General features: G+C 37.2%; 1 protein-coding gene across 4 annotated transcripts; it reads right to left on the bottom strand.

Annotated features, from left to right (window-relative positions):
- Positions 1-23,857: 23,857 nt before the first annotated feature.
- Positions 23,858-119,031, bottom strand: LOC5567280 (slit homolog 1 protein). 4 transcript variants are annotated; one of them, XM_021842434.1, is made up of 10 exons: positions 118,631-118,918; positions 118,187-118,485; positions 88,226-88,682; positions 49,495-50,090; positions 41,010-41,232; positions 40,349-40,485; positions 40,116-40,268; positions 39,863-40,043; positions 32,931-33,070; positions 23,858-25,450 (listed from the first exon to the last, which is right to left on the bottom strand). In XM_021842434.1, exons 4-10 carry the CDS (start codon positions 50,018-50,020, stop codon positions 25,158-25,160), a joined length of 1,653 nt encoding a protein of 550 aa, XP_021698126.1. In that variant the 5' UTR covers positions 50,021-50,090; positions 88,226-88,682; positions 118,187-118,485; positions 118,631-118,918; the 3' UTR covers positions 23,858-25,157. The 4 variants fall into 4 exon arrangements, with proteins under 4 accessions (XP_021698126.1, XP_021698127.1, XP_021698128.1 ...); XM_021842435.1 differs by having other exon boundaries at positions 118,691-118,918; XM_021842436.1 differs by having other exon boundaries at positions 118,187-118,301; positions 118,691-118,918.
- Positions 119,032-127,117: the final 8,086 nt, after the last annotated feature.

Below are 127,117 nucleotides of genomic sequence, written 5' to 3'. Positions count from 1 at the left end.
ATATAAAAACAAGCTTATGATTCGGATATTCCCATTTAGACTTAATTGATGTAGAACGTTATACCATATGCTTTCAAGTGCTCACCTACTCAGAAATCCTTTTCGAAGGAACAATACTATTCAAGCTTTACAGCACCAAATAAATTGAGCTTAATGACCGATTCTGCTGAGTAGGTATGTTGAGCGAAGCTCTACTCGCTATGCTGCTGCCTCTCGAAGCAAGGAAATGGAAATTGCAATTTGAAACCATTACTCCTGCCACGTGTACCAACCGGGAGTGGTCATTCGGAACCTTTATTCTGTCTGTACCCCCTCTGTACGAAGCCATAAGCATTACGATCAAATGTCCGGAGGAGAATTTCACCTTTCTTGATGGCGCGAATTTTATAGCTAGGGGGACTGGGGGTAGTTTGCCCACGTTAAGGAGAACAGCGATTTTAGATGTGAAAAACATTATTTTATGTCCTTTTTTAATTATGGTCGGATAGACAAACATGTTTTCTATCAAATAGTAGAAACAGCTATTCATTTTAACTTTTCTGGGATTTATAAATTTATTTTTAAAAAATGCTTGCTTAACTGCATATGTATTGTTTTGCGGGGTAAAACGCCCCGCTTGAGTTCGGCGTTAGCCATGCTGTAAACGAACGCACACAATCATGCTTGTATATGAGTTGCATACATCCGGGCGTTTGTTCAGAAGTTATTGTTCAGTAATAGTATACATGCTGATGCGAAAAATGTACATTTGTAAGGTTCCAAATTGCGCGTAACATCAACGTGCCATTACGTTTGGTAGAATTTGAATTCAAACGGCTGTTTTGGTGTTATGAAATAGGGGTGGGCGTTTTGCCCCCAGAGTTGATTAAAGTTTAGGTCCTTCAATAAGCTTTTTGAGGGCAAATTTAACATATGTTTTGCAAGTAATACAAACTATGACAGTGCACAAGTTGGCTCTCGGCAATAGTTTCAGAAATTTGGTTGTTTATCGACCTGAAAAATGACATTGAAAATCGCACAAAATTGCAACGAAAACAGCGAAAAACGTTTTTATACGATTTTATCGATTTGGGTGAGAAAACCACATAAAAACATATTAGGAAAAGCATTTCTATCCATTTTCTATGATCTAGGGTGAAAAAAAGCATTCTAAAACACATCGTTCGGCCAAATCGATGGTGGCGCGTTTTGCCCCCTATGGGCATATTACCCCCAGTTCCCCTATAGCACAAAGCAACCCAGCTTAGAAGGGGGAAATATTTCTGTCGAACATAAAACGTAACGAGAATGATAACGGTTTTCGCCTTGAACTTGCTGCCGAGCGAAATCCTTTCGAGCTGCGGCAGGCAAAGATCGCTAGAGTGGCATCGTGTATGGGGAAATGAGAGAATTTGGTTTAGTATTGCATCAAATTGATGGGAACTTTCGATCAGCATTTGTTTGATTGCTTGTTCTTGGGGTTTTTGGATTGATTGATTCTCGATGCTAAAATTTTGACCCTGATTCAAATTTTCCATGTACAGTCAAGAATCAAATGCCTTCTAAAGTAGAAATCTATAAAATTTCTATTTCTATTTCTATTATACCCCATATCATGAATCGCAAGCAGATCAAGCTGATTTATAACATATATCTTAGATTCCTGTGGACCTTATACTTCCATCTGAGAACACGTCATCGATTTCCGATACGTCCGCTACAAGGATTCCAGCATTATTCTTCAAGGTGATCAGAGACGGCATGGTAAGACGCCCCTATCAAATTTGTTGATGAGACAAGCGCCAAAAACTCAGCGTTGCTGGAATACCACAAAAAGATTTGTTGGATTGTTGATCAGGGACAGCTTGGTGAGACACCGCATGAGTAGACGAGAGAAGCGCTAAAGATTCTTGCTCTGCGTTGACGGCGTCCCGTAAGAATTTGTGGTAATTGTGGCGTTATTGATAGTACTGCATGAAAATGAACCCATATACAGTGAGTTGTTAAGAGCAGCACTAAATTTTCTTGCTCTGCGTTGGTGAGACGCTCGCAGGGATATCTAGTATTATCCTACAAGATTGAAAGCGACTGCATAGTGAGACGCCCATACGAACTTTGTTGATGCGCTATAAACCCTGCGTTGTTGGAATGCCCTTAAGAAGATTTGTTCGTTTGTTGATCAGAGACACTCTGATGAGACGCCCGCATGCAATGAGTTGATGAGAGAAGCACTGCGTGATAATAGGCCCGCATACAATAAGTTGATAACAGGCGCATTGAAGCGAGATCGTGAAGCGATGGAAGAGCTGTTCCGCGCTAAAGACACACGGACGTTCTACGAGAAGCTGAACCGTTCGTATCAAGGCGACATGTGCAGAGACTGTGACGGAAATCTTCTCACGAGCGAACGTGAGGTGGTCGAAAGGTGGTGACAGCACTACGACGAGCTCCTTAATGGTGATGTGGCCAGGAGCGAAGGTGGCATGCAAGTAACTGTGGGAGCACGCGCGGAAGATGAGAGACTTCCACCTCCAGATCTCCAAGAGGTTGAAACGGAGATTGGACGGTTGAAAACAATAAATCCCCTAGGGTGGACCAAGTACCGAGCAAGCTATCAAAATACGCTGGTAATGCACTGGCCAGAGCGCTGCAATGGGATTTGGGCGGAGGAAGCATTACTGGAGGAGTGGATGGAAGGTGTCGTATGTGCCATCTACAAAAAGGGCGACAAGTTGAGCGCCGTCTACAAGGTACTCTCCCATATTTTATGCCGCCGTCTATCACCAATTTCTAGAGAATTCGTTGAGCAATATCAGGCAGGATTTACAACGGACCAGATATTTCCCATCCGCCAGGAGTTGCAGAAATGCAGCCGCAAATACAATCGATCGAGATCAGCTATGGCAGGTTATGCACGAATGCGGCTTCCCGGACAAACTGACAGGATTGATCAAGGCGACGATGGGGCGAGTGATGTGCGTAATCCGAGTATCAGAGACACTCTCGAGCCCCTTCGAATCTCGCAGAGGGTTATGGTAAGGCGATGGCCTTTCGTGTTTACTGTTCATCATTGCGTTAGAGGGTGGGATAAGAAGAGCGGGGATAGACACGAGTGGCACGATTTTCAAAAAGTCCGACCAACTACTTGGTTTCGCCGACGATACGGATATCGTAGCACGGAGCTTTGAAACGATGGCGGATATGTACATCCGACTAAGAGCTGAAGCTAAGCGTTCATATTGACGGTGATTGAATCGAGGTCGTCGAAAAATTCGTGTACTTGGGTTCACTGGTGCCCACCGACAACGAAACCAGCAGAGAAATCCAAAGACGCATCGTTCCTGGAAATCGTGTCTACTTCGGACTCCACAGAACTCTTCCGATCTAGCAAAGTTCACCATCGCACGAAGCTAACCATCTACAAGACGCTGATTAGAACGGTACTCTTCTATGGGCATGAAACATGGAAACTAAGCGCAGAGGATTAACGCGCTCTTGATGAACAGAAGGTGTTGCAAACCATCTACGGCGAAGTGCAGATGGAAGACGCAACGTGAAGAAGGCGGATGAACCATGAATTGCACCAGCTACTGGGAGAACCATCCATCGTCCATCTCGGAAAAAATGGGAAATTGCGGAAGGCCGGGCAAGTCATCAGAATGTCGGATAACAATCCAACGAAAATGGTTCTCGAAATCAATTCGATCGGCACAAGACGACATGGTGCGCAGCGTGTAAGATGGATCGATCAAATTGAGGACGATCTGCGGACCCTTCGCAAAACGCGTGGCGACAAGCAGCCATGGACCCAGTCGAATGGAGACGTCTCCTACGTATAGCAGAGGCCAGCCAGGCATTAGCCTGACTGGTAAGGTAAAAAGCACTGAAGATTCTTGCTCAGCGTTGGTGTGACGCCCGCAAACAGACTTGGTACATTGCATTGTTGATCAGAAGCTGCGAGGTGAGACGCCTGCATAGAAATAGTTGATGAGAGAAGCATTAGAGATTCTGTGTTAGTGCATCGTTGATATGATTTGTTTCATTAACGATCAGAGACTGCGCGGTGAGACGTACAGACGTACATCCCACAAGAAGGCTTATTGCGTTGTTGAATGAATTGATGAAACAAGTGCTAGAGCTTCTTCCACTGCGAAGTTGGGACGCCCGCAGGCAGATTGTTGTAATTTGGGTCAAGATTTTTCCTATCCACTAGATCCACAACGGCCTTGAAGCTTTGTATGAAGCCCGCATTGTACCTAAATCAATGCCGTGGTGGTGCCCCGAAGCAAAGTCGGCAATACGACGACGATTAAGGTGCCTATGCTTCCTTCGACGTCTTCAGCAACTTGATTCGAACCAGTCCGAGGTATGAGTGGGTTTCCAAGAAGCTAAGGCAGTGGCGATTAAACAAGCGAAGCAGAAGTCTTAGAGAGCTTTTGTCGCGAAAAAATCACCATGCAGCACGGCAACCGAATTGTGACGTACGGTTAATACACTACGTGATAACCACAGCAGACCAACCGCTACGTAGAAAATCATCCTCGTCATCCACCACAAGATCCTCTACGGATAGTCGCTACGGCGGCTGCTTAGGGCCAACATCAGCGAGCTAAAGCTCCGATCTCAAACCAAGCGTTGTAGCTTTGCACGAGACCAAAGTGAACCAGACTGCTGTTCCGCCAGACGTCGATGGCAGAAACTGCACGTTGCTGCTACAGTTGATGAACTCCAATTACTGGCAACACGGTGTAGGCCTTGCCATCCGAGAAGATATATCGTTCGAACGTGTACAAATCGACACACCATTACAACGCGATCCAAACCAACCCGAAGTATTGGCGAGCTTCCAGGAAGCTAAAGCAGCGGCGAAAAAAGTGGTCAGTCAATCGTGGGAAGATTTGATTGTAAAATATCACCTAGAAGCACGACGACCGAACTGTGTCGTACAAGCGGCAGTCGGCAACAGCGACCGGTTATACTCAAGAGAACGAACGGGTTTACGAACAATCCTGAAGAACCAGCGGAAGAGCTGGCGACGTACTACAGCGAGAGATCGGCGACTTCAAGCTACCCTCCATCGTTCCAGATGGTGAAATCGGCAGCTGAACGAGATTCCATGGTTTCTTCGCCCAATATCAGCGATGTATATGACACCGATATTGTCCTAGTTGAACAAAGGGGAGGTGCCTCAACAGGTGCCGATTCAATAGGGTACGTTCTTCAACGTCTTCCTCTGTCTGTGAAGCTGACGCTTCTTTGACTCCTCAATACTAACTGGCGAAGTGGCGAGATTCCCGCCAGTTGATGGAATGCTATCGTCCTTCCCATTCCGAAACCGCATTGCCAGGACCAGCTTCCTTTGGCTCAATCTCACTCAACAGCTGCGTGGCGAAACTGTTTGAGCGCATCATAAATCGCTGTTCGACAACGGAGCTAGAGTTTAAGGTCGGCTTGAGAAGCGTTTCGTGCAAGACGGGGCACTGACACATACTTTGCCAAGCTTTCCTCGACTTGTCAAAAGCGGACGATACGAACTGGCGACACGGCATATAACGCACACTGAAATCGTGGCGAATACGAGGGCTGATGATCAACATGCTGCATAGTTTCCTCTCGAAGCGAATCTTCCAGGTGGCTGTAGGAGGATGATTGTCCCTCGAACACCAGTTGGTGAACGTTCAGAGCTCTGCGTGACGCTGTTCCTCGTTGCGATGCAGCCCATTTTTCGAATTGTACCAGTCGGAGTCGAAATTCTTCTATACGCCGACGACATCCTTCTTGTTGTACGTGGAGCGAAACATGAAGCGTTACACAAGAAACTGCAGGCAGCCGTGAAAGCAGTCGACAAGTGGTCGAAGAGCGTTGGTTTCACCATATCTGCAACAAAGTCACATAGATTCTACTGCAGTCCAAATGCGCGCCAAGAGCCAGCTAAAGAATTCACTATTGATCGAACCGTCGTCCCGAAGACAAATCATCTAAGAATCCTGGGCATAACTCTGGATTGGACGCTTACCTCCAAACCCCACTGCTGGACGGTCAAGGAAGCGTGTAAGTCGTGGCTGTGGATACTGCAAATGATCGGTGCCAAGCTTCCTCGTGGCAATGGATCTTCCTTGCTCCAGGTTAGCTTGGCACTGATCACATCAAAACTGATCTACGAGATCAAATTGGTGAGCCGTTGGAGGACCAGCATCGCTGCAGATCCTTGCCCCGACGTTCAACATGATGGTTTGGTTCGCTTCTGATGCGATTGTGACGAGCCCGATAACATCGGTCATGGCAGAGGCGGGTACTTTGCCATTCGATCTTCTAGCAGCACAGTCTTTAGTGTGAACGGCCATCCGAGTTGCGGCAATAGGTCTTGATAACATCAACTTTCCTCTGATCCGGCGAATTTCAGATCGTCAGGTCGAACTTACGGGATCAGCACTGTTAGTCACCTTGTGAGACGCGCGAAAATCAGCGATAGTTTGGGATGTCAAGAGGAGTATCAGACCCGGTGATTCACCGATAAAAGTCCACCCGGTAGTGCAACATCTGCTTTCGACCCGCTTCCATCAATCGACCGCCGAATATCATCATACGAGGACGAAATATACATAACCATAGAACTAGACGAAGAGATGATTTACGTGTTGTGCCGTTTACTATGACAAGTACTCAAAAATCAATTTATTATAATTGAATTAGAATTTTCAATGAATTACCAATCGAAGTTAGAAATGCAAGATCTGTCTCAGAGTTTAAAAGAAATTGTGCAATGTGGATAAAAAATAAGTATAGATAATTAAGTGAATTTGTATGTATTTATTGTATATTATCAAAAGATAAATAAATGGATTATTATTATTATTATACACCAATGTTTCGAAGTCCCAGAACACGGTAGGTGTCGCTTGGCACACTACAGGTCTGGCTGGTACGTACAATTTATCGGAGCAGTGCAGTGTCTTCTCCGCAGAGGCCGCGCCTAAAAAATGGCAATCTCAATCCTGAACGTGGTTAGAGAGATGGTAATCCTTACGGATTCGGCTAGTTGTCTACTAGCACTGCAGGCGGATAAATTCAAGCACCCGCGGATTCAGGAAGCTGAGCGATTGGCGAGAACCAAGTCAATCCGAATTTGCTGGATCCTGGACATGGCAACAGCGAAACCGATCAACTAGCCAATGAGTCAACTCGTTAATGAATGTTCGAATCCTCTGAGCAGAATCTCAAATAGAGAAACTTTAAAGTAGATGGAGTACCGTGTACCTTTTAATTCCGCTCCTAAATGCTTATCTTTGACAGATACGCGTATTTCGACTACCACTTGCAGTCTTCTTCAGTGTCAGTTACTCGTATCCACTCGTATCCAGAGTGGATACGAGTAACTGACACTGAAGAAGACTGCAAGTGGTAGTCGAAATACGCGTATCTGTCAAAGATAAGCATTTAGGAGCGGAATTAAAAGGTACACGGTACTCCATCTACTTTAAAGTTTCTCTAGCCAATGAGGCTAGGAGGAAGCCGGTCAAGAGAGGATGCGTTGGGAGCTGTCAAGCAGCTAATATGGTGCAAATGGAATGGCCAGTGGTTCAACACTTGTGATTCGAAGCTTTGGAATGTGAAGCAAGATACGCTTCGGTGGACGGAACACGGCAGCGCAGCTGACAAGCGTGAGCTTACGCGGAAAAGAATCGGCCATACACGACCACACACGTTTTGGTCAAAAAGAGGAACTCCAACCTACCTGCGAGTGTTGTGGAACAACGGTGGACGTGCGACATTTAATTCTGAAATGCAGAAAATATGAAAGAGAAATGCAGAAGAACAATGTGAGCACGACAAGCTTGAGAGATACCTTAGCGAATGAAGAAGAAGTAACGAAAAAGTTCAAATGCATCCTTCTAGTAAAAAGTGTCGTTAAAACACACAAAAAACTACATGGTAACCGGTAAGAGTGACCAGTTATACTCAAACAGCTGGACGGATCCACAGACAAACCATGAAGAAGCAGCGTCGGAACAGCGTGTTCCAGGTGGCGAAAGCAGCAGCTGTACTAGAATCAATGGGTTTTCCGCTCGACAATGGCTGATGTACCTCAGCAGATGTCGATTCAAAGTCCGTGAAGATGATACTGCTCAAACTTCTAAACAGTACCTGGCAAAACGGCGAGTTCCCCGACACCAAGCGGAATGCTACTGTTTTTGGATCAATCTCGCTTATCAGCTGCATGACGAAGTTGTTTTAAACAGATCATCAGCCACCGTTTGATCTAGAGTCGAATGGACGGTTTATCTTCCGATTTGTGCGAGCAGGAGTCATTGACTTTTATACGCCGACGACAACCTTTCTTGTTGAACGTGAAGTACCTAGAGATGAGTAAAAAGAATCGAAGCTGGTAAAAAAATGCGGATTACTGAATGACTCGAGTAATCCGTGGCTCTTTTTTGGCGAGAGTCGATTAATTTGATCTGCACGAGTCAGACAAAAAATAGCCCCGGAAAAGAACAAATCGGTTATTTTCCCCTATATTATACTTCGTTCGTTTCTCGGCTTTATTATAACGCTTCACACTGTTTGCTGCATCGCCGCACTTTCAGCAAACACAGCCAAACAACTTCATTATTAGTCCCGCCCACTTACGTACAAGCAGATAAAAGAAAGTGAAAAACCATGTCGCGCACGTATATGGCAACCCCAATCCCACCTATTGGATTTGACAGTAGCCAAGATCAATTGAGTATCCGCATCACAATGCATTTGAGTATCCAAAAGTTGCTTAGAACATGTTGGAATCGAGAAGATGGCGGTAGAATAAGCCACATCTGCTATAAAATCCCCTTGGGAGCATCAGTAAGCAGTTAATATCCGATTCGCTGCCGGACGCAATGCCTAAAAGATATGTCAATTTTGAGCATTTGGTGAATAATTCTTTTGAATGGTGAATTTGGTAAAATATTCTATAATTGTTCATGTTTTTATTCTACATGTTTGGTGGTATTCGAAGTGAATACTCTCATTAAGATAACACACATCCCATAAATTGGCTTATGATTGATGATGACACTAGGAAGACGAATAAGACAAGCAATTCGTCCTTATTGACAGTCAATCCCTATGTTGAACATCCTCACGTTAGGGTAATAACGTAGACAATGCAAAAGTTTCAATAGCAATTTGCCGTCAATTCTGCCAACAACCCGCAAATGAACTCCAACTCATACGAGCTGATAATTCTCCGGTGCTCATCAATCATCGACTCCAGGGGAATATTTTTGCCATTTACCGCGCTCCATCGCGTCATTTCTTCATACATGCTCCAAGGTGGAAACCTCCCATGCCATAACAGGGCAACAGATGAGACAAGAAAAAATCCCCTCTGCAAAATTCTGATCTTTTTTATGTCGGTAGCTAGGAGCTGTTCCATCATCAATTTTCCTAACCGGCTGTCAACAGCCACGGCGAAGAAAAAACACTGCAAACTTTCGCTGTGTTCATCATTGTTATCAACAGCATCGCCATCAACGTCAGCGGTGATTCTAGCCTACTCTAGGAGGCAAAGTCCGACACTGGTTGTGCGACTAACGACTTTGCCTGGCCTTCCGTTTTTGCCTCAGCGTCTCATGCAAGAATTTGAATTTCAATTCGAATAGGATTCAATAAAGTGCGATATCTTCTTTGAGACCAAAGGTTAAGAAACACCAGAGCATTTGATGGTCATACACTGTTCGGTTGAGACACAAAAGGTCGAAATACGAAAGGTCAAACATGATTTACTACGTGGGGAATTTGTATATGGTCAAAAACTGTGCTGCAATCTATTTTCCTTTTAGGTCTTACGCTTTCTCGACTTTTTTTTTCGGTCAATCGTTTTTTCTTGTCTTCTAGCGTTTTGTCCTTTCGACCATTTGTCATTCACTACTCATCATAGGTCTTCTAGTATGTTTTATCGATCGCTTCTACAGAAGTGACTCATTATAGTGCGACAAGTGAATTATGGTTCGTCCACTTGTACACCAAAATCGCTATCAAACTACTGTATTTCGATAAATAACTTCAGTTCATTTATCTAGTTTGCACTTTTTCACCAAAATAGCATGGACGAAGACGTACCGAGCGAAATCTGGCTAGCGATCGACTGAGCCTCGCCCAGCCTCCTGACACCGCCCATACAATACCATTGAAAAATATCGAACAAACATCTCTGGTTCCCACTGGGAAGTGGTTCCCACTGACAGCTCAATGTTTGTAAACAAATAACCGTTTGAGGAATAACAATCGATGATGGCGAAATTTTTTTCTCCGAAAAATTTATTTTCCCGAATAGCAACAGTTATTCGAGCAAACAAACGATTGCAAACTATTGGATTGCAGTACAACAAGTCAATTTAGGTTGATGTGATTAGCTAAAAACACAATTTAGTATTGGAGAAAAAATTCCCTAATATGATTAGGCCAATGTACGTTGTTGCTCTTGAGTTTGATGCTGGCCACGAAAACATGGCTGCCTAGCACCGGGTTGGCCTCGCCACATTGCGATTCAATATTTTCTCCAATTCACTGTGACACTTACTTCACCGGGCACTAATTCACATTATGGAAAACCTTCGTACATCTCCACTGAAAGATTTCATTCCAATCACACGCCTTAAAACATCTATAATTCATGAAATTTTAGAAAATTCGCTCAACGACCGCATATAATTGAAGTAAACAAAGTTTTTCATTCATCCAGAGTAGAGTGTCCATCCTAGGACATCCTGGGACAAAAAATCCCGGGATTTGACGAATTTTGGGATTTCCCATTTCCCGGGATTTAATTTCTGACATCCCGGGAATCCCGGGATTCCCGAAATGTACGTAGAATTTGATGAAAACTACTAAATTCCAATGAAAAACAATGACATTTTATCTCACTATCTACCTTATTTGATAAAGTAGAACAGCATAATGAAAAAGAGAATAAACGAGTAATTATTTTCATGCGAAGATCAATTTACCTAATAAGAAGCACATATTTTTATCTGGCTTGTTGCAAAGTCTTAATGCTTTGCTTTTTAACATTAGCCGTTTTATAAGCCTATGCTGAGATAAGCAATTTTAACACTTCAGTCGTCGCGCTGTTGTATTTTGTACAACAGTGGTGAAAAAACCTCGCTTATCGTACACAGCATCAGCGTGGTGGTTCTGACGGTGACAAACCGCGCGACGACTGAAGGGTTAAATAAACCTAAACTGCTTTAAGAAAATTGACTGAGAAGTTTTCAATCTCGTTTTCCATACAAATATTCAAAATATTCCAGGAGATTGGAACATGTTTCGATCTCAATAAAACTTTCATAATTTGATTTTCACTCCGTTACCTATCCAAGAAAAATATAAAGATGACCAAATAACGATCCATTTTTTTGCTACACGATGTGAAAATCTGCAGTGGGACTGACATGCGTTTAGTTTTCATTATGGGACAATTCGACTTGGTGTTTTTTTCCTAATTTAACTGAACAAAAAGTGCTTTCCAGTTAGTGTAGCTGAAAGATCATTAGAAGTTTTAATGTAAACTGATATCAACACAATTTTGACTAAAATACAGATGGGACTGACTTGCGATTCACGGCACCAATCTTCAGTCAATAATTTTCAGTGATTAACCTTTAGCATGATCTACAATATCTTCTATGATCTTCAATCATTTCTTTTGTTCTAAAGTTTTATGACTTTTCAAATGTTTGAAGCAAATTGCATTAAAATTATGACCTAAGTTTTTAACATACTTGCATTGAAAAGTGTTATAGAGAATTTGAAAAAAAAATCCATAAGCAATCGAACCAAGTTTTGATTTTTGTTAGGTTACTTCATCAGAACAAAAAAGTCTTATCTGAAATGTGATTTGCTATATTTAACATATTCTTTTGAAAAATCTCATTATCTGTTTATTTCATTGAAAAAAATGTATTGTTTAATTTTTACTTCCATTTCAACCGAAATGCTAGTTTTATTGAAAATTTGGTAAATCCCGGGATCCCGGGATTTCCCGGGATAAGCATGAATTTTTGTCCCGAATCCCGGGACGAGAAAAATGGCCGGGAAATGGACACTCTAATCCAGAGTGAGAAAAAAAACTTGTGTGCATGAATGTGTGCGTGATGCTCGGCGTAGAAAACGATTCCTCTGATTGTGATTGATTTCGCTATATTTTGATGGGTCCAACGCATTTTAAGGGAATCCACATATTTCATCAATCTGTGAGATTGAAGAGAGTATTAGTACAATATTTGTTGTGAATATTTGCTACTTCTTCCACTGTGTTCATCATCATTATCAACATCATTGTGAATTTCCTACTGTAATTTCACCAAAGATTTGCACCAGGAATTCCTCCGGTGGTTTTCTTCAGAAATTCCTCAGGATTTTTTTCCAAGGTTTCCTCCGCGGTTTTCGACCAAGAACTCCTCCGAAAATTTTCTCCAGGAATTCTTTAGAGGATTTCCAATAGCAATTTCTCTGAGGATTTTGTCCAGGAATTCATTAATAAATTTCTCCGAGGATTATATCTAAAAAAAATCAAATTTTTCCTCCAGGTATTCTTCCGGAGATCTTTTCGAAGAATTCCTCCAGGGATTTCACCCCAGAAAATCTTCGAGGATTCTCTTCAAGAATTCCTCCGGGGATTTTGTCCAGAATTTTTTTTGAGGGTTTCCTCCAGAAATTCCTTTACGGATTATCCGGATTTTTCCTTCAGAAATTTCTCTAGAAATTTGCACCAAGAATTCCTCTGGTGATTCTCTCCAGAAATTCCTCAGGATTTTTTCCAAGGTTTCCTCCGCTGATTTCCACCAAAAACTCCTCCGAAAATTTTCTCCGGCAAATATTCAGAGGATTTTCAATAGCAATTTCTCTAAGGATTTAATCCAGGAATTCATTAATAAATTTCTCCGAGGATTATATCTAAGAATTCCTTCAGAGATTTTTTTCAGGAGATTTATCTGGAGATTTTCCTCAGGTAATTCCTTCGAGTATTTCCTCCAGGGATTCTTTCGGGGTTAACCCCTTATAACTACCAGTGGATTTTCAAAACATTTTCTCCCAGGATTTCGTCCAACATTTCCTCTGAGGATTTTTTCCATGAAATTCTCCGAGGTTTCCCACAAGAAATCTCCTCCGGGGATTTCCTTCATGAACTGTTTCGGGGATTTCCTCCAGGGATTCTTCCGGAGATCTTTTCCAAGAATTTCTCTAGGGATTTCCCCCTAGAAAATCTTCGGTGATTCTCTTCAAAATTCCTTCGGGGGTTTCCTCCAGAAATTCCTTCTGGGATCATCCGGAGTTTTCCTCCAACAATTTTGCTGAGGATGTACATCAGGAATTTCGCTGGAGATTTCAATAATTTCTCCGTGGTAAAAGCATTCCTCCGGGAAAATTTTCTACATTTTGTCCGGAAAATCCTCCAGAGTTCCCCAAAAAGTTTCTCAAGAGTTTCTCCGTGAATTTCTCTAAACGTTTTCCGGTAATTCCTCCAGGATTTTTTTAAGTTCTTTTCTGGGGATTTTATTATGAAATTCTTCCAGACATTTTGTCCAGGAATTCCTTAGAGGATTTTTAAAGATAATTTATCCGGGCATTTCCTATGGCGATTTCCACCAAGGAATTTTTCATGGTATTTCTCATAGCAATTCCTCCGGGAATTTTGTTTAAAATTTCAATAACAAATTCCGAAGATTATCTCCCAAAAATGCTTCGGAGATTTTTTCAGAAGGTGTATCCGGAGATTTCCTTCAGGTATTTCTCTGGAGATTTGCAAAAAGGAATTTTTCCGGAGATTTTCTCCAGGATTCCTCCGGGGATTTTATCCAGGGATATTTTTCCTCAGGAGATCTCCTCCAGGGATTCCTTCGGGAATATCCCCCTAGAACTCTCAAGTGGATTTTTAATAGCATTTTCTCCGATGATTTCGTCCAATATTTCCTCTGAGGGATTTCTTCAAAGATTTTTTCCGGGGATTTTAATGAGAAATTACTAAAAGGATTTCCTCCAGAAATTTTTTCGGGGATGTTTTCAGAGAATTAATTCGGGGTTTTCCTCCAGGAGTAGTGATGGGGATTTACACCAGGATTTTTTTCGAAGATTTCAACGATTCCTCCGAGGAAATCCTCAAGCAGTTATCGGTAATTTTCGCCAGGAATTTCGCAGTGAAGTTTCAAAAGCAATTTTTCCGGGGGTTTCGTCTAGGAACTCCTCTGGAGATTTTCTCCGGGAGTTCCTCAGGAATTTTCAATAGCGTTTCTTTCAAGGATTTCGTCCAGGAATTCCTCCGGAAATTATTTCAAGAAATACCTTTGGTATGTCCTTCAGGAATTGCTCTGGGGAATTTCTCCGTGAGTTTCAAAGATTCCTCCGAAAATATCCCCTAAGAACTCCTCCGGGCATTTTCTCCAGGAATTTTCCAGGAGAATTTCAGCAGCAATACCTCCTTGGAATTTTTCCGGAGTTCCTCCAGGAATTCCACCGTACTTCCTTCAGGAATTTCCTTGTGAGTTGTTCTAAGAATTTCGCTGGCAGTTCCACCAGAAATTCTACTGGAGTTCGTGCAGGAATCCCGCTAGGCGTTCCTCCAGGAATGCTCCTAGGAATTTTCCAGGATCTCCCCGGGAGTTATCCAGGAATTCCCCCGGGAGTTCCTCCATAAATTCCTCTAGGAGATCCTCCAAGAATTTCTGAGGTTTTCGTTCCTAGGAGTTCCTGAAAAATTCTTATCGGGAGTTCCATCAAAAATTCCTAAGTCCGTCTTCAGTTCGTAAAGGTATTTCTTGAAATAATAAGATCTCCAGGGTTTCAGCTCTAATTTCGCTTTATTCCAAGCATCACAAACATGTTTGTTTTTGTTGATCGCGTTCGAAATGAATCGGAAAAAATACAACAAACAGTGCATGCGCGAGCAGTTTGGTCTAATTAATGTTGACAGGTCCATTTTTGGAATAAATTTAGACCAAAAAATGGACCACCGGTGAAGTTGCTCTAACCTAAAGACTTGACTTAGTTCGAGAGAAAAATCACACTGATTGGTTCAGGGGAAAAAGGTCGAAAGACATAAGGTCGAAAAAATACGTTGGAAATTCATCTTTATTCAAAACTAAGTTTCCTCTTTGACCGTTTGTCTTTTTAATGTTTTCCCTCTCGACGTTTGGTCTTTCAACCTTCTATCGTAGATTACATTGTTCAGTCAAGCCTACCATTCTCCTGCAGAGTCCGACCTTGCTGGTATTTGCGATTTACGATGATGCCTCAATGCTCCGTTTTAACCACATCATCTCATGTAAAAATATGAATTTCAACAACGTGCGGTAGTGTCTATGAGTCTTCAAGACGTGGTGAAAATTAAAAGGTGCCAAAAGCAATGTTTATTTAAGGGACAAAATTCGAAAAAAGATTTGGTACGTGGGAAATTCTCCTTTCTTCAAAAATAGTTTCGACTTTTCGTTCTTTTTTTTATTTTCCTCTTCGATCTATTGCCCTTTCGACGCTTTGTTCTTCGATTTGTTAACCATCTGGCCATTTTTCATAGATTCCACATCGTAACAGGTATAATACGATCTTCCTAAGGAAAATATGCTGAATCACTGCAATGAATGCATTTTTTCTCTTGAAACTTAGGTCAAGGTGTTTCTTATAAAGTTTGTTAAACTTTCATTGCAAGCTTTCCAGTGTTGTGAAAAACTCAATTTCTCACAACTCACGCTTGATATTTTTCATGCGTGAGTTGTCAATCGTGCAACTCAGCAGTCAAAAAATCATGGATGAGTTGGCTCGCCTTTTTGACTCATTGTCTCGTATTTACACAGTTTACTCACACACGGCAATAATTTCTTATTAGTCTGGTAAAATTATAGTAATCCTTTCTAACGTAAATAACAACATTCGGATTTCACGAGTTTTTGCCGGGTTTTGCGACTGAATCATTTTTTACGGTTTGAGTTGATTGAGTTGATATTGCATAAAAATCTCAAGCGTGAGATTTGCGAAGCGGATCTCTAATGAGTTTGCTCTCACGGGAGAGCGTATTGATTGAGATTTTGAGTGTGAGTCTATCAACACTGAAGCTTTCTCTGTCAGGTGGATACAGATTGTTTTGGAAAACACTCCGAATGTTAAATGTTGTTCTTTCGATTTTTTGTCCTTTCGACGTTTTGTCTTTCGGTCTTTTGTCATAGATTCAACTGTTCACACTATTGTGTGTCTCCTAGTAAATATGGCTCATTAGTGGTTGAAGTTTTCCAGTATCTATTTTATATTTGAATGCTGGAACAGATTGCCAAGTACCGTCTTGTCTCAAATTCAGAACATGAGTCATATTCCAAACAATCGACTTTTTATAGCGGTTTTCAAGAAATTCACTCTAACTTTTTCACAGGACAATCAATGTTTGTACGATTCATGTCCTCTACATTTAAAAGTTATAAAATGTCATTTCTTACCTTTGTTACTAGCCACTGTTCGGAATACAAGTCACGTTCGAAATTTCAGACCAAACGGTATATTAAGGAGAAGCTGACAGTTATCTTTTGATAACCTTTTGATGTGATAAAAACGAACATCTTCTTTGAGAATTATGTGAATAGGTTCGTAAAATACATTATAATTAGATATCAAAGAGGCATCTTATTTGAATGTGTTCACTGCAAAATGTAAAGGTTCAAGTGCGATAGAGTCTCAAATTCTGAGTCATTTCACCACACCAATTGATCGTAATCCAAATGACTCATTTCCTTCCGAGTTGTGAATCCATCCTGCGACCCCATTGAAGCCTGACCTGCTCGGGTAGTAAATAACAACATTTGCAGGGTTTGAGTTTATAAATGTATATCAAAAATGTTGCGATTAGTCTAGCACAGACTTTCCTGTTTTCGTCCATTATCTTATGAGAGATCACCTTAAGTCTAGGGTTTAGTCCAAAAAAGAAACAATGGTTTTTTTTTCTTCTCTTATGATATGTATATGATTTTCCTTTAACTTTCAATAGACACCGATCGAGAGACACAATTTGCAAACATACGCTAAGAGACACCTTTTGCTTTAGGTTTTTTTGATATGTCTTGGTGGTTTTCACAAACTTTGCTGTGAGGAAAGATTTCTGGGCAAAAGTGATATGTTTTGTTTTTGGTATGCTTCTTTTCCGCTTTGTGAAGGTGGGATTTGGCGCTAGGCATGTAAAAGGATATGTAACATTTCCAGTTCGGTTTGCTCTTACTTGAACATGTATATATATAGATATGTGTAATATGCGAACGGTAAAATTAGCTTATCGTTCCAGCATGTATATATAATGAATATCATCTTAAACGGTATACATTTGGTTAAATATTATTTTTTTATAATCCAGCACGAAGAACTCTTCAGTTGCTTTTTCAATAACATCTATAATGTGTTGTCATACTAGAAGAATAGTGTACCTTAAACCATCTTTCACTCGTGTGAATTTCCAGCTGCAACCAGCTAGGACCCAGATCCCCTGACACCTGGACGAAGGTCCATGCTGATTTACCTGTAGAAATTCGTACGTCACTCATCTGTTCTTCTGATTGACCAACCTTTATGTCTAACGCTTCTAGTAGTTGCCATGAACTTATCTCCGAAAGCTTACGAGTAAAATTGTATCTTGTTCTTAGTCGCTTCCTAATGGAACATCAATTAGTCCACAGATTTTTTAGTAGTACACTTATGTAATGCAAATATGTCTCCTATAGGAGTTATACTTCCATCGTATATAATTATGATAACTACAACAGTTTCTTTTCCTCTGAAAGCTACTAGCACGCAACCTAGTTTTTTTTCTGTGTAACTTGCACAATGCTGCCTTCCAGTAGTACTAGGTTGATTCTGGATTTGAGTCTCGGCTTTCTCCTCGCGTAATGATTTATGCGCTTGCATTAGCTTAGTTTTGACTACAAGGGAAAGTACAAGCTACTGAGTCTTTAAACCACACGGTACTTTGATATATGGCTTCGGGTTTTAGGGGGTTCTGTTTCGGCGGCGGGGAATGTAGGATTGCATGGGGGGTGGTATCGAGTTGGCTTTAGATGAAGATGATTTCAATGGTCTATGGAGTGTTCAAACGATTATCAGATGTATCACACAAAAAGATCAATATATAAATCCTTACCTGTAATATACCTCTTTGTGATATGAATTTACCGATTTTGTATCACATTTCGTGATTTAAAAATCATTTTTTGTAATAAAATTTGTAATTTTAGCGTAACTAAGTCAATTTAGAGGTAAAAGCTCGAAGAACAAGAGGTCAAATATTTTTTTGTCTAATGAAAAACTCTCTATTCTTAAAGAAAAGAACAATTCTGACATTTAGTTCCTAAATGTTTCATACCTCGACCTTTTGTGTTTTCAATCTTAGTCATAGATTCTACTTAGTTACATCTTAGAAAAAAAATAGCTTTTATCGAAAATTTGAGCTGTTCCCGCTGAGACCGACCCACAAAATGTTCAAAATTATGTTATAAACAAAACCTTTCTTGACGACTCCTCAATTTTTGACAATCCTTTGCTCACTAAAACTCCCATAACTCAGAAGTTTCTTCAACGACCCCTTCACAATATATAGCATATTATTGCGAAGAAGAAATATAGCAGAGCTTTATTCACAACAATAAAAGTAATAAAAAAGGCGGAGATATTTATTATTCCCACAGAATTTTAATAGGAATCCAAAAGTATTCCTACTGGGTTCTCATTAAAATATTTACCGGATTTCTACTTAATTTCCATATGAATTTCCCCAGGATCTTCATTAAAATCACACGGGGTTCTCATATGATTCTCACAAGTCCCGCGGTATTTCTAAACAATTCCAAAAATTTGCACAAACTACTCAGAGAATTCTCACACGAAATTGTTATATGGTTCCCGAAGTATTTCAATTGGATTCTCTCTGGAATACTTATTGTTTTCCAAATAAGCTTTCCTAAACTCAGAGCTTCACAAGATCTTAAAACTATAAACTTACTATTTCCACAGTATTTCCCCAACACTTGCACAGTACTGTAGGGCCCTTCGATTTCCATTTGATCATTCCCACTCGAATGCCAACCTGAAAAATTTTGGGAACTACCATTCAGTATTCCATTAGGTATTCATTCTACCAGGAAATCCTCTAGACATGAATTTGGATTTATCTCAAAGATCGCTCAGGAGTTATCTATTCAAGAGATTTGTCCAAGAATACCTCAGAGCAAAATTTTTTCTCTCCCTAGGAAGTTCACGTAGCGATTTCTTTAAAGATATCTATCAATTTCCTTTAATTTTACCGTGAACTTCACTTGTAATTCCTTCGAGTATCTCTCAGAAATGTATGATTATTTAGTTATTTTTTTCAAAAAAAAAAATCTAAAAAAAAAATTGAGGAGTTTTTTAGGATTTATTTAAAAAGGTCTGCCAGGAACTTTTTGCAATCATTCTCGAATGAATTTTCCAAAACATTCAGCAAATTTTCCAGATTCTTTTGATTTTTTATATTGCATCAGACGATCTTACAAGAATTTCTTTAAATACTAGATTGGATACTTCCGAAGATTAATCTGAAAAAAAAAACTCCCGATTTACGTCAATGATTCCTCAGAGATTGTTTTCAAGCAATACCTTTGAGAAAAAATCCAGAAATCGGAAGATTATCCTATAAAGTTATTTGTTAAATTATAGGAGTTTATAAAGTTTTTTTTTATTAATGAAATTACACGACTAATCTTTATTAAGAATTGTAGGTCAACCTGTTAAAAAAAATCCTTGTGACGGTTTTTTTTTCAGTATTTCAGAATTTGTTTCCATTAGAATCAAAATTAAATGGCATATGTAGAGATTTTTCAATTGTTCCTAGTAATCCCAGCAAACACACGATCATTCATAATAGGATATGAGAGCACAATTATGGAAGCGATATACGTACTTTTCTATGCAATCTTATGGCGCACGTATGTATATCACATCCACCCTTGTACTTTTATGCGCTTTGGTATACGAATTTATGTTTACTGGGACATAGAGATGTAGACAAAACACTTCTGCATGTTTTTAGGGGGCTACTTAAAATTTTCGCACGGAAGTGTACATTCTAGAATAAACAGAGAGCTATACAACTCCAAAAATCATCTTGGGACATCTAAAGAAATTTCAACAGATATTTCGTTAGGATTCGTTGAAATTGGTCAATTATTACTAGTTTATGATGAGATGCTTCTGAAATACTTTGATCTTTTGTGGTTTGATAATTCACCCCCAGAAAAGGGATAGGATCAAAAGGTGATCCCTGACATACATTTCCATTTTTTCGTTTTCATATTTGGTTGGATGATTCCGGAGAGCGAGTCATTTGAAGCACACAATTCTTCTCCCGAGCTCTTAAAGAAAATCCTCAGGCAAAGTACGTAGAAGTCTTTCTAGATTCCGAATCTTCCTGAGCATCTCACATTCAATTCTGAGTCAAGAAAACTTGAATTATTTTTACTATCGATACTTTCAGCCGGTGGCTGGTTATAGTCTCCCAGCAAGCTTGAACGGGCTGATTAATGCTTGCAAACTTTTGGTAATTCTTGGGGCCAAAATCCCAACTATATTAAATGGACTTTAACAATTGTTGTTCGACTAATACTAGCGTATAAATGCCATGGAGAAGTGCTTGAGGGAATTCCAATAGAAGCTTTTGAGGGAATAACTGACAGTTTTTTGAAGGATTTTTTTTTACATTTTTTGTTTTGAGAAATTACTGCATGAACTTCTGTAAAAACAAATTGGTGAACTGAAAAAAAAACCTTTGGATTTTTATGGAGTAAAGTTTTCTTTATGAAAAAATGCCAGAAGGTATTCCTGTAGCAAATCCTAAAAGTATCTCAGAGGTATCAATCCTCATTTTTTAGCAATCTTTCTGCGAGTTTCAGTATTACCACCAGCAAAATTTCTCAGGGGTGAGTTCCATGTAGGAGTTCTGGATGATATTTTTAATATATTTCATGGCAGAGTCCCAGGAGAACTACTGAAAGTAATATCTGAAGAAACTAAGAATTCTTGGTTGAATACTTTCTGTGATCTTTGAGGAGTTTTTAAAATAAAATCCTTCATTTAGTTTATGGAGGAATCATTGTTGAAATTTTTGATACATGTCATGAATTTAATCCTGAGTTATTGAGGGAATACATCGAGAATAAATAACTGGAAGAATACTTGAATCAAGCATGGGAAAACTCACTCACTCACCCGAACGCTACCGATAGAAAATAGCAAAGTATCTGTTGCCACCGAATGTTCAGTGACAGCCGAACGCAACTAAGCTGAGTGAAATCTCACGAAGTTTAGTGAGAAGCAATTCGCGGAACGAAATGATGCATTTTGTTGAATAAACGGATTTGCACTCACTGAATCATTCCACCGGGTGTATTGTGATCACTTAAACACGAATGCCACTGGATTGTCAATAATCATTCGTTACTGCAATCGGATGCGTTCGGCACACGCGGAGTCGGTAATGAATCATTCTGTTGTCGTTTTCGCCTAACTTGTCACTCGGTGGAAAAATAAAAAGTGCATTGGAAATTTAAACACTCAGCTTGGTTAGAGAAGCGGTGACCTCGCTCTTGACTGCTTATGGAAGTGAGTGAGGGGAACTCACTTGAAGTGAGTAATTTCCATGCTTGACTAGAATGAATTCTTGGAGGAATATCAATAAAAATCCCAAAGTGAATTCCACAGCAAATTTCTTCCGGAATCTTAGAGATCCTTCTAGAAGCTCTCCGAGGTATGACATTTCTGAGATATTATTTGATTAAAAAAATCCTTTGCGGGGTTTCGAAGGAATCGCACTTAATCCAAAATCGTACAAAGACCCTAGGTTTCTGATTATCCAGAGCAAAAGATCAGATTAATGGGACCGCTACAAATCGACTTTTTTCAATCGAGGAAAGGTCCATGCCGTCCACTATACCCTATGATGAACCCTCAAATCTATCTTAGTCACATTTAGCGATCCTAAAAAATCCTCGCATTTAGATGCATTCTCATTTAAATCGGTTGAGGATTTGTGTTGTGGATTTTGAGTTCAATTTTTACTCAATTTTACCTCGACATCGCCTCATTTTTGAATCACAGAGGAGTTCCTGCCAAGCCTGTTTAAAATGAATCAAAAATACCATTTTCACACGAAATTCGCAAATAAACTTTTTAAATCGTTCATATTTTAAGACCTTTTAGAAATTTAATGAGAATCACTTGGAATACCTAAAATAATATGAAATACGCTTCAAAAATCGCTTGAAAATACGAAGGATTTCTTAGAAATCCTTGAAAGTATTTAGAGTCCGATTGGAAATAGTAGGGAACCTAAATAAAGTCTTAGCCTTTCTTGTAAATCCCTCGATTCCAACCTGTGGTTTCTTGACAGTTTTCGAATAAATTGAGAAATCTCCTGGAACTTCTGTGGAGTGTTTGACATAAGCTAAGTACCAATCATTCCTGAATTTGTCTCCTGAGCGTTTACTTTTGAAAAATTAACTGTTAAACTGGAAATTTTATGCGACTATTTTCTCTGAATCATCCTCATACGTCGACGTTTCATGGAGCTCTAACATGAGCGTGCATTATACTTACAAAGTTCTTACAAAGTTTGGAATGATTTTGAAGAAATTTGACTGTGCACACGCTATTTGAAGTTCACTTGGAAAATACTTTGAAGAAGCTAAAGCTTTTGTCTTCAGCTCATTAACTCTTCGTCATAATATTTTTGGAAACTCTTCTCAAGGCAATGCTTCCCAGCTACAACTTTGCCAAGGACCACATTTTGATTGGATGTCTGGATAATTTGTTATTATTGATTTAAAAGTCTGAATCATGCTGAGATGATCACTCAATTGTCCATTGCACGGTGACGTAATCAGAAAATCGCTCTCTTTCCCTCCTTCGGAAAATCTGAAAACAACGGTGCCGTTACCTGTCAAAGTTGACAGGTAATGGCACCATTGTTTTCAAGTTTTGTTGAAGAGAGAAAGAGAGAGAATTTCGCTGTGAAGTAAGTAATATATAACTAGGAATACTTTTGTAGCTTACTTTGATCTATTATTTCTATTGTACTTTGATCTATTCTTCCCTCCATTGCCAAAGTGTTGCTGAAGTGTGTCTTTGGCAAAGTTGTAGCTGGGAAGATTTTTCTTAAGGAGAGTTTGTAAATTTTACACAGAATATCATGACGAAGACATAGAGGGCTGAACACAAAAGGTTGGCCTTTTTTCTTCATATAGCGTGTGTACAGAAATATTTCCTCCGAATTATTCCAAACTTTGGGAGTTCAAAGAAGTTCAAAGATATTTACCGTAATTGGCAACGTTTAAGCGTAGGGGAGTCAACATTTCAAAAGTTGCAACACTCTACCGTGCATATTCATATACATTTTTCCTGTCCAACATTATTTTGAAACTATTTTTAGCTGCGTAATCTTTAGGTTATAGGTAGTATTACGAAGGTTACCAGAGTTTAATCCAATAGTTTCCTCATAAATCATCCAAAAATACGCCACAAGAAGGTTATTTCAGTGAATTGCCCAGAACTTTCTCGAAGAATTTCAACAATTGATTCTTCAAGGGTGTTCACTAGGAATTGCTTCGGAATTATTTCAAGATATCTCCAAGAGTTCATCAAGGGATTATAGAAGATTATGAACAATGAGTTAATTGAGTCTTTCCTTCAAGAGATAATAAAGCGATTCATTCAAGAATACCTGAACTACATTCTAACGTAACTGTCACAGAATCTTGGAAGGATTTTTTTTTTTCGAAATATTGGACAAATTGTTCAGCAGCATTTATTTGTCAGTTCCTTCAAGAGACATTTTTATCATTACCTGATTGTTTTTAGAAAATACGATTAGATTAATATTGTGGTTTTCACTGTTTTTTTTAAACAACTTTTATGATTGCTTGGACTTCCCTTCCTCCCCTTTATGAAAAAAAATGGCTACGTCCTTGGTTGCAATTTTTACTATGAACATAAATTTGTTCACTTGAATCCATTTAAATAAAGAATTGATGTGGTCTTCATTATAGGAAATGTTAATAACGAAAAATTACAATTGCCCAACTAATAATGTTGCACAATACATGTATCTGGTAATCAATTCATCACGTAACGTCTCATACCGTGACATAATATTTCATCATCATCCCAGAATACCAAACAATTTAGTCATGAAGCTCATTTGAATTTTATTGCACAAAGGAAAACACACTTCAAGATCGATGCTATTTCCATCTACCCTCAGCATGACAAGCTATGACAAGTTTAACCCCATCGCACCACCACCTCCATTTTCTCCTTACATCCTCCAGCACTCCGAAACAGAACGCCTTCTCCCTCCGAAAAGAAAAACTGAAAAGCACATTGTTCCAGTGCATTTTACTCCATTGAAAGACTTTTTGGTAATGTGATGCTTCATCTTGCCTCTTGGGTAGTGTTGATTTATATTTCTAGCTTTTCTCCTTTCTATTTGCTCACCTGATCCAGAATTCTCAGTCGCACGTGAGACTTGTTTCCTGAATTTTTGCTTATGGTTTTACTCTGTGTAACTCTATATCCTTTCGGTTCCGGTTTAATTCTAGTAATTATGCTAAACACCACACGCTCGCACTCCTGATACAGGTCAGCTGTCCAACTTTCTCCGAACCCGCTTCCCGCCACACGCTTAATTTAGATGTGTAAGTCTCTCTTTACGCCCGAAAATTCCTTTGTCTTTCTAGTCAATTTTGCATTAATGTAGATACCTACCATAAGGAAAAACAGCGTGAAAAGACAACAGAGTTTTCGGCCGCCCTGAAAGACTTACACATTTAATCCGCAACTGAAGTTAAGCGTGTAGGTGGAAGTATCTCCTGTTGTTCTCTTCCATTGCTCTCTCTCATTCCAGTCTCAAAACTCCCAGAAACAAAAGCGCCAACACAAAAAAAGGCGAACAAAAGCCCACACGAGAAAATATAAAGCAACATTTGTATTTTCTGCTTCGCTGTGCCACACTGCAGTTCTTCTCGTATTTCATCCTGCTGGCATCTCGTCGACCCGTCGTCGTCGGTTGAAATCACGTTCACTTACCTCCTAGTGTTTTTCCTCTCCGGTAGGAATGAGGATAGCAGCACCACTGCTGCTACCAATTTTTAATAGTGGCGGTAATCTCGGCAAACCACCCGAACCAGCCCGACGACGAAGCTGGTGGCCACCGGAGCAACCAGCCCGGAAGCCCCGCTACCGCTCAGCGATGACGTTTGGTACTTTTTGCCGACGCAGTTCATCCGCTCCAGGGGCATGTTCTGCACGTAGTACTCCCGGTGCTCGTTGGCCATCGTACACATGGGGCGCTTCTTCTGGGTCATCTCGTCGTCGCGGTTCTTTAAGTCTCTCAGCAGGTTCGGGAACCAGGCCAGCTCGCACGAACAGATCAGCGGATTATCTAGGAAGAAAAGGAAAGGAGAGGCATGTTCAAAAGAATGTTTTCCACCATACTTGGTATGATTCCGTATAGAACAGAAAAATATTGAAAATTTGGGAATAAAAAATAGTTTCGAATTATTCCTGCATTGATTTTTGTATGGATTTCTCCAGATATTCCAAGTGGAAATTAGCCAGAGCTTTCTTCTAGAATCGCCACGGCTCAGTATTAATTTTTCTATTGAAAGTTTTAAGACAGGGATGATTCTGTATTCTAGGTATTTCGCCGAAAACACATCCTATTATAGGAATTTTTCTAGGTTTTCTCTATGCAATTCCACTAGGCATTCAGATTCGAAACATAAGAATAAGCAAGCAATTCTTGCTTCACGAATTTGTGTTAAGATAAGATAAAAAAAGAGTAAAAAAAGATCCTTGAAGTAGAAATTTTCCTTTTTGTTTTTCTTCAATAATTCCTCTAGGATGCTTCCAATAATTTCTCCAGGATTCCCTTCAGAAGTTCCTTCAGGGTTTCGTTCTGGAAAATGTTCCAGGGATCTTTCAAGCATTACTCTAGAGATTCCCACAAGTATTCCACGGGTTCTACCCGGAATTTCACCATATTCTTTCAGAAAGTCTCAAAAAGGTTTCCTTTAAAAAATTGTTTCAGATATTTCTCTAGAGATTCCTTCAGGAATTCCGTCAGAAATTATTCCAGGAATTCTGCCACGAATTCCACCATGGATTGATTCAGGAACCCCACAATGGATTTTTTTCGATAATTACTCCAGGGTTTTCTTCAGGAATTCTTTCAGTGATTCCTTCAGGAATTCTTGATGGGAATCCTTCAGGCATTCCTCAAGAGCGTTTTCCCAGGAATTCCTACAGAAACTCCTCAAGCGATTCCTTCAGGAATTCCTCCAGGGATACCTACAGGAATTCATTCAGGGTTTCCTCCAGAAATTCTTCAGGGATATTTTCAGTAATTTCTTAAGGCAACTTCTTCTAGAATTCCTCAAGGCATTTCTTCAGAAAATCCTTCAGGAGTTCCTCCAGGGATTCCTTCAGAAATTCCTCCAGGGATTCCTTCAGAAATTCCTCCAGGGATTCCTTCAGAAATTCCTCCAGGGATTCCTTCAGAAATTCCTCCAGGGATTCCTTCAGAAATTCCTCCAGGGATTCCTTCAGGAATTTCTCCAGGGATTCCTTCAGGAATTGCTATAGGGATTTCTTTAGGAATTCCTCCAGGGATTCCTTTAGGAATTCCTCCAGGTATTCCTTCAGGAATTCCTCTAGGTATTCCGTCAGGAATTTCTCCAGGGATTCCTTTAGGAATTCCTCCAGGGATTCCATCAGAAATTCCTCCAGGGATTCCATCAGGAATTGCTCCTGGGATTTCTTCAGGAATTCCTCCAGGGATTCCTCCGGGAATTTCTCCAGGGATTCTTCCGGGAATTCCTCCAGGGATTCTTCCAGAGATTCCTCCAGGGATTCCTTCAGAAATTCCTCCAGGGATTCCTTCAGGAATTTCTCCAGAGATTCCTTCAGGAATTGCTACAGGGATTCCTTTAGGAATTCCTCCGGGAATTCCTTCAGGGATTCCTCCAGGGATTCCTCTAGGGATTCCTCCAGGGATTCCTCCAGGGATTCCTCCAGGGATTCCTTCAGGGATTCCTCCAGGAATTCCATCGAGAATTCCATCGAGAATTCCTCCAGGGATTCCTCCGGGTATTCCTCCTGGGATTCCTCCGGGAATTCCTCCTGGGATTCCTCCAGGAATTCCTCCAGCGATTCCTCCGGGAATTCCTCTAGGGATTCCTCCGGGAATTCCTCCAGGGATTCTTCCGGGAATTCCTCCAGGGATTCTTCCGGGAATTCCTCCAGGAATTTCTCCAGGGATTCCTCCAGGAATTCCTCCAGGATCTCCTTCAAGAATTTCTCCAGGGATTCCTTCAGGAATTTCTCCAGGGATTCTGTCAGGAATTCCTCCAGGGATTCCTTCTATGATTCCTCGAGAAATACTTTTGAGAATTTCCCAGTGGTTTCTTTAGGAATTCTCTCAGGAATTCATGGATTTCTTCAGGAATTTCTCCAGGGATTCCTTCAGAAATTGCTCCAGAGATTCCTTCAGGAATTCCTTCTGGGATTTCTTCAGGAATTCCTCCAGAGATTCCTTCAAGAATTCCTCCACGGATTCCTTCAGGGATTCCTTCAGGAAATGATCCAGGGATTCCTTCAGGAATTCCTCCAGGGAATCCTTCAGAAATTCTTCCAGGGATTCCTTCAGGAGTTGCTCCAGGGATTCCTTCTATGATTCCTCGAGGAATACTTTTGAGAATTTCCCAGTGGTTTCTTTAAGAATTCTCTCAGGAATTCCTTCAGTAATTCCATCAGGGTTTCTTTCTGGAATTTCTCCAGAGATTCCTTCAGGAAACACTGCGGAACACGGTTTTGTCTCAAGCCATTGCCGTTTTCAGAAATACATATAATGGCACGTCTAGTTTTTGAGATACTGACTGTTGAAAATGCAAAATTTGACTGTTTCAGCCAACTTGCATGCAAGTTTGCCAACTTGTATGGTAATTTATTTGCTCAATTTGTCACCGAATTCAAACTTCAGGTATAAAGCAATAATTATCAACAAAGTTCATAATATTTTCGATGGTTAAATATTATTTTTTGGTGGTTCAGTAAATTATTGTATTATGCCATATAAGAGAAACGATGAATTTTATATGAAGACTGCAAGCATATTGAAAAAAATCGATTTAAGCTAAATTTTGTCGTGAAATTTCAACTGATTTGTATCTAAATTAAAAGTTCCAGTCCTATTTAGCATATTTGGTAGATTATATCACAAAAAAGTTTGATAAATCATACTCTAAATTTCATGTAAACATCAAATAAACCAGTGTTTTATACAACTATGGCGACCTGTACCTTAAAATTGTGTTATGCTGGAACATTTCTGAGAACGGCATCAGATTCAGCGACCCAAAATCTACTAGAAACACATATTTTGATCCTTAAGACACACAAAAGTGTCATTTTTGTTACACTGTGAAATCTTCCCGAGATTCCTTCAGGAATTCCTCCAGGGATTCCTTCAGGAATCCAAGGATTTCTTCAGGTATTCCTCCAGAGATTCCTTCAGGAATTTCTCCAGGGATTCCTTCAGGAATTCCTCCAGAGAATCCTTCAGAAACTCCTCCAGGGATTCCTTCAGGAATTCCTCCAGGGATTCTGTCAGGAATTCCTCCAAGGATTCCTTCAGGCATTCTTCCAGAGATTCCTTCAAGATTTTCTCCAGGGATTCCTTCAGGTATTCCTCCAGAGATTGCTTCAGAAATTCCCCCAGGGATTTCTTCAGGAATTCCTCCAGTGATTCCTTCAGGAATTCCTCCAGGGATTCCTTCAGGAATTTCTTCGGGAGTTCCTACAGGTATTTCTTCAGGAATTCCTACAGTGATTCCTTTTCGAATTCCTCCAGGGATCCCTCGAGGAATACGTTTAGGAATTTCCCAATGGTTTCTTCAGAAATTCCTCCAGGAATTCCTTTATGAATTCCTCCAAAGATTCCTTCAGGAATTCATCCAGGGATTCTTTCAGGAATTTCTCCAGAAATTTCGTCAGCAATTCCTCTAGAGATTCCATTAGGAATTCCTCAAGGGATTCCTTCAGAAGTTCCTCCAGGGATTTTTCTCAGGAATTAGTCCAGGGTTTCCTTCAGCTATTAATTCGAAGATATCATTTAACAGTGTTGATTTAGTGATATGTTTACAAACTTTTCAAGGCAAGGATTTCCGTTCGAGACGGCTTGAAGAATTCAACCAGATTTTTTTTGAAGATGTCACAATTTTTCACAATTAAGTCCTCCAAGAATTCTCACAGCATTTCTCAAGGAATTTATCAAAGGAGATGCTAAGGAAATTTTCCAAAAATAATTGGTGAGAATTCCTAAATAAAAAATCACTAATACTGATGAAATTTCGACAAGACAGAAGTTCCTCAGAGATCTTTGCTGGATTTCTTAAATTAATTATTGATTGATTTACCAAAGGAAACCCTGCATAATTTTCCGCAAGATTTTCTTGAGAAAATTAATAGAAAATTTCGATTGAAGCTCTTGGATGAACTATAAATGGATGTTCGATGATTAACAAAACAGTGTATTTTTGAATAAAAAATAATGATGTTCTGTTAAAAAGTACTGTTCTATAATGTTAAAATAAACACTAGCTTTATCAATATTCTAAATGATACATGGGCCCTTACATACTACCAGTCTAGGTCCCTTTAAAATCTGGTTTTCCTTGCCTGTATACATTTTAGTTTGTTATAAACTCAATGCATACTGCTATGAGCTAATTTCACAATGATTTTGGGACCCTCAGGAACTTGGGGTCTGGTGCGGATCGCACCCCCTAGCTACGATACTGATATCAAATGATCGATAATTCTCGAAAACTTATTCAGATAGTTTCAAGTCAAAAATGTGAACAAACTTACTTTATCGGTCCTTCGTGTTTTTCAGACGAAATTCCACACGTTCCGCTCTTACCCAACTAGATTTTTTACTTTTAGAACGTTTAATTGCGGAATTACAAAACGTTACTTACGCCGAATCTAATTTAAACTTTCGCAAGCCAACCGCTACTTTCACCGCTCCGTTGTATGGAGAAACAAACTGACTTAACCACGAATCAAAACAAAACACTACTTGTGTCGATTTTACACTGGTAGAAAAACGTCAAAAGTAACTGAATGAAACGGCTTATCATTTTGTTATAATTATTTTTGTGGGAAACAATATAAACTACCTAGTTTTTGAACGCGAGCTGATTGTATGCAAAATTTAAGCGATGTACACGGCGAAAAAATGTTAAAAAGGTGATTCAACGGTTATAGAAGACAGGTTGTGATTCTTCTTAATTAATTTTCTCAAAACCGTGTGTAAGTTACTTACATCAATTTGAAAAAGTCATCGAGAATTACCAAACACTTTTGGCAAAATATACTATTCAGAAAAATGGGGATTCGTCCCTTCAGAGAACTGGCGTTCAGGGGCTTTTGGGGCAAGACATCACGATCTGAAATCCAAAGAACCAATTCTGATCAAGTTGTTTCCCTTGTCATTTTAACAGGAATGTTCCACTCCAAAAAGCATTTGTCTCAGTCAAGCGACAGAAAAGTTTTGATTACGTGACATTCACAACGAACTATGATGGCTCCGGTGCACCGCATTGTTCCCCGCTGTAAAAGTAAACTTCCATTTCGTATCGCTTCGAACTAATGTAAAACTATCCTACGCCAGTGACAGGCGACCGCTTCTGTTATGGTTCAATATTGTCACCGAGCTGAATACCAAACGAAATCAAGATCTGTACCGACGACAATCATCCTAACGAGTTCACTAACTTATAGCTCACGATTTGATAGGACGAAATGTGATCATCATCCGTGATATTCGCCCCACACTTGTCAGCCGTCAAGCAATCAAGCAAAGCGTGCACGGTTTGAGCACGCTTCTGAAATGAAATTAAGTCACGTTTCCGTGGGCCCTTCGGTACCTTTTTCACGGGCTGAAAGTTTTCCGCAACATCGCAGCTGGAGTGTGATTCTTGTTTTGGATGATACAGATTAGAATTGGGACCAGTCGTTATGGAGTTTCTAGGTTTGATGCAGAAGGTTTTATTTTATTTTATTTTAACGTGAAATGGAACCAAGATAGAACTGCTGCAGTAGTCAAGACTGGAAAATTGCATGGGTTAACGGATGTTCTACGTTAATGCTACCATTTGAAGGTAAATATATACTTATGCCACTGTGTTCCACAACGTTGTGCTTTTAACCTAAAATCTCTTACTGATGTTTAAAAAAATGGGTTCAGAACACAGTTATTTTCCCTTGAGAACACGAAACGAATGCATAGTTCATTCATGGATAGTACCCAGACAACCAAAATGTACGTATAACGAAATCACCTGTAGGCTTTGTATGTGCAACATTTCACTTATAAGATGTCGCGAAAAGGCCTTCTACGTACAAAAGGAGGCGATATGCGTGCGTATATTATGTGATGAATAATAACATACATTGCGAGTGAATAAATATTCTACCGAACTAACCTGTACTCTTATGCGACTTAACGTATGATAACAAATGTTGATTTGACAGCTGCTACGGATCGATTAGACATACTTTGTACGAGTGTACGGGACGAAGCAAAATGTACAAATGAACTCAGAAAAAAGTGTTTTATGCGAGGAAACTCATCAATTCGACGAGTTTATCCACGGTGTTTTGCGGGTTTGATGTAATTAGTACGAATAAACGAGTTACAACGTGAACTTTCATGCGATTTCTGGTTGTCTGGGTAGTAGCAACTAGAAATTTAGTATTTCGAACAGAGTATCAGATAGAATGAAGAATTAACATTAAGAACCTTTGAACGGGGAGGAGCAATACTAGCTCTATAATCAACAAGTTTAAATATCAAATTTAATTATTCAGTATAATAAGGTTTTTGCTACAATAAAGTATTGAAAACCAACAATAAAGATTCCATTGTCGTAAAATAAAAATATAATTATATTTTAGCTAGGTTTCCAATTTCCCGCATAAGAAAGTTAAATTAACCCATAAAATTCAGAAAATTTGCGCATAGAAACTTTATGGTATCTTCCTTTACAGGACAGACTTCCTTAGCGTGAGAAGAACTTCCTCAGATGAAGCATTAAGCATCCATGCGGCAATGTTTAGAGCTATAACTCCACTTTCGGCATCGACGGCACTGAATAAGTTTAATATTAGAAGATCACGGTGATCAATTCAACCAATGGCACTGAATAAGGAAAAGGGCTTTGGAAGTTTCTTCCAGGTTTCTGGAAATGTTCCCATGTCATACGGACATCGCACATAAGTCTTGCTTTTTCTGAAGCCTCAATATTATTAAGATCACTTTATAGAGTTAACTAAATAATATTCTTGAGGAAGCCCTTTCCGACTTATGCCACTTATTTTCAATTCCATCAATTCAGATTATTCCTTTCCAAAGCTCGACGTTCAACCTTTAAGTAACCTTCAAAAAAACTTTTCGCTTGGTTTCATTTAGTTGGGCCGCCTTAGGCATTTTGTATCTACATCCCTCCCAGCAAAATACTTTTCATGGTGATGGAATTACCCCGGCATGTTATTCATGCGCTACACCGCAAATCCTTTCATATTTTCGTCCACCTAATCCCTCTGTGGTGTGCTTACAGCGCTTTATTTTTAAAGGGGATAACTATTTAACATGAATAAACTCGTTAGAATGATCACAAGTAGTAAATTTAGTCTTAGTTATTGCCATGCAATCCGTTGATATCGCTAATCCGGAAATTTGATTCATGTAGGACAATCTTCGTGGAAATTTAATCAGAAGACTAGCAGTGAAAGTTTACTCTCCGAAACTCGTTCAACATGCAACGGATAAACTGACAGCAAAACAAAAGATAACTCACCCATGATGTCGACCACACGCAGCGAGTCCATGATTGGTTCCATCACTTCCTCCGGTATGCGCGTCAGCTTGTTGTTTTGGATACTGAGCGTCTCCAGCGAGTTGAGATTCTCGAAAACCAACGCCGGCAGCACTTTGATACTGGAATAGGAAACAGAGCAAGAAAATGGTAAATTAATGGAAAAACCGAAGCGTAAACGGAAACTTTGCTCTTTAATTATGGCCGAGTCGTTCGGTGCTGCGACCCACGTAGGGGGAGGGGGCACTATGGAACAAAATGTCTGTTAATGGAGATTTTTTCATTTTACAATAAAAGCGTCCTAAAACATTACAAACGTGTAGAGTAAAGTGGGGCAAAAGTTCTAGTGGGGCAAGAGTTTCTTTTTAAGATTTCTAGCTCAAATAAAATCAAAACTTAGAAATGTCATGGTGGTTCGAATGTTATTCAAGTGAGAGACTTTCACTCCAAATATCATAAAAATCGATTGAGATTTGGAAAAGTTATGGCTATTTGTTGTTTTTCGACGTAAATATTGTAATATTTGGTCAAACTTTCGAACCAAATGAAGATAAAATATTTTTCAATATTTTATGTAAGGGCGTTTCTAGGCCTATCATAAGGATGCTTTGACGTGTATTAGTTTTTCCATAAATAGTTGGAATCAATTTTTGGCCCATAGCGGGGCAAAAGTTCGAATCTGCGGGGCAAAAGTTCAAATCTGCGGGGCAAAAGTTCGACCCATGTATAAACCCACGGAAAATTTTTCAAATTTTCTGAAATCCACATATTATCTTCAAATTTAGCGAAATTTACCTGATCGTGCGAAAAATGTCACAAAAATTTTACATTTTCACTTAGTTTTGTGAAAAACTGCTATTTTTTGAGTGTATTACAATTAACCCTGTTTTGGGCATTTTTTGATGAAAATTTAGTGTGTATTTTTCGGCAAACATAAGTTTACGGCTGACATAAAGTATGCCTGGCATAAAAGTATTGATATTTTGTATTTTAGCCAACGAACTTTTGCCCCACACTAGATTCGAACTTTTGCCCTACCGGTGGGGCAAAAGTTCGTTTAAGACAATCAATTTTGAAACTGTTATAACTAAAAATGGGTAAATATTTTGACACAAGTTTGTTCAGCAAAGTTATAGTCAATATGTTGAAGGATCGCTGTATGGTATTTGTTTTGTTTCATCTGCTATTATTTTCCTGGAAACTTTGATTATACCACTAAGGTCGAACTTTTGCCCCACCTTACTCTAATCGAGCTACACCGGTTTTGACCATATTTTGGTCAAATGTACATTCACTTGAAATATGCAAAAAGCCCAATTTTTATGGCCAGTGGGACCGACCCTCGTGATTTAAAATTTGATAAAAACCCATGATTTTGCTCAATTTCTTATATTTGAGATATATAAAAAGAATAACATTTTACATTTGAGATTTAAAATATATTTTTAGTCGAATGAGTATAGTTTTTATTTCAAAAACTCTGACTCCGTATTGGATTACCATCCGTCCTTATTTAGCAGGACATGTCCTGATTTTCACAGGGGCCCAGATAGCCGTAGCGGTAAACGCGCAGCTATTCAGCATGACCAAGCTGAGGGTCGTGGGTTCGAATCCCACCGGTCGAGGATCTTTTCGGGTTGGAAATTTTCTCGACTTCCCAGGGCATAGAGTATCTTCGTACCTGCCACACGATATACACATGCAAAAATGGTCATTGGCATAGTAAGCTCTCAGTGAATAACTGTGGAAGTGCTCATAAGAACACTAAGCTGAGAAGCAGGCTCTGTCCCAGTGGGGACGTAACGCCAGAAAGAAGAAGAAGAAGAATGTCCTGATTTTGAGCTTATTCTGAGGTGTCCTGATTTACTTTTCTTATTTCAAGTTTTGTCCTACTTTTGTCCTGGTTCGCGAACAATGTAAGATGTCAGAGATATTTACAATTACGAAAAGCTATCCTAATGATTGTACTCCGTTTGGCATAAAGTCGTTTGGCATAAGGCCGTTTGGCATAGTGGCCGTTTGGCATAATGGTCATTTGGCATAATGGCCGTTTGGCATAATGATTGACTCAAAATAAATATTCGCATTTTTTAAGCTATTACCGAGATCAACACCACCGAGCCCATAGCAAGAAATTTTGTTAGGTTCTTAACAAGCGTGATGTTCGTTCAGAGATTTTCCAAGCTAAGAATTTCAAACATTGTTGTTAGCATTACTAAATAAAACTCGTGACGGGTCTCTTCATCTCAGAACATAGAGTATCTTTGAGCTTGTTGCGATTCATATTTGAAAACAGTAAATTGGCAAAGAAAGTTCGCAGGGCGAGATGGATCTACATAGGTCCGAGTCGTGTCCAAATGGGACGACACAGCAAAAAAAAGATAGTTCGCAGTTACTCATCAAGGGAACGCTCATTGGATATTTCGTTGCAGATCAAGCTCTGTCCCAGTTTGGACGTAACACTCGATTAAAATTACTTGATAAAAGAATGGAATTTTTATGCAAAATATAAAAAGCTCTAATCCAAAGATCTATCAATGCGACTTAATGCAAAAATATCCTATATACGAGAGCAGATTATTTTTCTTTTAAAATGTTTAAGGCTCTAACGCAAAAAAAACTAACCACAGCATAGCTTAAACGAACAACAGATCTTTAAAAGAAATTTTTTGAGGCACAACTTTTTCTAATTTTGGAAGTTTACATCAAAAACACCGTCTAATGTCGAGAGAAGAGAAAATTTGTGATTGAAAAAATATATTTTTCCAGCATATCTCGGAAGGAGATCACGCGTTTGCCAAAAAAAATATATGTGAAATATTAGCAAATTCTAAAGTAATTATCATTCTATCAACACATCTGGCAAGAATTGATGAAACCGAAAAATATAAAAATGGGTAACATTTAGCTATACTAAGTTATAAAATTTAAAACAGTATAAATTTAAAGAACAGCCTATTTTTAAAAGAAGGTTAAATTTATTATTAATCCAATAGAAGAATGGACGCCAAAAATGATTACGGCACAATAAAACGAAAAGACATGTGCTACTTTCTCCGAATGCCATTTCCCCGAATGACTGGTTTCTCCGAAAAGTGGGGACGAGAAAGAACGATAAACAGTCAAAAGAAGTAAGTATTCTGTCATTCTCGGCTATGTGTATAGCAAGAATGCTGAGGACGGTAAAACTCGGAAGAACCACCAATTAAATAAAGAAGGGTGCATATTAGATGGTCAGTTCGTTCACCACCCTGAAATGTATAAAGATACGACAATTATGAGTGCTAAAAACTTTAATCATGGCAGAAATTGAGCATTCCTAATATTTTACTATTTTTAGTTATTACAAGTGTTTTGGAACATGGTTTAGAGTTGAAAACTCTATATTGGGCATAATCACATTTTTTTTGTTCTCAAATTCTATCAAAATTGCTGTTTTTTTATACATTTTTTGGCTGTCAACTTTTTCAAAAAACTTTCGTTTTGGGCAAATTTAGGCAAAAATAATCTTCTTCAATCGATTGCTTAGCCTTAAAAGTGCGTTTGAGCAAGATTTCTCCGCGGGGAATGACGGGGAGCGATTTGCAGGGTATAAAGAAGCTCTTCTAATAATTTAAAGTACTTTCAATAATAAGTGACATTCGAGGATGCTGAAGCTATACGAGAATGAGTTGTCGACCAGAAAAAAATGTGCTGAAACCCAAATTTGCACGGGTTTTGATGAAAACGGATTAGTTGAGTTTTGAAGCAAAATTATAGGTTTTTTGACATGTCCAGCTATTTTACGTCTGATCATATAGAAAAATATTTTTCTTTTTGAATTCTCATACAGGGCAAAATGATTGAGATAGGTAAAATTTGCCTATTTTCAAATGCTCATAACTTTATGAAAAACCGATGAAATTGGATGCATCCAGAAGCAGTCGACGGCAAATTTGGTCTTGTTTCAGGAACTTACTTGGCCATGCATTTTGGCCACTGGACACCGGAGATGTTCCGGATTTTCCAAGGCCATGTCCAAATGTCATTTTTTCTGTCGCTTGGATTTTTGTGCGGTAAAGTTGGATAGATGTTTAAAATTTTCCTAGAAACAAGAACTAAAAGGAAGTTGAATGCTGCTGGACGCATCAAGATTGGTTGGAAATCTTTAGAAATATGACTATTTCCGTAAAATGGTTCCGGAAAACATGGTCAGTCATGTTTGTATTTTCAATTATGTAAATATTATTCAGAACTATATCCAAGTGGGCATCGACCTTAAAAATGATGTTTCCAGCAGCATATTCAGAACCATTAGATACAAAGCCTACTTTATAGAAGGTTCCAGGTGCCCTGGGGAAGTGGTCAATTAGGAACATATCAAGAACCATATCGATATGGGCATCAAACTTCATGATTTTCAAAGGTTATGCTTTCCGAAGCATTTCCAGCACCATTGACTGCCATGACGACTCCATAGTAGGTTCCAGGTGCCCCGGGGGATTTGGCCAATTTGGCCGTTCACCTGTTTAGAATCGCCTTCTACCATGGAGGGTTTCATGGAGAAGAAATGAATAATTTATGGAGGGATCCTTAGAGTGATTTCTGGCGGAATTTTCGTAAGAATTTGCTAGGAAATCATTGCTGAAAACACTCCAGAATTTCTTTCAAAAAAACATTTGAGGATTCCTGCAGGAGATTTTTTGCTGATTTTACTAGTGAAATCCTTATTAATTGAGTAATTTCTCGATAGATTCTACGGAACATCCTGCCGAAAAGGATTTATTCTGAATTTCTTCAATATTTCATCTAATAATTCTTACGGGGATTACTCACATCGTTTATACAGGTAACCCTCAATCTCTTTTCCAAGCGAAAACGCAACGAATTTGAACTTAGATCTTTATAGATATCTTTCAACGATTCCTGCAGAACTTCTCCATAAAGTTCCTTTTGTGATTCTTTCAGACACATACTTATGCTATCACTTACCTTCGGTGATAGCATTCGGAGCTACTCCGCTTAGCTTAGCTTAGCTTAGACTGACTACACATATCAATGGTTGCTATTCCGTGATTGTCCGAAGTCAATGAAAATGCACAAAGAATCAACTAGAAGTTCGGCTGAGATCGGTCATAATCTTCTTCAGTGTGCATAATTCAGTGCCTCTATTTGTACATGGTCAATAACGGCGCCGGCCACGTCCTTGCAGTCAGGTGGGATTGGGGGTAGGAATGTTAGTGTGCAACCTTTGCTATTTGGAGACCGTGTTTGCCTCTGCATCTCCACAAACGTTACTGGGAGGGATGTTTGTTAATGGGGAGGATCGTTGGGTCACAGAATTCACTTTGATAAGCGATTAGACCATGATAAATAGTTATTTGTGATATATAAACATGCTTATATGTAAATATAATATTTTCATTCGATATGAACAATATTAATGCCGAGAAAAAATATGCCGACACTTTAGATGACGAACCATTCATAGTTTGTTGAAAAATCATATTTACGTCTCACCGTTGTAACGATTAAAGGTGCAGGCATACATATTTTATAGATTAGAAAAAGTAGCATAAAACGAGCTCACCAATTGATCCGTCATCCTTGAGCAGCAACAATCCACTTTCAGCTTCACTCGTTTGCTCGAACTGACGACTGCTCGGGCTTTCTTGACGCACTGCCCAGGAGCAAGCGTCATCGTCGAAAGATCAAAAAGGACTAATCGAACGCGGCGCTTTTTCACGTTACTCGACCGACGCGCGACATGTTTGATCCTGCCCTCATCGCCGGCCCCCGCTGGAGCAAGCGTCAAGGTCGAAGGACCAAACACAACTAAGCGATCGCGTTTTTTTTTTTCATTTTCACTCGACCGACGCGCGACATGTTTGATCCTGCCCTCATCGCCAGCCCCCGCAGGAGCAAGCGTCAAGGTCGAAGGATCAAACACAACTCGGTGATAGCATTCGGAGCTACTCCGTGCAAGAAATTAACTCTTAATTTGTCATTCATCTCATAATGTTTAGGAATTTTACCAGAAGAGAAGAAGTGCGCCAAGGTTTTTAAAGGAAAAGCTACAAGAATTAAATTCTGATATATCCTGATAATTCATGTTCTGTAACTTACATTCTAATTACCTTAAAATTTTCTTAAGGGTATCTTCCTTATTTTTTTATTATTTATTTCAGAATTTAGCCAGAAATTAATGCATCAATACCATCTAAGTTTTTTTTTTTTTGTTACCGCTTTTCCAGTTAATTCCCCACAGATATTTTCAGAAGACCCATCATAAAGTGCTCATTGTCTCATGGGCCGAGAGATAATTTGATAAGCAGAATTCTCGCGAAACATTACTAAAGGACCTATGAACAAATGAGAGGCTCTATTTGTTTACTTTCTCTTTGATCAATAACTGAGTAACATTAACCTCTTCTGTTGCGTTTTTTATATGAAACGCTAGTCAAGGAAAATGCCTTTCGATCTGTAGTGAAAACCTTCCCTAAAGCTTTAGTATTCCACTGTTATAATCAGAAGAGAGCGAGAGAGGAGAGAATCTCTCATTTGTAATAGATCCTTTAGTAATGTTTCGTGAGAATTGTTGTTTTGAGTGTTCTTTGTGCATAAAAATATGATCGACCGAGTTGCGTTATAAACCCGACAATTTTCAATTTTCACTCGGCAAGCTTCGTAGAATAAATTTACCAATCGTGCTGTAAAAATCATCGTTCCTGTTGCGTAAATAACTATTTTCTAAAAACACTTTTTTGACAAAATAATTTCACTCCCTTCCCATAGTGCCTTGGAGGAAAAATCCAAGAGAAAGGATTCTCCATTAGTAAATTGCACCGACCCCTGAATCTGATAACTTCTTGCACCGTGTGGGTTGGAAAACTCGGGGTAAACAACTCTTCGGTATAAGAGCGCACTAAACTTACTCATTTTTCTGCAGATTCAGGAACGTAATCGAATCACCGAATCCGACGAAAGCATCTTCGTTTATGGACGAGATGTTGTTGGAACGAAGATCTAGATGCCGCAAACGATGCAACGGTCGAAGAGCTTCGCTCGGAATGCGGTGCAGATTGTTATCGCCGAGACGAAGGTACTGGAGATTTTCTGCGGAGGAAAAATGAGAATTATACAACGTGCATAGATATCAGACAGTCAGTGGTTCTTAATATTCCCTACCTTCCAGTCCCTCGAAGGCATCCTTATCGATGTAGGAGATGGAATTTCCCTCCAACTCCAGCGAGTTAAGCAGAATCAAATGGCTGAAGACGCGTGCCGGTACCTCGGTGAGCTGGTTGTGGGCCAGGATTAGGGCATCCAGATTGGAAAGACCTGTCGTTGAACCCGCGAGCAAAATAAAACAATTTTAGCGCTGATGGGCTTTCGGGCGATTGCTATCAATTTCACATTACCTTCAAAGTCACCCTCTTTAATGGTTTTGAGACGATTTTCCTGGAGTTCCAACTTTCGCAGCATGTCCAACTTGGAGAGGGCTTTTTGCGGGACGGAGGTTAGATCGTTGCCACCGAGATTCAGACGTTTCAGCTTTCTGTGAGAAAGGCAGTAGTAAGAAGCGGAATAATAGTTTTAGCATTAATAACTAAACTCAAATCGAATTGAGTAAAAGTGATACTTATAAGCAGTCATTAAAATTAATTTATGACAATAAGAAAATAATGAAATGATAATGAATATTCGAGCTGTTTAGTAGAATACCTATAAGTAAAACAGAATTTGTACCATTTAACTCCACTAGACTTTGTATCCTTTGACAGATACGCGTTTTTCGAACTCAACTGTAAAGCTGTCTTCAGTGTCGCTACTAGACTCGACTCTAGTACACGACACCGAAGACGGCCTTACAGTTGAAGTCCAAATACGCGTATCTGTCAAAGGATATAAACTCTAGTGAATTTAAATAATGGAATGCCACCAAGCAAATTATTTTTTTTTTTTTACTGACAGCATAATTTTTTACTAAGTCAGGAGGGGAGTAGAATATATTGAATCCATTGTCTTACCAAGTGTGATAATCTAACAAAGAAAACAAAACTCCAAATTTATCGAACTTACTTGTCTAACCCTCGGAAGGCATCCGGTTCGATGGACGTCAGCTTGTTCTCGTAGATGGTCAAAATCTCCAACGTGTCCAGACCCTCGAACGCCCGGTTGTGGATAACCGAAATTCGATTGTGATTCAGGTTCAGTATCAGCAAGTGGTGCAGATTCTTCAGTGCGCTCGAGGGGACCGTCAACAGCTGGTTCTGGGAAACATCCAGCTGAGTCAAACCACGACCTAAAAGGGAAGAGGGCGATGGGAGAAAGATAGCATAAAACGGCTGGATTAGAGATCGATGCTATTTTATCTTTTTGTTATGTAACACAATCTGCCGGATGGTGGAGTGGGATTGGGGCCCGAGGGATGAAAGCTGAAACGATACCATTATCAAAGTTGGTTATTCTGTTCCGTTTACACCCTTCAGGGTCAGATTTACTGCGTTGGCAAGGCTTTTTAATGGGAATCGTGAATTCACGTAAATCCCTTAACAAAGGAAGCGGGATAAGTTACAGGTTTATCCACAATGATACGCTGATGTAGTCAGGCAGGGGTGTGACTCTAAATTATATTTCCATTATATTCTGATGAATCATTCCATTACTTTGATTCATCTATGTTTCGATTATGTATTACCATTCAAGTATTGGTAATTATTTGTGAGGAATGATTTCTCGTGTACTTCATCGAAAATCAATTTAAAAATTGCAGTTACTTTAATGATGGGTACGTAAATACTTATTATCTAACAATCAGAAAACTAATTGATATATGCTCAGCTGAAACATAATCGAAGGTAGTCTATGTAACATGTGGATTGATTTGTTACTAGTTAGAAATAATATCAAACCATAAAAACCTGAAAATAATTTCAAGGTAGCTGTTATTTAGAACAATATGCACTGTGCCAAGACTCCCTTTCAAATATGGAATGCTTATAGACTTGGGTTTGGCAGAAGTTCTACCTTAGCTTTATAATCAGTATTTTCAGAAAAACAAGAACAGTCATGCGTTCAATGTTCATTGATTTGTATCGATTGATAAATGCTATTGATGGATCCGACAGAATATTAATAAGGATATCAGATTTGACTGTTATCGAAATTGCCCTAATCATTCGGTAATATAAAGAAAGATAATTGTTTCATTATAGGTTGTGTAGGAATGTTTCAGTACGAGGAAAGATAATTAAGTTGAGCTGAAATATTAATTAAAATGAATAGCTTGTAAAATAATCGCTAACGTTTTCGAAGCATTCCATACATTGCAATTGGTAAGTAAGGCCCAGATAGCCGTAGCGGTAAACGCGCAGCTATTCAGCATGACCATGAGGGTCGTGGGTTCCAATCCCGCTGGTCGAGGATCTTTTCGTAAAGGAAATTTTCTCGATTCCCAGGGCATTGAGTATCTGCGTACCTGCCACACGATATACACATGCAAAAATGGTCAATCGGCAAAGAAAGCTCTCAGTTAAAAACTGTGGAAGTGCTCATGAGAACACTAATCTGAGAAGCAGGCTTTGTCCCAGTTGGGACGTAACGCCAGAAAGAAGAAGAAGAAGTATCCTATTTCACCACTGCACTGATTGTTATTTTTTGAATCTGGATAAGAAAGACGAAGATCTATTTCAAATTAAGTTTTTTTGTCGATCATATTCATTGAAATCTTAACAACGACAAATAAAAAAAAACAATTGGTTATTGTGTACCCTAACTCGTTAGTCAATTGAAAACTTGTTTTTTTTTTGGTAACAACAGCAAGATTCCTACAATTTAGCCTATATGAAACTGGAAACCAAAATTATGTAACGGAAATAAGTTTATTTAAAACTGTTTATAAATTACAATTATCAATAAACGTACGGTATATCAAACTATTATTCGTCAGACTATCTTTACGTTCCAGTCAGTAATTAATATCAAACTTTGTATTGATTTTCTAAATTCCAATGTTTTTTAGCCAAATCGCTAAAATAAAAATTGAAGGGGAGGGGGGCTTGATCTTCTTCATCTTCTTTCTGGCGTTCCGTCCCCACTGGGACAGAGCCTGCTTCTCAGCTTAGTGTTCTTATGAGCACTTCCACAGTTATTCACTGAGAGCTTACTATGCCAATGACCATTTATGCATGTGTATATCGTGTGGCAAGTACGAAGATACTCTATACCCTGGGAAGTCGAGAAAATTTCCAATCCGAAAAGATCCTCGACCGGTGGGATTCGAAACCACAACCCTCAGCTTGGTCTTGCTGAATAGCTGCGCGTTTACCGCTACGGCTATCTTAGCCCCAGGGGGGCTTGATGTGCCACGTATTTTCCAAAGGGGATAGGGGAACTGTGGGTGAAATAAACAGGGGGGGTGTAAAATGAACAGGTTTGTGTTTTACAGTAATTATGCTATGAATCTATGCAAAACATTGCACCATCCTAAATACTCAGACTAAGGAACTATTTCGACAACTCTAGCGCGATCTAGAACTGTCAAAAGATAGAAAAGTAAACAAAAGCAAAGTACGCCTCTCCTTTTTCTCATATGATGTAAATTTTCACTCCTGGAATTTAAGGTTTTTATGACTAAAACCATCAAAAATCTATTTAACTGCGTAGCACATCATATCTTTAAAGTATTTATGATAAGTAGACGGAAATTGAAAGTATTTTTATCTTTTAATTTCTTAGAACAAATGTTTTGAAGATGTCGATTGTTTGCGGGTAAAATGAACCACTCGAGACGGGGGTTATATGAACACCATCGCAGGGTGAATACTACCGGGTTCTATTTCAGATGCCGAGAGTTTTCCGGAGAAAATACAAAGATATACATGGACAGCCATCCAAATGGTCGCGGCTAAACGTTCCATCGATTCCGGATTGTCCGTGAGATATGCATTGAACTGTACCAGATGCCGAGCATCATGCCGCAACCCATTCAATTTGAGTGATGTTCATTTTAACCCCACTACATGTTCTTTTTACCCTTTACCCCCAGTATATGTTCATTTTACCCACATGTTTGGAACATTGATTCTGTGGAAAGACATTTTCAAAACTATGATAATGTTGATAAAATTCTACTTCCATCACAATATTTCATCTTGTTACATTGCATAAACATCCTTCTTCAATTCTGAGCAATCGAAGAAGAATCTGACAGCTTCATAAGCAAGAAAACATGAAAATTGCTTAGGGTGTTCATTTTACCCCCAGTTCCCCTATCAGCATTCGTGACAAAATACTACGAGTGGGGAGAGGGGTGTAAAAAATCAGTAAAAAATGATACGTCATTTATGGACGGTCCCTTATAACACAGTTCGACAAAAAAGTCGATCTAAATGCACAGATACGGGACACCCCGGGCTTGAAAGTATAAAATAAAGCATAAATAATGGCGTTTTTAGAATGTTCGTGTCTGCCCCAGGTCGTTTTTTAAAATATACTTGATCTATGTATAACTATATTATATAACTATATTAAAATATACTTGAACATTTTGCATTTTTTATTCAAATATCTAATCTAATCAATAACCCGACACAGTGTTTTATTTTTAGTACAGCAGAATTGATGTGCCATATTATGTTTTAAGCTTGAAATTCTCCAGAAATATCGTGGTTTATGAACAACCCCTTTACCATACTGTGAAGACGTCCATAAATTGCGTGTTCATTCTAGGGGGAGGGTCTGTTCAAAGGTTAAGAGTCATAGAAATAAAAATAAAAATTTGAAGAGTTGACCACAAGGGAAAGGGGGATTAAAAGTACCAAAAAATATAACCACGTGGTTTATGGAGGAACCCTTACAGGTTATTTTGTTTCTTGTTTACTAGAATCAATTTAAGATCTAAAAGACTAACGAACTTCTCTATGGTAGTGTTGCATCATCTTTGCTTCATTTTTCATACATGAACAGCACAATGACAATACTTCATTTGGTCACAAAAAGTGCCTTTTGATTGTTATTGGGCATTTAAGCATTTTTACAAATATTAAAATATGTACATTTCCAAAACGAATGTATTTATTGTTCACGGAGATCTACGATTCCTTGACGTAGAGTTTATTTGCAGTTATATTATCTTCTGCTTTATTTTTTGTACATCACCTTTTTATACTTTCAAGCCCGGGGTGTCCCGTCTCTGTGCATTCAGATCGACTTTTCATTATTTTTATTATAATAATAACATCGTTTATTTTACAGGTCGGACTCGATTATCCGGAGTATCGATTTCTTTTCATTCTGAAAAATCAAATCCTCCTGATAATCGAATCACTAAAAGAGAAATTTAAATCTGAGTAAAAGAACTTAAATATTATCGTTTTTCGTTGTTTTATTCATATGATGCAGTGGCGTAGCCAGAAATTATTTCTAAGAACATTTGATGTCTTGAGAAAAAAAAAATGTTTTGACCAGCATACACAAAGAACCCCTTTTTCAAACCTACTGCTAAACTATTCATATTGTATTTTGCAATACATACTAAATTTTGTATCTCGAATTTATACATAAAAACTGACAAACAATAATATCAAAAGTATACACCGGATAGTAGACTCGATTGAGTCTGAAATTCCGGATAATCAAATCGAGGATAATCGAGTCCGTCCTGTATTATCTAACAATAAAAAAGTAAATGAATAAAAATTAATATTTTTTTTTCATCCCTTGATGTCATTGAGTTCAGAGCCGCTAGCTGGCGCTGGTGAGCAGGTAAAAATGATAATTTCAAACTAGTTCTAGGTTGTGATTCACAAGATATAGAAAGTTCGAGTCTTCTGTAAAGTTGTTCAGAAGGCCAAGGACATCCGGAAGATTAATAGTTTAGTTCGCGATATTGCCGCTAAGTGGCGCTAGTGAGCATGTAAAATTAAGTGTTTCAAACTCGCTCTATCTTTTAATCGACAAGAGAAAGAAAGTTCGAGTCTTCCAGTTGAATCCAGATCGAAATTTTGAGTCTTCAGCAAAGTTGTTCAGAAAGTCAAGGGCATTAAGTGAAGTGAATTGAATATTAATTGAATTGAACATGAGTTCCTTGGATATGGAACTAATCAAATCTGAAACACTTGAATATAAAGTATGTTGAACTAATCAAACTTGAAATACGTACAAAGTGATTTAAGCATGATCCCCTGAACAACTTTGCCGAAAACCCGAACTTTCTATCTCATGTGAATCACAAGCAAAAACTAGTTTAAAATGCTGATTTTTACATGCTCACTAGCGCCACATAGCGACAAAATCGCGAACTAAATTATTTGTCTTCCGGATGTCCTTGACCTTATGAACAACTTTGCCGAAGACACGAACTTTCTATCTCTTGTGATTCACAAGCCAGAACTAGTTTAAATTGCTCAATTTCATATACTCACTAGCGCCACTTAGCGGCAAAATCGCGGACTAAACTATTTGTCTTTCGGATGTCCTTGACCTTCTGAACAACTTTGTCGAAGACCCGAACTTTCTATCTCATGTGAATCACAAACTAGAACTAGTTTAAAATGCTCCATTTTACATGCTCGCTACCGCCAAATAACGGTAAAATCGCGAACCAAACTATTTGCTTTCCGGATGTCGTTGATCCTCTGAACAACTTTGCTGAAGATCGCTTCTTTGCAAATCGTAAGGATCTCGAGATATAACAATGTGAATTTACCTGTTTTCAGGTGATGCTAAACTTTTTGGGGGTGATTCAATATTCAGCTGAGTGTTGCAATACTTATTTTAGTGAGTCCGTATTTATGACGGGTAGTGTATGTAGGTATTCTAAAAATATTGAAACAATTTGTTTCAATATTACCATCATCATCTTCAACATCATTAGTTCTCACTTTTCATACCTCACTCCTCATTCCTTATTATCTATAACTGAACAAGAAGAGTTACAGAATTTTGTTGGTTTCTAATTGCAAAAAAGTATTATGCCAAAATATCCAACCGAACAGTACCGATGTGAATTTCATATACAAAACTGCGATGGGAATTTACTTTTCGGATGTTCCGGGTTTCCAGAACCGGGTATGAATAACTAAGTGATTTGAGAATCTCTATTCGCATTCCACGTGAATACCTATTCAAAAATATGAGGACGGTACAGATTACTTGTTTAGTTACGAAACTTCAGGTTATCAAATTAAGGGTCTCTAAAGGGACCATTTTTCAGATATAGCAGGTTCCCGGTTGCCACAGTGACCAAATCCGGATCTCCGGGAGATTTTATGAAACTAGACATGTGTGCCTTTCATTTAAGCCCAACAGAACTAAATTCGGTCAACACACTGATTTTTCCGAGCTGTTTGAATTTTCGGGTCGAAAACGACCCTAAGTCACAATATGTAACTTTTTGTTAGGGACTAAGGAAGGTTAAGATTATCAGCTTTACTGTGTGATCGCAAATGTTTTGTTGTTATTGTGCCTGCATTTTTTTTTTCAACATATCCTTTAGGTTATATGTGTCGGTCTGATGAGCCTGAAAATGTTTTCAAATTATCTCGTGATTATTGTTCAACTAATCCTTTAAAAATATTGAACAATTGATTGGTGGTTTTTAAGGTATTTCTGTCGGCATTTTAATACCAGTTGTTGAGGAAAACATTGAGAAACTTTGTTCATAACTCTAAATGACAATTTGGGCAAAATGTTGAGAATAGGTTTTGCCGTAGTCATTGAAAATAGTTTATTGAGAAATTCCATGAGTGAATAAAGGAAGAACCCATGGTCAAAATGTTGTGGATATTGTAAAAAATTGGTATCTTCTTTCCCGTCGGATTTATCCAATATAGACATTTGGAAATTATCTCTAGCAATCTAAACCAGCATGACGCTTCTTCAGTAGTCAAGAGTTTTTCTGACTACATCCTTGCGTCAGCTGGAAGGTGGTATTGGAGAATATTTGGATGCTTACTGTAGACATTTTCAAGCGCCTCTATAATTAAAAAGATCATTAAAACATTTTTACTGTTATCAAAAATAAACGTTAAATTTCACACATTATTCTGCAAAAAGAAGAAGAAAGTAATGATTAATACAATTTTTCCACTGATTCCGCAAAATCTAAGCTGCATTTTTATTTCTGCCATCCGTTTTGATTTTTTCGGATATTTCAGAAAACTCCACAGAAATAAAATTGGAAATTGTATCCCTATTGTTTGGATTGTATTTTCAACAGTAGCATTAATTGGTGCAATCCTTGAGAAAAATCATTTGTGCCAAAGAGATTTCACAAGCAGTTTCTTCAAGACTGCGTTAAAAATCTAACGGTATTCTTGTGAAACAAAAAAACCTCAATGAAAGAAATGAAACTTTAATTTTCAGCAACAAAACTATCAACAATTTTCACTAATTACTCCTCATGTTGCTTCAACAATTTCCGCACAATTTACTTCATTGACATTATTTTTTCAATAAATTCCTACAAATCCTCTGATTATTCATTGTGCTACTCTCAGCAAACATAATGCTTGATGGAATTTCGTTATTAATTCTATTTCTGGGTGCATGGCGGCATTGAAAAAGTGCCATGATCAAAAAAGATAGTTGTAGTTGTCGTTTTGTAGTTTTTTATGGGTCTCACTGTGAATATTTGATTGATGTCATTGTAGTTTTTTTACGGGTCTTACTGTAAATATTTGATGGATATCTTTCATCTTTTCTTTTTCTATTCATTCCTGACATTATATTTCAGCTGTGATAACATTGATATTAGCATAGTAATTTGCAAGCACTACCACTTTTTTCAACTTAGAACCTTCTTCACTACGTAAGATGTGAGGTAACCAAAATTATATGTTCAGGAAATCCCAAAAATAAACCTTCTTGAATAGATCCTTTCTTCCAAATATGCTACTTTCAATATGTCGTACTTTAAAGTTGCACATGTGCACTCTAGAACAGTTGTAAATGTCCACTGAAAGTAATACCACGCCTTAACTGTGTATAACAAGTGTGCTTTTCAGATGTTACTATTATCAGTTCACGATGTCTATGCTTTTGGGTCTTGCATTTTCTGTAAATTTTAGAAATTAAAATGATAAAAAACAGCATTTCAAAATTCTCGACATTGGCATCATCCGCATTTTGGCAAAATAAAAATCACGCCATGTTGCCAAAATCGGTAAGGCACTGTATATGTTTATGTATGGAATCTTTATTGACGAAAAATATATTGAAAAAAATGAGAGAACCTGTTTTCAGTGCTTGAATCTCGAGATAATTGTATTTTGGAAGAATCACATTCAAGAGATGCGGGAAGTGTCGCAAATTGTAATTTTCCTAAAAATGCCTTTAAGGTCGTTCGACTAACCCCCCTCATGAAAACCCTTGCTATACTCATGGGTACACCCACCTAGAAAAATGAACGGAAAATAAAACAAAAATAAAGTTGCACGGCAGTTCATATCAATTTCAGATGTGGCCATATTGATAAAAATTGCATTATCAAACCTTTTCGAGTGGGAAATGGAAAGTGGTGCTTTTCGCTGCCGAATAATAACCATATATTAATTCCACTTACCCAACGAGCTTAACGAAGTCTCCTCGATGGCGGCCAAACTGCTGTTGTGAATCGTGAGATGTCGAATGTCGAGCGAGAGGAACACAAATCCCTGCAGTTTAGGCAGATTGTTATGTCGTAGCTTCAGATAGAAGATAATGGGATTCTTCCCCTTTAACGCGCTCATCGCCCTGGTAATGTGCTGAACGTCGGTCGCTTCGCACAGAATGTCCAGACCGTTCTTCTTCACCTGACACTGACACGGGCTGATTTCGCCCGCTTGAGGACATGTTTGCGGCGGATTGGATTGACCCGTGACCGGTGCTAGGAGTTGTAGCACCACCAGAAGTATCAATACGGTCCCCACTCCAGTCGCTCTCAGTGCCATCGGTAACCATTGCCGGCATTGCTGGACTGGACAGCAGGACCGTCTTCGTTGCCGCGACGGAGTCGAATTCGCTAGCGAGGCGATACCAGACGAGTTGACGGCGCTGTCGATGGTGGTCCTCGTAATCCTCGCTGTCCGGTGGACACTCCCTGACGGCATCTTCCCGTGGGAGCCGTCTAGCGTTGTTTCTTCTTCTTCTTTCGAGACAACACGTTGATTACGTCAACATCTGCAATGGAGAGGAGAAGGGGATGTTTGTATTAGGGTTTGGTGTATCATTTTTGAATGCAATATGTGAACGGAATGGATTACAATCAGATTTTATTCACGTAAGCATTACTTGTTGCTTGTTGCTAGTACGAATCTTTACGGAAAAAAATAAACATCTTTTATATGGATTTGATACAAACTTTTTTTTTATTCTTTTCTTCTTCTTCTTGGCATCACGTCCTCACTGGGTAAGAGCCTGCTTCTCAGCTTAGTGTTCTTATGAGCAATTCCACAGTTATTAACTGAGAGCTTTCTTTGCCAAAGTTGCCATTTTCGCATTCGTATATCGTGTGGCAGGTACGATTATACTCTATGCCCAGAGAAGTCAAGGAAATTTCCATTATGAAAAGATTTTGGACCGATCGGGATTCGAACCCAGACACTTTCAGCATGGCTTTGCTTTGTAGCCGTGGATTCTAACCACACGGCTAAGGAAGGCCCCTTATTCTTTTATTAATGTCATTTGAGACATCAGAACTTTGGCAAAGAAAGCAATAAGTTAATAACTATGGAAGAGATCATATGAACACTAAGCTAAGAAGCAGGCTCTGTCCCAGTGGGGACGTAATATCTAGAAGAAGAAGAAATGTAGTGTTGCACTTACAGAAGAAATTCTTCAACTGCATCAAAATTCATTTTGCCTCCCGCAAAAACCTAATGGCGTTTTCAACAACCACCATGAATAAAACATCCCTCCCGTCAGCATCATACTGTAGCCCAAACCAAGGGGCGGTCCATTTATTACGTAAGACAATTTTTGGGATTTTTGAACCCCCCTCCCCCCATAGTAAGACTTTTTGTATGAAAATAAAAAATAAATTGTATGGCGCGTAAGAAATCTCAAACCCCCCCTCCCCCCATAAACCCTTACGTAATTAATGGACGGCCCCCAAGCTCCGCCCATCTCATCAGCAACTCAAAGATTCGCTTCCCATTATATTACGTTCTCATTCATAACGCAAATCCTGCTCTACATTTTGTTCTGCACCGAACTGTTTCCGCCATCCAATTTCGAATTTATTCTTCCCGAACGAAACTAGCATACTAGTTCACAGTCACACCATCAACCACACCGCGGTCACGGTTGCAAGAATCCGTTTACAGTTGATGAGCACAACATTGTGCTTTTCGACTAGGTAGGGTTTGTTACCCAAAAATGAGCCCCCGGAGTAGGCTGGATTTTGGTTCGATAATTGCAAGCTGACATTCATTCAGAATTTATGTTCACGCAGCATAATATTAATTTGAATCGGCTGATGTAATTTCATACACTTTCAAAAACTAACGTGATTTAACGTCTTTTGGAAAAAGAAGCGAGCCGAATGACGTAATTTTTCCTATCGATTTCAAATACCAAAATCTTCAAATCCACGAATCGTAATGTAGGCTTCTCCCCTATCTGCACCACGAAAGAGCTTGTTGAAAAAGTAAACGAAGTAGGATCGTTCTAGATTTACCTGTTTAATGTATGGCAGCACCACAAACATGGGGGGCTCAACTTTCAACCAAAATGAAATTTTTGTTGTCTCAATAGCTTAACGCGCTACGGTGGAAAGTTCTAATCTACTTTAAGCTTCATTTCAGCAGTTGGAAGTATTAGTTTAGTTTCTGTTTTAGGAAAAATATGATCATGCTCTAGGAAAAGAATACCCATCATATGTTTATTTGTTTTTCAATAAAATATTCCAAACAAGCCACAATTTGATAAACCGGTTTGACTCATATTCCGAACACTGGCCAACGGTGACTTCAAATGCATCTAACAGTCATAAAAAAGTGATATTTGTAAAAATTTTAATTTCTTCGCAAAGTCTTTATGTTAGCTATTGGGTGTGCCAATAAAAATGTTTACTTAAACTTATTTGACATATTTCAGTGAAGCATTTCAAGCAAATCGCCATACAAAAACTGAGTGTTCGGAATATGAGTCTGTTCGGAATTTGAGACAAAACGGTAAATAGGCGATTCAAAATTTGAACTGAAAATAAGCAATACAATATAATGCATTTTTCAAAAAACAATTAAAAATAGCGCGCAAAATACCATAAATAGGGATCATACATTAGACTGGCCCAGCTTAGCATGGGAGAAAATTAAAGTTGGATAATTCCACGGGGCACCCTCCAGGATTATTCCTTAGAGTTAGAAGAAGCCCTACTGAAAGTTTCAGCTCATTTAGTCGTTCCATGAGCTGGCGCATCTGAATTGAAATTAATATGGGATTTCCAGCTCAAACATATGGGTTTCAGGTCTTCATCTACTGTTTGGTTCAGGAAAATCGTTGATCGCAATCTATTACACCCAGAATGTCAAAAACACTACTTGATACCATAGTGAACAATATTGTAGAAGGTTGTATCATGATTAAAATTGATAAAGTTGGTGTTTTAACTGTTTGAAGCAGGTTTGCTAACCTCATGCTATACTGCTTTGTATATCTTCAACATAGCCACTAAGCGCATCATAGCCACCTATGACGCTGGGCGAGCTGCTACACAAGGCGCATGCATATATGGTCGCCGTTAAGTCAGAGGGGACCAAGTACAAAACTTGAAAAAAATGGATTATTCTCTCATTTGATGCGAAATTACCTTACCTCCGTTACACTTTGATCAGAATTGAAGAATGCTGCAAACTGCGAGAGATATGTAATAAATTTACTTTGAATGATCAACAAAAATCGATAAAAGTGTGCAGTCAGAATGAACCAAGTGCTTATTACCATATCAGCGAAAATGATCAGCGCGCTGAGGAATGCTAGGAAATGAAAAACATTTCAGGAGATTTGTCAGATTTTTCGACATCGAATCATTCTTCTACTTATCCATCAATAGAAATTTATAAGTGTTACCTAATTCGATGCATTTGATTTTTATTTTTGACCATTTACCATATTTGGATGGGTGGTCAGAAATTGCAACAAATTCTATGCAGACAGAGTGGACCAAGTGTTGAAAAGCAATAAAATGATTGATTACTGCATGTTTTGAGTCAATTTCAGAATCTGATATAAGTTTACGGTAGATCTATGGTGTATGTATGGCATGTCCTAGGACCCGCTTATTGGACAAGCATATTTTGGTCGGTACTCAAGATAATCACTTGGTCCACTCTGACTGAACGCATATTTGAATTTTTCTGGTATTTAATGCCCTGACCCTGCGAAACCTTAATTTTCAAGCTATCGTAATGTCACTGATTTTGGTATTTACTATATGAATTATTTAAGAATTTACGATACTGGTGTCGAAGGGTCTTGATAATTTGTTTATCTTAGAGATATGCACCCAATTTGACCATGCAAGCATTGAATGATTGTTATTTTCCAAGAAATTGTTCAGTCAGAGTGAACCAACTCACTGAACGGTGATCTTTAGTTCAGTCAGAGTGGACCAAGTACACATAGTCCATCAAAAAATCGTTCTATTAGAGGTTTGGATTATGATTTTTCATGATTATCACTTCAAATTATATTGTTTGAAAGTAACATACAGACGTGTATAAATATTGAACCCAAATTTAAACGAGTTCAAAAATTACAAAGCGTTAGACTTTGAACCCATTTTTCTCAAAATATCAAAAATGTCACTTGGTCCACTCTGATTTAACGCCGACCATATGTGATTGAACGGGAGGCTGGTTCAGCCTAACTTTCAATAACTGAAAAGTTAATGAAAACGAGCTCAAATCCAGATACAACCTTCTGCAATTATGTTCATTAGGGTATAAACTAGTGTATTTGTCATATTGGGCTCAATTGAACGCGGCCAACTAGTATACGGAACGAAACAGTGACATTGGGTCAATTCTCTATATATTTGAAACGAATATCCCATACAAACTTCAAATTGAATGCGCCAGCTGGTGGAGCAACCAATCGAGTTGAAATTTCCGGAGAGCTTTTTTCTTACCCTAAGGTTCATATCTAGGGGGTGCCCCGTTGAGTTTTACAAAATTTTTGTTTTAGGGCCAGTCTAATCATACATATACTGAAAGCAGCTTTTCGTATTTTCTCCAATATCATTTCGCAAAACAAGATTTCGTATATAAAAATCAATTTTCATTCATTATACAATTTATGTTAACTTGACACAAACTCGCGATTCAGCAAGTTCATGAAATTTCAAATTTCAAGTTTCAAACTATTTGCGTTAATTTTCACTAATGCTACTCGCACTGGATGCAATATGCTTAATACTACAAAAAAGGTCATTTACTCAACGAAATTATTCGTTGTTGTTTTCTTCAACAAATTTATTTCGTAAACTAATTTTGTAGTAATCCTTATATTTCATCCCAGCCTATCATATATTTCGTAAAATATACGAACCCATTTCGTCAAATGCACTAAAGTTTAATACTCTTTGAATATATTTCATGTTTTAACATTAATTTTAGTGTGAAGTAAACGAATTTCGATTGCCAACAAAATGTTTCCTTGCTTTTTAGCACTAAATATGCAGTTTATGATAATTATCTTTATGCTTAGTAACACATTTATTGAGCATTTTGGTAATCCAATCCACATGGTTATAAAATTAATTAACTCATTACGCGTGGTAAAAGATGGATAAATTATGGGTGAAATTATGGAAAAAATCCACGTGCTCGGCTAGCATTTGAACCCAGGACTCTTGTATGCTAGACGAGCGCTTTACCAACTAAGCTAACGAGCCACTTGGTGACCCAATAACTCAATTGGTTCTTCTTCTTCTTCTTTCTGGCGTTATGTCCCCACTGGGACAGAGCCTGCTTCTCAGCTTAGTGTTCTCTATGAGCACTTCCACAGTTATTAACTGAGAAGCTTAGTATGCCAATGACCATTTTTGCATGCGTATATCGTGTGGCAGGTATGATGATACTTTATGCCCTGGGAAATCGAGAAAATTTCCAACCCGAAAAGATCCTCGACCGGTGGGATTCGAACCCTCGACCCTCAGCTTGGTCTTGCTGAATAGCTGCGCGTTTACCGCTACGACTATCTGGGCCCCTAACTCAGTTGGTTACACGTTTCAAATCCATGTATCATCTCATGTATACCAAGGTGTGTGTATTTTACTCTGCATCCAGAGTAAGGTGTTATCACTTGGCGAAAGTGGCTAGGAGGCCATCTTTGACTTGCTGGCCGTTTTGTTAACAAACATTACTGCCTGGCCTGGATGATGCTGAAACTGAGACTAATCGTGCTGCCAATAGTGCGGACAAAATTGTAAAAAGAGAAAGAAAGGAGTAGAGCACACAAGGCGTAGGGGCGACCAGAGTAGAATAATTCTTGACAACACTGTTTCTCCAACTAATCAGGAATCAATCTCTCGACTATCTGTCTCAGATGTTTGTAAACAAAACGGCCAGCCCTTCCTCACCTACCCTGCCTGGTTTTTTCCACAAAGTGAGCATAATAGGACACCTTAGAGAATTAAACCCGCCTCGATGTATACTACACACGCGCGCAGAGCGAGTGCGATTTATTTTGTGTTGAAACTGTATGAGAAAGTGTATAGATGGAGGAAGGCCATCAATGTGTCGTTCGCATTAAAGTGACGACATGATTACTACAGAGAGGCAGTCACTCTAATATATAGGAACATATATAAAGAGCAATCCGGTAATCCAATCTGCATGGTTATTAAATTAATTAACAAGAATCCTGGGTGCAAATCCCAGCCGAGCACGTGGATTTTTTTTATAATTTCACTTATAATTTATCCATCTTTTATCACGCGTAATGAATTAATTAATCATTTTGTTGTTGGAATATTATAATTTTAGGTGCTAATTTTTAATTCTGTTTTGTTATTTCATTATTTGTAATAGGAATATTAATTATTTTTCTTAACTAGTTTGCAATTTTTTCATTTGTATTTGCTTATTTTGATTTATTTAGCTGTTGAAAATATATAGTGTTTGTATGAGTTTTATGATTGTAAATTCAATTTAAACTATTACTTAAGTTTGATATTTTTTGGGCTACTTTTAATAACATTTAGAGCCAAATGCTTATTTAAATGCTTGTTGATTTGAATGCCGTTTGTTTTTGGTGGTCGAGCATGCAGAAGTGTAAATTTTCAAAAATAGTTTAAAATTTTAATTATTAACCTATGCGATGGCTCAATACAGGCCATCTGATGTACATGTATCAAAAATTTAAATCTCTTTTACATGAAACTCTCACGCTCAAAATTAATTTAAGGAATTAAGGGAGCAGAGCCATTAATTATAAAATTCTCACTGACAGTTTTTTTCTTGTTAAAATTCATAAAGCTTGAATGAAAATGTTTTCACTGTATTTTATTAATAATATGGTTCATTCAATTGCAATCAGAATGTCTCGAATTAGTTGAAAAAATATAGTATTCGATTTCAGGCAGACATAATCGTTTTCTGACTGCAAATAAACTGAAAATTCATGCGCACCATACCACTGTGTTTTATTTCGTCGATTTCATGTGCTTTTTGAAAAGCGCCCAAACCGTTGATTTTAGCGATAGAGTTTGTTCGGAGAAGTTTCTTAATCTCTTGAAGTAAAGGAATTATCGGTATAAATCGTTTTAAGAAGGCACCGATACCATCACAAGGACCTTTTCCATGTGAGGTTGGGAAAAAGTGCCATTCTGCTTTAATTTTAAAATCATTTTCATGGATGCATACATTTTTGAAATTTGACATTAAGCGAATGGCTAGAGATGCTAGTATTAGAAAGTCAGCAGAAATTATTAACACCAAACAATTTTTCGACTGGGCTGTGTCGCAAAAGGTGAAAGACCAATTTAAAAATGATTGGGAATTTATCTATGCAACTGAAAATGACTATTCAGAAGCTGAAAAACCTCTTCTTTCTAACCTTGTTCCAATTCCTGGAACAAAAAAATATCATTCATTTATACCAAAAGACGAACGAAGCATTTTTGCTATTGAATTCTCAGATGCACGTGAAAACCAAGACAATACAGCATGCTTTGTTCTTAATAATACAAAGAAACGAAAATCTTCTGGTGTTAGCAACCAAAGACAATCTTTCCGGTTGAAAAAAATATAAAGTATTAAGATGAAAATGTAAGTTATATACTGAATAATGGAATAAATAAAATTAAAAATAATAATAATAATCTTATTTGTTCCATAGAAAAGAAAGAATTCCTTTTCGGTGTAATGAAAAATTGAGGCAGAAAACAGTTTTTTTTTCAGTTTTACTAAGCGGTGTAATTTTTCATGAAAAAAAATCATCCATTCCGGCTTAAACTTCATTAAAACCAATCCCATATCTTTTTTTCAGATGTTTTGGAAAATTTACAATTGCTTTGATAAATTATCTTTGTTTTTCCACTGCTTCGATTGAAATATAGGTTTTCAAAGAAAAGGCTTTTATGGTCATTTTCCACAAAACTGGCCATAACTCAAAAACGAAAAAAAAGTACATTTCAAAAATTTCAGCGATTAAAGCTTATGAAATTACCTTCTCAAAAATATATTTTTGAAAGTTTTCCACTAATTGGAACATAGTTTTTCCGGCTTTTCTTTACGAATTTTCTCAACGGTGGAAAATGTTGTGGAAAACTGTTTCCAGTTAATATTTTTTTTTATTCCTGAGAAAATTTGCTTTCATTTTCATAAAAAAAAACTTTGTTTCTACGATGCTTCTTTCTTGAGTTATGATTTTTCAAAGAAAAGGCTCAAAATGGTAAATTTGCACTTTTTTTTACAAAATTGGCCATAACTCAAAAACGAAAAAAAAGTACATTTCAAAAATTTCAGCAATTAAAACTTATGAAATGACCTCCTCAAAAAAAATTTGTTTGAAAATTTTCCACGAGTTGGAGCATAGTTTTTTCGGCTTTTATTTACGAATTTTCTCAACGGTGAAAAATTTTGTGGAAAACTTTTTCCAGTAAATATTTTTTTTTTATTTCTGAGAAAATATGCTTTCATTTTCATAAAACAAAAACTTTGTTTCTACTATGCTTCTTTCTTGAGTTATGATTTTTCAAAGTAAGTAGTGTCGGAGGAAAACAAAAAAATTCCAACTGAGTTTTCCGGGAAAATAAGCGACCCTGATTTTTTCTAAATTTTTTTTATTCATATATTGATGAGCCCTGCCTGTGGAAAAAGTTTCATGAAAATCTGAGACCCTTCGGCCCACTTTGTACGGAAATAAAAAAAAATCCCCATTTGTAACATACACAAGAAAAATTTGAGTTTTTCTTAGTTTGCAAGATGCCTATCAAAAACCCCTTTGATATATGATGAAAATTAGCACATTTTACGATGTTGTTCTGAATGTTCATTCTTCTTAATTTTATTGCATGTTTGATACCATGATCGACGGAACCCATGAAAAATGAAAGTGTTTTGAGACACTGATGCAATAATTACAAAGGTATCATATAACAAGTCAAGCTGTCCGAAACTGAGGGACAGGAGGTGCTTAACCAAAATTGTAATTTGTCCATATTTAGTTCAGATATGGTACAAAATACATTCATACTATCAAATCATGATTATGTTCGATCATGCTTGCGGGATCCGAAGTATTTTTTTCATATTCAAAATAATTTTTAAATAGGCTCAAAATAAAGTAGACAAGTCAATTTATTGAAGATTTTCAAACTTTTCTACTTTTTTAAAAAGGCACGCATATTTCAAGGATGTGTTATTCTGCGCAAACATTAGTCTACATAATAGCTTTCTTTCCTATTAATACACCATCTTGATTGGACCATGATTTCTCAATGTTTCGACTTTGTCCGGTATTGGGTGCTGTCCGGCACTGGGGGATCTCCTCCTAAATTATTTGAGAGTGTTGTATTTTTGGACTGGTTCGTTGATAGTTATGGGATAAACGGTATAGATTTGTATGTATCCTCTAGGGTCCAGTATTGTGAGATAATATTTACATCTGCTTGGCATTACGTCTTGGCACTTGGACAATGTTTTCTTTTTATGATCACTTTCATAGTTATGACTGAGAGCTTTCTTTGCCAAAGTTGCCATTCGCATTCGTATTATCGTGTGGTAGGTGCATGATACTCTATGCCCAGGGAAGTCAGATACCTTCAGCATGGCTTTGCTTTGTAGCCGCGGACTCTAACCACTCGGCTAAGGAAGGCCCATATTATTTACATATAAATCATTAATTGATCTCTATATATTCATGTAGAATTACATGCCCAAACTCCAAGGAATTCATGAAAGACCTTGCACACAATTTTGCCTGATTAAGAACCAAATAAATCAATTATATGCTTAGGATGCTGAAAGACCATAATTTCTCAAAATATTAAAAATTAATTCCTTACAAGTAGTTTCAGTTTACGAAACAATTCAATACTAATAAAACTGCTATGTTGAAACATCTTGGTTTGCTCGAATCTCACAATTATGAAGAATTTCAACAAACACATTCTGAAAATAATGATTTTGCGTCGAAATAACCTTTATAATGCAACTTTGTATACATGGGTAAAGTATAGGGAATAGGATTGTGTGAACATCAAACAAGGGAATTAAATCGTCCCTCTTCACGTTGACCTTTCGAACCGAACCTATCATATAATTTCATCAAGCACGAAAGTATTACTTCATCAACAGTCATATCGAGCGAGTGAAACAAACACGACCATTTTCCATGGTACACCAATCTCAACATATCATCGGTAGGTATACGAATGGAAGTGAAATGATACCGCAATATTTTGGTTCCCAAATCTAGTCCCTTCCACTCATGTTCCCCAGCTGTCACCCGTCCAAAATGACATTTGTCTCGCTGTAAAAGCCTGTCAAAATGGAAATCCCATCACTTGTCACTCGTCGTCAACGCTCTGTCGAAAGCTCTCCGTCAGGCTCATTACGTGCGTGTTTCCACTGACTCGACAATCGGATTTAAGGAATACAGAGAACTGGCTGAATGGCACATGCTTCTGTTCTGCTAACGATGGCGATGCTTTTCCTTTCGGTTAGTAGTCTGATCCTAGCTGACAAACACGAGACAAAACGGGATTAGATACGGCTCTATTTGCGTGTTCGTTATTCTTCCATCCGGACAATTCTTCCGGTCTAGCGACTTTCTCGGCATGTCTCATCCATTTGCTTTGAATAATATGGATATCCTTGGGTGTTTTTTATATCCATTCCTGGCAATGATATTTCTCCTGAATGAATTATTCATAGCCGTGATAGATAGGAATGGATTCATCTTGGTTTAATCTGATTTCCAATCTTGAAAGGGTAAACCGTCATCTCTTGCACAAGATGTGTCGAGAGTTATCTTGTCAAGGCTTCTCCTGTGTGTAAATTTTGTATTATCGATACAATGTTTTTTTGGGAATCAATAATTGTATTCATTTAACATATGACCTTCTGCTTATGAAGCAGAAATTACTAAGCCCGTTTATAAGGATATTCACGGTACTTCAGGATAAACTTATGGAGACGCATGATTTCTCATTTTTTGTTCTTCAAAGAGCCTTTTCAATGACAGTTTATAACTCAAAATATAATTAATACCTAAATTGATGTTCCAAAAATGCAGGAAAAAACTATTGGTGTGCATTGGCACGACCTTTTATACACGGACGTCAGGACGACTACCAGGATAGAAACGGCAAACAACTTTTCTGAATATGTACTCGCAACGGTGATCCGGTTTCTCAACGCTAATTTCACGAATCACGCAACCGTCGTCGTGGTGGTTCGTGTTGAATGAGTAGCAAATGACGAAGCAACTCACATACAGTTTATTTATGTCGTCGTTGTGAATTTTCACGATGCTCATACCGAGCCTCCGCCATTCTGTGGCGGTTTATTTTTTCATTGCGTCTACTTCCTGGAATTATATCCTGACATTGGTAGTGGGCGGCCGACGGGGGTGAACCTCATCGTAATTTAGAGCAGCAATTTCTCAACGACGACGGCTATAATTTTCCACATCGTTTTAGATACGTAACTATTTAAGCCATTATGCCACATTAAATATTTTACTGGCGAATGCCACGAACGAAAGAGCTCTCTTTCATAGCATTTCAACAGTTAATGACACTGTTATAAAGCAATTTTAGTTAGATTTCGTTGAGATGAGGTATTTCTTCAATCCTAAATAGTGTCCATGCTATGCGTATACAACTTTATTCTGCTGACGGAAATTTTGAAACTTCTTTAAGCAACGGAACAGTACGTCTTAATGTTTTCACCTATTGATTCCTCTATTTGGATCCATGCTTTAGAATGTTTGTTGGTCCCGTTGGTGGAAGTATCATTTTGTTAGCGGAGATGATTCTTCAGGAACACTGTCCTGAGACAAAATTTCTTTCTAGGTCACTTCTGAATATAGGCGGAAAATGGTTGCTTCCACCAACAAAAGATGTGATGAATCTCTGATTTCCCAATTTCTTCCAAAAAATTGGTTTTGAATTTGTCGCTAAACGTAGCACATGTGTTTCTAAGGAATGTTAGCTTTCTTCCAAGAGTGGAATATATTAATTTGAAAATTGCATCGGAATAAGCAACCTGTTCCATGCTTTAGATGTTTTTTTTTTTTTTAAACAAAAAAAAGGCAGCCTCTAGCTCAGGCTCTTCGGCTCAGGATTCAAGTGAGGAAGCAATAGTATTTACAAATTTAGTGGATTTAGGCAGGCAGGAGATCTCAAATTCCAATAGGGAATCAAGTTTCTTCCAAATCACAAACAAAGGAGACTACCTCGTTTTGCTAGAAACCCAAGAAAAAGGCTTTAGTTTTTCATTTATGATGACGGAGCTAAACGTTTACTTGTTTTTCCAAAACTGGCCAATAGTAAAATAAATGAATATTCCTCTCTAGCTTTCTTTAGTGTTGCATCATTTTTTTATGTCTTTATTAGTATCATTTCAAACATAACATTCATTTAGCTGTTCTAAGTTAATAGATAACACATTTTGTTAACAACATATTACATTTCATTTGCCTTAGCAGTTCAGATTTAATACGGGAAAATTGATTTCACCTGCTTAGAGAAAAAAATAAACACGTTTCAATTTGCTTAACCTAACATAACCTAAATAGATAACGCATTAATCATGGCAATAGAAGATTGTAACGATTTTTGCCTGAAATTATTTATTATTTTATTCGACATTTGTTCCAATGTTTCAACATTGGAAATTCTATGTAACTCATTTGTACTATACTAGGGAGGAAGCTTCAAAATTTTATTTTGAATTCTCTGCAGTGATTTGTCTCTGATATGACAATTGCTTGTCCATATTGGTACAGCATACAACATGGCTGGCCTGAAAGTTTGTTTGAATATCAAAAGCTTGTTCCTAAGACAAAGTTTTGGTGTTCTATTAATGAGGGGATAAAGACATTTTACATATTTGTTACATAAGGCTTGAATGCACCCAATGTGATTTTAGAAAGATATTTTTTTTATCTAGCATGAGCCCTAGATACTTAACTTCATATGACCAATTCATTGGAACCCCTCTCATCGTGACAACATGTCTACTTGAAGGTTTCAAATAAAGAGCTTTTGGTTTATGTTGGAATATTCAATGTTGCTGAACAGCGATCGGAAACGCGAGGCACGATGAATTTTCGTAGGCATCAAAACAGAATTTGCGAATAAACACGAACAACCGTTCGGGCGCTTCATTCGTTCGGATCGCTGTTTCTCCCGAAGCTATCATCGGGTGATTTAACATCACTCGGTAATGTGAACGGTACGATCCACGCTGCTTGATATTCGCGAAGAACAGGAAAATATTCACTTCGATCATCTTCATGCAGGCTCGCAACAAGCTGGTGCTGGTGTTTACCATGCGCGTGGTTTATTGGTTTATTAATTTCAAATAGAAAATTGATTTGAAGGGGCCCAGATAGCCGTAGCGGTAAACGCGCAGCTATTCAGCATGACCATGCTGAGGGTCGTGGGTTCGAATCCCGCTGGTCGAGGATCTTTTCGTTAAGGAAATTTTCTCGATTCCCAGGGCATAGAGTATCTTCGTACCTGCCACACGATATACACATGCTAAAAAATGGTCAATCGGCAAAGGAAGCTCTCAGTTAATAACTGTGGAAGTGCTCATAAGAACACTAATCTGAGAAGCAGGCTTTGTCCCTGTTGGGACGTTACGCCAGAAAGAAGAAGAAGAAAATTGATTTGCATGTACCTACTTTGGCTTATTTAAACGGTAAAAAACTGCAATCGAAATCTTCCAGACCTCCCATGTTTTTTCAACAATGTTTGGGTAAATTTAATTAAACTCAACAACAAAATAACAGAAGCTTGTTTTGTTTTAATAGTTTGATGCTATACTTTTACATCTCACTAATAATAAGTGTCAAAATCAGTACATTTTGTGATTCGTATACATGCCATCGATTTTATGTTGCAATTGTACCTAAACACTACCAGAAAATTGTTGCGCAATTAGCTCAACACCGGTCACTCTCCAAGCCCTAGCCAGCAGCACCCAGCCACGCTCGGGCTGTGATCTTCAAGCGTGATCTTGTTGGTCTGCATATACTCAGTACACCATGCAACCAGCAGAGTGTTTGCTTGACTTTACGAGAAGAAGAAACCTTGCAATGAATCACGAGAATGAACAGCGCGTGGTTAAATGAATCCTACGAGTGGGAAGGCTTCGCGAGCCACGGCGTTGCATCCGTTCGCTTTTTTCGATGCTCTTCGTGACGCAAAAATGAAAAATGAATTTTGGCGAATGTTGGATCGCGAAGATGCGTCGATCACCGTTCGCGAAGAAGATCCATCGCAATACTGGGAATATAGTTGAGTTTTGGAAGCAATAGGAGAAATCTTCCATTTTTGCAAGTATGAAGAAAAAATATCTAAACTTATTTGCAATCTACTACAGATGACACGCAGACTTCGTCCTTTGGCGGAGAGGCCTATGCCATTCGCAAACAAGCATTTTTGACATTCCCGAGGTAACTCAGGTGTGAAAATATTGTATAATATTGGTCCCAAAATGCTGCAATGAGGAACAGCAGCTCTTAAAGGAAGTCTTTCGGACCTGGAGTTCTGATAATTAGCCTGTATTATAAGATTTGACAGATAACTTTGAATTATTCTAACAATGTATGTTGGAAAATAAAGTTTTTTTTTATTTTACGATCAAACCTTCACGCCAAATACTGTCGAATGCTTTTTTTATCTCTAGAAGAGCAAGACCAGTAGAATAGCCTTCAGAATGGATCAAATTTGTTACACGTAAAAGTTGATGAGTGGCCGAATGTCCATGGCGGAATCCGAACTGTTCATTGGCAAAAATTGAATTTTCGTTGATGTGGGTCATCATTCTGTTCAATATTACCCTTGCAAAAAGTTAACTGATGGAGGAAAGCAAACTAATTGGACGATAGCTAGAAACCTCTGCAGGATTTTTGTCTGGTTTTGAAATTGGTACAGCATTTTTCCATTTGTCCGGAAAATATGCCAACTGAAAACATTTGTTAAATATATCAACTAAGAATGATAAGCTACTTTCTGGTCTGGATGAGGATATAGAAAATTCCATCATCGCCAGGAGCTTTCATATTTTTGATTTTTTTAATAATAGTTCTCACTTCTTCCAAATCAGTCTCCCAGGATTTTCGAAAACGTTCTCTTGATTGAGTAACTTGATTTTCAATTGGACTAGTAAGTCCTAAATTAGAATTGTGCACGATTTTACACTGCATAGCAAGTTTTTGAGCTTTTTCGCAATTAGAGTAAGGTGGGGCAAAAGTTCGACCTTAGTGGTATAATCAAAGTTTCCAGGAAAATAATAGCAGATGAAACAAAACAAATACCATATAGCGAACCTTCATCATATTGGCTATAACTTTGCTGAACAAACTTGTGTCAAAATATTTACCCATTTTTAGTTATAACAGTTTCAAAATTGATTGTCTTATTCGAACTTTTGCCCCACCGGTGGGGCAAAAGTTCGAATCTAGTGTGGGGCAAAAGTTCGTTGGCTAAAACACAAAATATCAATACTTTTATGCCAGGCATACTTTCTACCAGCCGTAAACTTATGTTTGCCGAAAAATACACACTAAATTTTCATCAAAAAATGCCCAAAACAGGGTTAATTGTAATACACCCAAAAAAATAGCAGTTTTTCGCAAAACTAAGGGAAATGTAAAATTTTTGTGACATTTTTCGCACGATCAGGCAAATTTCGCTAAATTTGAAGATAATATGTAGATTTCAGGAAATTTGAAAAATTTTTCGTGGGTTTACACATGGGTCGAACTTTTGCCCCGCAGATTCGAACTTTTGCCCCGCTATGGGCCAAAAATTGATTCCAACTATTTATGGAAAAACTAATCCACGTCAAAGCATCCTTATGATAGGCCTAGAAACGCCCTTACATAAAATATTGAAAAACATAGTATCTTCATTTGGTTCCATGCATCGAAAATTTGACCAAATATTACAATATTTGCGTCGAAAAACAACAAATAGCCATAACTTTTCCAAATCTCAATCGAATTTTATGATATTTGGAGTGAAAGTCTCTTACTTGAATAGCATTCGAACCACCATGACATTTCTAAGTTTTGATTTGATTTGAGCTAGAAATATTAAAAAGAAACTCTTGCCCCACTCGAACTTTTGCCCCACTTTACTCTAGTTAGTAACAATTTGTTTTCCTCTTTCAATGCCGGTATTAGCTTCTGATGTTTTTTTTTTCAAAATTTTTCCAATTAAGAAATCTTTTTTTCAAAATTTTTGTTTCCTTATTGTGAAAAACGTTTCTTGATTTCTTTCTGCAAATCCTGCCATATAATTTTCATAGCAGGATCGCGAGATTTTGATATTGCCCTCTCCTCACGTTTTTAAGATGGATCAAGAGTTTAAGATCATCGTCTATAATCACGGATTCAAATTTTGGAATTGCAATGCTCCTGGCTTCAACAATGAATTTGTTGAAGTTTCAAGAGCATTTGTAAAGAAATATTAACACCAAGATTAGATTCAATATATGTTTCATATTCCATGGAACTGCAGTCGGCTCGAAAATAATTGAAAGTGGAGCTGATAGGATTGAGAATCGCATCATGGGATATTTGAAACGTAACAGGGACATTATCAGAATCAAAATCAGCATGAGTAACTTATTAGTAACTCGCTGTCCAGAGCATTGAAAAGACAAATAGGCAGCTATGAAAGTATATTTACCGAACTGTGTTTCAACAGAAACACCTAAAGTTTCAAAAACTTTGGTTTCAAATGACGAAAACAGTTGATGTTTTATACCCCTATGAATGATGATTGTAACTCCCCCACATGCCCCATCAAGACGATAATTACGATAAACAAAAAAGTTAGGATGTTTTTTTAGTTTGGATCCAGGTTTCAAATACGTTTCAGTAATAACTGCAATATGCACGTTATTAACTGTAAGAAAATTAAACAGCTCGTCCTCTTTACCATTCAAATAACGAGCATTCCAATTTAAAATATCTAAATTATTATTTATTGGATCCATTCGAAAAACGTTATCCAATAACAATTTGATAAGTAAATTTTACACCAACTTGGACTGCTTCAGTCATAGTGGTGGCTTTGAACATTGCATCAATCATTAGATTCAATTATTCAGTTAGAAAATTAAAATCAGAAGCAGTCATATCGCTTGAAGTGGTTACATTATCTGATGATTTCCCATTAGAATTTTCGGTAGACCAAGCGCGGAGTAGAAGTTTCCTGTGGCGGTAGGGTTTTTTTCTATTTGATTTGAAACAACTAGAATGGGTACTCATAGTATGAAAAGGAGAAGAGCTCAATTTACCTGCTACGATATCGGCAAAGGATTTTCCGTGGGTAGATACATTCGAAATTAAAAGATTCGAACAGCTACTGGACGGATTAAAGTTTGTTTATGAATGAGCATGATAGTAATCTTCCTGATAGGTATGATTCATGATCAAGCGATCGTTAACTGAAAAATGAGCATTGTTCGATACCCTACCAGGGAAATTCCGGAAACGACCGTTATCGTAACGGATATTATCTTTCATCTGCCTGGCACGAGCCTCAACGACTCGCCTACGCGAAGGACAAGCCCAAAAAATTGACTTATGATTGCCCCCGCAATTCGAGCATATAATATTGGTGGTATCTTCCTTCACTGGACAGACGTCCTTAGCGTCAGAAGAACCTCCGCAAATCATGCATTTAGCATCCATGCGGCAATGTTTTGTTGCATGACCCCACTTTTGGCACCGACGGCACTGAGTGGGGTTCTGGTAATTTCCTCCAGGTTTTTGGAAATGTTCCCATGTCACACGGACATCGAACATAAGTCTAGCTTTTTCTAATGCTTTGATGTTATTTAGATATTTTTTGTTAAGGTGAACAAAATGATATTCTTGAGAAAGCCCTTACGGAGCAATGCCAGATTGGATTCTCTTTTTCATAATGATTACTTGGACTGGGGAAAATCCAAGTAAATCATTTACTCCATGTTTGATCTCTTCAGGTGACTTATAGTCACTTGAGATACCTTTCAAGATGACTTTGAACAAACGTTCAGTTTTGTCGTCATGAGTAAAAATAATGTGCTTCTTCTCTTCAAGATGTTTGAGAAGAAGTTCTCGATCTTTAAGAGTTTCCGGCAAAACGTGACAGTCTCCTTTCTTTGCGATTTGTAAGGAGACCTTGATTCCCCTAATGGAGTTCAAGATCTCCTGCCTAAATCCCCGAAAGTTGATGATAGATTTGCTTTTCAGTCTTGGCAAAATTAAAAACGGTAGAACCTAAAACTGTCTGATGGATCGATTTTTCCCGCACAACCGCAGCCAGTTTAGGATGCTGCGGTTGTGTGGGAAAAATCGATCCGCCAGACCGTTACAAGTTCTACCGAACCACACTGGACGAAAGAACTGTAACAATTGAGTCCCTGAGGAAGGTCCCAAATGGACCGAAACATTGGACAAAATAAAATAACAGTTTTTAATTTTGTCAAGACTGAAAAGCCAATTTATCATCAACATCGGAACTACAGTCGAACTACCAACGATATAAATCCTCCAAATTCGGAACAACTAACCTCGATAGGCGGCACTCTTTGCTTCCTCACTTGAATCAAAGAGCCTGAGCTAGCTTAGAGCCTGAGCACGTTTAGTGACAGTTTTAAATCCCACTTTTTTGGAAGGAAGTTGTGAATTCAGAGATTCACCCTTCCTTTTGTTTGTAGTTGCAACCATGTTTAGTGAATAAACAAAAGAAGACGAGACCTCCTAAGAGGTTTTTTTTTCCCATGAAGGTGTCCAAGAAGGTTTACCACCGCTAGCTTTCGCCAACGGGTCCAACGAAAAATCAAAGGCACGGGTCTAAGCAAGGATCGTAAAGGAGTCAATAGTAAAAAAAAGAACTGAAAAGTACTGTTTTAGTAGTACTGGAAAGTACTGTTTTTGTAGCACTGAAAAGTACAGTTTTGTTGTTTTTAGTAGTTTTTAAAAAACTTCCAAGAGCAGAGAGAATTCGTGTACGCACAGTACGAAGGTACGATGAGCACTGATTAGTATTGCTTAAAAGTGCAATTCTTGCGATCTATAGACGGTTGATAGTGAACACAATTGCCTAAAAAAAAGTACATCTAAACATAGTATAATTACTTATCTTAAAAAATCCAAATAATAAACGTCATTTTTAAAATTCAATTTTTAAAATCATTTATTTTTTGGTGTGCGCCACAAATAAGACAATATATTCAAGAGCACGGATTCGGAAAACCAAACATCCGTTTAAGCTGAAAACTTAATCGATTGGTCAGTCGCTGGTAGTGACGATTGTACCCCGTTTGGCATAAAGTCGTTTGGCATAAGGTCGTTTGGCATAAAGCCGTTTGGCATAATGGTCGTTTGGCATAATGATTGACTTGAAATAAATATCGGCATTTTTTAAGCTTTTACCGAGATCAACACCACCGAGCCCACAGCAAAAAAATTTGGTAGGTTCTAAACAAGCGTGCTGTTCTTTCAATTTCAAAAAATGTTGTGACATTCGTGACGGGTCTCTACATCTCACAACATAGAGTACCCTTGAGCTTGTTGCGATATACATATTTGAAAATAGTAAATTGGCAAGGAAAGTTCGCAGTTATTCATCAAGGGAACGCTCATAGAATGTTTCGCTGCATATCAAGCTCTGTCCTAGTTTGGACGTAACACTCGCTGAAAATTTACTTGATAAAAGAATGATTTTTTTTTTTTGCAAAATATCAAAAGCTCTAATCAAAAGATCTATTAATGCGACTTAATGCAAAAATAGCCTTTATACGAGAGCAGATTATTTTTCGTTTAAAATGTTTCAGACTCTAACGCAATAAAAAACCTTTTCACAGCACAGCTCAAATGAACAACACATCTTTAAAAGAAAATATTTGTGGCAAAACTTTCCAACGGTTCAATATAAATTCTAATTTTGGAAGTTACATCAAAAACACCGTCTTTCATCGAGAAAAGGGAAAATTTGTGATTGAAATAATATACTTTCCAGCATATTTCGTAAGGAGATCACGCGTTTGCCCCAAAAAAAGTATATATAGAATATTGGCAGGTTCCGAAATAATTATAATTCTAACAACACATCTGGCAAGAATTGATAATAAAAATGGTTCACAATATGCTTTACTAAATAATAAAATTTAAAGCAGTATAAACATAAAGAACAGCCTATTTTTAAAAGAAGGCAAAATTTACAATTAAACCAATACAAGAATTGACGCCAAAAATTATTGCGGCAATGACTGGTTCCCCCGAAAAGTGGTGACGAGAAAGAACGATAAACAGTCAAAAGAAGGAAGTATTCTGTCATTCTCGTCTATACACAAGTTGGCAAAAATGCTGAAGACGGTAAAACTCGAAAGAACTGCCAATTTAATAAAGAAGGTTGCATATTAGATGGTCAGTTCGTTCACCCCCCTGAAATGTATATAGTAACGACAATTATGGGTGCTAAAACTTTTCCGGAGGAGTGGGCTAATCGAGGAAACGGGATATTCGAGAAATGGCATTTGGGGAAACGACATTCGGGGAAAAGTAGCACAACCCATCAAAGTAACTGCAGTAATCGATTTCTCATTTCGCTGATAACACAGCGTAACAAAAATGACATTTTTGCGTGTCTCAAGGATCAAATTATGTGTCTCTAGTAGATTTGGGGTTGCTAAATCTGGTGCCATTCTCAGAAATGTTCCAGCACGTCACAATTTTTAGCTACAGGTCGCCAAAGTTGTATAAAACACTGGTTTTATTCATGTTTACATGAAATTTAAAGTACGATTTGTCAAAATTTTTTGTGATCTAATCCGCCAAACATGCAAAATAGAACTTGAACTTTCATTTCAGACATAATTTGATTGAAATTGCGCGATTAAATTTCGATTAAACCGATTTTTTCAACATGCTTGCAGTCTCCATACAAAATTCTTCGTTTCTTCTATATGGCAAAATACAACCATTCTCTAAACCATCCAAAAATAACTTTTCCGCATCAAAAGTATTACAAACTTTGATAATAAGTATTGTTATACACATAAAGTTTGAATTCTGTGGCAAATTAAGCCAATATATTACCTTACAAGCTGGCAAACTTGCATGCAAGTTGACTGAAATAGTCATTTTTCAACAGTCAATATCTCAAAAACTAGACATGCTATGACATTTCTGAAAACGGCAATGGATTCAGCAACCCTTAATTAAGTGAATAGCGGTATTTTGGTGCTGGAGACAAAAACGTGTTCCGCAGTGTAATTTGAGCAGATCAACGTTATCGATTGCCGCCCTATTGTCAGTTCTATACAAAAATACTTAAAAAATATAGCTCCAAAGAACAGCCTATGCATAAAAGAAGGAGAAATTTAATGAAATTTGGAACCAACAGTTTTCATACCTATAATAATGGTTACATCATATTTGAGAAAAAATAGAACAATTGATAGAAGGGTAAATTTGTGCTAAATATATAAAAATCTTCAGTGCAAAAATTTGTTCCAATAGCGAAACTCAAAAGAAGAATTAATATATAAAAGAAGGGTAATTTCTGGATAAATAATAAAATACTATTGGCAATAACTTTCCTAATGTGCTTAAATTTATTCAAGAGCGAATGATTGTTGAATAGATTGCCATTTTTTTTTGCCTTGTGTCATCAGAAAGATTGAATAGAAACGTAAAAACGAAAATTGAGAAATTCTTGGTTTCAGACTCATTATGCCAAACGACCATTATGCCAAACAACCATTATGCCAAACGACTGTATGCCAAATGACCATTATGCCAAACAACTTTATGCCAAATGACCTACCACCGGTAGTGACCAATCGTTTAAGTTTTCAGCTCAAACGGATGTTTGGTTCTCCAGATCCGTGCTTTTGAAAGTTTGAAGTTTGGCTTCGATTCATCTTCACCTTAACTTTAACCGAGTGGTTAGAGTCCGCGGCTACAAAGCAAAGCCACGATGAAAGTGTCTGGGTTCGATTCCCGGTCGGTCCTGAATCTTTTCGTAATGGAAATTTCCTTGACTTCCCTGGGCATAGAGTATAATCGAACCTGTCACACGATATACGAATGCAAAAATGGCAACTTTGGCAAAGAAAGCTTTCAGTTAATAACTGTGGAAGTGCTCATAAGAACACTAAGCTGAGAAGCAAGCTCTGACCCAATGAGGACGTAATGCCAAGAAGCATCAGGGGCATTCTTCTAATGGTATTTCAGTAATGTGTTTCAGATTTTCGATCTTGTTTATAGAAGTTCGTTTAAAATTATACGGAACGTTGCGAATAAAATAATAATCGGACACTCAGTGGTTAAGATTTTGTAAGTTAATTAGTTATGTAGTGAGCAGGTCCAACCAAAATCATCTACCCTAGATTGAATATAGATTGAAAACCAACATTAACGATTGAATATCTATCCCAAACAATACCGATTCCATTAGGCAAAAAAATAACAACGTTGTTTTCAGCGCCTGGCATGTGTCTGCTCATGAAATCATCTTACACATTTATCAACATTCAGCCCGACACACCCGTAACATCTATCATACTTTGCTCCCTCTTACCGCATGTATCGTTACACGATAAACTTGATCCGGAAAAATTGTTTGCTAGAATGCGACCCCTCCCGAAGCAACAGTGAGGAAGCCAGAGTCACTACGATCCACCAGGACCCTCCACGGAAACCACTCCAGCAAACATGTACCTACATGTATCGTTTCGGTTTTCACCCAACACGTCAATATTCGTCAGACCAACATACATACGTATATGGCCCTCTCAGGTGCATCGAACATATTAAAACATGTAGCGTACCTAGGTTGCATGCAAAGGTATTTGATGAAGGTTGAAAGACTAAAAATTTAACTGCATTTAAAGGTTACAAAATACTGAACATTAATATTTCAAATCAAATCGATTCGATCGAATCGATCGCAAGGATTCGTTTTGTAAATTATACAGCGGAACATTTTTAAGTCTCAAGCTACAATCCAGCTGATATTGGCTGTCGAAAATGCAGTATTTAACGATTTCAGCTACCTTGAATACAAGTTTACCAGCCTGATGGCGATTGCTTGATTTACCACTGAATTCAAGCTATAAACTATGAATAGAGAAAACTTATCAACATAGTCCATAATATTTTCGATTGAATCGTGACAAGCTAGAGATATTCAAATGCTACGTAATGTGAACTTCAACGTTATATCGTGTGAAATTCAATGATATGCCAACCTCCATTTATCACGTAACACTCAAAAGTTTTAGATCACCCTCACTCAGAACGCTTATTGTATGAAAATGCTAGGTGTTCATCGTCATTGTGTTTTTCTTTACAATGTGATTTTATATTTACAACGCATAAATGAATTTGCATCATACCATAGGAAGATGAAGAATTTTGTATGGAGTCTGCGGGCATGCCGAAAACATTGATTTGATTAAATTTAATCGAACAATTTTAACCAAACAATATCTTACATAAAACGTTAAGTTCTTTTCTGTAAGCTTGGGTTAGATCACTCAAAGTTTTGATAAGTTCTAGATAACATTTCAAAAAACATTATTTCATACATCTTTGGTGAACTAAGGCATTGAACTCTGCAGCCCCAAATTTACAAGAGATGTTGCGATTCTTGAGACACGTAAAAGTTTAATATTTATTACGATGTATTACGATGTATTAATCGACAATGTCGTAATTACATGTTTAAGGTCTTTCCATGATATACCCTTCCTTGCTAGGGGCCTTCCTTAGCCGACTGATTAGAGTTCGCGGCTACAAAGCATAGCCATGCTGAAGGTGTCTGGGTTCGATTCCCGATCGGTCCAGGATCTTTTCGTAATGGAAATTTCCTTGACTTTAATAGACACTACACGTTAATGCTTCCAGTGGGCTATTTGCCCTTTGAAAGAAGCACCACACTAGACAACGGACTAACATGCAACGCCCGGAGGACGTTAATAGAAGAAGAAGAACCCTTCCTTGCTGTGACCCCATGATCTTGCAAAAAGTTGAAGTGAAAAATGATAGAATGTGGAAATTGAAGGTTTATATCCTTCCCACCAGACAAATACAGGTGCCTGCCTATCAGAAAGTGGTTCACATACCGCTGGCTGCGACGGCAATGCTTGTAGCTACATAAATTATACTCTACCGTGGTGGGTGGGACAAGCAAGGAGAAGGCGTATATTGGCATGGCAGTAGCTTCAATTTCTGCACCCTCCATAACTCTTCTACGCTGGAGCTACATTTGTCTCCACATCGAGCAACCACTTCAGACCCAACCGTATGCAAACGTATGACGAGAGAAAACATAAATATATATAGGTACATTGAGATATGCTAGGGTGTCATAAACATTTTATGAATTATCATGCTTTAGTAACACTGCGGAACACGTTTTTGTCTCCAGCACCAAAATACCGCTATTCACTTAATTAAGGGTTGCTGAATCCATTGTCGTTTTCAGAAATATCATAGCACGTCTAGTTTTTGAGATATTGTCTGTTGAAAATGCAAAAAATTACTATTTCAGCGAACTTGCATGCAAGTTTGCCAGCTTGTAAGGCAATTTAGTTGCTCAATTTGCCACAGAATTCAAACTTTATGTGTATACCAATACATATCGTCAACTTTGGCGACCTGTAGCTAAAAATTGTGACGGGCTGGAACATTTCTGAGAATGGCATCAGATTCAGCAACCCCAAATCTACTAGAGACACATAATTTGATTCTTGAAACACGCAAAAATGTCATTTTTGTTACGCTGTGTAATATATTCAGCCTCAATGGACTTACTGATGATTATTCTTCGACAATGATTTTGTATTTTCGTCCCGATTTGTTTTTTCACATGCAACAATGATCCATCCTGATTCGTTTACCCGTGACATTGAACTAACTTTTTGCACGTGCTGCAAGAGGTCAGTGGGGATGCTCGTAAGCCCGGTCTTGAACGTCAGCAGGTTTTTTTGTTTTTTATATGCATGATAACATTTTCCCAAAGAGCAATAATCTATTATAGTAAATATTTAGCGATTGAATGTCTTCACTGCTAGAGTGGTAGGTACCTGAATCGTAAATGTTCATTACTAAAAAAACTCTTGCACCAGTTTGCTTCAATTCTTCACCACGGGCATTGAAAGTATCAAAGTACTCCATTAAGCTGAAGATACATTGAAGCTAAAAATCGAATTTTCAAGAGCACAAATCTAGACAATCAGACAACCGTTTCGTCTACAAATTTGATCGATTGGTCACCACCAACGAGTGACCTATCGATCAAATTTTAGGACCAAACGGTGGACTGAATTCTCTAGATTTGTGCTCTTGAAAAGTCGAGGTTTGGCTTCGATACATCTTCACCTTAAATACACAAAATCGAGGTCTTCTGGACCAACGCACCATGTGAGCTATTTCACACATCCTGAAAAATCGATTTTGTGTATATCGATAGGGATCTGGAATTATTTATAAAATCCTGTTTTATTAAAAAAAACACAAGGAGCCGTCCACAAATTACGTAGCGCTCAAGAGGAAGGGGGAGTAGGATCAAGCGTTACGGCTCATACAAAAAAAAAATAGAATTTTTCATATAAAAAACCTTATGGAGCCCCCTACCCCAATACTTTCAATTTTAACGTTACGTAATATATGGACGCTGCCCAACAGCGTATTTTTATTAGTACTTTTGCAAATCTCCCCGCTAAAATAACGGCTATTTTGTATTTAATATTGTTTATACAGTCAGCTATCCATAACTCGATATTGAAGGGACCATCGAGTTAGGGAGGTATTGAGTTATAGAACACAAAACCAGTGCAAATGCGATCCAAGAGACCATCGAGGATGAGGTAAAATCTCCAAAATAAGGGAAACAATGTCTTTTGGACTTCAACCAATAAAAAACTTCTAAAATCAAGTAAATATGTGATTCTTGCCTAAACTTAAACATTGGGTACAAAAATTGGGTCATGTGCTTTTTCGTTATTTTTAAATATTACTTTAGTTAACCTCTTTCAACGCCGTAATCGAATTTTGAGGCTTTTCAAAATTTAACTCAAAAGCGTTCATGCATTCGACCACCGCCTCACTTGAGCTGTGTTTGCATAGCGAGTTTTTTTTCTTGGTTCATGTATTCAGTAAACACATGCGACCGATCTTGGGTTTATATTATTTCCATAATAGCTCAGAGCTAGTAAAATGTTTTCCCCTTTTTATTCTTTTATTAAACTCCTATTTGGAGAGGGTCCAAGAAGGCACACTGCTAACGAAATATAAAGATGTTTTGTATTTGATTTGTTTACCATTTGAAATTGTAATATCGGAAAAATTTCACGGAACGTTTCTAAAGTTTGCCGGGACCACTAGTTAAAAATAAAAAATCTATTCTGCCGAGACCTCTAGTGTATGAGGATGAAAAATGACGGATTTTTTTATTTTCAAAAATATATGTCTCAAAAAAATAACAAACATATATCGCTAAAAATTTGACATTAAACTTTAAATTTACTGAACTTTCAAGAAAAAATGAGAACAGCAATAGCCCCTTTGGTTCGGAGGCCTTCAAAACACGAAAAAACGGAAATTATTAATTTTATTTTATATAAAAAAAATGTGATATTTTATATTTTTCTTGACAATTCAAAATCTTTAGCTTTTATTTCGTCCAAGAAAATTGAAAATCGGTAAAGAGGTTCAAAAGTTTTATTAATTTTTTAATAAAAATTTAGCAAAATCGCGATTTTTCTGGTCACCTTATTTTGGAAATGGTCACCCTTTAAAAAAATCCAAAATAGCAAATTTTCACGGAATTCGGTGACCTTATCCGAAATAAGGATACACGTGTTTTTGGATTTTTTGATTAGGGTGACCATTTCCGAAATAAGGTGACCAGAACAATCACGATTTTGCAAATTTTTTATTTATAAAAAAGTCATAACTTTTGAACCGCTTGACCGACTTTCAATTTTGTAGGACGAAATGAAAGCTAAAAATTTTGACTTTTCAAGAAAAATATAAAATTTTATCCAACCTGTTTTTTTAGATTAAAAAAAATCAATAATTTCCGTTTTTCGTGTTTTGAAGGCCTCCGGACCAAAGGGGCTATTACTGTTCTCATTTTTTCTTGAAAGTTCAGTAAATTTTACGTTTATTGTCAAATTTTCAGCGATGTATGTTTTTTTATATATTTAGATATATTTTTATGAAAATAACTGGATCATGTGATGACTGGCGGGAAGAGCACACATGATAAAGACAAACAATCTCTGAATGCGATGCGATTTCCCAATATCAGTCATCGATCGATAGAACCGTTCTGTGATAGCCGACAGTATATGAGCACATTGAAGCCTCCTGTATTTTGCCCGTGTTGGTAGCAAAGCTCAAAGCTTTGAGCCAACCCTTCTCAAGTAGAGAAGCTTGGTAGAATACAGGACGCTTCGATGCTTACTGGTTCCCCTATGGCTTGCTCAATTTGCACCACCTAATTAATTTCAATCTTGTCGCTCCTTTGCGACGCCTATCCGCCTATTCATTTCATCATTTTAAAAATTCTATAGGCTCCCTTTTTCTATGAGTCGCATAACCGATATAGCCATAACAAATAATATTAAAACAATCATGGTCGATACCTTCTCTACAAATTAAAAAAATCATAACTTTTGAACAGCTCAACCGTCTTTCAATCTTTTTTTTATGGAATGAAAGCATAAAATTTCTACTCTTCAGAAAAAATATAAAACTCTGAAAAATTTTATTTTACATGAAAAAATTTAAAAAATCATAAAAAATAAGAATTTACAAAAGTCTTTAAAAAATTTTCAAACAATTTTCAAAAATACAAAAAAGTTCCAAAAAGTCATAAAAAACTTTTCTTCTATGCGTGTTATGAGTCAAGGTTTAAGCCAAAATAAAATCATTTTGATTTCCGAGCTACGAAAAAATACAAAAAATTCCAAAGTGTACCCCGTCTGAAGGCGGGGTTAGGTATTATAAGGTTAATGTAGGCAATTTCAAAAGGAAATTCCCAGTGTCTAACAGAAATTCAAATATTCCAACAATGTGAAAAAATGTTGAAAGTTTTGATTATGTTTCCGTCTCAAATACTCTTAAAGGTTTATGGATGATTGTCAATACTACACCGTACACGATTCTAGAATTTTACATTATATTCATAGAAATAAACATTCTTCAACGCAAAAAAAAATCACGGTGCATGATTCGACAATAGCTATGACAATCAACGTTCATGTACGACAGCTTATATTGATAATTATGCTCTATTAGAAAGAAGTGAAATAATCGTGTGAAATAATCAATTTCACCCGATTTTGAAGCATAGATATTCCTATTAGTAGAAATAATTGGTGTGTATATAGTATGATATTACGATGAGAAATATTTACGTTCCGTTTATTTATTTTCATTTCAATCATTTAATCATAATAATAAAATTTGTAATTTAACATAGTAAAATTGCAAACATTATTCATTAAAATACAAAACAGCAACAATTCTCTGTGAGGCTTTCTTTTTTAAACTTGATTAGCCTTCCTATGCACAGATGGGATGTGATTAGAATTGTAGCTCTCAGTCAGTTACATATTGCCACTAAAGTCAGTGCAGTGCAAAAGCGTGCGGAAATGCTTATTATACCACATGTGCAATAGCATCGCAATTTTGACGGGTACCGAAAAGTCAAGATTTCTCAGAAACATCTCGAAGCAGTACCAAGCAGAGTTTGAAACGTAAATGCGATTTACATCATTTATTTATTCGCAGGCAACCATCGTACCCGTACAAAGACAATGTTGCTGGGAAAATTAGCAGATACATGTAACTTGTCTCATTTGCAAGGGATGGTACACAAATTATGTCACGCTAAATTTCAACTTTTTCGACCCCCTCCCCCCCTTTGTCACGTTTTTTGTATGAGTTCTTCGAAAATTTTGTAAGGCTTGTCACGCTTGGCTTGACCCCCTCCCCCCCTTGAAGCGTGACGTAATTTGTGCATGACCCCCAAGAGTTATACATATTTAGAGTAACGTTAATTTTTTTCAGAAGTTTTGATTGCTCAACAGCTTCACAATGAGGACAACTTCCACACTTGCTATTTTGTAATTAGTTGAATCATTAACCTTCGTGAGCAATCGAGTTTGACGTCATAATATTTCAGCGAAAAATTACATTTCATAAAGAGTAAATGGGGGAACTTATTGCATATGTAAGTAAGCGGTATGCAAAGAGAGGAAGTGAACATTTTCAACTCAAAAATGAGTGTAAATGTTACCGAGAGTGCAACAGCAGAGGACTGTTTTCTATCATGTAAGTGTAAGACATTATATTTAATTGAATTCCGATGAAAAAGAAATCAAATGTTATAAGTTGTTTATCTTAAGAACTCGATAAAGCTCACAAGAAATAAATTGACAATTGCTAAAACAAGTTTCTTCAACGGTTCAAAATGGTTTGAAACAATTCGCTATTGGGAATAAAAACCATTACCATTAGCTAGCTAGGAGCTAAAAATGTATGACTCTATCTGTATCAGAATGCATCGATATGGTTCCATGCAGAAAGGAAATCGATACTAACCTCCCTCCGGTGGGGTCTAAATTTAGAATCTCCACATTTGTTTTCCCTCGTAAAAACCCTCACAGGTAAAGCTCTGCCAGTCAAATCAACCATCATTTCGCCACATCGTAGAGCGCACCGGAAATGTGAAAAAGGCACGTCAAGTTGCTTCGGTAATTACACTCAAAAACGGTATGGCTCTGTCGGGATTTCCAAGTAGCAATTGAACGGCACTGATTATCATCATGGATACGACGAGCGGGCTTTTGATTGCTCATTTCTCCCCCTAGATAAGAGCATTATGCGTCATAAATTACACAGTTTTTGCGTGTCTCAAGAATCAAATTATGTGTCTCTTGTACATTTGGTGCATCTGATGCCGTTCTCAGAAATGTTCCAGCACGTCACAATTTTTAACTACAAGTCGTCAAAGCTGTATAAAACACTGTTTTCATTGATGTTTACATGAAATGTAAAGTATGATTTATCATACTTTTCTGTAATCTAATATGATTTTTACTTTCATTTCAGATATAATGTGGTTTAAATTGCACGATTAAATTTAGATTAAATCAATTTTACCAATATGCTTGCAGTCTTCATACAAAGTTCTTAGATTCGCTTATATGGCAAAATACAATACTTTTCGAAACCAATAAACAATAACTTTTAAGCATCGAAACTATTATCAAATTTGTTGATTATAATTGTTATACATATGAAGTTTGAATTCTGTTGCAAATTAGACGTACAAATTGCCATACAAGCTGGAAAACTTGCATGCAAGTTGGTTGAAATAGTAAAATTTCGCATTTTCAACGGTCAATGTCTCAAAAATTAGACGTGCTTCGGTATTTTTGCTACCTTTAATTTAGTAAATAGTATCTTGGTGCTTGAGACAACAACGTTTTCCGCGGTGTTATAGCTGCAACAAGGTCGTGTCCGAAACTTCGAGTTAGCGTCTGTTAGGGAGAAAATCAGCGGCATGGACGGTATTCAAAAGGAAAAAAGCTACGTTTTTAGTAGTGTTTGCGTTTTGTTTGCCCAGTGCACTAAAATCTCCTATTTGTTTGACTTTTCAGTCGTCGCACGGTTGACCACCGCCAGAAGCACCTCGCTGATGCTGTGTACGAAAAACGAGGAATATTAAGCCGTGTTGTACGAAATGGAACCGCGAACTGTTAATTGAAAGTTGTTGAATCTGTTGTCGTTTTCAAACATATCGTAGCACTTCAGGTTAGAAATGTATTATAAATTGATTTCAGTCAACTTGTATACAAGATTTTACGCTTGTATGCTATGTATGTGCTTGATTTACTGTAGAAATCAATATTTCTGTGTTAAAAAATGAATGAACGGGCTAAAAATTTAATCAAGTTCTAAAAAATAACACTATATATAGGGGCATTATGAACACTAGCCTGGGACACGGTTATACGAAAAATTTAGATTCTCGCTCCAGTTTACTTTTTGGATTGCATTTAGGTCCCAAAACAACTGTGCAAAATTCCAGCTCGATCGGAGAAACTATATTTTAGCGCCAGCCGTTCAAAGTTTATATGGGATTTACTATAGGAAAACTTTCTATCGCAAAGAAAAATCACTAGAGGTCGCCCATTGTCCTCTATAAAAATTCTGAACACAGATCTCGATAGGCATTTCTACAATGAACAACATTGCCGAAGACTGCAAAGCAATCCGATGCTTGTGAAAAAAGTTATTGAGCATAGACTATTCGGAAGTTTTGCCCGATTTTGTTATTACTGTTATTCCTTACGTGTTAATCAACGTCGCCTTGCCAATAGGTTTTCATTGACTAACTTTTTCCACAAGTGTCGGATTGTTTCGTGGTCTTGGGGAATATTCTTCATCGTAAAAATACCTATCTAGGTCTGTGTTTAGATTTTTTATAGATCAATGGGCTACCTCTGGCGATTTTTCCTTGCAAAAGTAAGTTTTCCCATAGTAAATCCCATACAAACTTTGAACGGCTGGCGTTTCTCCAATCGAGCTGAAATTTTGCACAGTTGTTATGGGACCCAAATGCAATCCAAAAAGTGGACTGGAGCGAGAATCTAAATTTTGTCCCACACTAATGGACACCCCTTCAATATCTGAGAATATGCATACTTCATCAAAAGATCATACACTGCATGAAATCTGTTTTGCGTTTGAATTGTTTGACGGTATAAAAGTATATATTTTGCTTCAATTCTTCTTCAAAATTTGACTTAAAGTTTTTCTCAGTTTTAAATTGGCACATAAGCAAGGCCGTGAAAGAATCTAATTTTTGAGCAGAGTAACGAACTCAGAAAGGTTCTTTTCAGCTATTATGATTGAGGGAGAGCCCTTTTACATATCGGAACGATTGACAGTCGTTAAATATATTGGAATCACTAAATTTCATGCAACTGTTCATTTTGCCCTGATACCTTTTTACCAGCCTTGTTTTCGACCCAATTTTCTATCTTGCTTTTCGGACATATGATATGATTTTTATCATCATGAATGAATGTAGCACGTCAAACTTGAAAACTAGCCGGGGGTAAATTTAAAACATTGCCATTGTATGGTCATAAAACGAACACTTCCTTAACGTGTCCATTATGCCCCTTATTCCTCTAGCTTACTTTTCAAGCATGAAAAACGTTTTTAGCATCTGCATACGTACGGTTAGAGCATAGGGGTGCCTAATTCGATTCCTGGCCAGCGCAATGTTATTTTCTTTATTTTAAAACATTTTTTTTTTTAAATTTGATTCTATCTCTGATGCTTAAAGTTTGTTCGGTGCAGTCCATCAATTACATATTCTTTTAGGTAGAGATAAAAGGTTGATTCCAATTTGTTCAGACTAAACTTCCTCTTGTATGGAAGGCAAAAACTCTAACATTAGTCATTCCTGTTTGTAAATGGTCGGTGTTCAGACAGACCGGACTAGATGATATTTAGGCGTTCTAAAGATTTGGTCATAATACCAACAATTCTGATTTTTGATGCTATTTTGAAATAGATTTATAATTATATAGATATGCTCCATTTTAAAAGCAAATGATGCAAATAATTTCATATTTCGAATGCTTTTCGAAAACCTGGTCCAGTCTGTCATTGGTATGCTTCATTTGGATGCTTCACTTCTGTAACTTTTGATAGTAAAATTTCCTATGCTGTTTCTTAGTCATTTTAAGAGTCGTTTTTTAGATTAGAGGAGATCGGTTGTTCTGCATAATGCATCGATGCATTTTTCAGGACGAAAATCAAAAAAGAGTGCTTTGAAATCTGGTCATTTGAAGTGAATTTATAGCTCTTAGTCATTATATGACAATAAAATAATACAATAAAAGGTGTGAATTTCCATGAATTACGTCACGATATTAACGAAGAATGAAGTTTCGACAAACGTAATAATTCATACACAATTTTCGAAGGTTCCGTAAGAACGTCAAACATAAGGAAGAGAATGTAATAAATGGAAAATTGTTGTGACGTAATTGATGAGCCTGATTTCATGTCAGTGACTGCGGGTTGCATGTTATGTAAAGTTGTGAAAACTTACTTTACAGAGAAAAAGGGACACCCATAGACCTCTATACAAATTCTAATAACATATTTTGATAGGTTATTTAACGACGAAAATCATTGCCGAAGATCGCTAAAGCTTTCGATGCTTTGTAAAAATGTTATGAAATTTCTCAATCGCCTTTCTAATTGGTTTTTATCGAACAACTTTTTTGCTCAAGTGCCTTTAAGATTCTCCTTTCCCTTTTAAAATTTGCCACAAAAATCTGCGATCAGATTGTTAAGCAAGGCTAATGCTGTCGTGAACCACAAGTCATTCCCATCCGTAAAAGTAGGCATTAAGTTTATAGTCTGGAAAGTTTACAAACTTATTTACCGTTTTGATTCATATTACGGACAGCTTCAAAGTCCGGACATTCTACTTTGTATGGGAAACATTTCATACGACATGTTTCAATTTTAACCGTTCAAAAGTTCTCACTTTCAAGGCTCGTTTTAATAAGCATTATCCATAGATATCTATGAAAATTTATAATGCTCAACTACCTTAGGCGACTCTCCAGTGGTTTGACGATTTCATTTGATGATTTAACTTTTCTATTTATGATTTGTTTGACCTGTCCGGAATTCGAATCAAAGTGTCCGGAATATGAGGCAAAAGTAAGGAAGCGGTTGGAATAAGAATCATGAAATGTCCATACATTTCGATTTATTTAAAATTATTCATGTTTCGGAATCGAAATCTTCACTCACCATTTGAAAGTTATGGGGTTTGACCAGGTTTGAACATGTTTCAATCTCAATGAAATTTTTACAATTTGCTTTTCCCTCAAATAATTTTTCGAAAAGAAAATAACGAGGGCCAGACACTTATTTTGCTTATTTTATGGTGAACGGTACAGAAGTATATAGTGGGACTGATAATCAGTTACAGTCAATTCTACTGTACGCGATATTATGTAACTCGATGAAATGCGTAGATCCTTATACTCGATGCTATCTGTTCCAGTTTCCCATGCAAGTTTACCTTTCCAGTACGATATTTTCATGAAGCGAGATGTCCTTCAGAGGCGCATTTATGGAGGTGCGAGGGGGCCATGTCCCCGGGCCTTGCAAATAAGTAAAAGGAATACTAATGAATCGTGGTTTACGGCTAACCAGCCGAGTGGAAGTTTAACAACTACCGAAAAGCTAAACAACAACTTACTTTGCAATTGAAATAAATGGACAAATTGATGTGAAGTTTTGCGAAAAAGTTACACGACTTTCGGTGAGAATCGAACTCACGACTCCCTGATCTCTAGTTAGGGCGCGTTACTTGTACGCCACGTGAGGACTCATGGACGCAGAAGTTAATCTGAATTCGATTTCAGCTCAATAATCACGTTTTCCTTTATCGCAAAATGCACCACTTTCGGAAGAATCAGATGCCCATCCAAACACAACGCTTTCTATTTATATCCAATGCCTAGCCCGAGAGTGCATTATTTTTTAGGTATTGAAAAAACCACACTAGCCAGCAACTGTGCTGGCTGAGGTTTCTATTGTGTGGGCTTCCAATGGGCATCTAATTCTTCCGAAAGAGGTGCACTTTGCGAAAAAGGACCACGTGATTATTGAGCTGAAATCGAATTCAGGTTAAGGTGAATCGGCGTGTAACTCAAAGAATCATTAAAATCATCATTGCTGTAACAGTAGTAGTGTCGCCTTTCCATGTATATTTTCAAAACAAACAAACAAAAAATATAACATTTGTGTTAAGCATATTTTTATGTAAACACATGGGAAACTTAGTAGATTGCCGAGTATTGGAAATCAAAATCAACTGTTCAATCGTACATATCAAAAGAAAACATTACAGTTTTATGAAGGGCAAGGGAATTTCTCTGTTTTTTATTTGATTTATCGCATATTTTTGTTATGCATCGGTATAGTTTATGTTTGCAAGGGATGACGGTGTTGCCAGGTGATTGGTGATAGATTTTTCTAGCAATTGTCATATGCTTGTTTTCGGAACATTTGCTGTATATTATAAAAACTTATCATTTTGCAAATAGTTTTCCATCATAAGCTCACAGATTTAATAAAATTTTAATGATTTTTGTGACCAATCCACATTAAATGCTATGATTTTACAAATAGCAACTCTGACATCACTGCGCTCAACGATCGCGATGATTGTGCACACACGATAGACGCGTCCCGACGCATCCCGACGCATCGCACTGTGGAGCTTTTCAATTATTTTGGGTGGTCCAAATTGATAAACACTTGGTATTATTTTATGCTTCGTAGATATGGTTTCTGTAATTTGAGAGAATCGAAAAACAAACAACGTATGAGTTTCAAGTTTCTATGCTTTGCCCAACCTTTCCGCACTGCAAATTAAAACAACAGAAAAAAAGTTGGATATTTTAGATTATAAACACAGGCATGTATCAGTGTGCGGTGGCGGCGTCGATTCGCAACAAGTGAAAACCATCGTCATAATAGTTTTGAGTGATGCGGTTGATAAAACTTTATAAATATTGAAATCCCGGTGGAAATGTGTTCCTTTAAGGAAAGTGAATAAAATATTTGTTTAGTGGAAGTGTAGTGAACGCAATATGGGATCCAAAACACAAATGCTTGCCGCTGAATTACAATCGAAAAGATAAGCACCTTCTATTTACAAGTGTAGTTGTGTGAGGCAATGAAATGCGGCATGAAATCGGAGATTTTTTTTGAGAATATAAATCTCATGTATATTGTCGCTAAATTGATAATGTTGTATCTGAAAATTAGCTTAGCTTAGCTTAGACTGACTACACATATCAATGGTTGCTATTCCGTGATTGACCGAAGTCAGTGAAAATGCACAAAGAATCAACTAGAAGTTCAGCTGGGATAGGCCATAATCTTCTTCAGTGTGCATAATTCAGTGCCTCTATTTATACAAGGTCAATAACGGCGCCGGCCACGTCCTTGCAGTCAGGTGGGATTGAGGGAAGGAATGTTAGTGTGTAACCTTTGCTATTTGGAGACCGTGTTTGCCTCTGCATCTCCACAAAGGTTACTGGGAGGGATGTTTGTTAATGGGGAGGATCGTTGGGTCAAAGGATTCACTTTGATAAGCGATTAGACCATGATAAACAATGATTTGTGAGATATATACATGCTTATACGTAAATATAATTGTTCATATAATTTCTATGTAGAGGAAAATTATGCCGACACTTGAGGTGACGAACCATTCAAAGTTTGTTGAACAAATACCTAAATGTAACATTCCTACAGCTGTCAGTACGAAAGCATGTGTTATTATATTTTACTCATTTGAAAAGAAACAAAAGACTCAATTGGTTGGGACATCATAGAACACTCTTATTCTTATGCCGACACTTACAGTGGCGAACCATCCAAAGTTTGTTGAATAAAGTGGACCTTTCGCAAGTCTACACTTGTAGTGTCGAACCATTCAAAGTTTTTTTAATTACAAAAATAAAGGTATATAAGGGGTGTTCTGAAAAAAAAAAAATGTTAAACATAAATAAATCATGAATCAGAGTTTGTGTCGACACTCACAGTGACGAACCATCCATAGTTTGTTGAAACATCATATTTACATCCCACCATTGTAACGATTAAATGTGCAGTCATACATATTTTATAGATTAGAAATAGTAGCATGAAACGAGCTCACCAATTGATCCGTTATCCTTGACTGAGCGGCCACAATCCATTTTCAGCTTCACTCGTTTGCTCGGCTAGCACCCAGAAAAAAAAAAAAAAAAAAAAAAAAAAAAAAAAAAAAAAAAAAAAAAAAAAAAAAAAAAAAAGGCGCGCGACTCGAAAAAAAAACACGGACGACAGCTCGGGCTTTCTTGACGCACTGCCCAGGAGCAAGCGTCAAGGTCGTCGAAAGATCAAAAAGAACGAACCGATCGCGGCACTTTTTAACTTACTCCAACCGAACTCCCCGATCACGCCACTTTTTCACTTACGAGACCGACGCGCGACATGTTTGATCCTGCCCTCGTCGCTCGCTCCGGCAAAAGCAAGCGTCAAGGTCGAAAGATCAAACAGAACTCTGATAATGTTGTATCTGAAAATGTTGATTAAATATTATAATACCACCTGAAGCATTTTTCTTCGCTTAAATTATCCATTAAATCAGGTGATAAGCAGTTATATTTCATCGATGTTGCATATACCAATACTATCATAACAATATGTTAATGATTTTGGAAGAAGCCATTTTGTGATGACGCACCAAAAGGCCTTAACTACTGCGTCCATTAGTCCTTTTGTGGCGTAGTGGTAACGCACCCTAACTAGAGATCAGGAAGTCATGAGTTCGATTCTCACCGAGAAGACGAGTAACTTTTTCGCAAAGCTTCACATCAATTTGTCCATTTTATTAAATTGTAATGTATATGTAATGTTTAGCTTTTCGGTAGTTGTTAAGTAAAAGAAACTTTGAATATAGTCCCTTTCTTGAAACGTCCATAATTTTCAAGTACATTTCTGCACGTTATTTTTATCCATCACAGACTACTCATGTTGGCCCATTGATCAGCAAAATTATTGTTTGTAGTTACTAGTGAGGTTGATATGCCTTTATTTTCAATATGTATCCAACTTGATATTTTTCTCCAAAATTTTCAAACAATATGTGAATCCTTTGAATGTCATGTAAGGTATGTTTAAATACAGGAATCTACGAAGAAATTCGTGTGAAATGTTCCCCACACAAGTGTTCGGAATTCGAAGCTGTCCGTAATATGAATCAAAACGGTATTCTTGTTGATTTTCGTTCCCGCTATCTCTCCGTATGTCGATGTACCCATTATCAGATTTTATTGACTTAAAATAGTTCCGATCAAATAGATTTCGTTGATTTAAAAAAGTTTGAAAAGTCGAAAAGATGTCTGCTTGTTTATTTTTTTTTCCTGGTAATGGAATTATTTTCAATCTAGTGTGCATTCATCAGTTGTTCTTTGTCTCTATCTTTATTTATCTCGACGGCCCCTTCAATGTCGAAAAGTGAAGAGTCGACAGTATTTTAAAAAATTTGACTAGATTTAAAACTGACTTTATAGGAATTGAGTAGACCAAATCTTAAGATGAGGCCAGCATTAGTATTCTATTTATCTGCTGTTTACAAAATAAGGTGGTTCAATGTATTGCTGTATAAGTTCGAAACGTAAATATCAAATTTCGGAATACGAAACGCGGTAAGATTTTTTACAAGGCAAAGTCAAATATTGATTTTCTTCGTTAGGTTGACGGTAATATCATGATCATGATTGCTTTTGTGGACAAGGTTTATTCGTGAAACGCAAACGGCAATACAAAACTGAATAAAACTAACATTAGACAATATTGTAAGAAAAAGAAAACAAAACAAATAGCGTTTAAAGTAGGATCCCAGAAATGCTAACTCTATATAAGTTTCGTCTAGTAAAAACACTATCGCGATGTTTGCCAAAAATATTGATCACATCAAGTCAAATATCAATAGACACACTTACCAATACACAAACAGAAGTTCATAAACTGCCTGCTGTCCCATATCCTTATAGCATGACCGTCCAAACACCACACTCTAGTATCAATATTTATGTACCGCTCGTTTCTTCACCACACTTCAGCACCCTGCCTTTTCAATGCCTTTTTGCGCCTTCACAACTGCCGTGACACCGCTTCTGTGGTCACTTTTCACGCACGGAAAAATTATGGCCAACTTTTTTTTGCTTCTTCTTTCCTTATACGTCCGACCAGGGACCAATCACTTTCAATCAATTATTTAGCTATCACCCACAAACCCCGCGGGCACGATTCCGCTCGTTTTCACTCCGGGAGGTGGTGGTGGTCACTTCGGCACGCAAAACTAGCAGACAACGGATAACGATGAGAAATATGTATGCGTGTGTGTTTTCGAATGCGAGCCACAGGCGAAATAACAGATTTCCACTCTTTTGCCGCACTCTGCAAATACACAAAACAGGGAGAAAAGGGAAGAAAATGTGGATCAGTAGGGTGCAATTGTCACAGTCAGAGGCAAATGCTATTCATTAATCAGCAAAGTGGGTGGTTATGGCACGATGACCAGCCAGTGCCCTTCACACTCTCATGCACTCACACGCGCGCGCACACACGTTGCTGGTCGTATTAAGTTTCCGTATCCATTTCGAGGAAATAAAGAATGTACTCTGCGGTGTGTCCATGAAAAGTAATTTATACCGGTCATTTTTCCCATGCCAGTAGCTGCGTATCTAACCATTTTTGGTTGGTGCCGCTGTTCAGGCTCAATGATTCGGGAACTCTTTTATTTGAGATATTGATTCTGGAAGGAATATGTCTATAATTTGTTTTCGCTTGTTTGCGCCAACTTTTTAATGGTTGATTTAGTTCCAACTAAATCAACATTGTAGCTTTTGATCTATCTAACACCATGACAAACGATTTTCTAAAACTGTAGCTCTGAAAATTGAACCCTCATAAGCTATTTTAAATAATAAGAAAGGAAAACAAAACAAAATAGAGTAGTAATAAAAACAGAATATTTAGAGCATTTAGCACATATTATTTTGATAAATAAGAAGTAGACATTAACACTCGAAAGCCATCTTGTTCCATAGAATCTCTACATGAAAATCATCAATGTACCGGAGGGGTAAATAAATAAGGCGCAAGCTTCATTCAATACCGTTTACTTAGCCATGGTTCAATCGGCGACCAGATGCTAATTGATCTCGTAAATTATCAAATCAAGGCAGACTCTAGCCAAGGCTCTTTAAATCAAGTGAGGAAAAAGGGGTGCCGCTAATCATGATCAGTTGTTCCGAATTATGGGGATTTAGACAGAAGATCTTGATCTATCAAGCCTAAATTTTCATCAAAATTATCCGAATATGCTTAGAAGTGTGTGGTCGTTACATCATCACGCTAAAAAATGTTAAGCATTTTATGTGATACAAAAATGATGAACTGTAAAAGGTGTTGAAGGAACGCTCTACTTATCCTTCTTGATGCGTATGTTTTCAGTTTTTTTGTGAAATGTATTAAAACTAAAATACGGTCAGAAACTATCCGATTCAGCTGATTTATTGGACTGATTGCCTGCATCAAACGGTGAAAGCTTTGTGTGAAGTAGTTTTAGTGTTCTCCTTGGAAAAGGATTCCTGCGAGACAAGAAAACCAACAACGGATAGCACTGGTGGAAAAAATTGTGTTCAAATTGAATGACCAAAATGTTTAAGACCGCACCCCTCAGCTTATGACGACAAAACTGAACATTTGTTAAAGCACCTATAGATATCAAAATGGAATAGCATGAGCATGAGCATGAGCATGAGCATGATTGACCGCCCACAGATGCTAATCCGTTATTGCAAGAATAGCTGTACTTACACAGGGAACCAACAGACACTACTCGGGATCAGTAGCATCCTCAATGTGTAAGTACTGATGCTCTCATTATTGTAATAAACAATACCGGCGCCGGCTGCGTCCGAATGCAGATCAATTTGGTAATTGGAGGGAAATGTTGATAATAGATATCAAAATGGAATAAATGATTAACTTGGATTTTCCCTAGTTAGGAGTTATCCATTAGCCACGTGATATTTTTTTTTTTCAGATTTCAGACACCACCCAAACCAATCGTATTTTTTGTCCAAAAATTGTTCAAAAATTTTGATTTTTTTTATGGACCGTGTTCTTTCGCCGGTGTTTTGAATAGTTTAAAGGAAGAGCTGTTAAAATTTTTAACAGCTCATAATATACATATAGCAGTTATTCGCCAAAACTTATTTGAAACCTAGATCCAATCTCAAAAGAGATCCAAACTTTTTTGTTCATCGTAATGAGCATGTGGTGGAGTTGCTATCATCATTCATCCAAACATCAACTTTGCCCATCATTTGAAACCAAAGTATTTGAAACTTTGGGTGTTTTTGTTAAAACACAACTTAACTTGATAAATATGCTGTCATAGCTGCCTATTCAATTCACCGGACAGCAAGTTCATTTGCTTCAAACTTATTTGTAGAAATTGAATCGCAATAAGTCATTTTTTTTGTAATTGGTGACTTTAATGCCAAACATCGCTCATGGAATAATTAACAGAAAGCAATTCCAACGCCAGAACTTTATTTGATGTGTGATAGTACTACATGTTTTTCCTCTTTTAGAAATCCTTCTACGTTTGATGTGATCTTAACCGACTCTAGTAATCTTTGTAGCCAACTGGTTACTCACGCTGATTAAGATTCTAATTATGTTAGTGGATTACACACCGTTTAACACAACAAATCAGCAGGATACATTTCATGTTAAGTAGAACATATTCACACGTTAGAGACACATTCATTTATTCGTCTGAATCGATCTAAAAAATAAAAGAAACAATAAATTTTCTTACAATTTTACCTTCCACATATCCAATTTGGCCAGGGTATTCCTTATTTGGCAACTCTCAGGAGAAATCAATGCGGTTGGCCAATTGAGGAACCAAAGTAAAATATGTGGCTGAAACTGGTTCTGGTGGTGAGGTGAATCGACTTTGAAGTTGAAAACCTCTTTAATAAAGATAATAATTATAATAGTGGTTCTGTTGGCCTATTTTGACTAACGTGATTTTCGATGCGAACATAAGGGTTGAGCTTAGTTCCGATATTTTTATACATAATATGGATTGAAAGCTTTCATTTGACGTATTTGCAGTACAGGCCGGACTCGATTATCCGGAGTGTCGGTTTTTTTTCACTCCGGGTAATCGAATCACTAAAAAATAAATAAAATCTGGGATAAAAACACTTATTTTTTTTTGATTTTTTATTTATATGATGACAGTGATGTAGCCAGAAATTATTTCTAGGAACATTAGGGATCTTGAGAAGTAACAAGATTTTTTTGACCGGCATACACAAATAAAAACCCTTTCCCAACCCCCCTTCCCTTACCTACGTCCAGAATTGCTAAACCATTCAAATTGTGTATTGCAATACTAAATTATCTCAAATTTGTGCACAAAAACTGAAAAACAAGAATATAAAAAACCATACTCCGGATAATCGAGTTTAAAATTCCCGATAATCGAGTCGCCGGATAATCGAGTGTCCGGATAATCGAGTCTGACCTGTACATACTAGGCTGTTCGTTTATTTTTATAAATATTTTCTCTTATGCTGGCCAAAATCAGTGCTTCTATGTTATATATTGAGGTTAATTAAAAGGAAAATAACCATTATAGTTTAAAAAAAATAATCAAAACAGTTTTTGTTGCTTAAAATTGAAGCAATGTTCAAGAAAATCTATCATTGCATTGTCCTTACTATCTGTGATGCGGTGATAGAATTTCATGAGATTTTCCTAAGATTTAAGCAAAAAAAAAACTGGAATCCAATGAAATGAATGATAGCTTCTTGAGCCTTAAGGTTAAGTTGAATCAAAGCGTTTCTTTCTTTTATTAGCAGGTGAAATCATCTCGCCTATCAAAATTCTGAACTGCAACGGCAAATGAAATATATTATGTGGCTACCAAATCTTAATTAAAGCTTTATTTTATTATACCAAATTAGAATAATAGTGTTGTCGAACACATAATACCTAGGTATAAAAAATAATGTAATGTTTAAAATGATACTAATAAAGAAATTTGAAAAAAATAAAAACACAGCCAAACACTACTTAAATGAATCACTCATAAAAGCTTGTAAAAGCATTATACACGATACAGTCTTAGATCGATTTCAGTGTTCTAAACTCTTTTAATGCAGGTTCAACGTGGTTCTTGTCCTCGTGATATTAATTAGCTGCTTGAGGATTATCACTTGCATCCTAGCCTAACGTCTATCGACAATCTCATTAGAGTCAGATCGTCACTACCAAAAAAGTAAAAAGAACGTCTCTAATTAAATGATTTGACTTCGATTTAAAAATAAACGAACGAACTTTGACTTTGAAACAATAGAGCAATCAAAGTATTTTGAACAGACTGTTACGCGTACATTCTTTTCTGTTTCTGTTCGAGATGAGCCACTTTTGTGGTATACCCGTGTCCTTTGTTTAGTGCATGTCGTTCTACTCCGTTGAGAAACAATGGAGTACCTTAAGGACGCCATTCACTGCTCATTAAGCAACAAATTTCAACATGTCAAATTCTTTCAAAAATCGACATTTTACAAAAATTCTTGCGCTAGACGCAACACAAAATATTTGTTTTTGCAGGATAAATACTCAATGGTAATGAATAATATCTATGACAATGATACAGGTTTAGGGCGCCATTTACCGCTCACTCTATGTATGAGGCCCTATACACAACACTAGTTGAAAATAATGTACTTTCATTAGCTGGTTGTTATCTTCGCGCTATAATATTTTTTTATAATTAATATACAATTAAAATCATATGAATTTCATTCTGATGCAATCCATTTTGGTATACTAATGCATGCTGATAACTTTTATTGGGAAAATTCGTTCACATTTTTCAAAATAATTCAATGAGCGGTAAATGAAGTCCTTACGATAGTCGTTTTTATATAATTATCATACTATACTATTTTTAAGATAAATAGGAGAAACAGTTTGTCATCATTAAACTCTCAAAATTCATTCAGGTTCGACCACTAAGCAGGTTGAATGATACTGATTTTGACCATGCATCGGAACTCTAGGTTATACAATAATTGCTTTTACTTATACACTTATAAACGACTTTGAACTCGTTTATTGTAACTGTGTACAGGTTTCATCGCATAAGGCATTTAGAATCCTTGAAAGAAGCTTATTTTAGAAGGTCTGCTATTCCAATGATTCGGAATAGTTTACCTCCTACTTAGATATCGAAAGGTAAGGACTTGAACTCGGAAAGAACTTGTCTTATGAATTGAAACCAGCCTCAGATGCTGTTTGAGTCAATTTTCCACGTTGACCTCCTCATGATCTGGAACAATTAATTGGCTTGTCACACTCTTATACTCTTCCGAATATAACTTATAAATATTAACAAGAACAGATACAACAAAAGTACAATATTGCAGATCTTACCTCGTAACGCTCCTCGAATATACTTTACACGTTTATACTTTGGTCGTTTACGGCAAAATCGAATAAAAGTGGTCAAATTATATTCGCATAACGCTCTGTTCAAAATATATAAAATACCCCTCCCCCCTCCTTTTTCAATACGTTAGATTGAATGAAAATAGTCCCAATACTGATCCGTGCTTAAATCTCCATTTAGTTAACATGATACACATATTTTTTCTAAGGAAGGCTAAGGAAAGTGTATAAACACATATACGAATCCAGTGAATCAAATTGTCAGATGCAAAACAATTAACAAAACAATCGCGTGTCTCAACTTTTACGGATAAGGAAACAATCTCAAGAAAAATTGTCATGGCTAACACAGCGGGCAACATAGTTGTAACCTTTTCAACTCAATATTAACCCCCCTACCAGCAGTTTCATTTTTTACCGCAAAAAATATTGAAACCGCGATAACTTTTTTGTTTCTCGATATTTGTGCTCCATTTTTCTCAAAAAACTTTTCTAGCTTTAGAATTTGTGTCGATATTGATCATTGATCATCTGGATCCGAAGATATTTCAGAATTCCTTAGGGGACCGACGCTTAGCCATAACCCACGAATCGTATTCGGATACTTACTATTTGGATCTATACATTTATGAAAGTATGTTGTGATAAAATGATGGAATTTGGTGCAGCCATCTTTGCGTAATGAGCATAAAGTTTTCTGGTATTAGTGTGCATCGTACCTTCGTGCTGTGCGTACACGAATTCTCTCTGCTCTTGGAAGATTTTTAAAAACTATCTAAAGCAATAAAACAGTACTTATCAGTCCTAAAATAAAAACGGTACTTTTCAGTGGTACTAAAACAGTACTTTTCATTACTATTTTTTCTACTATTGATCTATTTACGATCCTTGTTTGGACCCGTGCCTTCGATTTTTCGTTGGTCCCGTTGGCGAAAGCTAGCGGTGGTAATCCTTCTTGGACACCGTCTTGAAAAAAAAAAAAACCCTTAGAAGGTTTCGTCTTCTTTCGTTTATTCACTAAACATGGTTGCAACTTCTAACAAAAGGAAGGGTGAATCTCTTAATTCACAACTTCCTTCCAAAAAAGTGGGATTTAAAACTGTCACTAAACGTGGCAAGAATCAGAGAAAGAACGTTTCTCCGGAATGTAAACTTTCTTTCAAGGGTGAAATGGATAATGTTGATAATTGCATCGAAATGAGCAATCAGTTCGATCACCTAGACAAATTTTCCAAACACAAAATCGAAGCAGTCTCTAGCCCAGGCTCTTGATTCAAGTGAAAAAGCAAAGAGTGCTGCCTATCGTGGTCAGTTGTCCCGAGTTTGGGGGATTTAGGCTGGAGATCTTGAACTCCATTAGGGGAATCAAGGTTTTCTTCCAAATTGCAAACAAAAGAGACTGTCGCGTTTTGCCGGAAACTCTTAAAGATCGCGAACTTCTTCTCAAACATCTTGAAGAGAAGAAGCACAATTTTTGTACTTATGACGACAAAACTGAACGTTTGTTCAAAGTTGTCTTGAAAGGTCTCTCAAGTGACTATAAGTCACCTGAAGAGATCAAACATGGAATAAATGATTTACTTGGATTTTCCCCAGTCCAAGTATGTAACCATTATGAAAAAGAGAACCCAATCTGACATTGTTCCATTAGGGCTCAAGAATATCATTGAGTTCACTTAAACAAAAAAGATCTAAATAAAATTAAAGCTTTAGAAAAAGATAGACTTATGTTCGAAGTCCGTGTGACATGGGAAAATTTCCAGAAACCTGGAGGAAATTACCAGAACCCCACTCAGTGCCGTCGGTGCCAAAAGTGGGGTCATGGAGCAAAACATTGCCACATGGATGCTAAATGCATGATTTGCGGAAGTTCTTCTCACCCTAAGGACGTCTGTCCTGTGAAGGAAGATACCGATAAGTTGATATGCGCCAATTGCGGGGCAATCATAAGTCTAATTTTTGGGATCCAAACTCAAAAGAAATCCTTATGTTTATGGTAATGATCGACTTGATGGGGCATGTGGGGGAGTTGCAATCATAATTCACAGACGTATAAAACATCAACTGTTTTCGTCGTTTGAAACTTTATGTTTTTCAGTTCAAACACAGCTTGGTAAATATAATTTCATAGCTGCCTATTTGCCTTTTCAATGCTCTGGACAGCAAGTTAATTTTCTCCAATATGGAATTTTATTTGACGTGTGCTCTTCAGGATGTTTCTGAATTCAATACGCTAATAGCCCTACATGTTTTTCCTCTTCTAGAAACCCTTCTATGATTGATGTAAGCTTTATCGACTCTAGGCATCTCTGTAGCCATCTTATTACTCACGCTTCTGATTCTGATCATGTCCCTGTTACATTTTAAATATTCCTTGAAACTATTCTCTAATGATCTTGATGCTAACATTTCATTGCAAACAAAACTTGATATTGACAATGCTCTCGAAACTTTTAGAAATCCCATCTTTTTCATTTACTAATGCTTCAAGAGGGCTAGACAAAGGACTAGCATGCAACGCCCAGTGACACAGTCGGAAAACATTCTTAACGAAAAGTTTTTCGATCTGAGACGGGAATCGAACCCACACTTCTTAATACTATGCGCCTAAATTACTTGGTGACACCTGAGAGAGACTCACGAAGAGGAAAAATTTCAACGTCATATGCAGCCCAGATTCCCCTCTCACGAAACGTCAAATGCAGCCCACCGTTTTTATGGCTGAAAAAGTGAAAAGTATTGTGTTCAAAGTAAACTGTTATTAAAAACCTCAGTCAGCGGAGCAGTTTTTTCCAAAGTTGCTGATAAATCTTAGCAGAAGATCAATTATTTCTAATGTCTGCTACGTTTGCTGGCATAAAATTTCACACAAACGGCTATTTATGATTCGATGTGATGCAAACTCAATCATTTTTTGCTGAGAGATTCATGTGTGGATTTGAACAGCATGCGCATAATTGGTATAAACACAAAGTGGAATAAGAAAAAAACTCAGCAATCACAGAAAAAGAAGACCGTCTTCGCGAGTCTCGTCTCAGGGTGACACTATCCGCACGGCTACGAAGCCCATAAACACAGTTGAAGCAAGGGGCATTGCAATTCCAAAATGTGAAGTAAAGTTTGAATATGTGATTATAGACGACAATTTTAAACTCTTGATTCGTCTTAAAATCCTGAGGAGATGGAAATTTCAACGCATTTTCGATCTTGCTAAGAAAATTACTTGACAAGATATGCAAAAAATTAAATCATTTCTCTTACTCAGGAAACAATAATTTTGAAAATTAGATGACTTTATTGGACCCTGGCCCTTAGCTCTTTTGGAAATTATCTAGAATTTTGAAAAAACCTCTGGAGCCAATTCCGACATTGAAAGAGGAAAACTAATTATCACTAACTACATAATTTCTATAAAGCTTAAAACATAAAAATGTGAAAGCCCCTGGCGATGATTTTTTCATCCTCATCAAGGATCTTTCAGAGAAGAACTAATCATTGATATCTTGATATCTTTACTAAATGTTCTTAGTTGGCATATATTCCTGACAAATGGAAAAGGTTGTACCAATTTTGAAACCAGACAAAAATCGTACAAAAGCTTCTAGCTTTCGTCCAACCAGCTTGCTTCCTTCATCAGTAAACTTTTTGAAAAGGTTGAAACTTTTCGAAGAATGATTGTCTACATCAACGTAAATTTTATGTTTGCAAAAGGACAATGTATTTCGACATGGACATTCGAGCACTCATAAATTTGCACGTGTATTGATTCGTTCCAAGAAATCTGAAAGCTATTCTACTGGTCTCTCTTCTAGACATAGAAGAAGCATTCGACAGTGTTTGGCATGAAGGCTTGATCGTAAAATTAAAAAACTTTATTTTTCCAACATACATTGTTAAAATATTTCAAAGTTTTCTGTCAAATCGTACACTTCAGGTTAATTATCAGAACTCCAAGGTCTGATAGACTTCCTGTAAGAGCTGGTGTTTTGGGACCAATATTATACAATATTTTCACATCTGACTTACCTGAGTTACCTCAGGGATGTCAAAAATCCTTGTTTGCGGACGACACAGGCCTCTCCGCCAAAGGACGAAGCCTGCGTGTCATCTGTAGTCGATTGCAAAAAAGTTTGGATATATTTTCTTCATACTTGCAAAAATGGAAGATTTCTCCTAATGCTTCCAAAACTCAACTGATATATTTCCCACATAAACCAAAAGCTCTATATTTGAAACCTTCAAATAGACATGTTGTCACGATGAGAGGGGTTCCAATAAATTGGTCAGAGGAAGTTAAATATCTAGGGCCCATGATAGATATGAATTTAACTTTGAAAAATCACATTGAGGGCATTCAAGCCAAATATAACAAATATCTGAAATGTCTCTATGCCCTTATTTAAAGAAAATCAAAACTTTATCTTAAGAACAAGCTTTTAATATTGAAACAAATTTTCAGGTCAGCCATGTTGTATGCTGTAACGATATGGATTAGCTGTTGTAATATCAGGAAGAAAGCTCTGCAGAGAATTCAAAATAAAATTTTGAAAACGATTCTGAAGCTTCCTTCCTGGTATAGTACCTATGAGTTACATAGAATATCCATTGTTGAAACATTGGCACAAATGTCAAATAAAGTTATTTATCATTTCAGGCAAAAATCGTTACAATTTTCTATTGCCACGATTTATGCGTCATATATTCAGGTTAAGTTAGGTTAAGTAGATTGAAAACGTTTTTTTTTTCTTATAAGCAGGTGAAATCAACTCACCTGTAAAAAATCTGAACTGCTACGGCAAATGAAATGTAATATGTTGTTAACAAAGTGTTAATAAAATCTTAAATTTGTTTTTCCAAATTAGGATGATAGTGTTGTCCAATAACACAGAACACCTAGATATAACAAATGAATGTAATGTTTGAAATGATACTAATAAAGAAATTAAAAAAAAAATGCTTTGATGGAACCATTCCTCAATGCAATAGAAACTGCCCAATGCATTTGAATTTTTATACATGTGCTATGTCTGAAGTGGTGGAGATGAACATAATGAAAATCCCTAAATTAATTTTAAACTTGAATAAGAATCTCGTTTGTGTACAAGTATGAATGCTTAATTGCACATTGTTATGGCAGTTATCGTATCGTATATCCAACACCTGCTATTGTAAAGCTGGCATTTGACGCAACGGCTGCTCTGGGCTTCTCTTCCTGCCCTAACGGCCTTTACCAATCAGATAAGCCCCATAAATATACACTCCCACGAACATAAATTTCTGAAACAGCGTAAAGATACAGTGCGTTACAATTGAGCGAGAATTTGAAAACAAGTAAAACACGTGTAAGAGTAAATCGAATGTTACGCGTTGTCGCCCCGTAGGAGCAGTTTTCCATGATAAATGACGCAAAAAGAAATTGTATTTAGCAACTCTGTGAAATGTAGCTCCGGTTGGTAAAGATCAGGCAGAAAATTGTTGCAGCCATGGAAAAAGTATCTCAGCTTAACGTTCTAAGAGCACTTTCATTGTTAACAACTGAGAGCGTTATTTTACGAAATTGACATTGTTTCATCCGTATGATGACTAACCTTAATTGAGTTTATTAATTTCTATTAGATAATTAATTTCAAAGTAAATTGTTTATTCTTTCGAAAGAAAATCATTCTTCTAAAAACTTTTTGTTTCCAGCCAATTATCTTCTTTTAACGTATTGTCCTTTCGATCCTTTTCCAATTGACGTTTTGAATTTCGACGTTCAGTCACAAAACTACATGACGCGCTTTTATTTCAAGCCACTTTTTCCTCGCCAACATTATGTAAACGCCTGTATAGCCAAAAGTGGTAGAACCTTCATTATTTCTACTCCGAACTAGTGCTCTCCAGACTCGACCCTATGCTGACCGCCTCACACAGTTTTCCGTAACCCAAACTGTCATTAAATTAGATCATGGCTATGACAGGCATCACAATCTGCTTCCGGTCTCTCTCATTTATGAGGAGTTGTCCATAAATTACTTGATCCGTGAAAATTCGTAACACTTCTTTCTAATAAAAATAAATAGGTACACTAAAATTTTGTTAGTAAGATTATTGAAATTTGCAAATTTTGTGTTACGTTGTTATCGGATGCTTCCTGTAGCAAAGGCGTGGAATGTACTTTCGTTAGCCTGCGAGCTTCCGCTTGCTATCTAGGCGTGTGAACGACAATGATGATGATGACGACGTGGCCCGGAAGGATTGAAGGCGGGTAAAAGGGGCAATCATTTGTCGCTACTTTATTGGGTCGGGTTGGGTTTATGTCCGGTTGTAAGCAGCAAGGTCTGTAAGCCAAATGATGTTTTACTGATTGTTTGGAAGGATATGTGAGGTTGGATCCAAATCATTTCAGCATGAACGAAAAAAAAAACTCTATGAGCAGACAAGGAGGGGAATGTAATGGATAAATATGGTAGTTTTCCGTTTTATGGCTGTTAGCACATGATTTGTGCTAAATACAACCAGTTGAACAGGTTGAATATGTGTAGCATTATTTTGGGTGGAAGTGATAAACGTGTCGCCTTATTTCACTTGTTGACAATATCTAACGTCATGCTGTGAAAAGCGAAAAAGAATTATTTCAAATTAAGTACGCAGTAGGCTCTGTCCCAGTGAGAACGTAATGCCAAGAAGAAGAAGAAGACAGCGAACTTTACCATACTCGGTATAATATCATCATCAAGTGAAGGAGGATATCAATTTGAGGAAATATAATTTTAAAATTAGTATGGGAAAAAACAATGCGCACCGTACACAGATTATTTTTGCTGACTTGAGTTTTGACACTAACTGAAGCAATAAAACAGTTAATGAAAACCGAATTAAGTACAAGGGTAGATGTACCAATAGTGGAGGTATTAAGCACGATTGAACTTCATTTAAACGCCAAAATTCAAGATGCTCAATGAATGTACATGTTAATGTTGTAACGGGAAGTAACGACCGTTGACTTGATGAGAAAAATGATTTCATCGCAGTAATCCACGGCATGTCAATGAAAAATAATACCTCCACTATTGGTACACTGTTCCTTTAGTTGCGGTATATTTTTAATTTGAGTTCCTATAGTTGCGGTATACGTTGTTTTCTTATGGGATCCTCCACTATAGGAACACTTTACCGCAACTAAAGTAAAGCAAGTAAAGTTTTAGCAATTTTGGTGATATTTCATCAGTTTTACAGCGTTCAATGTATTCCGTGTATCAACAAGCCAATAAGTCGATTGGCAGTGTCGGTTCTGCGGCTAATGTAATAAAATCAGTGAAAACGGCACTACCGCAACTATAGGAACACCCACAACTAAAGGAACACTTGCCCTAATCGCCTAATTCTACTAAAGTTTGTATCCTTCGACAGATACACATATTTTTACCGCAACTGTAAGGTCGATTTTAGTGCTTTATATTTGACTCAACTTTAAATGGTATAGTTCTATATTTGGTGTTCATTTGCTTATAGATATCCACTAAACAGCTCGAAAACTCATTATCAATAAAACAGTAATTCTCAGTAAAGTAAAGAAATAAGTGTAAAATTACGCAAGATGTTCATCATTAACGTCTTAATTATGATATAATATTACCTTTTGGCCTTCGTGGCATTCTAAACTAATGTAGTTAAAACTTTCTATTGAATTTCTTATGTGAGCTTCAGCTGGATAAGGAAAACAATTAGAAAGCTATGCTCAGCTTTTTTTTATCTTGAGGTTTTTTTTCAATCCTCGAATGGAGTGTCCGTACTATTACAAAGGAAAATGTGAAGCTCTGATAACACTTCCATGTTTTGTTTACACTTTCGTTTCGTGAGCATGCACACTTTTAAATGTCAGTCCTATTGTGAGAATTGAATCTCTTATGTATTTAATGTAAAAAATGTAAAGAAGATCTTATATCACAATAAAAGGCAAATTACCATATTTGTATTATTTTTTTATATTTTGAATTTTCATGGAAAAATACTCAATCCTTTTTTTTTGAGCTGATTTGAACACATAAAAATGTGAAATTGGCAGTGCTCCCACAACTAAATTAACTCAATCCCAAAACTTCCCAATTCCCAAAGATTCGAATCTATTATTATAAACGACGATTTGCAACTTTTGATGCTACTTGAAAACATGAGAAGGTGGCAATTTACAAATACTAGCAACACGGCAAGCTGGGTTGGGCTGGTCACGTTGCCCGTATGCCGGAAGAACGACAAGCAAAGGTAATATTCAACAGAGAACCCGAACGAGGCCACCGACTTCGTGGTAGCCCACGCACACGGTGACTTTTTGCAGTTGAGGAGGACTTAAGGGCACTTAACGTTCAGAGCGACTGGAAACGATTGGCCCAGGACCGAGCCCACTGGAGAAGACTCATCCATTCGGCGCAGATTCATCGGAGCGAGTTGTAGCCCATCAAGTATCGTGTATCAAGTAAGTAAGCAACGTTGCTTTGAAAATTTTATGACGGTATCAGTAAAAGAACACAAACGTTTTTCTGAATTCAGAAAGAAAAACTTTTTAACCAAAATTTTATAATTAAACCGAACAGCTTTCAAAAAATTATCCAAAAATTTTGAAAAACAGAATTAAACTCGGTTCACTTGTGCAGAAAGGCAAACGAGATATTTATAACCAATGGCCTTAAAGTCAAAAAAAAAAATATTTGCAATTACAAAGTCATTGGCGTAGAAACAAGAAGCTCCCTCCAGAATCCTGTAAACAAGCCATTCCCCAGAAATGTTTCGTGATATTGAATATTTTGTTTTTGATATCGTACCAATCTCAGCAAGTTCTTCTGAAAATTCCCCACGATATTTTTTGAAACAATTTTAAAACTTCCGACTACATTTTGCCATTACTTTCTACTGGACTTTCGCCCGAAATAGTTTTGGTTTCCCCAATCAAATGTTTCGCGATTTCTTCAGAAGTTTAATAAACTTTGTATAGTAACGATGTAAAAAACCTTCAAAAAATAATCAAAAAATTGTTAGGGGAATCCAAAAGCATTTTAGCATAATCTCATTAAGTTTTTGTTCATTTTTGCAGCAATTTTTTTAACTTTGTAGAAATCTACCGAAATTTCGACTTGGAATTTGATCATATCTATAAGACTTCCATCTGAAGTTCCACAAGTGGATCAACATTTACTTCTATTTATTCATATATATTTTTTCCTGAGATTTTCTCATTAATAATTTTAAATCCCATAAACACTTTTTCAGTTGTTTCAGAAATATTGTTTATAAAATCTTTTGGTTTATTTTCCACTGGAAAGACTTTATGAGTAACCTAAGAATTTCCTCAGCGAGTTCTACCAGATATCTTTACAGGAGTTTTACTGTATCATATTAATTAATTTACAAATTTCATGAAAACGTTCAGCAGAAGGTGTAACAGAAACGCTTTCTAAGTTCCTGTGGGAATTTTTCAAAAAAAAAAATCCGCCAGGTATTTCGCCAACTGTTGTTTACGAACACTGTAAAAATCCTCTCAGATTTTATTCAGAAAATTGGCCAAGAAACACTACTTCAACAGACAGTTGTTCCAAAAAGTTAAGGCTGGATTAAATTTTTATCTCAATAATTTCAATGAAGATGCGTCTCAAATTTTCCTTTGAATTTTGTGAGAATCTTAAACAATTCTGCCAGTCACAACTACCAAGATTTCTTCGCAGAATTCTAGAAGTGATAACCGACGTTTTTAATTTAGATGTATTATTGCAGAAATGTTTGGTAAACCCAGAGCTTCTCAAGAAGATACTTTTCATACAATCTCTAACATAATCTACAAATGAATTCTTCATGCTACCTCCAAAAAACAATATCAGAATTCTTATAATGATTTGGTTGATACATCTCAAATTCTTAAAACTGAATCTTTTGTAGACATAATAAATCTTCGAGCTGTTAAGTGGAATACCTATAAGTAGATGAAAAATCCGAATTTAGTACAATACCATTTAATTCCACTAGACTTTGTATCATTTAACAGACACGCGTCTTCAGTGTCGTGTACTAGACTTGACTGAAAGTCGAGACATATTCTTCCAAAGCTTTTAATACGGAATTGCCTGCAGATTTCATCGCAAAAAACTGGCAGAATTTTGTTCAATGTCGCACAAGACATATCACCTGGCAATACAATCGAAATCAACCAATCCACTAGATATTTCTTAAGGCAATGAAACAATATTTCTCCAAAAAAAATCTATGTAAAATTTATATTGATGTTGCTCTGGGAATCCTCCACGACTTTAAGTCCTTTAAATAGCTCCAGAAACTCCGTAGATAATTCCAAAACATTTTGAAAACGATTAAACTACCCCATTTCCCCGAATCTCATTACCTCGAATGTATATCCCCAAATGACACATAACCCCGAATGACATTATCCTGATTACCAATATCACGGAGCAATGTCATTCAAAGTGTTTTGACATTCGGAGAAACAGCATTCGAGGTAATGGGACTTTCGGGACAGTGGCATGCAGGGGAGATGGCTTTCGGGGCTATGGGTTTCAGGGTAATGAGGTAGAGTTTTCCTTGATAGAAAATACCAGAACAATGGAGAAATATTGAGAAAGATTCATGAAAAAAGGGAATCATTTGTAAAATATACCTAGAGAAATACAGAAGAAATTGATAAGAATTTCTGGAGAAATTCCGGCAGTAGATCTTAAAAAATACTTCTGGATTAATATTTGAATTTCAAAAAGATAAAATTCCTCATGGGTTCTCAAAATGGGAATATGAGAAATTAATATGGAATATCATGAATCAATTGTAATATTTCTAGAATGCATAATTCGTGAAAGACTTCCCAAATTTATAAAAAAAATCTCTGGAACATTTTTTTTATTATCTATGGTATAAATAATTGAAGTAAGGTACCCGGGGCAAGTGGGACATTAAAAAACGACAGTTTAAACAAATTGTTGAATAACAGTTTCAAATATCTATATTTCTCATATAAAACAACACAATCACATTTTGACAACATATTTGCTGATGTGTGCAAGATCGAATAATTTCAAAATTGTGAAAACTTTAGAAGAAAGTTTTAGAATGAGCCATTAGACGCAGTTACCTCGATAAACGGGACAAGTGGCACACATCCAGTTTTATGCCACAATACACATCAGTAAAAAACTACAAATGAACTTTAACACTTCACTTTTTGCAAAAAAAAATAAAATACTAAAATCACTAAGGTGAGCAAATACCTTTAAACTCTAATATGTGTTGCTTATCTTGACAGATAGGCCTATTTCGTCTGCGACTTACAGACTTCTTCAGTGTCGAGTGCTCGACTTGAAGAGAACATCGCATGGATCTATTATTTATACTAGACAAAGTGTGTGGATATGTTAGAACTAGATTCTACCTGTACTCCTGTAATACAGGAGGTCATTTTTTAATTGTGTACCTAATCAAATGAAAGGATTGTCAAAATTACAAATTCCTACTTGTTTGGCAGGTGGTCAATCAATGTGTTTATGTATTGTGTGTGTGAAGGTTAGGTATAAGTCTAAACAGCCAAGAGTACCCATTTCCTTGATCTTTGTTTAGTAATTTATTGTGGTTTTGTTTGAAAATTTCTATGCTTTCCGCTACGTCAAGCTTCCAAGGATTTGAAATATGTCGTAAGAGTTTGATATTTTTTGTGTTAAGGAAATGTTGTTCATTGTAAATATGTTCTGCAACTTTTGATTTGAAATGGTGTACATGTCCTTTTTCTGTGTCTTTGTGTGCTTTAGTAACTTCTGCTACGTGTTCTTTAAAACGTGTATTGAGAGTCCGTTTTGTTTGTCCTATGTAAATTTTATTGCAGTGGTCGCATGTAATTTGGTAAACGCCTGATTTATATAAACTGTCAATTGGGTCTTTTGTTGAACCTAGGAGAGTTTGGAGTTGGTTGTTTCTACTGGTAAAAACTAACTCGAAACCAAACTTTCGTAGGATTGGGCGTAGCTTTTTTGTTTCATCGTTGTAATTGACGGCTATATGTTTGAGTGTTGGTTGTTCTTGTGTCAGAGTAGTAAGTGAACGTTTGTATTGTTCTCGTGTTCTTTTGTCGATGAGTTGTTGTACTGTTTGTCTTGTGTAACCGTTTAATTGTCCTGTTTCAAAAATGTAGTTAAGTTCCTTTCTTCTACCAGTTTCACTGAGGGGGATTGTTAGCATTCGATGTATCATGTGATTGAAGGAAGACATTTTGTGTTGGTGTGAGTGATTTGATGTGTTTGGAATAATACGCTGAGTGTTAGTTGGTTTTCTATAGATTTCAAATGTAAGTGATGAGTGTTCCTTTACAATAAGTAAGTCCAAGAAAGGCAATTTGTTATCCTGTTCCACTTCGTAAGTAAATTCAATGTTTTTGTGAGCCTTATTAATTGTTTCTAAAGTTTGGGGTAAGATGTGTTTTTTAACTATGCTGAAAACATCATCAACGTAACGCCACCAGATTTCAGGGAGCTGGTTTTTATCTTCTAATCGTTTCTCTAAATTTGCCATAAAAATCTCACTTAAAAATGGAGAAAGAGGGTTTCCCATTGGGGCTCCATTTAACTGTTTATATGTTTCATCTCTAAAGGAAAAAAAGTTTTCTTCCATGCAAAGTTTAGTTAATTTAATGTATGTACGTACTTGTTTTATCCAATCTGTGCCTTCATATTGACTAAGTAGCCAATCTTCTAATAGGCTTATGGCCTCTTTAACAGGAATGCTAGGGAATAAAGATTTGACATCGAAAGAAACCAAAACTTCATCATCGGCTATTTTTAAATTTTCAATTACTTCTGTAAAATGTTTGGAATTTTTAACTGTTTTACTATGAAACTGTTTTGGAAAATTTTGGAATTTCTGGACTAAATACTTTGCAATCTTGTGGGTGGGTGATCCAATAGCTGAAACAATCTCACGCATTTCATTACCAGGTTTATGAACTTTAGGAAGTCCTTTAATTCTTGGTAATGAAGGGTTAGATTCTTTCAGAGAGTTTACAACATTACCCAAAACCGGTTTTGCTTCTTTTAACGCTTTGTCAACACGTCTTATCATTCCTTAGTGATTTTAGTATTTTATTTTTTTTTTGCAAAAAGTGAAGTGTTAAAGTTCATTTGTAGTTTTAAACATACTCTAATAATCCCTCCCAAAGTTTAATACAAAAAAGTGTAGTGACACATCAGTAAGTCAACCATTACAATCATAGGATTGATAAATCATAGATTTTTAATTTTGAGTAAAATTTTGATGTACATAAGGGATCAACCATAAAATACGTACGCTTTTTGGCGTTTGTTTAATAGTATGTAGCATCGCTCATAATATTAATTGAAAACTCCTCAATAAAAGCGTAAAAAGGAATAAAACATGTTCAATATCATTTATGAGTTATTAATTAAATGTAGCACATAAACTTTCCATAATTGATGAAATTTTAAATATGTTCTGTTATTATTCATATACATGGCGGAAAACCACTTGATGGGGTGGAATTATTTTCCGTATCTACTAAATTTGTTGTAAATTACAAATAATGTTCAATTAAAATAAAAAAGTAATCGTTCTCATGATGCATTTCAAATTTCATCTCTAACTTTGTTCAATTTTGGATTCGTCTTTTAAAAATTGAAAAAAATTAAAAGAATTACACATTTTTTCTCCCTTTTATGCAATAACATAATTTGAGATTGATCTTTTTTGATAAAAATCATTTGTTTGAATGTTTTAATGCTACTCTATAAGAAAAAGTTTGAGGCGCGTAGGAAAAGTTTTGTTTCTGGTGGTTGTTTTTATAGGTCCCACTTACCCCGGGTATAAATATATTTTGGGGTAAGTAAGACCATCAAAAATTTTATATGAAATTAAAACAAAATACCGGTTTATCGTTAGCAGCTTGTAATAATACTTAAAATTGTAGCTTACTGATGGATATTCGATTCATAACAGATTTATATTTTGCGAGCCAATGCAAGACGTGAAACGTGTCACAATTTATCTTGCAAATCTAGGATGGAATTCTAGAAGCTAGGGAAAGTGTATCAGTTATGGCTATAGTGGTTGCTTATTTGGCCATATGGGAATTCTAGAAAACTCCACATTCTTCCACATTATTTGAGTGTCTTTTAACATCAAGATATGTTTGATACTAACCTACTTGAACACACAAAATTATTGGAAAATTTAAAACAGTTGGATTAACCTGTATGGCGAATTTGGGAACCATTATGCCCATAACTGGTATACCTACCCTAGTTCTAAAAAATCCGTAAAACTCCTAATTTTTAGGAGAAATCTTCATGAAACCTTCCCAGAAAATTAATAGAGGTTTTCCTCAAGATAAATTTAAAAGAATCACTGATGAAATGCCTGATAATTCTAAGAAAGGGTTCGTAGAGGAATCTCCGAAATACAAAAAAGAATTTCTGAAAAAAATCATGTGAAAGCGTCTAAAAATACTAACATTTAACACAAATTGTTGGATTGTGCATTGAATGTAAGGTGCGTGCTTCTGCTAGACCGTAATATGAACTGAGTATACAGCCATTCCGTGAAAACCCGATCTAGTGGGTCATCGAATTCCGTGAAAATATGCTTTTTTTTCTGCCCATCCAGAATAAGGATACACTTGTTTTTGGATTTTTTGATTAGGGTGACCATTTCCGAAATAGGGTGACCAAAAAATCGCGATTTCGCAAAATTTTTATTTTATAAAATATTATAACTTTTGAACCGTTTGACCGATTTTCAATTTTTTGGACGAAATAAAAGCAAAAGATTTTGACATTTCAAGAAAAACATTGAATTTCACAAAAATTGTTTTTTCGCATGAAAAAATAAATCAATAATTTCAGTTTTTTCGTATTTTGAAGGCCTCGGGCCAAAGGGGCTATTGCTGTTCTTATTTTTTCTTGAATGTTCAGAAAATTGTACGATTACCGTCAAAGTTTTAGCAATATATGTTTTTAAGTTTTTGAGATATATTTTTCTGAAAATAAAAAATCAGCCATTTTTCATCGGCACACACTGTAGGTTTCAGCGCATTAGATTTTTCATTAAAAAAAAACACAACTTTTGAACAGCTCAACCGATTTTCAATCTATTTTTATAGAATAGAACTCAGAGAAAAACTTCAGGGAAAAATATAACCCTAAACATTTTTTTTTCATGAAAATATACAAAAATTTCCTAAAAAGCTATTAAAAAACTATATTTATATGGAATTTTTTTTTCAGAGTTTTCAATTTTGTCGGAAAATATAATCTGTCCATAGATAACCAAATGTCATAATTATAGAGTTTGGTGTTCAATCCTTAAGTTCTTCTGCAACAAGTTTTCAAATATTCTTTTCATATATAACATTAATTACAAAAAATATGTGCTGCAACATATTTTTACTTGAAAATTACTTCGAATGATCAAAAACTGTTCGTCTTTTCAAAAAGCTGCTGATTAATGTTCGAAAAACCACATAAGATGTAAAAAATTAAGTGCATAATACCAAAATGTTGTTTTTGGAGTCGTCAAGTTTTATCTATCATGATTTTAAAATGAGAATGCCGTACATTTCAAAAATAGGTGAAATAGTTAAAGGTTCGATCTTCCATTGAATGTTTTGCCTCCTTCAAATTATATGAGCCGTTTTTCCTCTAATACTAACACTTTTGCCCCCTTTTTTGTGTTTTCGCCCCCCTGAAGCTAAAAATCGCCCCCAGGAGGGCGAATTCGCCCACTTCATCGGAGTCAAAATGGCAGGCAAAAATTTGCTTTAATGAAAACTTTTATGGCGAAGTGAATGTTAGGTGTCTGTAACTCTACTTGTGGCCAATTGGCTTATTGTGACATCGAGCTTAATAGCATTCATCAAGCAAATATATGGCTTCACTGATCAACAGTGCGCATCGTACCTTCGTGCTGTGCGTACACGAGTTCTCTCTGCTCTTGGAAGTTTTCTTAAAAACTACCTAAAGCAATAAAACAGTACTTTTCAGTGCTACAAAAACAGTACTTTTCAGTGCTAAAATTAAAAACGGTACTTTTCAGTGCTACTTAAACAGTACTTTTCAGTACTATTTTTTCTACTATTGATCCCTTTACGATCCTTGTTTGGACCCGTGCCTTCGATTTTTCGTTGGACCCGTTGGCGAAAGCTAGCGGTGGTAATCCTTCTTGGACACCGTCTTGGGAAAAAACCTTTCGAAGGTCACGTCTTCTTTCGTTTATTAATTAAACATGGTATCAACAACTAACAAAAGGAAGGGTGAATCTCTGAATTCACTACTTCCTTCCAAAAAAGTGGGTTTTAAAACTGTCACTACACGTGGCAAGAATGGAAGAAAGGACGTTTCTCCGGAATGCGAACTTTCTTCCAAGGGTGAAATGAATAATTGTATCGAAATGAGCAATCTTCTCAAACATCTTGAAGAGAAGAAGCACAAATTTTTTACTTATGACGACAAAACTGAACGTTTGTTCAAAGTTGTCTTGAAAGGTCTCTCAAGTGACTATAAATCACCTGAAGAGATCAAAAATGGAATAAATGATTTACTTGGATTTTCCCCAGTCCAAGTAATCATTATGAAAAAGAGAACCCAATCTGGCATTGTTCGGAAAGGGCTTTCTCAAGAATTTTATTTAGTTCACTTTAACAAAAAAGAACTAAATAATATTAAAGCTTTAGAAAAAGCAAAACTTTTGTTTGATGTCCGTGTGACATAAGAACATTTCCAGAAACCTGGAGGAAATTACCAGAACCCCACTCAGTGCCGTCGGTGCCAAAAGTGGGGTCATGGTACAAAAAATTGTCGCATGGATGCTAAATGCATGATTTGCGGAGGTTCTTCTCACGCCAAAGACGTCTGTCCAGTGAAGGAAGATACCACCAAATTCATATGTTGTAATTGCGGGGCTAACCATAAGTCCAATTTTTGGAATTGTCCTTCACGCAAAAAGGTCATTGAGGCTCGTGCCAGGCAGATGAAAGATAATATCCGTTACGATAACGGTCGTTTCCGGAATTTGCCTGGTAGAGTATCGAACAATGCTCATTTTTCAGTTAACGATCGCTTGATCATGAATCATACCCATCAGGAAGATCATAATCATGCACATTCACAAACTAATTTTAATCCGTCAGGTAGCCGTTCGAATCTTTCAATTTCGAATGTATCTACCCACGGTAAATCCTTTGCCGATATCGTAGCAGGAAATTTGAACTCCTCCCCTGTTCGATCCATAGGTACCCATTCTACTTGTTTCAAATCAAATGGAAAAACCCTACCGCCACAGGTAATTCCGCTTCTTCGTCTACCGGAAATTCTAATGGGAAATCACATGACATGTCTGCCTCTGATTTTAATTTTCTAACTGAACAATTGAATCTAATGATTGATGCAATGTTCAAAGCCACCACTATGACTGAAGCAGTCCAAGTAGGTGTAAAATTTACAAATCAAATTGTTATTGGATTACGTTTTTCTAATGGATCCAAATAATAATTTAAATATTTTAAATTGGAATGCTCGTTCTCTGAATGGTAAAGAGGACGAGCTGTTTAATTTTCTTACGGTTAATAACGTGCATATAGCAGTTATTACCGAAACGTATTTAAAACCTGGATCTAAACTCAAAAGAGATCCTAACTTTTTTGTTTATCGTAATGATCGACTTGATGGGGCATGTGGGGGAGTTGCAATCATCATTCATAGGCGTATAAAACATCAACTGTTTTCATCATTTGAAACTAAAGTTTTTGAAACTTTAGGTGTTTCTGTTGAAACACAGTTTGGTAAATATACTTTCATAGCTGCCTATTTGCCTTTTCAATGCTCTGGGCAGCAAGTTAATTTGCTCCAAACTGACTTGCGTAAATTGACTCGCAATAAGTCAAAATTCTTTGTCATTGGTGACTTTAATGCCAAACATCGGTCATGGAATAATTCTCAAAGTAATTCCAACGGCAGAATTTTATTTGATGAGTGCTCTTCAGGATATTTCTCAATTCAATACCCTGATAGCCCCACATGTTTTTCCTCTTCTAGAAATCCATCTACGATTGATTTGGTCTTAACCGACTCTAGTCATCTTTGTAGCCAAATGATTACTCATGCTGATTTTGATTCTGATCATGTCCCTGTTACATTTCAAATATCCCAAGAAGCGATTCTCAATCCTATCAGCTCCACTTTCAATTATTTACGAGCCGACTGGAATATATATAAAACGTATGTTGACTCCAATCTTGATGTTAACATTTCTTTAGAAACTAAACTTGATATTGACAATGCTCTTGAAACTTTAACAAATTCCATTGTTGAAGCCCGGAGCATTGCAATTCCAAAATGTGAAGTAAAATTTGAATCCGTGATTATAGACGATGATCTTAAACTCTTGATCCGTCTTAAAAACGTGAGGAGAAGGCAATTTCAACGCACTCGTGATCCTGCTATAAAAATTATATGGCAGGATTTGCAGAAAGAAATCAAGAAACGTTTTGCTCAATTAAGAAACAAAAATTTTGAAAATAAAATTTCTCAATTGGACCCTGGCTCTAAGCCCTTTTGGAAATTATCGAAAATCTTGAAAAAACCTCAGAAGCCAATACCGGCATTGAAAGAGGAAAACAAATTATTACTAAATAATTGCGAAAAAGCTCAAAAACTTGCTATGCAGTTTGAAAGTGCGCACAATTTTAATTGAGGACTTACTAGTCCAATTGAAAATGAAGTTACTCAGGAGTTCGAAAATATTCTCAATCAAGAGAACGTTTTCGAAAATGCCTGGGAGACTGATTTGGAAGAAGTGAGAACTATTATTAAAAAATTCAAAAACATGAAAGCTCCTGGCGATGATGGAATTTTCTACATCCTCATCAAGAAACTTCCAGAAAGTAGCTTATCATTTTTAGTTGATATATTTAACAAATGTTTTCAATTAGCATATTTTCCTGACAAATGGAAAAATGCTAAGGTTGTTCCAATTTTAAAACCAGACAAAAATCCTGCAGAAGCTTCTAGCTATCGTCCAATCAGTTTGCTTTCCTCCATCAGTAAACTTTTTGAAAAGGTTATTTTGAACAGAATGATGGCCCACATCAACGAAAATTCAATTTTTGCCAATGAACAGTTCGGATTCCGCCATGGACATTCGACCACTCATCAACTTTTACGTGTAACAAATTTGATTCGTTCCAACAAATCTGAAGGCTATTCTACTGGTCTTGCTCTTCTAGACATAGAAAAAGCATTCGACAGTGTTTGGCATGAAGGTTTGATTGTAAAATTAAAAAACTTTAATTTTCCAACATACATTGCTAGAATAATTCAAAGTTATCTGTCAAATCGTACACTTCAGGTCAATTATCAGAACTCCAGATCTGAAAGACTTCCTGTAAGAGCTGGTGTTCCTCAAGGCAGCATTTTGGGACCAATATTATACAATATTTTCACATCTGACTTACCTGAGCTACCTCAGGGATGTCAAAAATCTTTGTTTGCGGATGACACAGGCCTCTCCGCCAAAGGACGAAGCCTGCGTGTCATCTGTAGTCGATTGCAAAAAAGTTTGGATATTTTTTCTTCATACTTGCAAAAATGGAAGATTTCTCCTAATGCTTCCAAAACTCAACTAATAATATTCCCACATAAACCAAAAGCTCTTTATTTGAAACCTTCAAGTAGACATGTTGTCACGATGAGAGGGGCTCCAATAAATTGGTCAGATGAAGTTAAGTATCTAGGGCTCATGCTAGATAAGAATTTAACTTTCAAAAATCACATTGAGGGCATTCAAGCCAAATGTAATAAATATGTAAAATGTCTCTATCCCCTTATTAATAGAAAATCAAAACTTTGTCTTAAGAACAAGCTGTTGATATTCAAACAAATTTTCAGGCCAGCCATGTTGTATGCTGTACCAATATGGACTAGCTGTTGTAATACCAGGAAGAAAGCTCTGCAGAGAATTCAAAATAAAATTTTGAAAATGATTCTGAGGCTTCCTCCCTGGTATAGTACCAATGAGTTACATAGAATATCCAATGTTGAAACATTGGAACAAATGTCAAATACAATCATTAATAATTTCAGGCAAAAATCGTTACAATCTTCTATTGCCACGATTAATGCGTTATATGTTTAGGTTAAGTTAGGTTAAGTATATTAAAAACGTTTTTTTTTTTCTCTTATAAGCAGGTGAAATCAACTCACCTGTAAAAAAACTGAACTGCTACGGCAAATGAAATGTAATATGTTGTTAACAAAATGTTAATTAAATCTTAAATTTGTTTTACCAAATTAGGATGATAGTGTTGTCAAATAACACAGAACACCTAGATATAAGAAAGGAATGTAATGTTTGGAATGATACTAATAAAGAAATTATAAAAAAAAAAAAAAAAAAAAAAAAAAAAAAAAAAAAAAATGGCTTCACTGACAGTGTTGATGACCTCCGGAGAATAACAGAGTTTGCAGTAGAAGATTCAAATCTAAATCTAATTCAAATTTTTAAAATTAAAAATTGTGCTTATTCGATGTATCGGGTAAGAGAAGACAAGTTGACTGAGATGACAAAAGTTGGCTTATCTCGAATCGCAGAACATGCCTAAACGAAAAACAGCATGAAACGTCAAAAACGCAACAGGGTGATCAATATGTTGGAAGAGCGTCCATCAAATTGAATAACACAATTTTGCTCGAATAGAAATTGTTGGTAAAATGGCTGATACTTTTTCAATTATTCAATCACTTTTGTATCAGCTACAAAATACTACTCTCGACGATAGTCAGACTAAACGTATAACTTTGTTTCCTTACTATTTAGATTCGAGCACTATCCTTTCCACGAAATGTCGGATCGTCCAAATATCATATGCTTTCTGTTGCAACTGAACATTTTCGACCAAATGTCCATTCGACGACGACTTTCGACCAAACGTCACTCGACTAAATGTCATTCGACCAAATATCTTTCGACCAAATGTCATAGATTCATGGTAGTCCGTCAGTACCGGAAGACAGGCTCGGCCAAGGACCGTACGAGATCCGAGGACGCCAGCATCCATCAAGGTGGTGAGTGAGGGGTTTTGCTTAAAAATTTACCGCTCGATCAGGAAGCCCGCTGCTCGACGAACGACCAGGGATACTAGCCGTACAAGAAACGCAAGGTTCACGGAGTAACGGAGGCTACAACGAATATCAGTGTCTCAGGTGTGAATATCAGTGATTCAGAAGCTGTACAATTTAATTAATTTTCTTCAGCCTCAACAAATTTTGATAGTTGATAAAACTGTACTTTCGCAAATAAAGAATTAATTCACTACACAACCAAACAAAAATTTTAAATTTATGTTTATTTCCATGCACATGTTTTGAACATCAAAATAAACTGAAATTGCAAAGATCAATCTCTCATTTTTCAACCGAATGCACTTGAAATTTACACGATCATGTAGCATTCAAACATATTTAGTTAAAAATTAAACGTGATTAAACGTTATATTCCCCATACGCCTCAGTTTACACTGCATTGAAATTTAAATATGTTTATTTGTGTACATGTATTATCATAATGGTATTTCTCCACATGAGATGCTTAAACCATACGATGGATTTGCTTAGACATTAGATATTTATAATCGTGTAAAACATGATAGTTCAATAAAAATGCTGAAAATTATTGTAGAATTTTCTCGTTTGCATCTGGTAATAGTAAATTTCATTAACATGATAATATGTATGTGGCTTATGAGTGTAACTAAATAAAAACAAATATTCAATACATTCCTTCAAAAATGGTTGACTTTTCTTGCAATATCAGAACAGAAAGACATTCACTTTTTCTACGGTACCGTCACTAAAAGCAACGATAACAGGAAAAATCCAATTCGTCTACTAAGATCACCGTTTCTTGTGAAACGTCTTCAAATTAAAATCCCGCGCGATCACCCGCTTCCTGTCATTGTCATCTTGTTAAGGCAAATCATCGCCACAACACATCAATTTCACGTTTGGAAAGACGACGCAAAATATCCTCCATCATCGTCCAGAGTGTCCGTCACCCCAACAAGAGCCAGACAATTCATTCAAATTGTTCTCCATTCATTTTTTATCAGATACTTCCATTCACTGGTGCAGCATTATTATTTTTTTGTTCTCGCTTTCTCACTCTGTGTCTGTATCCCCCTCCTAGGGGACCACATCACGGTGTGTCTACAACCGTTATTGACAAAAAATGGCCATCAATTCAGCATCAACCATTCGGAATATATGGTATCCTAGCATATTTGAAAAGGTTTTTTTCGAGGAAAATGAAAGGTATAGTCATTTGAAGATTTATGGCCTTTTTCAAGGTCTATTTTCATGTTAAAAAATTCCAAAAATTGCATCGTTTACCATTCAAAAACACATTAATTAACCTTCAGATTCACAATCAACATTCAAAATAGGTGATACTACGTACTGTAAACGATATGTTTGAATAGCAAAGTTAAAAGCCATAAATCGCGAACCATAAGAGATACAAATTTCGGTTCTTCGGCAAATTTGCTCAAAATTGGATGTAAAACATTATAGAAAATTGTATCATCAGGAAAAAAATATATTCTGATCTCCTTAACCATGCGGTCTACCCTAATGCCACATAACTGAAAAAAAATGTCCGAAATATATGGGGAAACTTTCACGAAAACACCATGTAGGGTGCAGAGCTACTTAGTCATTTCCATGATTCACTTTGGCATGGGGGGTTTTTCTCGGCTGAATTGCCTAAAACTTTACAATGAGAAGCAGTTGGGTACGGGGCATGCTGTAGCCAAATATGAGATCTGTAGTTTTCAAAAAACCCCACTGCCGAAGTGAATCAAAAGTGCCAAGAATAGGATCCGGCTCCTATCTAGAACGGACGGCTTAGACGCAAACATTTTTGTCTTCGTAGGTATAGCTCTGGGACCAATGTGCACTGTAAATCTACAGGAAAGATGCTTAGATATCTCTTCTCTGAAAAAATATGGAACTTCTTGAATGTGGAATATATACCTGATCTTCTTCTTCTTGGCATTTACGTCCTCATTGGGACAGAGCCTGCTCTTCAGCTTAGTGTTACTATGAGCACTTCCACAGTTATTAACTGAGAGCTTTCTTTGCCATTGTTGCCATTTTCGCATTCATATATCGTGTGGCAGGTACGATTATACTCTATGCCCAGGGAATTCAAGGAAATTTCCATTACGAAAAGATCCCCCAGTAAACACAAACTCATATACGATAGCGCAAAAGAGCACAAGAGTGGAGGCGATATACGTACATGCGCCATAAGGCTGCATGAATAATGTACGTATATCGCCTCCATATTTGTACTCTTATATCCTATTATATGCGATCGTGTGTTAACTGGGCCTGAACCGACCGGGAATTGAACCCAGACACCTTCAGCATGACTTTGCTTTGTAGACGCGGACTCTTACCACACGGTTAAGGAAGGCCCTGATGGTTATTTGATTAGTTTTGGAACAGTAAATGATGTAGCGTTCAGGATGTATTTTGAAGTAAGAAAATATTTCTTGAAAATGAGTCTAAATCTTCAAAACACTATAACTTTCATTTTCTCGATGAAACATTTTCAAATTCTCGAAAGGGAAACAAAGATACCACATCTTTCGAATGATTTTTGCCGACTTATTGGTCATTTTTCGTTAATAACGGTTTTAGACACTCCGTGCAAAACGTGTAAAGCTTCGACTCCCCTAGTAGAGGGCGCAACCTATGAAGTTGATCCATTGTCACACACGACGCCGTTGCTCGTCCATATGCACACCAACACTCGAAGGTTTTTATCACATAATAGGTTTAAGTAATTCGTTCCAATCTTGATCCACTTTAATTCAATTCACACCGAGAGCAGATTGAGCAGAATTTCATTTCACTGTCGGACTTCAACCAGCGGCATCATCTTCATCTTATCAAATCCATTTGTAGACCACGGCGAATCAAATTTGTTTCTGGACAGCAAGAAAAAATCTGACAAACAACACCGTAAACTTGTTATCAGCGATTCGGATCACCTTGAAGAGCACTTTTACTCCGTGGTATTACTTTCCACAATCGTCCAGACTTCGGTCGTCGTAAATTTCTTCCTGTGACGGAACCACTAAATGACAAGGACACATTTTCACACTTTCACTTCGTTACGTGTTAATGGCTTTTGGAGTTTGGTCACGACTGGATTCTTCTTGGACGAGAAAATCCATTTGGAAGGAGGCAAGTTTTGTGGACTTTATGGAGGAACGGAAGCAGGACACCAACCAGAAACGGAAATTGTAGATTAGGGGTTTAGTTACTAGGTTATATATTCTCTCGTTCGCTTTCGTAAAGAAGTACATAGAATGGGATTTTGTTCACCTTTTCACTATCCGTTCCAAGAGCTGCGTTTATCCTTGAAGTACTTCTCGACTGCTTTCCTTGGTCGCCGCAAAATCTTCCTTCAGTACAGAGTGCACAAAACACGAAACCGAATCTGCTTGAAGCATAAAATTCAATTATCCATAAGTAGAACTGCTATTTCTCGGGCAGGCAACCAAATCAAGAACCCGAAACACAATTCGTCACACCGAATAAAGAGGGAAAACTGAAACCACTACTACCAAAACGTGAAGGTTTGCCCTTGCTTCAATCCGCGTTACACCAAGCACTTCTTCTTCCTGTGAATAGCAGATAAAGAGGAATCGACGAGTTCCTAAAACGTGCAACAGAAGCAATCCCCGATAACAACTGCTTTTCTTCACGAATCACCAAAAGCAGCACACCCCACTCGGAACACAAAGAGAATCACTAGGAGTAACACACCTTCGACCGAGTCAGACAAACACGAAAAATCTCCCGAAAAAAATACAGAATTAAACCAACTCAGAGGGTGGTGCATGAGAATATAGAGCTCTTCTTCCTAGGTGCGCTGCTGTTTGCTGCACACTTTTACACACACAGAAACTACACTCTAAAACAGCTTCTTCCGGTACGCAATAAGAGAGGAACGAACGAAAATTCACGTCCACCCAGCAGCGAGTGCTTTTCTCTACTGAAAACGTGAACACAGAAAACTAGATGGAACTGAAACCGAACTGACTCAATGAGCGACCCCACCACACCAATTCGAGTGAGGTCGCGTCCATTCATTATATAGGATGGGTGTCTCCTATACTGCAGACCTCCTCAGACGACTCGACAGCAGCCTGCTCGTAAAATCACCCCACTAACGATCCACCAGTTGCGAAAAGTGAGGGGAGAGCATCATTGTCAGCAAAGAGAGAGGGAGAGATACGAGAGGACGCCAGTTTCCGCGAGAAGGACTGAAAGGACGCTCTCTTTCGGTTATGAGAAAAAAAGGATCAAACAAGGAAATGTTCAACAGGGTGATGCGTTGAGTTTTCGAAAAGGGTTTTTTTAGATACAAGTACCATGCGTCTCCTCTAAGCGTGAAAGCTGTGTTGGGATTGGGATGACTACTGTTGTTTTAAAAACTTCACAGCATATTTTCATGTTAAACGCATTTCATCTAAGGGGCTGTCGATAAACTACTATATTGTCGTATATCGGATTCTAAAATTCATATTAAAAAAAAAGTGAGATTTTGAATTTACACGCTTCAAAAAGCGGAGTCCTAATTTTACTTTTCAAAATACTTAAATAAGTACTTTTAGAATCAGACACCCTCACGTTAAACTGACCTCAAAGTGTATATATGATTTATATATGGAAATTTCTTTCAAATTGTAAAATTGTATGAAATTCAGTCTCATTTCAGCAACACATTTTTTTTACTTTGGATTTGGCGTATACTTATAAAATATAATCTCTACGGTATATAAGATATTAAAAGATATGCCTGCATCCAGCGAACACAGCAATTGATTGCCAATCTTAATCGTATTGAATCGTTGGTACTGGAAACTACTAAACGACGGAGAGAACGTGTTCACATAAATTTCTCAGTTACCTTCTGTTTCCCGCAATATATTCCAAAAACGAACAAAACGCGCTTTGTAATCAAATCCACCACTAATTTATATTTTGTTTCAATAAGCTATATTTTTTTTTATTTTTCCCTCCAATTAAGTCTTTTTTCAATGATAATTATGTTATATGATAGGTTAATAAAACCGTGCACATAAGATAAGCAAATTTCATTGACAAAAATGTGACTCAGAAAAAAATTCATTCTAGTTTTCGTCTTATCTCACTGGGTCAGTTTTTCACAATAGCTTACTTTGAATTTTGAGGTTTTTTTAGTGTCATTTCATTTAGGGGTCATCCATAAACACCGTGGTCATTTTTTTCTGCTTTTTCAGACCCTATCTCTTTCCTCGTTGTGACTCTGCGTGGTTTTTGCCAATACCCTATAACCACGTAGTTTTTCACGAATGGAACACAAATTTGAAAAAAAAGAAAACAAAAACAAATGCGTTGATTTTTTTTTTTTTTTGAATGCCAATCATTTTTTATATAGTATATATATATAAAAAAATCTGTCTGATATGAAAAATCTATGGATAATATCTTAACCCCTCTTACTTACTTTACCTTTGATGGTGCTACGTCCTTCAAGACATGACCTGCGTTACAATGTTACGCCAACTAACTTCATCCATGGCTGCTAACCTCCAGTTTCTCGATCGCCCCACACTTCCAAGATCCTGCTTCACTTGGTCAAACCACCTAGCTCGTTGCGCTCTCCTTCGTCTTGCACCGGCCGGATTCGAGGTGAACACGATTTTTACGGGATTGTTGCCCGGTATTCTCACAACGTGTCCCGCCCAGCTTTGGGCGACTTTCTGGATACTGGGTTCATTGTAGAGTTGCGAAAGCTCGTGGTTCATTCTTCTCCTCCATACGCCGTTCTCACATACTCCGCCAAAGATCGACCTAAGCACACGTCGTTCAGAAAGTCCTAGCGCTTGCAGGTCCTCTTCGAGTATTGTCCACGTCTCATGCCCGTAGAGGACCACCGGTCTTATAAGCGTCTTGTACATGGTACACTTAGTACGGAAGTGAAGTTTACCAGACCGCAAGGTCTTGTGGAGTCCGTAGTAAGCACGACTTCCAGCAATGATACGTCTTCGAATATCTCTGCTGCAGTTGTTATCAGACGTTATCAATGATCCGAGGTAGACAAATTCGTCCACCACCTCGAACTGAACCCCATCGAGCATCACGCGTCTGCCAATGCGAGCTCTATCACGCTCGGTTCCTGAAGCTAGCAGATATTTTGTCTTCGACGTATATATTTTAAATCCAACCTGGTCTGTTTCACGTTTCAACCTGGTATACTGTTCAAAAACCACCTGGAACGTTCTTCCGACAATGTCGGGCATTGTACATTATTCATCGTTGCCTTGATCAGTCTTGTCAGTTTCCCGGGAAAACCATTCTCGTCCATAATCTTCCATAGCTCTTCGCGGTCAATGGTATCGTAGGCCGCTTTGAATTCAATGAATAAGTGGTGCATAGGGACTTCATATTCGCGATACTTTTGGAGGATCTGCCGCAACATAAAGATTTGGTCTGTCGTCGATCGCCCGTCAACAGAACCGGCTTTATAACTTCCCACAAATCTGCTTGCCAGTGTCGATAGACGGCGGAAGATGATCTGGGAAAGCATTTTATAGGCTGCGTTGAGAATAGTGATCGCTCGATAGTTCTCACATTCTAACTTGTCACCCTTTTTGTATATTGGGTATATTACTCCCTCCTTCCTGGCTATCAATTGGTGCAGACAAGTGGCCAACCTGTCCGGGCCCATTTTAATAAGTTCCGCTCCAATACCATCCTTTCCAGCTGCTTTGTTGTTCTTAAGCTGTTCGAAGCATCCTTAACTTCATCTATTGTGAGACTTGACAAGTCTCCCTAATCCGCCGTACTGATGAAGCCATTCCTCCTGCTGCCTTGGTCTTCCTCCTCAGTGCCATTTAGATATTCATCGTAGTGCTGCTTCCACCTTTCAATCACCTCACGTTCGTCCGTCAAAATACCTCCATTCTTATCCCGGCACATGTTGGCTCACGGCACCAAGCCTTTGCTGGATGCATTGGACGGATTTCACGCCAACACGACAAAGGGATTGGCAGCACCCCTTCAGAATTCAATGAAACTTTCTGGTGTGAATACTATGTGAAACTAAGATACTTTACATACTTTGTTTTTTCAAAATCGATCTAGACTAACATTTGGAAAGGGTCAAAGTTTATTTTTACTGTTTTCATAAACCCGTATAACTCGAAAACGGTAAGACCTACAAAAAAGTGTTGTATGGAGGACTGTCGTGCAATTTCCTGAAGTTTTAGAGAAAAATATTGAAAAAATAAAAACACATTTTTTACACTGAAAAAAAAAAATATTCAAAACTTTAAAGTCGATTTAAAAAAAACGGCCATTTCAGATTTTGATCATCCTTAAGCAAAATGTTTCGTAATTAAATTTACTAAAAGTCGTCCATACATTGCAAATTGGGCATATTTTAGGGAAAAAAGTTTTTCTAACATCAAGTTTTTGAAGTCCCAAAGATTTTTTTTTACTTTTTTTTATAAACCCGTATAACTCGGCCCGTATAAAGGGGCCCAAATAGCCGTAGCGGTAAACGCGCAGCTATTCAGCATGACCAAGCTGAGGGTCGTGGGTTCGAATCCCACCGGTCGAGGATCTTTTCGGGTTGAAAATTTTCTCTACATCCCAGGGCATAGAGTATCTTCGTACCTGCCACACGATATACACATGCAAAAATGGTCATCGGCATAGTAAGCTCTCAGTTAATAACTGTGGAAGTGCTCATAAGAACACTAAGCTGAGAAGCAGGCTCTGTCCCAGTGGGGACGTAACGCCAGAAAGAAGAAGAAGAATAACTCGAAAACGGTAAGACCTAAAATAAAACTGTTGTATGAGGGACTGTCGGGAAATTTCCTGAAGTTTTAGAAAAAAAATATTGAAAAAATAAAAACACATTTTCTACACTAAAAAAATGATCCAAAACTTTAAAGTCGATTTAAAAAAAACGGCCATTTCAGATTTTGTTCATCCTTAAGCAAAAAGTTTCGTAATTAAAATTACTAAAAGTCGTCCATACATTGCAAATTGGGCATATTTTAGGGAAAAAAGTTTTTCTAACTTCGAATCGTTTAAGTCCAAAATAATTTTTTTTTTTTATTTCGCTTTATATAGTCTAGTATGATCATATTTTCAAGTGATAAATGAGTTTTAATCACAAAATAGATTATATTTGTTTTATTGGGAGTAGTTAAAAGAAATAAAACGGAATTATACAGTATTTTTTATTAAATTCAATTGATCTTAAATCGACTTTAAAGTTTTGAATAATTTTTGTTCAGTGTAGAAAATGTGTTTTTATTTTTTCAATATTTTTTTCAAGAACTTCAGGAAATTCCACGACAGTCCCCCATACAACACTTTTTTGTAGGTCTTACCGTTTTCGAGTTATACGGGTTTATAAAAAAAAGTAAAAAAAAACTTTGGGACTTAAAAAATTCGATGTTAGAAAAACTTTTTTCCCTAAAATATGTCCAATTTGCAATGTATGAACGACTTTTAGTAAATTTAATTACCAAACTTTTTGCTTAAGGATGATCAAAATCTGAAATGGCCGTTTTTTTTTAAATCGACTTTAAAGTTTTGAATATTGTTTTTTTTTTCAGTGTAGAAAATGTGTTTTTATTTTTTCAATATTTTTCTCTAAAACGTCAGGAAATTTCACGATAGTCCCCCATACAACACTTTTTTGTAGGTCTTACCGTTTTCGAGTTATACGGGTTTATAAAAAAAGTAAAAAAAAACTTTGACCCTTTCCAAATGTTAGTCTAGATCGATTTTGAAAAAAAAAATTTGCAAAGTATCTTAGTTTTACATACTTTTGACATCCAGAAAGTTTCATTGAATTCTGAAGGGGTGCTGCCAATCGCGTGTCGAGTTGGCGTGAAATCCGTCATTGCGATTCTTGTAGAACTTATGCGTTTCTTGAGAACGATAAAGCTGCTCCATCTCTTCGCACTCCAACTCTTCCAAACGGCGCTTTTTAACACGGAAGAGATGGGTTTGCTGTCTTTGCTTTTGTTTGTATCGTTCTACGTTTTGACGGGTGCCTTGTCTCAGCATAATCGCCCGCTGCATACTTCTCGTCCAAAACCATCTGACACTCCTCGTCGAACCGTTCCGTCAATTTTCTTCCACGAGCCCAATGCACAGTGGTCCAGATAGCAAGTTTACGCGGACATGAACTTTTCGACGTCATTTTGTGGTTTTAGAGTATAGGTTGCTTCCCAGAAGTGTCTCGAAATAAGTTGTACTACAATTCGTACGAAATGGAATTTTTTTTCTGCACTAATCGCAATAGTGTCCTATACGTCAACTTTTTTATGTTAATAGATAGCAAGTTGGTATGTTCAGCAAAGTTGTAGCATATTTCAATACAAAAAACTTTGTAGAACAAACTTTTTCTATATAGCTTATGCTTTCTGAGATAATTGACTTTTTATATAAAAAAAAATGAAGAAAATCACTTTCCACTCATAAGTCATTTATTTCCAAATTTAAGCAGCCTACTATGTTCTACAATGTTTTTGGTACTATTATATTCTACAACTTTGGTGAATATACCACAGTTGTATTTGTCCTCAAAACTTATAAGATGTCGCGAAAAAGCCTTCTACGTACAAAAGTGGAGGCGATATACGTGCATATATTACGTGATGAATAATAACATACAATGCGAGTGTAGAAATATTCTACCGAACTAACCTGTGATCTTATGCGACTCAACTTATGATAACAAATGTTGATTTGACAGCTGCTACGAATTGATTCGACTTATTTTGTACAAGTGTGCGGAATGAAACAAAATGTACAAATGAACTCAGAGAAACATCGTTTTATGCGAGGAAACTTATCAAACTGACGATTTCATCCAGGGTGTTTTGTGGGTTCGATGTAAATAGTATGAATAAACGAGTTATAACGTGAACTTTTATGCGATTTCTGGTTATCTGGGTGGACCATTGTGCAATGGCACCTTCCGCTGCTTTGACACAACTTCAGCAGTCCTCAGCAGTTCGGTGAGCTCTCTCTCTTCCGGCAACGCAGCGTCAAGGCTTTGCGCGTAGTCAGTTGCGACTTCGGGTAGCTTGAGTCGTTCCAGATTGTACCGTGGAGTGCGTCGGTACCGAATGTTGTTCACAACGGAGAGTCGTTGGCGCACTTTAACCGCCACAAGGTAGTGATCCGAATCGATGTTTACGCCGCGATAGGTTCTGACGTCGATAATGTCCGAGAAGTGTCTTCCATCAATCAAAACGTGGTCGATTTTCCATTCAGTCTGTTGGGGTGATCTTCAGGTGTACTGAAACGGGAGACTGTGCTGGAAGAAGGTACTACGTATGGCCATGTCAATCAATCAGTCCCAGTTTTCGTTTGTAACCTGGTAAGCGCTGAACTTTCCTGTAATCGGTCTTAATTCCTTCTCCTGGCCAACCTGAGCGTTGAGATCTCAGAAAACGATTTTGACATCCCGGCTTGGGCAGCTGTCGTATTCACGTTCCAGCTGCGCGTAGAAAGCGTACTCATGGTCATCGTCACTTGCTAAGTGAGGGCTGTGCACGTTGATAATGCTAATATTGATCCTAAACTTGCACATTCTGTTGTTGATTGGCCACCACCCAATCACGCGCCTCTGCATTTCGCTTATCACGATAAAAGCTGTGTCCAGCTCATGTCTGTTGCCGCAACTCTGATAGATGGTATAACCATCCCTATACTATGTACCGTCGACCCTTCCCAACAAACCTCCTGCAGCGTTACGATGTCGAACTTGCGGACCCTCAAAAATTCGGGAAGAATGCGGGTACTTCCCAAGAAATTGAGAGACATACAGTTCCATGATTCGAGTTTCCAATCGTTAGTCCGTTTTCGATGCCTGGGTCTATGCCGACTGTTCCGGTGCAAATTTACATTGTATGCTTCCTGTACTGTTGATTTTTACGGCTGGCTTGTAAGGCCTGCACCAACTCCCTGCTGTCTCGCCGGAGGACCATCGTGCACAGCACTGTTTAGAGTCCCACGCTGGCACTAGGACGATGATCAGCCACTCCTAACATGGAGAACAGACGCCGTTCTGAGCCGCCCCTAACATGGAGAACAGACGCTCTAAGCTACACCCTCAGAAGAGAGGAGTCCCCCTTCCCTGTCAGCATACGACCAAGGTCCCATCGGGGTTGGTTATCTGATCTTCCCTAAGGTTACTCGTATCCCAGGCGGCACCACGTGGAATTAGGGATAGGAGTTACTGGACAAGAGGCTAAGGACCACAAATGGGGTCTTCTTTATATCTGCAGGTACGCGAAGTACCAATAGTATGCATTGTCCAGTCATTCACCACCCATCTTAACCCCTCTACCAGTAGCATATTTTTTTACCACAAAACCATTTTCAAAACACGATATTTTTTTCGTTTCTGCATATGTTTGCACCATTGTTTCACTAAAAACTCTTCGATTTTCCGAATCTGCGTTGGTATTGATCATTGGTCATCTGGTTTCGGAAGATATTCGAATATTTCTTGGGGAACCGACATTAAAAAATCTTGACCGCACGTATTCTGAGTTCTGAGATTCATGCTACAGTAGCTAAGCAGTGCAAGTCACAGTCAGCAAAGCCAGTGAAACTCATGGCTATCGCTGCTGTAGGCAAATTGCCTTGAAAGTAGCAAAATACCCGTTGTTATTCTAATTCCCGTTGTACCTATGTTTTGCGATGACACTACTGATTTACAATATTTATGCACTCAACGAAGGCTACTTGATGAGATTCGTGCTTTTAAGCTACTGTAGTCTGGAAATCCACGCAGTTGCTGGACAGGAGGCTAAGGACCAAACCAAGGGTTTTATGCCTTTAGGTACACAAAGTACTATTGGTTTGACATGCCCAGCATTCACTAACCATTGAAGCTTCTGAAATTTGCGTGAATAACGCCTTTTGCGTCATGAAATTCCAAGTAATTTTTTTTAATTAAAAAAAAAAAAAACAATATTTTTTTTAAATCGTTTTTGTGACAGTCGCAATATCACAAAAATAGGAAAGCTGCACTTAAAACATTGCAATAAAAAGACGCACGTCCTTTTATGGCAGTAGCTTGTAGTGTTTGAATTATCTGATAAAAATTATATTTTGTGCAATGGATATATCTCTTCCCTAAACTATATATAACATGCAACATGCCAGGTACATTAAAAGTGTGAAAGAACATACGATATTTTGAAAAAGCACTATCTCTGACTGCTG

This window comes from Aedes aegypti, chromosome 2 (assembly GCF_002204515.2).
Source record: "Aedes aegypti strain LVP_AGWG chromosome 2, AaegL5.0 Primary Assembly, whole genome shotgun sequence".
Classification (NCBI taxonomy): domain Eukaryota; kingdom Metazoa; phylum Arthropoda; class Insecta; order Diptera; family Culicidae; genus Aedes; species Aedes aegypti.
The sequence above is the reverse complement of the archived record's forward strand: the minus strand, read 5'-3'. Positions and strand labels throughout refer to the sequence as shown.

Excerpts from the sequence above, each read along its gene's own strand:
- LOC5567280 (XM_021842433.1), bottom strand. The coding sequence starts at position 50,020 with ATGCCGTCAGGGAGTGTCCACCGGACAGCGAGGATTACGAGGACCACC. Across the intron at positions 41,233-49,494 it reads GACTTCGTTAAGCTCGTTGG|GTCGTGGTTTGACTCAGCTG; the intron begins GTAAGTGGAATT and ends CTTCCCTTTTAG. Across the intron at positions 40,486-41,009 it reads GCCTTCCGAGGGTTAGACAA|AAAGCTGAAACGTCTGAATC; the intron begins GTAAGTTCGATA and ends CCTTTCTCACAG.